Source organism: Anopheles ziemanni, chromosome 2 (genome assembly GCF_943734765.1).
Source record: "Anopheles ziemanni chromosome 2, idAnoZiCoDA_A2_x.2, whole genome shotgun sequence".
In the NCBI taxonomy this organism is placed as follows: domain Eukaryota; kingdom Metazoa; phylum Arthropoda; class Insecta; order Diptera; family Culicidae; genus Anopheles; species Anopheles ziemanni.
This window is the reverse complement of record NC_080705.1, coordinates 7,248,769-7,392,947: the sequence shown is the minus strand read 5'-3', so window position 1 is coordinate 7,392,947 and position 144,179 is coordinate 7,248,769. Positions and strand designations below refer to the sequence as shown.

Sequence of the window (144,179 nt, the reverse complement as noted above, 5' to 3'; positions counted from 1 at the left end):
CCAAAGTCTCACCACAGTCGGGCGAAGATATATTTCTGTGACGCAAACGGTGGCCATATAGGACAGGGGAGCGGCGTGTGTATGAGGAAGAATTCATGTGTGAATTGATCCCTTGCAGGGCCTTTTGTGTAAGCGGGCTGCACGCTCGCTCGTGTTCCCAAATAACCTCGGAAAATGTTTATGAAAAACCTTCATATCCGCAAGGGAGGGGGTACTGCAGAAAAAAGGGGAACCCTACTTTGGATGCTCGTAAAACGCATCTTTACGTCGGGTGGTGATCGTAAAAATATGAAATAAAGGTAAATAAACGATGATATAAAGGCAGCTAACAAATTGGTACCGCAGTATTCGGGTATTTTCGCGTTTGCAGCGCTTTGATGTGGATTTCCCGCGTGAAGCATTATTATGAATAAAGGTTCTATCCAACGAGCTTTCCTGGAACCAGTCTCCGGTTCGGTCCTTCGAAGATTTCGGTTTGATTTTACTTCCATGTGCCTTGATACACCGTTTGAGAGTAACACCGTTCAAAGGAAATTGTAAACACGGTTCATTGGGTCAATTTATTAGAATGACTTTCCACATTGGTTTGTTTCGGCAAGGTTCATTTGGCGCTACAAACGGTAGAAACAGTTTCATTTTCGGCTCAATTGATCCCATTTCGTACGTAGAAATTGTTTCAAAAGGGACACAATGTAGCAAGAAAGCCATCCAAACACGTCAATCACCAGGCGCCTCCATCGAACAAAAATAGTTTGCCTGGTCGCCTCCAGCCTCCGTGTCCGTACCTCCACGAACCGGTTTGGCCAACAACCTGTACCATCAAAACAAAGCAACACCAATGATCTGGACCGGCACGTTGGAAAAACAAATACTCCACTCTTTCGTCGGAAACCGAAGTTTCACCGAAACGTTTCCGCAAGCTGTTGGACCATTGCTCATTAAGCGCCGCCTGAATGAACTGAGCTGGAATGCTGCTTCCCATCGCTTTCCACTGCCTTTTCGGTGCCTACGTCACCCCTCCCCATGGTTCATAAGGTGGGCCGAAAATCGAAACGTAATTAACTGCCATTTCGGGAGAGAAAATTCAATTTGCTTCGAAAATAAACAGTTAACCACGGATTCACGCGCTTCGGTCCCGTGCCGGGTTGAGCATACGCCTCATTGGGTACGAGTCAAGTGGGCACGTTGGCAGTAGCCATTTGCAGCCACCATCAGCCACAGTTGTTACCGATGGTGGTGAAGACGGAGACGAGGAAAAACCTGGGACATCGTTTGAGATGGGTCGCCACTTTCGATGCGCTTGAACAACAGGGCCGTTGAAGGCTGTTAAAATTAATGCCAATTAATAGCTGCGCTAAGTCGGTTTTGATTGCATTTGAAACAAGTGAAGTGGTGTGTTTTATATCTGTGCGATGGCTTAAAATTCAATTAAGCATTTGCATGGCACGGTTTTATCGTCTTGTTTCAAACAGACATTGAAAAAGGAATATAGGATTGAGGTTGATGGTATCGCTTTGAGAATTTTTTAAAAAAGAAGTGATAAACCTGCGATGATATAAAATTTGAAAACTCCATTAAACTTCTTTAAATATAACTAATTTCCTTCATTGTGTAATATAAATGTAATAGAACCTAAGAAAGTTGAATCATATGCTATCTCCCAAAGCAGTAATCATAGGATATTTTCCATTCGCAATTCGTAAGCAACCAGTGCTCAATTATTTGCTGTTGTTTCCTGCTTTCTTTACAACATCACCTTGATCTAACCGATTATGACGCAGCGAATTTATAGTGGATTAGGGGTGAAAAAATAAGTAAGATATCACAACGAAATTTCGAACGATAACACCAAAAAATCTCGACCGGAATCTCGCACCATAGTGCGCACCGATTGACGCATGAGATCGAACATACCACCCCAGTCAACTCACTCCCATTTGGCGCAAAGGTGTTCCATCTGCCCATTTTTTTTCCACCGAAGCGTCAGGGTCGTAGCTCGTTTGTTTTTCCAAACCAAATCGATCACGGCAAAAGTCGTTACCATTACGCGCGAGAAGCCCGAGCGGTCGATCGATTTCGCTCGCATCGAATCGATTTTCACTTTGATTAACATCTCAGCATGTGATTTCCGCTCCGTGATAGTCTGCCCGGTCGAGTTCCGCACCAGTCATCATCGTCCGAACCGTTCCGTCTTTCCCGCCTGGCAGACGATCGATCTTTGGCCGAGCCAGCTTCTCCCGGTGCCGGAGCAAATATAAATCGATCGAGCAGTAAACAAAACAACCGCGCACAAACACACGTAATAAAAAAGAAGCACCATAACGAGAGAGAAGAATGGAAATAATTTGGGCACAAAAATAAGATATCAAAAAAAAAAAGGAAAAGAAACACAAAAAGCTTCACCAATCTGGTTTCCAATGCTCGTCTCGGCACAGAGCGCGTTCTGACAGCATCTTCTTTTTGAGGCGTCATTGAGCGGTATTTGTAAACAAACGCGTCGCTTGCAAAGAATGGTTTTCGGACGGATGAAGTGATTCGAGGGCAAAGTCTTCATTTTCCACGCGGTTTTGGCCCCGGCGAAAGGTGCGTGCAAATGATGGTTGATTATGCCCCGGGGGTGGGCAAAAACACACGCTCTTAGGTTGCGTTCACAGTTCATTCAAAGCCGACCTCAATTTTGGGCGGGAGGGAGGAAGAATGAAGAAAATCGTTCGCACCAAGGACCATCGGTCGGGCCTGTTCATTAATTTCTTTTCAATCCCACTTTCCCCTGTAGCCCTCCGCTTTTTTCATTCAACACGAGTTTTCTTTTAAGAAAATAATCAAAACTCACCCACCAGAAAGTCAGTTCGGGGTTGGCTTTTCCACAAACATAATCAGCCATTTTTTTTCCTCTCTCTGAGACGCGTAAACTGGCGTATGGAAAAACATGCCGTAGCATAATCCTTGAAAATGCCACTGCCATTCTTTTATTTTCCATCAAGCAATGTGCTCACTTTTCCGTGTACCGCCAACACCAACCATGCCGGTCGATGGTTTTGTTTTGTTTGGAAAACCGTGGCGCTAAGAAAGATGTAAACGGCCACAAAACCATTCCACGAGCGGCCCTTCGACGCCAAGCCGGAAAACGCGTAGGGCGAAGCAGGAAACACCACCTCCGAATAGTGCCGCACCCACCTTGGCAAACCCCAACCCCACGCACACACACACACACAAACACAACAACAACAGCAAGTAGACGGATTTCCAATTTATTACAATTAGCTAAGCCGTTTGGCGTTAGGCGAGAGGTGTTTGTTTGCCCACGAAAACACGATGAGCCAAACACGAATGAGCGCAAACGGGGAGCGGGCGTACCGGAAAACCTTCCCCGGCAAACCGAGTCCGAGGCGCGCCACCCGCCGGGTTGGAGGATTTTTGACAATTAGGGTAAGCCCCAACGAATGGCGAGCTGCCCTTCGGCCTGGTTGCTTTCTTTTACGATAATTTCCTTCGGCGCGTACGGCGTTGGGCCGCGTTTAATTAGCAGCATGGTTTATGCGCACGGTACAACCACGCGCGTCCAAACGTCGACCACCGGACACATGCAACGGAATCATTTCGACTGGTTTATGTTTCCGAAAGGTCGATTACTTTCGATCCCTTCCAGGGCACGCGGGACTTAGCGGCGAGTGGTTTGGCGAAGCAATGGAAAACAATCAATCAATACTTCTCATTAACTGTGCTTTAATTGCAAATGGTTGCGTTCCCACCAGACGTCATTAAAATCGGCTGCTGGCCAGCGACGGAGCGGACAGTTTCGATGGCGATTATCCTCCGTTGTTAATTGGCGGGGAGGGAGGTTCGGGCGAATAGTTGGCTTCGGGATGAAGCCATGGGAACATAAATATGTGGAAAAGCGCAAATCATTAAAAAGTCGTTAATATTTGATGAGTTGAGATCAAATGATGCGATGCATAATAAAGTCGGAATCGTTTTTGAATATGTGTTGAAATAATTATCGAATATAAAGATTAAATCTGAACATCATGACGCATGATGAAGCGATAGAGTCGTTTTTATGTTGAAGCACTATGTACCAAAGTATCAAATTATTTGAATTATGTTACTTGCGTGTTTTTAAGCTGAAACCAACCACCTGAACATGACATGCGTACGATTTTTACCGCATGAATTTGTTTTGTTCTGTGAAACAAAATCATGGAAGGATCGAAAGTGGCTCCATGGAGTGCCACAAGTACTACCGAAGGTGAAAATTGAGCCGTTCATCATAAATTATGATGAAGAATGTGGACGAAAAAAGTCATTATAACGAAAAAGGACCACCAGAAAAGAATCAAGACCTCCTGAAACCCGGCCATCCACCGAGCGAAAGAAACTAAATAAATAATTCCAACGTCTGTTGTGCTTCGAAATATTTGGTGACCTTTTGCCGATGCACGGTGAGTGAAAATTGTGAGGAGAAACGACGAAACAAAAAAACGGAAACCAGAGTTATTTTCGGGCAACTTCCACTCGCACCACCCGTTTGCGTGACATTTGTTCGAAGCAAAAAGCACACGGAAACATGATAAACGATAACGAAAAAGTTTGAACCACGGCCAGCGCCATTAGTCGGGCGTGTAGTTTGCCGCTCCATCACTACCGACTGACAGGTTGTCCGGAAAGTGAGCCGGAAAAGGTAACCGACACCGGAGAAGGGTCTCGATTTGACTAAAGAAACGGACGACAGCGAGTTTAATGTTGCGCCCGTGGTATCAGTCACTCTTTTTCACAGGAGGTTTTTTTGAACTATTTTTGGGAAATAAAGGATTGGAGGGTGGATTTATGGGTGGGGGGTGTTCGATGTTGGATTATGATTTATTCACACGAATTCCATTACGAACCCAAAAGGGAACGAGACAATCGGTCTCCGGAGGTGGCTTTCAGGAGGTATGAAAGTCAACCAAATGTATGTGTTTTGTGTGTGCGTGTCGTGTGGAGGTTGGGATTGACTTTGGTCGTAAAATTTTTATAACCAATCATTACATCCCTCCAGGCCGGCGTGCGTTGCTTCATTCGTAACCGTCAATTAGTGGAATAATAAAAAAAGGACCCGCCTCGGTGTTGCCAGACCGTACGAAAGGTGGCAATTTACACACATTTTGTTCCCCCATATTTGGGTAATTTGGCTTTCCACTGAAGAGCCTCACCCTTAACAGAGTTATTTCCTTTCGTAGCATATCGAGTGTAACATGAAATTTATGCTGAAATCATTTAAAATTGAAGCAACGGATGTAAGTTTATTTTGTAGCAACAATTTTATGGAATGATTTATTTACTCAATCTTTTTGTTACTTAGGTTACTTTGAAGTTTTTTCTGAATGCCTGAATCTTTATGGCCAATAGATAATATGGAGTAATTGTTAAACCTTAAGCATGATTTCAAATATTTATTCGCTATACAATTTAACCTTCAATTATACTTTTCATTGCACTCAGCAGAAAATGCAAATTGCTTTGCCCAAACTAGACAAAGGCATTCCTATAAAGCACTCAATTAGCATTCCGTCTATTCTTGTCAAATATTTTATTTTAACACTCAGAAGTTCAAAATTTTACTCCCCGCATTCCTTCAGCATTCCTAAAGTATATACTCTTGCTTCTTGATCTAATTTTTGACCCACAAAACAGACATGAAAAATGTAGCGAGTGATCAGTTTTTCACTAAATATACCAAGGAAATAGTCTGCCCATGCTTCGCCGAGTGGGGGCGACGTTCAGGTTAATTGAATCTGACGGCAAAATTAAACGGAATATAACTCAAAGCCGCAAACCGCCTCCACAACGTGCGCCACGCGTTTAGTGTTTTTGCGTGTGAATTCTTCACGGTTCATAATTTATAGCCAACGCTCGCACAATCGCGGTTTTTTCCCCTCCCATTAAAGCGAACTGGAAAGCGGTCAAGAAGCATACGGTTGAGAAATGGAAGCAAAAAAGCATCGGTGGGGAGAATGTTAAATGCATTATGGTAGCAGATCGGTGGGGATAAATATTTATTCAACCGATTTGTTGCATCCGTTTGTTGGAAGAACAGAATTGACTAATGGTCGAGGGTTTTCCATGGTGGGGAGTTTTATTGTTGCACTTTCCTGGTTTATGGCTACGCTTTGGAGTGCATTTCAAATGTAAATGAAAAGTTAAAAAGAGAATCAATCAAATTAAAACAATCTGATATTCTCCAAACGTCTCGTTTTAAACATAGGAGAATAGGAAATGTTCTCCAACCTTTCACTGTACTTTTTTCTCATATTGTTATCATGTTGGACAACAAATGTCCTCACGTGTTGTCAGATTAAATTTTCCTCATCACCCTCGTTCCGGTGAAACACTCTACGCGATTGTTCTGTTCGTTTTCTTCAGCCAATAAAAGTGCAACAGGTTAAACACATAGCACCAAAGCTAGGAAAGCAATTCCAGCAGGAATGAGTGAAAGGGGGATAGAAAGAAAACTGCTTTCATTTTCGAAAGGAAAGCAGCACTACGGTCAACCCCGTGGGCCGTTAAAAGATAGAAAAGAAAGGCAGGAGAGCGAAAACTTCACACAACAAGGCAGCTACAAAAACGAGTCACTTTCAAAAGGAAAGTGCTCAAACCCCTAGAAGGGCCGTTTCCGCGTTTCAGTTGCAAGAATGAACGAAAAAGAGGCTAAACAAAAAGAAAGGAAACGCTACCGAGCCTCGTGTTTTCCGGCCGACCCGCCCGGCTCGCGGCCGATAAAGTTTCGCCTTGTTGAACATTCGATGTCGACAAGTGAGGCGGACAAGTGTTCAATGAATTTCTTCCGGCCGAAACATCGTCGACCATGGGGCGCCCGCTTCGCTCCTTCCGCCGGCGGAATTTCTTCGACTCACGATGGGCGAAGGGGAAAGGAAAATCGTCGAAAACGTGCGTCCTGGTGCGTAACTGTAGCCCACGGCAAACGCGCGTGCCTTCGAGCCAGTGCCATCCATCCAACACACTACTGCGGGCCACAGCCCAATCACTCACTCACCAAGTCGTCGTCGTCTCTGCCGGGAAACCGGGACGGGCGAGCGAGGTTCGGCTCGGAAGCAGAAGCAAGAAAGAAATGACATCCAATATGTTATGTAACATGGCTGCGTTCACTTTCATGGTTCGTTGGCGAAGAAATAAATTGGAAGTGGAAATGAGAACCACAAGCGGGTGTCAAAATGGCCCACGAAGGAGGCGAAAAATTGTCAAAGAAAAACCCTCCAAGGGGTGGCCCTTTTCTTCGGCGATAAGGAAAAAAAAAGTATGTGAAAGAGGAAAACAAACTTCAACGGCGAGACATTTGTACATTATTTGACAATGTACCGAAAAGACCGAAAGTCGATAAACGGAAAAGGAAAAAAAAAAAACACGGGGAAATCGAAAGGAAAAGAAACTGTCGCCATTGTCAAGGTTCTTTCCGTTCAAGGTTCGATAGGAAAAGGGGGTCATAAAAAGGCGTCGAGTGGGGAACGACAGCATGTTCTCCCCGGGGAGGGCGGGTGAAGATGAAATCTGCAGCGGTGGATCAATTTGCAGAACTTTTCCTTCGCTAATCATCGACTGAAGATTTTCTCACGGTCGCTTTGCGTTCGTCTTTTCTCCTTTGGGACAGGAACGCAAACATGTCCCATGAAATGAGTTCCTGCTGGAAGTATTCATTGACAAAGTTTTCCCCCTTTTCAGATTTCTCTTCCTCATAGCTGCGTTACGGTTGAAGGAAAACTCATCCACCTCAAGATGGATTTGTCACGTTAAAGGAAGTAGTTTTCACGCATCGTGTCCCTTCCGTGATGAAGAAATCTTATCTCCTTTTCGATTGAGCCAAGAACAACACCCGCAAGTGTCGTGTTCAGTGAATGATGAATCAAGTTCCCAGACGAATTAACAACGCTTCAGTGTTGGGGGGGGTTTCAAGGAATGATTGAGATGACGAATAGAAATTCATCATTCTACGATTTCGTCTTAAGTTGAAGCGTTTCCAGGAATAGCAAAGGTTTGAAAGTGATACATATTCGTGTAATCATTGTTTACTCTCCTACGGAGCGGGGCGGGCACGTCTCATTACCTGGTGCTTAAGATGGATGAAGTTTCAATCCCAACTGACAATTTAATCATTCAACTCGAACGAACTCTGTTCCTCACATTTAACCAACACTATTTGATGAATTATTCCGCTCGACTGATGGTGTTGATGATTGTCTATTCCGTTGAGAAAGCGGTGGTTGTTTGAAATTTGAGCAAGGTCTTCGACTAACCTGAGCACGGAAACAGGAATTAGTTATGGTAGAGGAACCTTCAAAATTCGGTGGTGTTGTTCAAGTTAACCAAATGTAAAAATGATTTGTAAAACACATAAAATAAAATAAACAGAACGAATAGATTTACAGTACGGCACAAAACTAAAGTACTTTCAAGTACAACAAAGCGATTCCGACATGTACATAAAACAACAATACACTTTGCTCGGTGTGTAAACAAATGCTTTGAACCAATTCATTACCGTTCGCAGCAAGGCGGTTTTATTTCTATTTGCTCAATTCGGTTTCATTCGGTTCGATCGATTCGCCATTCATTCAGCGCCAGACATCCACTCCGACCTCACCGTTGAGCGTGAAAATGTGCACCGGTCGGACAAAAGCACGCCGGGATAATCGTTTTTCCAGACTCGCTTTCAAAACCATTCGACCCATTTCATTTGCGGGTCGGATCGAGCAATTCCTACTCCAAGCCATGTCCAGCCGGTTCTCGGCTCGGCTCGAACTGTGCCTTGATTGGTTTCTTTAGAAACAATCAACCGACCGGAGCGTACGATTTGCATACTGGATGTATGGGTGTGGGGAATGTAATGGGACACAAATGGTGCACTATTTTCTCCTCCCCCCTTTCTTCGTGCACCGTGGGTCTTTGGCCAACGGAAAACAATAGAGATACGGTGCTGTCGTTCTGTACACTGTCCTAGTTATTGTTGTTTGAGTTCGAGAAGTCAAAAAAAAAACCCTTTCTCACACAACTGAATCTCCAGGGGGTTTGTAGTTGACAAGAACGATGGCGAGGCCCCCTTTCGAGTCAACATTAGAATCGTGTCCTCCACATTTGTGTCCCACTGGGAGCCCCGTTTTACATCGCGTTCCGGCCTTCCGAGTGGCCAATTTATGAACAAGTATAAGCCACATCCCAACAACGTCCCAACGCGTCCGGCGTGAATTGTGGTACAACGCGTGTTGGCTGCAAGTGCACCGGGTTCCCGTCACAAGGGACATCGCGTTCTGCGACACACTGCGAAATGCACTGCACCTTTTCCCATCGACGATGAACGTGCTGAATAATCGATAAATGTTCTGCCCGCTACCGTAGCTGGTGGATTGTTCCCGTCCCGTCATCGGTCGATCGAAACTAGATCCCAGAATGGAGGCAACGGCATACAGAAAGAATAGACATCCGTGCCCCACCTTCGGCAGGGAATTGCACGAATTTTGCAGTGCACAAATGTCACGGAACATTCACGGATTCGCTTTCGAAACAAGGACGTGCCTGGGTAATGTTAGCTCTTGTGTCGTGTACTGCATACCGACCTGACTGTCTGACTTGGCTTGATTTGATTACGCGAGAGTCTGTATTGCACGTGGGTTAATTTTAGTGTGTGTATGTGTTTGGGAATCGGTTCATTGATTTGATTTGCTACAAAATAACGAACTGTGACGTGCATGTACACAATTTTGACAATGTGCAAATTACTAATTATCTCATCGGAAAACTCCGTCCCGATCTCTTCGGGAAGATTTGTTGCACTTCCAAGATCCTCCACTTCCGGCAGCTCATCAGTCAAAACAGATTAGCGTCAAACTTTTCCCTCCACCGAGCGTGTTTTCTTTGGCCGTACCACGCGTTTGCAAGTAATCCGACACAAAGTAGCACTGCAAGCACGAAACTATCGGTCCACTATTCCATTTCCACAACGGAACACAGGCAGAGGGGTTCTGGTGAACCTCGGGACGGGTACCAGGGTCGTAAATCAAACGTGCTACGATGCATCTCATTTCGCTCGACCAGATTGAATGCTTTGCCGAACCGCACCCGTGTCGGATTCGGTTTGCACCCAACCCGTGGCGAGAGGAAAAACCCCCCCGCCGCTGGAAAGCGCGAACAACGAGGCGGGAAGGCAAAGCAATAAAAATCTCTCCGTCATAAAACTGCCAGCGTAGCACTAAATCAAGCGTAATGAAATCTCAACTATTTGAGTATCTATAGTAGTTTTCGTATTTTTGTTTGTGGTTCGCCGTAACACGCCTTTGGAACGGTTTCTCATTAGGCACTCGGGCAGCGTCGGTGGAGCTGACGAGATGAGCTGAAGCGTAAAAATAGTAATCCCGAGCTAAACAACGTGATGGCACGAGAGTTTTCGAGTAACGTGTCGAAGTGTCGAATTGTGACATCCGAATGGATATTGTTGTAGTTAAGTTTATCGAATTTCCCTTCCATCCCCGTTGGTGGTGATGGAAAAGTGTCGCACGAATCACGTATCGATCGAGTTCGTCGTAAGCAATTTTGTAGTCAAATGAAAAGAAGTAATCTATGTGAGAGGATCCACCCGTAAGAGAAAGGTTTTATGCAAGCTAGGACAACTCTATCAACTCGAACTAGTGATTATTTTGATGACTTCTATTGTTACTTGATTTTTTTTCAATGTTTGGGTTATGTAGAACATTAAGTGAGAATTTTTTAAGTTTTTCAACAAAAAAGTAAAAGGTTAGACTTGCTTCAAAATCGTTTAATATCAAACATATCTCAACCAGTAAATATGCTTGTGCACACAACATGTTCATCATTTATCATCTCAAAACGAGAACAACATAGAGAAGCTCGTAACCGATGCCATCACCATCATGGGGGGATCATTTGTTTGACCAAAAATTGAGCGACTATTATGTCGCGATGTATCGCGCCACATTGCTCTTTTGCTTTTCGATCAGCGGAAACGCATTTTCCAGTATTTCCAGCGTGACATAAGAAGAAGATGTTTAAAATGAAGCGCAGATAAAAAGCTTTTCCACAAACAACCCTTTCTAAAGTGCGATCTTTCCCAAAGCGGGGCCGATGCTGAAGGATTGGACCGAGACAACCCCTTCCCTTCTTCCCCACTACACCTCTCCCTTTCCCTTGTAACCCGAGTGCAGTGCGAAAGATAGTCCACCAGCAATTTGTCATAATTATGTGACACGAAACGATCCAAACGGACGCAAAAAGGGGGGATAAAAACAAACAAGAAACCCGTCCCGAAACAACCCGGACGGATTCTGCAGCGTTTCTGCGGTAGGGTTGTGGTCAAGACAAAGGCATGGGGGGGGGGGGGGGGGGGGGGGTTTGGCGTGCGGCACCAGGCGACTCCATCCGAAGTGCACTGCGCTTGACAATGAGCCCTGCGGTGACTGACGATGGTCGACGGCCGGCGGACGGGGTGATGATTTATGGATGGAAATATACCATTACAATGCCACTCTCGAAGGACGTGAATAGGACACAGAACCCCTCACTCGAAGGGGGAGATTTGTGTGAAAGGAGAGGGAAAAAAAGGATTCAAAACAAATGGTTTCAGCGGGCTGCTGTTTGGGCATTTATGAGCAATAAAAACAGCTGCCATTACTGAGTGGAGGTATAGTGAGGGGGTGGCTGGGGGTTGGGGGTTTTGGGGGGCGATCATCGAGGTAGAACGGAAGCCAAGTGCAATCGATGTAATTTTATTCGCTCCAGTCGAAGGACGAGCTGCTCACGGAATCCATCTAAAACTAACGAAGATGATAAACAGAACCGTCTTCCTTAAACGCAACCTCACTAAACTGACAGCGGCTGAAGTGAGGCTAAAGTAAGCTAAAGTGTAATTTTATTGTCACTCAATTCGTTTCTTTCCTTCACCAATCGAGGGAGGGGGGGTGGGGGGGGGTCATTTTCCATTCCACCCAACAACGGGCAACATCTGCGAATGGTCTAATGGAGGCGGCTGTCGTAAATATTGGTTTACGGTGTTACACTAGCAACCTCTCCTCGGTTGTCTGTCCGATGTGTATTGAAGCATCTGTTTGCCATGGGGCCACGTGGTGTGTGTGTGTGTATTTGTTTCGATCGACTCGTGCCGTAATTATCGTCAAGTTTAACACCGATGGAAATAATTTATGCACTCCCGCCCCGAACGCTTCAATCGAACGCTGAGGGTCAAGCGACGTAAAATAAAGAGTATTGCAGTTAAATATTCAACAACCCGAGCCATTTGTTCGTACGACTTGACCGGAATGGCGTTAGTACGTTCTTCGACGTATTTTATTTAAACATTAAATTGCTTCTCTTCTAAGAAGCTTCGATGTGTACGACCACGTGTTTCTAGAATTTGTTGTGTTAATTAGATTCACTTAACTGTGCCGTATGTTTGACTTTGTTGTGCTCTACGATGTCTAAGGTCAACGCGTGCCTTCGATTGCCCTTCTCGAGTTGGGAGTTGAAACGATTTCAAAAGTCAACCACTTTGATGTTTACTCCTGGATGTGAAACTGGTGCGATACGCTTCGGTTGAGTTCGAATGTGCCCAACTGTGTGTTGCATTTGTGTGTGTGAGCATATCGCTCCAAGGTGGTTAAGCCTAGTTAACTTTAGAGTTGCCTCTTCTTCTCCCTCTGCAGCACCAACACTTTTCATCCTTCTTCCTCCAAGCAACTTTGTAGTGAAAGTTTTAATTAAAGAAGTATACCTTTCTTCCGCTTCTTGTACACGGGGAGCCGCCCACAGGAAAAGACACGCCAGGGAAGGCGTTTCCAGCAGGATGGTGTAGTGTTGCATCGGTTTCTAGTCTCGTATCTGGAGGCTGGAATACGGTTTGTTAAAGAATATTGTACAACCGCAAAACTCTCGCCCATCCTTCCAGGACGATACGCTTCGACGGCAGGCGAAGTCGTCATCGGTTCCAGCAACCTCTGCATGGGACAACGGGCTGAAATGGGATCACCCATGTTGTAAAAGCATGTAGGGCACAGGGCACATAAAACAGAGAAGTAAATTTGTTTGAAAAATAAAAGGATAGAAGGGAAGAGCTCCGGCCGCCCCGCATCTTCGGGGAAAGCCAAGACCGGGCAAAATATACTTTCAAATTCGCTCGTTACGGCCTGCCAAAGCAAACATGCCACGGGGCTAATGGGGACTAACTTCTCGGCAACGAACTTTGAGTCGGTTGAGCAACAAGTTGGATGGGGAAATGGGGAAAGGGTGCGAGGGCCAGTTACCAGGATCGGATTGGGTTTATCTAGTACTGAAACGCGAGTTCGGGATGTATAAAGTCGAGCAAAAAGCCGGGGCATTTAGATGGAATTAAAGAGGAGCGTATTTTCCTTTTCCTAAAGCAACCTTTAAATACAACAAATGGGCCTCAAAATCAAACTTTTAACATTTCCCAATCCATCTGCGAAGGAAACTTGTTGCATGTGAATGGTATACAGTCACAAAAAGTAGTATCAAACAGTGAAACAATACTAAAAACCACGGCCGGGATTGATAACCATAATCATAATTCATTCAATTACGCTCGCGTTATGCTTTTTGCCACAGAACATGCTTAAGTTCTAAAATGTGGCAAATAAAAACGCACAAAAATGGACTCCGAGAGTGCGAACTCAAATGGCATAAAACAGAACAAAATGGATAGGGCAAAAAACAAATGCCAGCAACAAAAGTCCTTTCGAAAGCAGCCCCCGACGTTTGGTCCGCGAGCGGTGTAGATTATCCGAAACGGCACACGACATACATTATTCATCACTGTTTCGCCATCGCCTACAGACTATCGTATTTTCAACCGCATCAGAACGAAACCAAAATAGGAAGGGGCAAAAAAAAGAAGAAACAAAAAGCTCCCCTTTTGGCTTTCACGGTTAGCGAATGGGGATGATGTAAGTGATGAGAATAATGATTCAGTGAGTGAGTCAATTCAGAGTGAGTGAGTTGGAATGGAGGGTAAATTTTTTAATACATTCAGAACGATTTGGCTCACTCGCGATGATTCTTGCTTGCGTTGAAGGAATCAACACGATTACTTCTAGTGGGTAGATCATGCGATCAAAAAGAGGGTCCTTCTCAATCTTCGAGGGTCTTTGGGCTTCACTGGGCCAGAATGATTCTTTGTAAGCCAAACCATTGTGTGAGCGCCAAATATATGTGAATCTGTTTGCTCACAAATGAGTGAAAATAAATGATTCTGATGAATGGAATCAATCTCAAACTCTGACTCAGTTTGCACATCACTAGAGAGGAAATAGTTGTTTCCCCTAGCGTCAACAAGATGGCGCAGTCGTACATTGAGGACGCAAGGAATTGAACGATTTGAAAATTCATTTTGATGATAAGTGTAAACATTTCATATTAGTTCTTATTTTTTTCGTAAAGTTTGTAGAGTGTACTATCTCTACAAAATCGTAGTTTTTATAATTTGATGAACAATATTGGGCAAATAATGTTCCTAATAAGAGCAATGGTTTGACCTTCCAAATATATTCACAGTTATCTTTGCAATGATTTATGTTGGTGTTCACCTCTTCCAGGGTACGAAGTTTATCTTTTTTGACGATTAATTTGAGATAAGCCCATAAAAAAGTCGCAAGATGGTGGAGAAGGATCTAGTGTAAATGTAAACTTGACGGCAAACGTCCGCTACACTAAGCGACATGTGGTTTGTGTGATACAAACAATAATCATGGGTGTATTCGAACGTCTAAACTACAACCAGTTCTGTGAAGCATGCTTTGAGGCCTTTTTGAATATAAATGGATTGAATTTAATAAATTTTTGAAAGTTAAACAGAAGTCCATTCAGAGCTACAATCGTACTTTTTTACGTGTTTCAGCTGCCAGAAGATAAAATGTTAACACGCAACGGCGTTTCAATCGATCGCTTCCTATCAGCATCATCAACATCATTCCGAGGATTAACGAACTGTGCAATACCGGGAAAGAAAAAAACTTGCCCAGCGTTTTTATTCTTCGTTTCACATCTAAAGTAACTCCACCTTCCGTCATGTCTACCACGAATTTCACATGTGTTATGCTCACTGCACGATCTGACTCTCACACACGGTAAATAAGTCGGCTAAAAATATCGAAGCACCTAAAAGCTCGTTACAATCTTTGGGCTTGAAAGGAGACGCTCGTTAGACGATTTTCTTTGCGTCTTTTTTTTTCGTTCCAAGGTGAATAACTTACATGCAGAAAAATAAGGATGTATGAAGTATAAACACTTTCCAAGAACATTTGCTTTGAAGATAAATTAGGTATATCATATGGAGTAACAAACATGTCTTTCTTGAATTGAAATACAACATCTTCTCGCAACATATGGAAACAGATAATCCGCCACAGTAAGTTGATTCAAAGAAGTATATAAATTTCGTCAGAAGAATCGCCAACGGCGCTTGAATTAAAAGGCAGTCATTCGAAATTGCTTCAAAGCGACGGTTGTTCGCCGAATCGGAACTCTTTTTAGTTAATTGATTTGCTATGGGAGACAACGTCACAATATTATTTCTAAATCTATTGTAACCCTTAGCAAACTGGCTGGTCTTCTTCGAACTTCGAACGAGAGGAAACAATCTAATCCTAGTCAGTAGCTCAGCGATGGGCGAAACTCTCTACTTGGATTCTGGAATATTCATGAAATACTTTTAAAAATTGTTTTAAGAGCAGTGAAGTTTGGAATGGATTCCCATCCATTTTGTAATCAATATTAAACCAAAAGTCAATTTAATGATAGCTAAATGGGTAAAGCTGTGAAGGTACTTTCATAATAAATCGTTTAATAGAAGTTGACCAAAATAGTTAATGCAGTGTCATAGTTCGCCCAGGGCAGTGCAGAGACTCATTAGGTCATAATATCATCATTGCAGCTAACTAACCACGACGTTTTATGGGACGTTGGTCAACCGCAACGATCCAACCGAAAAACCGAGCTCATTTGTTAATATGATAATGACGTACCCTCCGGCGCTCCGAACCTTCCATCCGCAGTAAAAATAGACAATCTCAGTGTATGGACCGTGCTCCCCCTCGGGGGTTTTGATGGAACCTTTCACAGTTGTTGAAGATGGAAGGATACGTGTTTGTTCATTACCATAATTGTGCTGCATATTGCACCATCGGGAATGTCTTCCAGTGATGAGAGTTTGACCTTAAAAGTGACAGTCTAAAAAGGACCTTAAATATAAGTAAAATTTAAAATTTCTGTTACCCTCAGTTTAGAATTTTATCAAATGATTGCAAAAATAAAAAGCTAACCGAGCAGTTTCCTGGGCAGAATAAATATGACTTGCCCGTTTTGTTTAACCCCAAGTCCCAACGGTGAAAGGTGTCAAGGCACATCTGTTCGTGCGGAACATGCAAAGAAAGGGACCGAAATTCAATCAACATGATGAAAACTAGTCGAACGGAAAAAGGGAGATTTTTCTTGGCATGCTGCCCACTGCCAGCGATCCGATGGGATCCGATTTTCCTCCGAGAAGGGTCAGTTTCGTTTGTGATTTCAATTAACTGGGTTTGGCTAACGGTTTTTTTTGGTGAGAGAAGAAAAAAATCCCTTAAGTGTTACCGACCTTAGATCCGATATAGACATTTATAAGTGTGTCTCTTCGGTTAGTTCACTTCTTGGAGAAATTTTAAACTCAGCAAAATTTAATTTAATATATATGCATGATGTCGGAATTGTTCACTTTAGATAATAAAAACTTACCCCTTCTTTTCTTTGTTCTTCTTTCAGGTGAGTCCATCCATCTCGTAACCAATTCCACCAGAAAAGTGATAGTTTCACCGTAAGTAAACCGCAAACTATACGGCTTTAACAGAAGCAAGTCTTCACTTTTTCCCTCGAACTCAACGTCTCAAAGCGAAATAACGAATGGGACCCATCGAGACGAGCATATTTCATCCCTCACGCAGCCCTACACGGTGGTTTTTCCTTTTCCAGCCACCGTAGTCGACGTCCAAGTAGGCTTCTTCGGTGGAAAAAGCGCCTCTTCGGCTCGTTCGCCCTTGGGATGTCGTCTGATGAATTTCCATTAGCGCTTCAATTACATCAACCGTCCCGTGGTTCGTGCGTCTCGTTAGCGTTGCGCAACAGTCGACGCGCTTTCCACCGGCGGCACGTACTTCCACCGTTGCGGGAGGCTGGCAAGCTTTTGGTTCGTTGTTTTTCCCGTTGCTTCTCTTTCGCCTCTTCGTTGGTTTATTTGCTCGTTTAACTGCACGCAAACTACTATCTGAGTGGAGCGGAAGAAATAAAGTTGATGGAATGCGATCAGCGGCTCATCTGTTCTCATTTGCTTGAATTTAAGGTGGGGGTTTTCTGCTTCACTGATTCGTCCTGGAAAAGTTTTCGTTTAACTTCGACCAAAAATAAGCATATTGTAATTTTAACAAATCGCTCCTTTGTTTCCGAATCTAGTGACCAAGGCAAAGTGAAATGACGTTTGGTTTGACATATTATAAGCTGTCAATTACTTGTCTAGCACATTTTTCCCTCTGAAGGTAAACTAGGCGACCCCTGAAGAGATCAAATTCATCCGCAGATAGTCCTCTTTGGGGGGATGGATATTTTTGTACACTTTTTCAACTTTTCGCTACCTTGCCTCTTAGACAGCACATTTATTTTACGGCCGTTGACCTTCCCCATGGTGTTGCTACCGCACGCACGTGTATTCGTGAGTTTGTGTGTGTGTAAAGTTTTACGAAGGAGGCACTAAAAATAGCACCAAGCGCGCGCTGGAGGAACCAGCAAATGGATCCTCCCGGCAAGCACCTTGATGCAATCATCGTCAAGGCAACGCGTCCTTGTCGAGCTTCTTTCGTGGGATCGTTACGATGAGCTGGGGACTGGAACTGCCCTTTGCGAGCCATTTTAAACACATGGGTACAATAAGGAAAAGGCCTTAGATGGTGGAAAAGTTTCTCGCACCAGCATAATCAGTGCCATACGTTCGAGGTGCGTTAGGTCTTGTAAGATAGAAAAGGAACATAAATGGGCTGAAATCCATGCAAGGTGTGTTTCGTTTTTTGACAACTATTTTGCGTTTAATCTTCACTTTTATAGAATTGATTGAGGAGATGAGATATGAACGTGTTGGGTCTGTTTAAAAGTTGCTTTATATTTTTTTCGAATAATTGTTGCTGGTTAAAAATAGACGAATCAAATCATTCCTAGTGGAGGAGGGAAATTTAACACCCTCGCATCACGATAAGCTTTGTGGGTGTCCAAAATAAATCATATCGCACACATGTATCCATAATGATAATGATTAGTATGCTATTATCATTCCAACGTCATCATCCCCTTTTCCCACCCCTCCTGAGTACGCTCTTTTGGTAAATAATTCGGAAGCTTTTCCACCGTTTTCCGGCATGTCTACCCTTCGCAGCTGACAGCTACCCTAAGAGGTACTCTCGAGTGTACGGATTGCCTTCGGGTTTTACTCGGTCTTTTTTCTTCCACTTTCTCTCTCTCTCTCTCTCTTTCACTCTCGTCATATGATCGGATTCGTTACTGCCACCGGAAGGAAGCCCAACACAAACACCATGGCACTGGCACAAACACTATGCCAACACCGCTTGTTTTCGGTGCGTGCCACACAATTACAATGGAAGCTTTTTTGGGCCCTTCCAGCGTAATGTAACACCTCGGTTCGGCGACAGCTGGACTGGAAAATACTGTTTGCGACAATGTTTGTGAGATATTGTTCCCGAGCAACAAGAGTGGCCGGAAAAATGCCGGATCACGTTGGTGTTCGTCTTTCACCGTGCCGTCGCGCCGTGGCTGTGTTGGTGAAACGGTGCGAGCCCGATTGCGCGGCATTGTTTTGGTTGCCACAGTAGCGTCGGAAGCGGGGCGCCGATTTGCGCCCACACGGCTTTGATTTACGGTTCTGCAAGCGATAGCTGCTGCGAACCTCGTGCACGGATTTTCCGCGTGTCGGTATCGGTGAGTGTGACGCTCGGCCAGATGGAAATCGCAGCTAACAGTCGCAGTCCCGATCGGGAAAACACTCGCAACGGACCGGATTCGTTGCTGGCGGCACAAACCGGCCAGCTGTGTCGTGATTCCGGGCTCACAGCTTTCGATGGATCTGTAATGATAGTGGCAGTTTTGGTCAAACCGTGGCACGGTGTAAGTGAGTTTGTGTGTCGTGTGCGAACGCAGAAGTTTTTGGTGGAAAATATTTCTCTAGTAAACCAACCGACGGCATTGTGGAATTAATGGGCTTTTCATTCGGTGCCAGTGTCAAGTGTTTATAATTTATTGGCCTACTCCAAAGGAAATAGGTTGATGTACAACCGAAAATGTTTATATAAACCAACCAATTTGCCTACCGAATCTTTTTTCATCAACTTCACTCAGTTTCAATTTCTATCCACGTTGCATGTTCCCATATTAAGCGGAATAATGACTGATCTGTAAACAATTAAATGATTGATTTGCGAAAATTGCATGTCAAAAACACCTAATCATTCTCGGCTAACGCTTTTTCCTGTTCCCGTTGCATGCACCATGATGGAACGACGGTGGTGAAAGATGCTGCCTTGCATCAAGTAAATTAGTATCGCCGGAAAATGTGGCACAAAAAGAAGAGAAAAAACCGATTACATGAAGCTCTTCGTGCTAGCACTAGATTGAAGTGAACATGTAAGAAATTTCCACAACGAAGCAAAAAAACAAAATGCCACAAGTTCCTCCTCAGAGTGGGGAGAAAACTAAAACAGTTTCTCGTTGGTTTCTGCGGTTCTGACAGAAAAAACAAACCAAGCAGAGTAGTTTTTCCTCGGTCTTGTAAGCCTGACAAGACCTGGATTGATTGATTAAACTACAAACTAGGTCAACCGATGGCCATTCATTATCAATTAGCACATAATGGACTTTTTCTGTAGTATATTTTCGATGCAGAAAAAGTTTATTTGAACATTTGATGATTTATTTCTTCTTCAAAGTTTTTCTAAAAAATGGTAAACTATCATTCAACTTGGTCTCGTTAATAGATAATGCGATGCCTTCAGTGCATGTGTCAGGGAATCGAATCCCCATCGGTACGATGATTGTGGTTTTGCTCAAAATTTGCAATTCTATGCCCACGGAACGAATCGCGTCACTCACCGCAGCAAATCGTTCGACTTGCTCATGCACAACTGCATCGGTAGCGAAATCGAATTACCGTTGTCGGTGTTGAGGTTGACGCTTGCATTTTCGGACACTGGTCACCCGGCGTTGGTCCAATGGGATTATGATGGTGTAGTTAATTTTAACGACACACATCATCGTGTGGTTACCCCCAAAATGCATCGCTGATGAAGGTTTGATAACTATCCTGCACACTTGCTGTAGTTCATAATCACCAGTGTGAACTGGTGGTCGTATTGTTTATTAGCTTTATTTAATCGTTTGATTTCAAATTTTGATTAAATTGGAAAAATTTTGATTTAATTTTCCAAATCAATTCAAGTGAATCAGTTTTGACTTATCATTGTCACTGAAATATTTTTACAACGTTGTCAATTTATTTCCCATCCATTGCAACCCGTCAGTCTCACTCACAGCACTCGCCCGAAGCGGAGTGACCGACAAGATGGAAAGTAAAATTGGACGGCAATCGTCGGATGATAAAAAGAGAAAAAAAGGTTCAACCGAAAGAAACAGACGAGGGGAGGAAAAAAACGGCGTTTCAGATCCATCGAACAGGGGGTTTGGGGAAATCAATCTCCATGGCAAAATGCTAGGAAGTGTATTTATAAAGATTCAATTTCACAGATTATTGCCCGCCAGCGTCGCAATGTGAATCGATGGGTATTGGTATTTTATTTCCCATTTTCCGTGCCGTCTGTGGACGCTTCCATTACATCAGCGTGGCACGTCTTGCCGGAGGCGAAAGCCTACCCGATCCCCCCCCCCCCCGCCGGGGGGTTTTGCCTCTCGGGTCAAATTTGGTGGCCGTTCGTTTCTATTTCTCCGCGTGGCGCTCCGCACTTCTTAGCGTAACTAGGATGAATGGCACTTTTCAATCAAATAAAATATTACGTCACTTACCGGGGCACGGGCGCACACACCGTTCATCGTTCCGCACCGGGAGAAAGCCATGAATACCTTCCAAATGGAGGCGCCCGGTGGCTGACGATGCAACTTTACAAGAAGATTGGAATTCCTCATGCCATTGGGCGCAAGATGGGTGCGGGTAAAGACAATATTTCTTGTGCTTCATCATCGCCGCCGACGGAGGTGACGCGATCGTGAGCGTGACATGACAGCAAAAGTGAAATCCGGCCGATGGGCTTCGCGGCGGATCGGATCGTCTCGGAAAATCTCACGTTCCGGGGCATTAATTTGACCGACGGCTAAAACTCATCGCAAGGATGCATGTCACCAGCACTCATGTATTCAACATGCGTGTTGGGGTGGTCTGCCAGGACGCTCTAAAGGACGATAACTTCACGCCTGCAAGCACTGATTTCCAGCTGGAACATGGTGATCGCTTTATCTTTTTTGAACTAAGGATAGACAGCTTCTCGAAAGTGTCAACGTTGTAGACACTTTATTTTACCAAGCGGAGAGTCTACTGGATTATGCTCTGTGCGAAAAGAGAAATATATTTACGTACAACACGATCGATAAAAGCCAAAAGAGGCTAAGTAAGAGATGTGTTTTCCATAAACAAACTCCAAACCATATCAAGGGTGTCTACAAATGGCACTCGCCGTCCACACACGACAGCTTCACCAGGCGAAGACAATGCTTCTTTTCATCCCGATAAAACCCAAAGCTTCGCCTGCGACTCTTTATCCCTTCCAGTTGCCCCTTTGGCGTCGGTTCGAAGGCCAACATGTTTATCCTAATGAAAAAATAAGAAATAAGCGGCGTAAAACAGGGGAACATAATTCAACTGGCTCTCGTTCGGTCCGATAAGGACACCGGCCCCAACCAGACCGTGAGGAGAAGGCCAAAATGGGTTTTGGGGGAGGGGGAGGTTTGGTGTCCATTCTGTTATCGTGTGCGCCGTCGTGCTTAAGTGACAGTGATCACTCGAAAATGGCAAACATTATCTCGTCTCTGGCCCGGATTGCAACCAATGGAGGGAGTTTTAAATGTGCCATCCTTGTGTGTATGTGTGTGTGTATTTGCGGAGGAAAACCAACCTCGTTCAAGTTCAGACGTGGTACACAATATTTCACACACTCCGGACTTTTATGAGCTTGATGTGTGATAAAATAAAACAGAAATTTATGTTTTAAGTTAACGCAGAGCCGTTTGCTTCGAGGTGTTCGTGTCTCACTTGAGAGCCGCCCGAAAGAGGAAACCTTCGACGAAAAATGACTTTTAAGAAGACCGTTCCGAAGGATGTGTAGACCATCTGTAGAATGTATGCCAGCTTTAACGTACAAATGCGCACACGTGTGTGATTATAAATGGGGTCGTTAAAAATGTGTTGAATTATTTTGCCTGAAATTGGTCTATAAAGCATAAAAGATGAGCAGATTCGATATGCAATCCAATAAAATGGACATAAATCACAATAATAATTCACGTTTTTACTGTTTTATTTTAATCTCCTTTTGAAAACATATAAACAAGTTTATTAGTACTACTAAGTAACACAAACGTTCAAGGCACAAACGATGCGATATGGTCACACCTTTACAACATGCATGGAAGACAATAAAATCTAATGATTCAAGGAATGCCATAGGTTGCAGTAATAGTTAATACATTTGTCTGGAAATCATGGACATGTCCTATTAACTCCTGCTCTCCATTACCTTTCTCAACATTTCCAAGAATGTACTCCAACTCTTTGACAGGCCAGCCAAAGTTTTCCGAAGGCGATTTTTAAATACTTTTGCGTCGTGAGAATTTCCTCTAGACTTTGGAGGGGAGCGAATGACGCGGCACCGGAAAGTTGCCGAAGTCAATTAAGTTCACCACCGGAACTTCTCTACAGCCTTTTCACTCTGTTTGCTGCTGGTTTCGATATTGGCAGAGGGATATTGAAATACCGAAACTTTACCACTTACTAATTCCCGTTTCGCTGTCGGCGTGGAGGAAAGTTTTCAGTTGACGCTTTAATTCCAGCGCATCTTCATTAGCCGCGGGCATTGATGGGCGCAAAAAGCCGGTGCAAAACACCCGACACATTAAACCACCGGTTCTCGGAAAACGGGAAAGTTGGACCGATGAAGGCATTAGGAATCAAAAGAAATCAGCCACGCTAAAAGTAAACGTTGAAAGGTTTTCCCTTTAGATAGCATTCGAATCTCGGTTCGCTTGCCGGATTTCAAGGGCTGCTGCTCTTTCGACCGAAACATCGAAGCCGTGCCTTCGTTAGATCGGGATGCTTTGATCAAATTGATTACGGACTGCGGAGTCCAAGGGGTTTCCCACTCCAGCCTGGAGCGACGGGCTGGAGTGAAAGTTTTCCCTCGCCTCGCCTTCCGAGCTTTGGCTCCATTGACTTGGAAGCCATTTCGATAAGCGCAAAATAATTGCCATCGATTATTTAGCGATTTCGTTTCCATTTCTTTTGATTTCACTCATCGGTGCCAACACCGGTGAAATGGAAAGTAAAAAGCAGAACGCGATCATTACGGACGAATTGAATTGATCATTGATTGCGAAATGCTAGACTACCGTTGGCTTGCACGTGCCAGTAGAAAGGAACCTCGAACGGAGATCGAATTGAAAAATGACTTTATAAAATTTTGACGATGTTTTAAAGCCAAAGAAAGAAGCCAAGAAAATGCTTTTTTTATCAAATAAAATATCTTCTTGGTGTGTCTTATTCCGACAAGCAAAACAATTCCACTTATAATAAAATGCGTCTCATATCGAGAAACCTTTTCCCGGCTGTTTATCAAATCCCGGATTCTCTTGTGCCATTAATATTTTGCAACATCTTAAAAGCTAAGTGTTAAATGTAACCTTCGCCAAAAAAAACGTCGACCATTGAGGTAGCATTTTTAAGACCCCCAGGTGGGTTACAATGAGGTGTTAAGATGTCTCCTTCGTTTCGACGGTCACCGACGTCGCGGAAAAGAACCTTTTATTGCTCATTCACGAACCCGACAGAACGGACCGTGCGAAAAACAAAAACTGTAAGTGTATTGTTGCCGACATCAACAGGGCCGGCCATTTTTAAGAAAACGTTTCCCTCCCTTAATGACGTGATTTATTTCGATCGTTAGCGATAAGTGACACGGTGTCGCAAAAACACCGCACGCCTTACAAGCAACATGGGCGGGTTTTAAGCAGAGGCTGTCGGAAAAACAATTCTCATGGACGGTGATACATATTTTCCTCGCACAGCAGGACCTTGACAGAGAAAACGGATCTTGTGAAGCGAGGTGACACCGTGTCGTTTCTTTTTTATTTATGTCTGCCTATTTTTACTCAATGTGAGATAAGACCAGGGATGATTTGCACCTGATTTTGTTGCCCTGAATCGTAGCCAAATTCGGGAAGCGATAAAATCGTACTCGCCACAGATAACGGATTTATCCAAAAGTTGTTTTATTGTGTGTTTGTGTAAGCCCGACACTATGAACTCCACCCAAACCATGCGGAAACGTGGCATTTATTTTTCTCCTAATCGATTCAATTAAGGTCAACCCAAACCTATGATCGAGGTGAGGTCAACTTTATCGATTCAATGGTCGATGCAAATTATGTTAATCAACCATGTTCAAATTATGCTTCAGTTTTTTACTATTCTCTCCCTCTAATTGAGTAATATTTCCACCATTTAGAAAAATGTCGGACACAAAAACCATGTGGTGTACAACGCACAACAAACTAAACGGAAAACCTGTTGAGCAAGCATTAAAAATTAAATTCCATCAAACGGAATCAGAAACCGTTCCATAATTCCGCTTTTCCGTGTAATTTGTTTAACGTCAATGCGCAAACATAATTCAGTTAAGTAATCACAAGCGTAAGTAAAAGTTACACAAAGCGTGCAACACTGAATGGCCACCGGTAGTGATTTAATATTTATGAAAAAGTTAGTACTTACAGACTACACTTTTCTGCAGCAAAACAGATTCCAATGGTTCTGGCAGGACACACACACACACACAAACACATTGTTCCCGTTTTCTCGTCCCGCGCCTCGGAGACGCCATCATAATTTTGAACATCAAATTTCATCAAACAAAAGGCGGCCAACAATTTGCCGTTGTGAAATGTTTCCCGTGGCTTTTAACGTTCTTACTTTCTTTTCCCTTCGTCGACGGGTTGGAGAGGAGGGTTGGTGGAGAGAAGAAAAAGCACATGGGACCCCGGGAAAGATGGGTGGATTCTTTTGTTTTTCGCTTTTGCGTGCCGTCCCCAGCGGAGCGATTCCAACTTCTTCTTTGCGGCCAAGTATGCACTTGTGGATTTTCGCGTACGAAGCTTTTCTCGGTTGGCCCCATCAACCTTAACAACCGGTCGCTTCGGTTTTGACCACCAAGAAAAGCTGCCCGTCTTCGGGCGAGGGCACTTTTCCGCGTGCTTCCCGGGGTTCCCGTTGCGTAAAGGGCGGGCAGAACAAAAGGGCCCTCGAAAACTTTGGCACGAAAGTACATGATTACGTGATAAAATATTCACGCACTGACTGCCAGACTGCCATCGTCTTTGGTGGCATTTCGTTCCGAACTCGGCCCGCGGTTACATTTGCCCTATCTTTCGCCAGCCGGAAAGCGAAAAGTTCGAAAAACTCAATTTTTGGCAACATTTTATATAAATAGTGAATTCATCGGTCTCACAAATCCATCGCAGCGAAACTTCCTAGCGAGACGTTTGGGTATTCGTGTTGAAAATAAGGCGTATCCATTTAGACAAGCTTCGCTTTATTAAGCGTCTTTGCATATCTAATGTGATGAGATCAATGGTCTCTTAATTCTAATAACGCCCCCAATTAAAGCCGAGCATCCTCGCAGGCTCACTTTCGAACCTGCATAATTAGACCTGCCTTGGCGTTTTAAGAAACAATTTGCATACTACAAAATATCATCAAACACCATAAAAGAGAGCTTTTCAATTTAGAGGACTAGGTTTGGTAAATATTTTAACATATTATTGACAACCATAAGTTTGGATGAGGTAAACTAATTCTTTACTTACTTTATTCATTTCACTTTGCTAACTAAAAACTTTTACGTTTTTGGATTGCCCAAAATATTTTAACAAACCTATTTCCGTTGCGCTAACGAGCTGAGCGGAAATGAACGAAAAAATTCACAACTGAAATGTAAAACGCAAACAGAGTAATTGCTCCATTTCTCCATTGTACCGACAATGCGCTGCATCAAATGTTGGCAAAGCGTTGGTTTTTCTTTCTCTCATTCAACAACGAGCATCAAAAACAAACCAGCACAATTCGACGCAGTCGGTTACAGGAAATTATAATGGGAGGAAAAAACTTGCCTCAAACAAGCATTCATATTTTCAGCGTGAGTGAAAAAATGTTTCACCGTGATTAAAAGGAAAAGCTAATGGATAACCGTAACTGGTTGTGAGTGGTTCAGAATTGCAATGTGCAATGATGGTTCCGAAGAAATGGCTGCTTTAAGCGGAAAATGTAAAACGTGTATGAAAAGGCCAACGCCATTAGGGATGATAAACACTATTGCTTCAGGAATAATAAGGAAAAATTATTAATAATGTTTTCAACCTAAGTAACACCATCAAATTTCAATACTTTTTCCCAAGCCACATTGAATAAACGACTAGAGCCACCGGAACTGCAGAACAATTGAAACATAATTCCTCTCTACATTCGGGGAGTTCGTGCTCAATGGCCGTTGCTTCAGCATTCGCCGAAATCCGGAGGGCCGTCGAAAATTCCCTTGTGTTTCTCAAGTGCTCATCGTCTAGGATCCTTTCCTCTCGGAGGAAAGCCCCATTTAGGGGAAGCTTTGTTATCCATGCCATCAAAAATAAACCGCAAGACGAACCGAAGGTTTTAATAGTTTTTCCCGACTGCTGCCAGTGGGACGTTTAAAGAACTTTCTCCTCCCGGGAGGAGAATGGTCCTACCGAATGGTAGGAAGATAAAGTAAACCGCTGGCCCAACTTCCCCCTTTTTGCGTTGGAGATCCATTCACCACCAATTCGATCAATAGCAAACGGATGCTATTTGGCAATCGAGGTCCATCCGACGAGGGCGTAATATAATCGCTTTATTTGAACGTCGAATTGATCCCCATCGGAGAGGGTACATTCGCTCGGGTAGGCGAATAGTTGAGGAACCTTGAATTGTCTGAAGACGATGTCGATGGAGTATATGTCTTCCGAATTAAGAAAATAGCCAGCTAATGGTATTCGAGCTGATGATGACGTGAATGTTTGTAGTTGCGGTAAGAGCGATAACTGTTCTCGAATTCGGAAGAACCTACAGAATTGTTGAGGAAAGTGTGGACTATTTTTAGGGACGAATTAATTTAAGTGCACCTCCACTAGGTTAGTCTTACTGTTTACTTATTTTTCAACTGAATTTATTTTAAAACAAATGTAACTATCTTCATAATCTTGATGATATGTTCCGTGCATTTCCCAGGGAAGGGATTAAAAAGTGTTAACAACGAAAATTGTATCCTTTGTGCATCAAATCCGTAGGAAAGTCAGTGACAATAAGTCAATATGACCGACGTAGTGTTTTTTAAAGCAACCCACGCAAGAAATCCAAGCTTTAAACAAACCCGCTCCATCGCATTCGCATTTACATCCGTAAAACTGCAGGATTGGGCGAGATTTACATCCAAGTAACCCTCGATGGAGCCGCCTGGTGCTTGGTAGGAAAAAAACGAGTGCACATCGGCAGCTGTAAATATTGACTTCGGCTCGAAACCGGCTCCCGGAGTGGAGCGCATCACGACTCAGTGAGTGAACGCAGTGAAGTGCGCGGAGGCCGTGTGGGAGGAGGTGGGTGGAAAAAGTTTGCCCAACGGTACGGCGGCGGGAAGGCGGAAGCCGGAAAACGCGCGATGGCAAACCAAGCCAATCAATCATTGAAAAGTAATAATCCTTCGTCAGTGCCACCACCGTCGGCTCCATCCGCGTTGCTGCGCGGTGATGGTGTGCGTGCTGCCATCGCCGTATCGCCGGCCAGCACCATTCGGACGTCACTGATCGACCGCCCGGTTGCGCCGTCGCGCCCCATTTCCCTCCCGATGCCCACCGTCGCCCCGCATTCGCCGGCCGTCGCGATGCCTTCGCGAACTTCTCGCAGCGCCACGCGGTCGAGCGTGGCGTCGAACCCGTTCGTGTCGCAGTCCGCCGGCATGCGGGTGTTCAAGAAGTGCAAAAGTGCCACCTTCCAGATCGATGGACACACCTACACCATAGGTAAGGCCGCAAGGGATGTTTCAGGTCGCTGGGATTTTGGGAGATGACGCCTTCCTCCCGGGAGGGGACCCGTATCAGGCGAAGGGTGGAGGATGGATGTGGGCTTTTCCGTTTCGTGAAACGCACAAGGTCGACCCGCTTACGTCCAGCTTCCAGCCGCGTTTGAGAAGGGTTTGGATAACCTACCCGGGGCGTCATTAATCTTGCGGTGAAACAAATAGCTGTCACACGGCGTGATATGATAACGAACAGATTTGGGATCAACTTCCTCACGCCCGGGAAACTTTCCCCCGTTAACCGACCACTTTCGTCGTGACTCCAGTTTCTGCGGGAGGTACGGAACGGGGAAAAAGAAAACAAACAAGCGAAAGAGTTCGGTGAAACTTTTCCCTCCCAAGACGCACCGCGCGGTAAAAGACTTTCGCCCGAAGATGGACTAAGTTTCATCGCCTCGATGGAAATGTTAAGTAGGAGGAGGACCTTTGATGAGGTACTTCTCGGACGCGTCCAAAACGCGTGGTGGGACATTTGCCGGTTTCGGTGTCCGATAATGATCACCCCAGGGGAGTTTGGATTGGATTGATACAATCAAGAAGTTTGTGCCTCGTTGGAAGGAAAGAGGAGGACGATGGACACGCCAACATCGACATGGGACATAAAAGACCATAGTCAAAGGACAGAAATGGGCATTCTTTTACTTTATTATCGGCAATATTCATGTTAACACGCCATGGTAGTCGGAAAACTTTACACGGGGATTGGTACTTCTGCCACATCAAAGCTATAACTCCGTAATTGCATTGCTTTAGGAGAGGAACCATGTTGGAAACCTTTTCTTACATTATATCAGACACTTTGAAGTATTTAAAGTTTGAATTAAAATTTGAACACTCATTAATGGCCGACTCTTCTCAACATTGATAAACTTTTGTGAAGGAAAATAAACCTGCTCGTGAGTAGTGCTGTGCTTAATGAATCTTTTGGCTAGATTCATTCATATGAATTTTTCACCTAAGATTCATTCAGTTGGATTCATGAATCTTTGTGGATTCGAATCTTCAAAGCTTAATGAATCTTTTGAAACCATAATGAATCTTCATGAATCTTTCATGGATCTGTCACGAATCTCCCCGATTCTTTCATAGGCGTCCCTCGACCCATTTTTGGCTGATGACTTTTCATTAGTTGGTATGTCTTTGAGATTCATAAATCTCTCGACGAAAGATTCATGAATCCCTTAAAAGGTAGAGATTCATTCAGCATCATGAATCTGAATCAAATTTACACAACTCTACTCGTGAATAAAAATTTAGGAAATAAGTCGTCAAAAAACTCTTAAAAAATTGTTTCCACAACGGATTCCATAGTCAAACAATACACATTAAAGATGATTGAACCGGATATAAAACTAGACAGGGTGTTCAGAACAATCATCGCTTGTAAATGGCTCGGCATCCTTCACTCGCTGCGGCATCCGTAGTGTTTCGCTTCGTGCACAGCTGGACACCGTGCCAGCATACATCCATCACGTCGTTATCCGATTGTTATCACCTCCTGCCATCCGTTCTTCCTGCTAACCGACTCCCTGCCCATCCCCGCGCCAGGCGGGCTCAATTTTCAAAAAGGGAACGCTTTTTTTCCGCGCCGTTCCATGACTTCCCATGCGTGAAACACACACACACCGTACTCGGATGGATGGATGGATGGTTGAATGGTTCTTTTCCGTGAGACAAACGACCGGAAAGCAAACTCAAGTGCGCCTTCAACTCGCTCGGTTGTTCGCTCGCGTCATCCACATTTTACGGCGCTTTCCAACCGGCGTTGTGTGAAAAGTGTGAAAAGAAAACAATACACTTACGGTGCCTGCCGTCTCATTTGGCTGGTCATGTTATTTTTTTCTCACTTTGGCTATCTTTTTCCAACCCAGCTTGTATCTATCTACTTCTTTTTTTCCACTCTTCCACCAAAGTTTATCGAACGTTGGCCACGCGCTTCGCTGGCGGGAGATAATTTGCTCAATCACCGTCGGTTAAATTTGTTTGCCAGTTGTTTGTTTGTTTGTCTCCTCGGGTTCGCTTTACCCGATGACAGCATATAGAAACAGGAAGCATGTATGGTTGATGTCCTATTTTTTGTCATAAGTATCTTTTATGCCCTCAGAATAGCGCACTTCACTGAAAATCGTCAGTTATCTTCCCGTGAGTAAAATGTTGCACCATTGATTATTGTTTGCTATTTTGCTATGACGATAAATACAAGATCGATCAAATTAAGGATAACATAATTACACCTGATTAAAGAATAAACAATAAGCATAGAATAAAATCGTTTCTTCGCATGGTGTTGGAGATAAACACAGTTTCCTTCTCATTCAAGGGAGGATAATTTTTTTCTGATTCAGTCGGCATTCAAAACCGGCCCTTTTTTCCTACTTGCTCACCTTAGGATTGATGAAAAATTGATAATCTATTGATTTTCCTAACAAAACGTACATCAACCGAAACGTTTATATGTCAGATTGGGGCAACAAAATTTAAGCTACCAGTTTATCATTCAGGAAGGTCAGACGTTCACTTGAAGCTCATCCGATAAGCATCCCAGACGACGGCATGATTGAATGCATTTGATGTTTAAAAAAACCCTGGGATCCTTATATCCACTGCCAAGATGCTTAATTCGTGCCGAACCTACCGTATCACGCCGAAAAATAGGAAAAACTCTCATAAAAAACATCCCAGACTGATCAAATAAATTGAAGAGAATGATAACGAAAAAATCAATTTCTCATTTTTAAGACAAGGATACCCAAGGGCGGTCAATAAAAAAGAGGATAAAAAAGATACGGCAAGGATACCTTTTGTCCAGCAGCCCTCACCACCGCTCCGTGGTTGCCAGCGTGACGAAGAATTCAATGACGGAATCAATTTTCCCAAAATGTCGAGTCTTCCGTTCTCTTCCACGAATTCATCCCGGAACCGAAACCGAAAAGGGAATTGATATCGAAAGAAACGGCCAGCCCTGAATATTTCGTACAAATCTGTGTGCGGTTCCCCGGGAGCTGTTAGCAACGTGACATCCGGCCACCCTTATTACCACCGGCACTCTCTTACCCCAACCATCGTAGGGTAGAAGCGGCACAGTCTAATCAGATATCGATATCGGAAAATAGAATGAAATCAAGCGACACGTACACTCGCCCTTCCTGTGTTCACATACACACACGTATATATAATCACAGAAAGAAAGCACAAGTAAGGCGATCCGTCGTGGCAAGTGGATTACATCGCTTATCAGTGTGATTTTCCTTATCCGTTTATTACAAAAATGAGAAAACGTTGGTGGACGAGATGTTTTTTCAATTCTCTATTTGAAATGTTAACATGAGAAATATTCTGGTTCGTAGACAAACCACTGACCAACACCCTTGAAATCGGTTCCTTTAAAGGTGTGAATAAACTGACGTAGAAAGCTTTTCTTTAACAATCCAATCCACTGGCCATGCGCTCAAGTACCGAAAACAATTTTCTTCCCGCCAAAATTATGTCAAAATCATGCAAAATGTTATCAAAACCCATTCGGGTCGTGACTTTTTCACCGTTCTGGTTTACACGCTCCCCAAAATGTCAGCATATTTTGAAGGGGAGGCGCACGAACCACAAACTGGATGCCAGATAGCGACGTTCCCCGTACCTTCATCAGTCGCCCCCGCCCCCTCTTTCGCAAGGGTTCTGGCGGAAGAGAAAAAGCCGTCCAACCGTTACGGTTGATGGTAAGTTTGCCCAAACAGACCCCGGCTGGCTTCCGAACGACCGAAGACACTTCTGGAAAAGCAAAACCTTGCCCGGAAAGTGGCTCCTACTGTGTTCCATACATGGGTGTGTGTTTGTGGGTTGTTTACCGGTCGTTTTAGGGTTCGCTAGCGACCCGAGCTGTTCCGCCAGCGGGTCGGGCTCTGTTTTAGCGCGAGCGGAGAAAATCTAATTTCGACTTGCATGTTATTCAATTTCGCAGTGATTCTAATGAATGAAATTATAGATTACACGTACAGTTTGGCAGCGATTCTCGGGGGCGGAAATAACTCACCGGGGCGTGGAAAGAACGAACAACATGCCCGACCGGGGTAAAAGCAACACCAGTTCGGAACACCGTCCTGTCCCGTGTGGAGTGATGTCGAGCTTAGCGGTATGCCGCACGTGCATAAGCTCCATGAACGAACCGACAATAAAGAGGCATTAATTTATTGAAGGAATTAAACTGCAAGGTATTGCGCATATTGAGTGAAAAATGTTGCTCGGGATTAAGTGGAAAATTCTTGGGCCCCTCCCCTAACGGCGTGAAAATAGCAAACGGAAGGTATACCGACAAGAAAATCCTCGTAGAAACATCCCAGCGCTTTAGTTTTTGGGGTACCGTTAGGAAGCAAAGCAACAACCTAACTCATCTGAACGCAATCTTTAAGCCAGGGTAAATCCCTAACGCTTTCTACATTGGATGTGTACCAAGAGCTAAGAGATTGTTTAAGATTGTTTGAGATTGTTTTAGTTATTTTCCACTCGAATGAAATAAGTTTTCAAGTCGATGGTGTGAATAAATATAGCTAAAATATTCTTATTTAAAAACCAACGGTGAAAGGTAAAAAAGCGCCCTCTTTTAATAACCTAAATATATTTAATTCTTATCACTCTAAACAATAAAGCAAAAAAGAGTGTAAAAACTAGTTTGGTTCTTAAAAAGCGCGCGTGGAATTAATAGAACACTCCATATTGATTCGGTTGCATTTTTATTCCCCTTTCCACCTGGGAAACATTCTTGTACGCCAACGATGAGTTGCCAGCTTTAGCTTTAGCCCTTCCCCGAAGGGATCAAAACGAGAGTGTTCCCAAGGCAGTCCCTCGGCAAAAGAATTGAGAAAAACCCTCGCGAAGGACTGCGTGAAAGCGATCGATCCACACCGGAGTGCCGGAGACTTATCGCTCATCATTTTTCCAAACGGCTCGCCACTTCCATTCGCCAGCATCGACCTCGCTTTATCCTTTAAAAAAAAACCGCTTCTGTTTTTTCTATCCATCCAATCCCCATTTCCCAAAGTCACCCTTCTGCGTAGAGGAATGTGCAGCTAAAATGGGGGAGACAAAAGAATGGTTTTGTTTTATTTACAGCTTTGCTCTATATTAAACATTCCATAGTTTGCAATTTAGATGACACTGCTGACGAGGGGAAGGGGGAATGGGAGAGACTGTCGGTTCGGATGGGTCGGGTTGGCATCAAATTGTGATGATGAAGTCAGAGCTGCGCAATGCAGAAAGGACGACGGTATGGAATGGAATGTTATAGACCAAACCGTGTTCCCAGCGTCAAGTGATCTCCAGTGTACTACTTTCAAGGTTGGAGAGTTTTCTGTACGGGAAGCTCGGGTGAAAGTGGAGTCGTTGCGTGCCGTAGAACCACGAACGAGTTGGCAAGCTTGCTTGAATCTCATTACGGACCTAGCAGTTGCCTAACGAAGAAGTATTTTAAAGAGTCCGCCGGGAGGAGCATCAAGTGTTGAGTAGCATTGCGCTTCGTTACTTTGAGTTTCCCGACGCATAATTTAATATTCATTGCATCACTGAGAGCGAGCAGGAGAGAAAGAGAGCTAAAGAGAGATGTAATATTTTTAACCAATCTTTCGCGTTCTTCAAAATTAAATATTTCAGAAACCACACAATGAAATTAAAAACACGTTTTCTTTTATTTTCAGGTAAGCAACAGTAGCTCCGCGGTACATGGTAAATATGCAATGTATTCTACAGCATATGTATCTAGAGATTATATTTAATTCAACAATTTTAACCACCTCATAACACGAAAAACAAACTAAAAATCTTAAAAACGTGTGTTCCACAGCAAAGGCGTTACAAATCTGTGAATTGAGCGTTCTACTTTAAATCGAGGCGTGTCGAGGTGTGACTAAAGCCCAAACCTATGATATCTTTAGCTTCACACGAGTTACCAAATGCTTTGGCTGGTAAACACTTGGAGATGATCCTTTTCAACGTAAAGGAAGCTGCTCGTGGCTATAAATGAGGTACACTTCCAGCAGGTTTTATTATCGTATGTGCTTCTGAACCGGAAGCTTAGTCGAATGGAACATGTCGGTGCTCGTTCTATACGTGACCCGTATACCAGCATGCTTTCCAGTAGTTTGATCTAGTTTTTATCTTTATTTTTAAACGGCAAACCATCTGGGTAGTTTCGATAATTATTTCGAAAATTCATAAGAAGTCTTTATATTAAAAAATCGATTTATTCAGCAAGCATAAGTTTCAGTTTGAAAAACAGCTCTGAAAATAACAAGAGCAGCCTTTAAAATGCAATTAAGCCGTGTGTGAATACATTGTTCGCTTCAAGGTTTCCCCTGGTTCACACCCGCAAGACCCTCAACAGTCGCCGTTCGACAGCCGGAAAGACAAAGTTTTCCGCTCACTATCGAAAATTTGTCATCAAAAAAGGGATGAAAAGAGTGATATAATGCCCGTGCAAAGTTTGGCACTGGCCTCGGGCGGAAACCACTCCGTCCACCGATGCGCCACCCATTCAGGGGGCCGAAAATTTATTTCTTTAATAAAACCGTGTTCGAACACGCTGGCGCAAATGTCACACGAGGGTCAAACGGGGTGGGATTTAACGAACGACAAAGCTTCCCACCGCACACCTCTCGAGATTTATTTCACAGCTTTGTTCGTGATTTTCCGACAAGTATGTGACAGTTTAGTTTATCGTGTTGCCAGGAGGGTTTGCCATTGAAAGGGGAGAATTTTACCTTTAATGAATGAGTTTAAATTGTCATCATATATTTTTTCTTGATTGGTCAAAAAGCTTGTTCTAAAAATCGTAGTACATGAGACCTCTACCAGTTATGCAAATAATTCATGCTTTACATTTTTAATCACCCAAGACTCATACCTTCAAACACTGAATGGACTGCTCAAAGTGATTTAATAATCGGTCGCTACCCTACCATCAATTACGGTGCCTGGCAATCCATCAAGTACCGGTCCAGCTTCCCAGCAGTTGATCCACAATTAAACTCCATTGCCGTAGCGATTCTGACAAATTGTAATTGCTAGGATAAAGGTGTGCTTGAGAAACGGTGCGGCTAAATCCCGGCTCTTCATCCCCGGCTGGTTTCCAGGGTCCATTTTCGCTCCGCCTCATGTGACACTGTGCTTCGTGCGATACAAGCTTTCATCGCATCCATCGTAAATCCTCGCTAGACTGTTTTTCAGTTCGACCTAGGACAAAACGCGGGATGCAGGGATGGTAATGGAGCGAGGGATACGGTTAGCTTCCGTCAGTCGGTGCAGCTCCGGAATGGACACTTAATCCGTAAGTGAAACATTTAATCCGTATTACATTTACCCAGCATCACTGGGTTGCCGCTAGGAAAGTGTCCTCTTTCTGTCATGTGAAATAGAAAAACCCAACGGCATGCCAGGCGATGCTTACAAAGCAGAGGTGCGGAATTTGCTCCACAAGGTTGTGCAATTTCCTCTTTTATTTTCTACATCCTCACTACGTTTTGTTTGAGACACAGTCAAAAGATTAAGGCAAATTACCGAGATGTACAAATAAGTCACAAATGTGTAGAAAAACGAATCGTGTTGAGTGTATTTTTCCACTTTGAACTAATGAAAAAGAGCCCAAAACATATGTTTCTTTCACTTCATTTCATTTCCACGTTAAAAAGCTTTCAAACTGAGAGCTGCCTTAAATCTAATTCATTCTGTTTTTCATTCGTTTTTTCAACGTCAGATTGAGAAATCGTAGACAAATATCATAAAACAATCGTGTAATTGAAAACAATAAACAAAAGAACTCAATAAAAATAAAACCATGAATGCTTACACATTTGGCAATATATTATTGTATCCATTCAATCAGAATATGCATTAATGATTCATGCTCAATCAAACCATTAAACGCTTATAAACAAGCTTTCGAGTGCGATGGATTTTTAATGCATTCCACAAAAAGAAAGCGTGTTGGCGGGAAAGGAAAACTCTTCATTCCACGAACGGCGGTGCTCGAGATTTTTTTTCTAGCAAAAGTTCAAAATCTCAAGAAGGGTTCGCAGCAAATGGTGAGCAAAAAATAAATCATCATGTAAATCACGTTCCTACCCGGGGCGCAACCTGTTGAAAATGCTTATGAGTGCTTTCGCAAACGCAAACGACTCGCTCGCTGGGTGGGGTGTAACAGAAAAAAAAAGAAAAAACGACCAACAAAAGCATAAGGCGCCACGTGCCTGAACCCGTAGACAAATTTCCCTTTCAACCCCATTTTAAACATGCTTTTTGTCCTTCCGTTTTTTGTATGTACCGAAACATAAATCTGCTCCAAAACACATTCCAGGACCTCCGTTGTTGCGGTTCACCAAATCAGATCGATTGATTTGAGAGCACTTAGAAAAACTCATTTGAAATAAAACCAATAGAACCCACACGCAAAAGTGCTTTAGACTTCCGAAATCGTCTGTGATGGGGCACACGGATGTGAGTTGATACACAAGAGGTCGATATATATAGCTTTCAAGAAAACATTTGGCCTGAGGGAAGGATATTAAAGTAAACTATTTCCTTTTAACTACTTTGCTAGAGAAATATGAATCTACCGATATTTTATTATCTCATTTCAACAAACCACATGATATCAATTCCCTTGTTTGCAAATAGTCAGTTTAACGCCGTTCTACTTGAATCGTTCTTCAACAGCTCTCTTTATCTAGTTTGTGAGGAAACTCGTTTTTAATGAAACCAAATGAAGAACAATCAGGAACATCAGTCTAGGGGAAAACTTTTCTGACTCGTTGTCGTAAGAAAATTAACAATCCTTTTTTTAAATTATCCTTAAACAACCAGAAATCTATTACGGATATTTATCAAATACGGTCGTTGTAGCGAAGAAACTCAAAATCGAAAAGCTAGACCTTTACCTTATCCAGGGCAACAGTTGGACGTCATTAACAAAACTAGTTGATTACTCAATTCGCAAGAGTAATCTAACTGATGGAATTAATTAAAATTCTCGAAACTTTTCTTTCGTTATTTATTCAAAAGCTTTGTATAGGATTGGCTGTTGGCTTTGGTTCCTTTTTTTTACTGAACTAAAACTTGCTAGTTCTTCACGTCCACGGCACGTGGCACGGTCCACGGTCGATGGTTCCTGTTTCCGACCCACGCCAACTCCAACAACTGCTACCAGCAGCTTTACGCCGGCCAAACCCACACAAAGCGAGATGCAATTCAGAATGCAGTTAATTGTCTGTCAAAAGCCTTTCCAGCGTCAGCGGCGGTTTTAATTGAAACGGGCAGCAGAGCATCTCCCCGGAAACGTCAGACCGTCGGCTTGAATAGAATACTATACAGTGTATATTCCGGGACGAGTCTTTGAGCTTCGTAGCTTCGTACGGAGTTGGTTTCATTCATTCCGTCCGCTGGACGTGGATGGTCAATTATTCAATGAATTGCGCATGAAGGAATAAATTATTTGGCAAAAGAAAAACGATGCAATCGAAAGCGAAGCAAAACAAAAATCTGCACCAAATGAATTAAAGTGTCGAGCGTTTTTGTTTACTTTTAATTCCCGGTTGGTCAATGCGGAAGAGTTTCAATATTTCACCACCAGTAAAACTGACTGTGGTTATACAATTTCACCATCAAATTTACAACCAACATTTAAGTGCCTACTGATGTTGTTTAATTTCCACTGGATAACATATGTTCGAGGTACGAAGCGTTGAATCGAATTGATTAGATCAATAACTTTCTCGGACCCGGGACTGTTAACTGTTTCACTCCCAGCAGCGCCACTAAAAATACACTCCAGCACACTTTCCCGTGCAGCGTCGCGGAAAAATCATTATGCACCATTTGCGGAAAACTAATTAGCCCATCTGTCACGTGGTCTGCCAGGCGGGGATAGGTCAGGCGCGTAGGTCAAACTGCCAGCGGCACTCATGAGAGCAAGAGATTTTTCGCTGAGATTTTTCCGCCATTCATTCGGCCGCTTTTGCTGCTGGCGACCACCCGGTGGAAAAGCGTTAGCAACCTGTTGCTCGCCAAAGTTTAGTGAGATTTCCACCGGAGTCGAACGCGTGAGAGAAACGAGAGAGTTTTTCCACGTGAAGAAAACGAAGGAAGGGAGCGTTGGAGCAGCTTTTCCAATGCTCCATTGGAAAGCTTTATGGTGACAGGACATGAAACATGTTGTGAGCTTTTATAGCAACATTAACATGAAAGCTTAAAGTTTAGCTTTGTCAAGGGGAAGTTCAAAAAGCTCCAGCGAAAAGGCCTTTTTTGAAAAACTAACGACCACACAGTTTACAGGCGGTTATATTTACATAAAAATAATTTATTATCATAAAACTATTAACTACATTTTTATACTATGATAAGATAAATGCATTGCACAACAAACTGTTTAGCAAACTTCGTACTTTGTTGTTCGATTTAGCTTTGTTTAATGATGGATAACCTGTGTCCGTGTCCTTTTATGACCGAAAACATAAACAACAACACATGTCAGTATCGATATAATCAATCAAGTAAACACCACCAATTACGACGTACCTTCCATTGTATGGCGACAAGTGGTGTCGGTCAGAGAATGATGCTGTCAGGACTTGTTTCACAACGATTTTGATTGGCCTTAAGTGCATGTGAATCGACTGCATGATGCTTCTCTTCGCCATTGTTATTTCGGCTCCATTTCGATTCGCTTCAATCGAGTTGCTACTTCATCGAAACCAAACGACAGATCGTTCAATAAGAAAGAGATAAAAAGCTCCAACAAAATCGCCGGTTGTGGTCGAACAACACTTTTGGTAGTGTTCCAACCGTGAACGCAATGTTGCGCTTTGCAGCGCGGTTGGACACCAGAAACAAAACAACGTAAAAAAAACCCTCAAAAGTCAAACTGCAACCGGCAAAAACGAAAAACCGGTTCCAGCAACCGAACCGCAAGACGGCACATATTTCATCAATATTTATTTTCTCACTCTCCTCGATGTGTGCGCGCGGTGTGCGAAGGATAATTATGTCGGTGGACAAACCCGGCGTCCGGGGTGAGTGTTGGAGCCGGGAGGCATGGAAGGACTCGTGCCGTACGTTGCGTGCTGTTGTGCAGCAGTCTCCCAGCCCCCGCGTGATTGCCCCAATGGTAGGAGATCAGCAGCATTATGCAGAAGAGTGAGGAAAATAAGAATAACAAAATGCAACTTGCCACACCACACTCGAGACCGCTCCGAGGGCCAACCGGGGGAAGCGTGCAGAGTTGGCAATGTTTTGCGTATCGCCGGACACTAATTGGCTTAATACCAGTCACTTTGGACTGATTACCAACGAACATGTGTAAGAAACTTACCGGGGGGAGATGTTTCAAGCAGATTATTTGAAAAGATAATCGCCTTTGCGGAAGGTTCAAACGTAAACCGTGAATGCAAAAAAGTGCGACGATCTGATGAGCTTTTGATTTTCAACACCGATTAAAATGATGAGCAATTAGTGTGCGATTAAGTGGGTTGTTAAATTTTTAGTTGCTAAAAAAGTGTTTGACACTAAAACATGTTTTATTCCATGACTCTCTTCATGAAATGTGTGTCAAGAGACACTAGTAAAGGCAAACAATTGTAAAACCCCCACGTTAATCTGTTAATCCACTTCTACTCTCAATGTCACCGGTCCAAACGAAAACAATGCTGCCCTTTTCGAAGGGTTTGCCTTGTGTTGAAAACTAAACTATTAAACGTCGAGCTGCACACTTCAACAAACACCGAAAAACAGGTCCTCACTGTGTAATTCAGAGCTTTTCACGGCATCGAAACAGAAACCTCCTCCTGGCACGTGGTGAAGGGCCGCCAACGGCGACATAAAAACGAAAACAAAACAACATGGTAGCCGTTTTTGAGTGTCTCCCGCCTGTTGGGCAGCACCTGACCACTATCGGTGTCAATCTATCTCGTGTCAAAACGCGTCCAAACCAGACGAATGAAAAAAAAAACGGAGGTGGTTGTTAACACGTGGAAAAAATGCGTACTGATTTGATCGGGAGACCCCAAACGACAGTTGCTTTTCAGCGCGACCGGCCCGCAAAAGGGCACGGATAGAAAGGGAATTCAATGGCGCCGATCGCCATGGTGATGAAGTGGAGCTATTTTTATATCCCTTAAGCATAAGAAAAAATGCTGGAAACCTAACCCTTGCACCGGTGGAAGGTATGGGGCAGCTTCTGAAGTGTGTCGTTCAGCTGGTGGTAGATTATCTTAGGCTCGAAGGTTGTTTGGCTCAGTGAAATTACCTTAACAACTGGCTTCAAAAGAGATTGTAAAAATATTTGTTCACCAGACAATTGGCAGATGAAAATAAATATTATTTCATATTTTAAAGCTTTCCAACGGCTTATGATACTAACATGGTTAGATATTAAAATATTGAATTTTTAAACATGAACCAGCTAACGGTGATTAAAGGTCAGCCATGGACCAACAGCTCTCCCAGGGCGTAGAACTATCTCGGCTGAAAAGAGCATCTAAAACCAACTCCGACAAGTCACGGGGCAAGCCTCGAAGCCTCGGCAGTATCGCAACAATATGCCAGCGTTAATTAATATGTGCTAATCCAGCACCCAATCCGCCGCAAGGTGTTGGAGCAGAAGGAGAGCCGTATTTGTAGACCTAACCCGCCACACGCCAGAGACCCCTCCCCCCGTTTTTTGAATCCCAACCCCCCCAACGGACGAAAGGATCGGAATGAAAAATTGATTCATTACCCGCCACGAGCGCCACGCAAAATGGTTCGAACGATCCCTCTTGCCGCCACCTGCCTCAAACCTTCTCACGACGCTTCCTCCCGAGGCCACGATCACGCGTCCTTCCTTCGCGGCCTTTCCCATTCGCCAATCTAACGCCACGGGGCCTCCCCACACACGAGCCCGGGGTGGCTTTTCGCGTGCAACATTAATGTGCGTGTCATGAGCGACAAAAGAAGCAAAAGATACGGAGCTTGAGTTAAAAGCACTCCCATGTGCTTCGCCATCGGGGTGAAGATCGGGCACAGCACGGTTGCGTGTGTCACCAGTAATGATCGCGAAGATATGTGCTTTGTTTTTTTTTCCTGTTGCCTATTTTGCCTCGACTCGATGCAGTTCTTTTTCACATCCGAAAACGACCGTCCACCAACGAACATATCATTTCTTGCATCTCAATCTAGGTAATGAGCGACGTACACGTTAAGTTAAGTTTGTCCCTTAAGAGAATAACAATTTAATCACCCGACGAAGTTTTATGATTTTTCATTTTATAGGCGATAACTTGTTTAGTCTTTGGGCCAACATACTTGGCGACTAAAACACCATTAAACCGAAGGTGTATTTGTTTTGAACATTAAAAGTCCAAACTGTGCGAGATTTATCTCTAAATTCCTCTTGGTTTATGACGTAAAAATATATTTTAATGAATCTCTGCATCCAACGGATCCCCCCATGAGATAATGTTTACGATTCTTTTAAATCGTGTTATCATCACTAAAGAAAAATATGGATTTTACCCACATTAAATCCCTCTTCATTTTTCCCATTTCCAGTCACGTTTCGGTTAAATCTCACAACACGACAGGCGACGGAGCTAAGCTCCGTTTTGTATCTAATCGCTTCGCTGAGATAATCAATTATCAGTATTTTGCCATTCAAACATCCCACCTGTCAGCATCATGCTCACACGTTTCGAGCGTAAAAGTTCACATGAAGAATAATAAAAACACAAAAAAAAACTGGCAAAACAGGGGCCCTCTCCACCCGGTCTCCATTTAATAACGTTAAATATGACAAAGCTACAAATCAAAATAAGTGAACGTGAGAGGGATAAGCAGAACAAACAACGCTACGAACAAAAAAGAAAAGAGGGAAAAATAACATACTGCCAGGCGCGGGGTACACAAATGCCCACCCCAAATGCATAAACAGCATGCACCCCACGTGTGCCGAACGAGAAAAAGAAGGTCTAAAGGTTCGCGTGCCCCCCCTCAAGCCGGTGTGTGTGTGTGTGTGTGTGTTTGGGTGCTTGAAACCTTTTTTCGCTACCTTTTTCTCGCCCGGTTCAACTCGGTTATCTCAGTGGGTTGTGAGGGGGCGGGAACGGGAGGTGGGCAAAGTAGGTGAGAAGTGGTCATGCGCACGCGTACGGCACGACGTCACTTGCGCAGACGCCAAATCACGGTTCGAACGAACCGCCACCGGTTGCCGGTACTTAATCTTACCAACTCCACCGACACACACACACACACACACCCTCCGTCGCCGAGGGTGGCTTGCAACGCGGGCGACAAAACCCGCCGAAGCTTGCAGCATCCGACGGTCAACCCTTCGGTGGCCAACGCTCTCGAGTGGAGATCGATTTTAAAAATTGAAAGAGGGGTTTTACAACTAGTTCGATTAGACATTAACGTTATGAACGATTTTTGTCTTCATTAAAATGTAGACTAGTATTAATATTAGAAATATTTAGGCAACACATAGTTGATCCCTTTTGAAAAAAATCGGGCTTTTACTTTAAGCTCCAGTCAACAAAGTGAAGGTTCCTTTAGGAATTAAATTCGCAAACATGTTCTATCAGAAATATGTTCTTAACACTTTTTAAAAATATTAAAACAAACGTTAGTGAATCTTCAAGTTCCAGCCAACAACATAATCGGTCTCTTAAGAGTTACCATGGAAGATGATGAATTGATGGAGTAACCAGTCTCCAGGGGAGCGCTACCTTCGCCCTCACACACCCTCCCCGCCACACAAACCACAACAATACCAACATCATCAGCAGCAGCAACGCCACCGGGTTGGCCACAAAACATCATTAAACTGCAATGCTTACGCCACGACCAGGCGAATAAAATTGTTTCGATTCGATCAGAAACCCCGCAAGGGTGTTCGGTTCACTGCAGGCTGCGCAGCGATCGTTCACTCGGCCACGGTTCACGCGGTTCACTTGATCGTGGCCGTCCGGCGCAACAGGGATTCGAGATTCCGCCCCGTTTGGGGACAAGAAGTTCAGTTTAAGTTTTTACTGCAACTCGAGCGCACACCTCGAGCCGTTTCGCGTTGGTGTCGTTGGCGAACGCAACCGTCGTTAAGGCTTCCGACCGTCCTTTTGTTGTCGTTAAAAGAGGTCAATCTTGTGGTTAAAACAATCAAAACAAAAATCCCCCACCGTGTGTGTGCTCTAAACATGTGCGTGCACTATTAAACCCGCCCGTTTCGTTCGCGTGTTGATTAGTTTTCGCTCGGGTTCGCAGAAATATTTCCCAAATTCCCACCCCGTGCAAAGGCAAAGGTTTGCGGTGCGAAAAGGGCAGAGTGCCGTTGGGACAGCCTTACCCAGATCAGGTTCTCCCACGTTCCGGCGTAAGGGCGCTTCACGGTGATCACGTGCAGCGCTGTATGGCGCAAAACCGCGGCGAAAAGGAAAAAAAAGAGCAAACAACGATCCGAGACGTTTAATAATTGTGCCATCAACATTGTTGCCACAACCGCAAACCGTCCGGCCAACCCCCCTCGTGTGCGTAAATCACAAGCATCGAGAAGTGATTTTCAATCTCCAAGCGAGTGGGCAACACCTTTTCCCCGCCCTCGATGGCGTGTTGATCGATCGAGATTGATTAGTGGATTATGATTATGGTGGTTTCTTTTTTCTAATTCTTAACATTTAGTGCGACATTTTCGACGTAAAGCTGTTTTAATAGGTCTTACACTTTCCTGCAAGTAACAATTATTCGTATCTCTGAACGTGGTGTGGCCTTAGTGTTGTACCATGTGCACTGCATATTTTGTTATGTTTTGTTTAGTTAACGTTGAGTGTGTGTTTTAGGCACCTCTTGTTCTCCACCATCAAACACGATGCTCGAACGCCTAGGTCTAGGTGATCTACCTGCGGCCAGTGTTGTTAGGAAACTCAAACCTTGAGGCGCAAACTCTGTCTACTAAACCTTGAAATCAAATTGCTTTTACCCTCGAGCGATGAATAAAGTACTTGAACGTAGCTAGAGCCATTATTTTGAACGTCAAACGAACCGTTGGGTTTTGAGTTCGCAATACAGTCTTGAGAAGAACTTTAAAGTGTAAAACGAAGAACAGAGGAATCTTTTAAAAAAATGATGAAAAGATGATGAGTTGGTGAAAATAAAAATTCATTTGAAAATACAACTATCCAATCAGTGGTAAATAATAGGATGTTGCAATAATAATTGTGATTTTCCTAATTAACCCACTTTTGTAGAATTATTCTTCCCTGTGAGAAGCAAAATAATTTAAGGACGTGAAAGTGACGGCGACCTTAAGCCATTCGCAAAAGTTTATCAAAATTGAATCCCCCTACCGTTCTCTCCTTGGATCACCCTGGTTTGAATGTATTCCTTCGGCATGCTGTACTGCTGGCATTGCTGACAGAACCAACAAACACGCGCCAGGAAGGGACGCCCCGAAGGCATTTTAACGATGTGCTATGTGCGCACCAAAACCGGCCCTTGCCGCAAACGGCGACTTCTTAATTATTTATTTCAACAACCAGACCGGACCGGCCGAGCGTCGTGCCAGTGCACTTGCACTCCGGTCTGGTCGGATAATTCACTGTAAAATAGTTTCCCGCGACAGTCTGCCCGGACTCGGACGGTTCAACGTGCCGAAAGAGGCTGGGCCAATATTGATCACCTCACGCCACCGGCGCTCGCGAAACAACAACAAGATAAGCAAAAAAAAATCTCACAGAAAAGCATTCAAGTCAAATAATTAGTTTCAGACCGTTCCATGCATGCCGTGGCCGCGAGCGAAACCTCTTGTACGACGACGCGTACCGAAAACTATCTCAAGGCGCGACCGTTCGATATTAGGGTTGCCCGGCGGGTTTTCGCGAAACGCAGCCAGTTAAGCAGCGGTTCTGGTTTCTCGCCGTTGACGATGCGATCTTGAAAGATTGGGTGAGGACGTGGCCACGCAGCCACGTGTGCACCCTTCGGCTGTAATAAACTTGTTAAAAATTTCACCACAAACTCGATTACTTCTCGCGACTAATTGATTCCCCGGAGAGCGCCGTTCGCCTTCGGATGGAACGTGTTTCACGAAAACAAGAAAACAAAAACGACAAGAACTACCGTCGCTTGATGAAACACGGTTGATATACTTCTCAGTTTCCTGCGTCAACTTCGGTCCTTAAACTGGGATAGGCGGAGAGGAAGCCTGCAGGGTTAAAAAGTAAAAATATATGCCAGCAAGCGGAAAAGTTTACAACACCAACTATAAAACAACAACCGGGGGCAATATTTTCCGAATGGTGCAACGAACGATGGGTGAACCATAAAAACAAACCTTTCGGTGCACCGAAGACCAGAACACAACTGCAGAAAAACTTCAAACTAGCTGTACGAGGATGCAAGGAAGCCCTTATTTAAATAAGTTTTTTCCACTTTGAGATCTGGTTTTACTTTTTGCATAAAATTGTTCTTGCCAAGAATCCTTTTATGAAAATTTTAAACTTGGAGGAAGAGGTTTTGTTCTTCTTTAGATAAATATTGTTTTCTTGATTTGTTTCTCTCTATTTTTTTATAACAAGAGATTATCCTGTCTCGATAATAAATGCATAAAATTATTATAAGGAAAAGATGCGTTCTTCAGAATATTCAGGATCACAAAGACTTCATTATGAAAACCACCACCAGGGTTTTACACCAGGCAATTAAAGTTAAGCGTGAAATGTTCAAATGATTTCTCACAAAACAAACCGTTTGATGCGGCTGGAGAAGGACGATAAACTACAGCCTAAGTGCATCAACATTTGCATAACGTTCGCCTATAAAACAGCTCCTCCTTCGTTCTGGAAAAATGACGCCACCCAATCTCGCATGCGAATTTTCATGCTTTTATTCCACCGACGAGCTCCATTCGGGCGGGAATGCAATTCTTGGAAATATTAGTAATCAACATCGGTGTGCAGCTTCTTGATATGATATCGAACTAAATGAAAAATGAAAACAACGGCGGTTGTAAAACGAGCACGAGCGTTATGAAACCCGTTTACGATTACGACACGCTGGAACAATAAACCGTGACTGATGGTTCTATTATTTCCGATGCCGCGGCGACACAGCGTTAGCAGCGGTTTTCCACCGCGTTTGAATTTAAACCGGAATGAACAATAAATGTTGTGGATAGTTGCGAGAAAAGAGTGAAAAAACGAGTGCCTTCAAGTGCGGACTAAAGCAAAGCTAACACCTCCGAACTCCCTCCGAATTTCTCCCTATTCGCCGGGCGAAAATGCATAAACGAGTAAAACAGTCCCCGGACGGCGAGGACGGCGTAATTGCCGCCGACAAACGAAACGAAGCCAACGTCACCGCCAGCACGGATGACAGCAGCGGTTGCATGAGCGCTGTCAGTGGCAGCCGGCTTCCGGCGCACAATCCCGCAACCCTCGGTGCCAGTGTTGCCAGCTGCTGCGATGCACCCCTATGCAACAACACCCGGAAGTGCATGGTGCGTCAGAAGTCGCAAAAAATCGTCCTCGCACCGTCGAGCGGAGAGGATCACGTCTATCACATTTACGGTGAGTTTGGGGTTGGAAGCGGTGGATGCTGGAACTGGCTTCTAAAAATCCTGCGATTGTTCTCGGGATCATAAAATTCATTTATAACCATGTGCACCGTGCTTCGCTGCATGCAGAACAACGGTTTTAATTCGTTTGGACCGTAAAATTCAAAGCTCCAACCTGATGTACCCTTTTCGGAGATGATAAAAATATGATTTCATTCTGGATCCGGTAAAAGAACTTCATCATTCACGTCACATCACATTGTTACCGATGTGACCTACATCCCAAAGGCAAACAAAGGCCGAAAATATGATCGATTTTATGTCACAATTTATATTTTCTAGATAAAAATTCCCACCAAAAATTTACTTTTATATCTCCGTCAAAACTAATCCGATCGTACGGCGGGCCATTGCACACGCTTCCGTTCGGCTTGTTCATATATTTGGAACCCCTTTTAAATTCCCCATCTCCAAGACCGCGTGGTGAGGGTGGAAAATTGAATAATTGCACCCGCCGTGGGGCATTATGTCATCAATAAAGTAATATTCAACATCCCGCTACCAAAATGGATGGTAAAAAAAAGTGATTTACAGGAGTGCAAAACAAAGGCAATGGACAACGTATTTTTTAACATGTTCGCTTATGTACACTTTGGGTGTTCTGTTTCGCGTTATTCCATTTTACAAAACAAATTAAATTGAGAAACGGTTTTTTCTTCTTTGCATTGTACCATTTGTACCTTTACCCTATGAAACATTATTTTTCCATTGGATGAATTTATTTTCCTCTGTTCTTGTAACGCATGCCAAATTGAATTCGCCGAGATTGAAATCAGCAACAGAACGAATACATTTCGGAATTTTTTGTTTGGTTTCGTTTTTAGTGTTGTGATGTGAACAATATTGGAAACAAGAGCAAAAAGAAAAGAAAAAATATCACCAACATAAATCAGAGTTCAAATGTACAGGTGTACAAAGCAAAGGACGTTGTGCGTTGAAATGATTTTATTTTATTAATTTTTCTTCTTTCTTCTTTCTCGTTCCAGGTAAGCCAAATCAACTAATCAGAAACATGTTTGTAGAGAGTAGTAAGTATATGGTAGATCGATAACTAGCAACTAGCTATTAATATTTCATCGGTTAACCAAGCGTTGTAGCGTGGCCATTTGAATATTGATTATTACAAAGACCAGCTATTTTTAAACCTTCGTTAAACCTTTGCTTCATATCTCCCTCTCTCTTCCTACCTTTCGCTTACTTTGGTCCTTACACCATCGAATCCCTCAACCCTTAGCATTCCGCTGTTTAAAGTATTCCTAAAAGGGCCTCAGGCCTACAACAACAACCCCGAACGAAAGCTGACATCCCTTTAATAGTTGACAAGCGACCCTTGGACGAACCTGGACAAGTCCTGGATTTGTTAAGTGAAGGGAAAAACTATTCTTACCTTCTCTGGTGGAGGGTTGAAAAGGGGATTTTTTCCAGAGGCTCTTCCCGTGGCTTTCATTTTTCCAAAACCCCAGCAAGGGTAAACTATCAAAGGGCGCATGGCGGAAAAAGAACAAACATATTAACCATCAAAGTCGGCTCGAGCTGGCGTGCGGACAGGACGGTAATATGCGGATATGGATGCTGGAACAGGATAGATATATGCATCGGAAGCATATGATTTACCGAAACGAAAAGGCACCAGAAAAGGCGCTATCAGCAGCAGCTTTGCAAGTTTTGCGCCAGAACCGGAAACAACAACCTGCTGCATTTGCTCGGTAAACCCGAACCGGATGAACCTGCCGGCATGAACTCCGGCCCGATGGGTTCCGAGCCTTCCAATGAGAGACGTTTTTTCAGTTCAGTTCATTCTGGTTTAGAGAAGATCCTTAAACGAAAGGATGTTTATAAAACGCTATGTAGGAGATATTGATTATATTGTAATCTTCTGATAAGATTGATACATTTCAGACTACTCAAGTTGATCCTATATAGAAGCATACAGCATCCGACGTCGGTCATGAACCTTTTTGCTAGTCTTTCTACATCTTCTCGGCTAAATCATTCATCTCGGGGTTCATTTGCTATGCATGAGCACCCTTCGAGCGATACGATTCTCGAGAAACGCCATGGCCTGCCACAACTCATAGCCGCGGCTTCAGGCGGATACCATGTTGCGAGGGGAATGTGGGACTCCCCGTCGACCTTGTTGTAGAGCTCGCGTATGTTTCTTCTTCGCCTCCCTCCCCCCCTCACCCCCTCGTCACCTGCGGCGATGTTGAGACGCGTCCGCCGTAACTCAAGCGCATGTTACAGTTATGTCATGTCGACGAGAGCGTTCCCCGTTTTGGGATCAACAATGCTAACAGCACCGACAGAGACATGCAAACGCGGCTACGTTGATGGGAGGGGGGCTTTCGAGGCATAAGAAAACGAAGAACCGAAACGGTGACTGGTTCGAGAGATGAAAGTAACGAGATGGGAAAAAGGAAAAGCGACAGCTTTTCAGCGTGAACGCATGCTGGGCTTAAGGGCACCTTGCGCGGTCCGAGCCCCCGGACAGGTTGCATGCCGAATCCACCCAGGAGGAGGGCAAAGTGACGTGTGAACTGTCGGGCACAGTAACTGTACGTTCACAAGTCAATTGATTAATCAAATGTATTTCCCCTTTTGGGCGACAGCCGCTTCTTGTCGAAAGCAAATAAAAGTCCGTAAACGTGCTGCTGGCTCGCCGATCCAGAAAACCCATTGCCATTGATATCGATATGCAAATAAATACACGACACAACCGCTCCAAACGGTGAAGGGGCCAATAACCGGGATATGATTTGACCGAAACTGGTTATTTCCGGCCCCAATTTCCGGGCCCTCTCCCCTCTGACGTCAACGTCGGCTCCGAAACCTTCGCGAGGCGCCTTCGAATGGTCGCTAAATTCGCCACATTTTTATTACTTTTCACAGTTCCTATGCATCGGTGTAAATTAACTCATGCCCCGAGGTGCGAGACAGATCAATTGTGTTATTTATGGACTATTTATTAGTCGTGTTCACGAATTTACTACGTCATTCATGGCACGAAAGGTTTGACGCCTCGGAAACATCTGTTTTATAGTAAACAGACAACTCTGACGGTGTCTCCTAAATCTAGTTATTGAAGCTTACTAACTTCTAATAAATAGGTTAAAATATATGACTGAGGGTTGACGAAAGATATAACAAACCTTTCTCCAACTTCAATCAAGAGTATCTTCGCCTGTTAACAACCTGTTGATTAACCGCGCGTATCCAGTTTCTATGGAAGCAGTTGTTGTGCTCCATATTCTGCTCCCATTTGGTCTTCGATGGTGTTTAAACTAGTTCCATCTCTGACTTGGTTGACACAACACCAAACTGACAGCATTCGCCCGGAACTTACAGCATCCACGGGAAGGATAAGCAAACGGGGAATGCGATAACCTTTGGGAAAGCTCCACACTGGAAGCTGACCGGTCCCAACTACCCATTTGAATGCTATAAACTCGAGTTGAGCGGGTTATAGCCGGCTATCTGCAAATAATAGCCGACAGCGACAACTCCCCGCGATAGCAGCGTCTTCGCGGGCTATTTCAGTGGTGAGCGCGCGAGCACCCCAGGGCCTTGAGTTACTTTTCCCCGCGGTGTATTTGTTTCTTTCACTCCGACGCTTGGCTGTGACGTCACAGCCCGTGCGCCGAATAAATACGTTGAACGAAAATAATTTCAGTTTATTTTTCTTTTTATTTACCATTTTCTTCGCTGGTAGTTCTCAATGTTTACAACGTGGGATGAAATAATAAATCTGAAATGAAATATAAGAAAAAAAACATAAATAAATAACTATTCCCGTGAAAAGCATTAACGAGTTAATATTTTTGGTTGATGATATCAACATAGCAGATTTGATACTAAATGTTTGGGATATTAACTAAACACGGTTATTAAATTACATTTTTTTAGCAACATACATTGTTATTCATACCCAAATTTAATGTAATGATGTAAATCTTTTGATTCTAAATGTTTACGATATCAACTAAAGACGATTGATTCTAATTAATTATGATATTAACTAAACACGGTTATTAAATTACATATTGCTTAGCAATATACATTGTAAATGATATCAATTTTTTACAAAATGATAATAAATCTTTGAGATATGATAGGTATGCATTAAACAATATGCAGATTACAACAAATGAATGAATACCAATAGCAAATGTTTGGCCACGAAACTAAAGAAGACTGTTCTTTTTAATGGTATGCTATGGAATACCATATCTCGCCAAATATTCCGTTCCGTGTTATCAAGATTGTAAGTCCTAACATAATAAAATATGAGCTTACTAATTTATTGCTTGTCGTACCTTCTATGATGATGATCCGTATCACTAGAAATTTAGTTGAGGAAGCTAAGATCTTCTTCTTCCTTGTCGAAACACGCATCTAAGGGGTGCTGGTCTTATGTACGGCAAATGATCTACAACGTATCAAAAATATTATTAATTACAACCCAAAAAATGCTATGAACTACTTCACTACATGTGTGTAGCTGCTGTTTAATTTATCTTTAAATAGATAGCTTACCTGTATAGTTTGCAACGGTAATACGTTGCTTGTAATTTCTTCTAATTATCTCGAATACAAAAAAGCACTTGCTGCTGAAAGAGAAGAAAAAATATAATATCTATAAATATATGTTCATTACCAATTATTTTCATCCGATATTCACCTTCATCAACACAGAAGCATATTCTTTTCACATTAGCGCAATATCCGATACCTAGATGCAAATAATCGTGGATGCTACCCTGGTGGCTTTTTCCGTGATGTGCTTGACGTGCGTGTATTGCTCAAAATCGTGCTACGGAGAATCTGGAGGAACGGGCGGATTTACTTCTACCTAAAGCAGGTATCTACAGGCCACGGATTCTTCCGCGGATATCTCTCTGCAATTGCCGAAGTTTCGATGAGGTACACAGCCGATTGCTGTTCGGGCACATGCTGATTTTCGCCTAGGTGAATACTGCGGAAATGCACATGCTCCATAGCAGCGACTTTTTGAATCTATGACCTATAGATAATTCGACACGTCGCTCGGCTCTGATCCCCTGATTGCACGCGTCGGCGCCTACTGCAAGGACAGCCTGAAACCGAACCTATCCAAACACACTTGTTTGTACCTTTTCTAAAGGATTTCGACTGTCTTCTATGTCATTCGCCTTTGATTTTGGGGCTCTGAACACGCAACGCCTGATTTTTAGCACATTCTGAAACTGAAGTGTGATCGGAAAGCACCACTGAAAGAAGCAAGTGTAGCTGAAAGAACAGAAAACATTGAATTAGTCACACGGTGTCAACTGACTATTTCGAGACAATCATTTTTCCTGCAAATCTCAGCTGATTGCACAGCAAATCCTACCGCGCAAGCAAAACATTCACGCTTTATCTGTATTGTGAAGTTGAAGCCGCTGGTATCAATTTGTGCACGAAACTATACTATCCGCTACCCGTGCTGCTGAAATGACGTAATTCAGTTATGTAAACACATTGGGAACTATTTCATGACAAACACTTCATACTTTACCTGATATGAACTGATGATTCCATAAATAGTTTCGAAAACGTGTAGAACTATCTGGACGAATCAATTGTTTACGCCCTTGATGTCGTTAATATTCTGTCAAGAAACAGGGCACTGCTTTTGGTGCTGTAAAAACAGAACATTGATTAAACGTTAATTAACATTCTGGAAAACAACACACTTGCATGATCGGTTTGATTGCTTCGGCATTACTTCACCTTATTTTCAATGCCGGTCCTACAGCAATGCATTCGATAATCGAAAAATACAAGCCCTTTCTCTTTTCAACCAGTTTAATCCTGAAGTATATCCGTGAACACTTGATGTAACCACCAATTCGACAAAAGTTTGCTCTGATGATGGTGAATAGTAATGTTAGAAATGTTATGATTATAAACTATTTCTAATGCCGAAACACTTTCACTTCACTGCTTACCTGATTGTTTACGTTTTCACTGTACAGGATCCATCGCCCTCCGGTGGTTAAAATACGACGCGAACTGGTCAGAATCGTATGTTAAATGGTTGAATGTTGATTGATGCAGCGAAATATTAACCTATAACAGCTGAAATGTAGAAATAAAATGTAATTATCAGCGAAAAACTTTAGCGAACTTACCGTGCTGCTTTGTTTACTTCGATGTGTCAAAATAACTCTGCGTGTGAGATGCGCCGTACGAACGGGAAAAAACATCCACACGCACATCGTCGCGCTCATTCGATCGCACAAAAAGGACGCTCCTTTGCTATCGCGGCATCTGCGGCGGGCTATGTTCGAGAGCGGGATCGAAAAATTTGGCTAAGTCCGCGAGCGACGGGTCTCCGCCACTATCGCGGCATCTGCGGACGGCAATCATCGAGTGTGGCATCGTAAAAATCGGCTAAGTCCGAGAGAGCTGGTTTTTTTTGTATGGAGTTTTCTCCGGCCTGCTCAATTTTCAAATGGAACTCAATTCCGGGCTGGTTGGGGTGTATCAAAACATTCCAGCCAGCGTTTAGAATGAATCCGGGAGCAGCTGCCGGCGCATTCGCAAACGAAGTGCCGAGTCCGTCGTGTTCATTTCACGGTTGGCTCCAAGCTTGCGATTCCTTTCGGGGAAAAGAGATGTCGAATGGTGGAGCAAGCGCCACATGGTGGGCGAGCGCACGAATTCACCCTTCACGCCGTTCATCAGCTGGATGCGTGAGCTCCCCCTCAGTGAACCGAGAGCGTGGTTTTGGGGGCCGGCCCGTGACCAACACCCAAAGGCGAATGAACGGCCGTAGCGCCGCGTGTCGAGCGACGGGATCCCCGACGCTGGCATCGACTGGCGTCCGATAATGCTGCGAAACAGTTCGCTCCAAGAGGGCATCGAGTTCGCGTGCGGCAAGCATAATCGGTACCGATTTTTTTTTCTCGGGCGCTTTTTCGGTCCGGGTGCGGGCTTTTCGGGCGAAAATAAAAACGTCTCGTTCGGTGCATACACGTGTTCCATATGCGTGAGTACGGTTTTATTCTTGGCGGAAAGAAGCTATATGCCCTGTAATAAAGTGATAAACACCTTCACAACCCGTGTGAAGTGTGCCGTCTTATCACTGAACTTTGGCAAGGAAACAAGAGCATGCTTTTGGTGCCTAGAAAAGACCAACTGAAAAACAAACAGTTACCGCTCGTCTGTATCCATTAAGGAGGACATTGATTTTCGCGCGCGCGTTCCACTCGTCGAACCGGGTTTTCGTGATTTCGCGGTGCTTTAATCGATCGATTACAAGCTGAAGAAATAAAAAAAAATACAATCTCCAAAGAGACCCACAAAAAAGCTCGATAAAAAATTTCCTGTGCGATCGCATTAATCAGGATGCAAAGCTGCAAAACAAAAGCAAAACACGAACTAAGTTGAAAACAATTTGGCCACATCGAAGCCCCAAAAACGAAGGGCCGGAAACATAAATTCGAGCAAGCGGGCAACGAATCATCCATTTTCGGTCGACCGGTTTGATGGAGATAAAAATTTGCCATCATTTTCACTTTTCCAATCCCTCCGGTTTCGTCCGGGCACCGTTGGCGCGCGACGCAGCGAGTGAGTGAAACGGGCCAGAATCGCGTTCCCTACAATTTCGGTTCGCAAATATCAATGCTACAGCCAGTTGTTGTGAATTGTGGTGTGGTTCAGAAATTAAAAGCATCCCGATCGTGCATCGATTGAGCCATTGGCCAGCCAAGTGCCTGGAAGTGCGCGCAGTGAAAGCGATCCCGTGTGTTTCGTGCGTCAGTAAAAGTATATCGGGGCTTGAAAAAATAAATAGCCATTTTCGTGCAATGTAATCCATATGGTTACGCGAGGCGTGAAGGTGTGTTTCCGAAGCGGGTTGAGAAGGAAAGCAAAAGAATCTTTGCTTGCGTCCTGTGGCTCCCGGGTTGCAAAAGAAAACCCTCCCCACCCTACTTTTTCCAGCCGATCGCTAAACAACACGAGATCAGTGGATATGGCATGAGAAACGGTTTGTTTAATTAGGTACGAATTGCAGCGAGTCCAAACATTTCAGCGTTGCTTCGAAGGTGAAGGCGTAAAAAATATTATCACAGAATTTTCGGGACCGCTGCAGCTTGTATTCCATCCAAACAAATAGTCCATTTCCTGCGATATAATCCAACTGCCTTTTTACTTTAACGCCGTCATCCAGCAATTCCTTGTATCTAGAAAGGCAAGGCTGCGTGTATTTCCGAATTTTCCCCCAACCTGCCTTCATATCTTTGATTTGCATGCGAAAATAATCAAAACATCTCCAAAATCCACCTGCATGGATTTTGCTATGCTGGCAGAAGGAAACGCGGGAGGGAACACTTATGAAATAAACAAATTGGTAAACAAATTAGTGGCAGTAAGGCGTCCGCCAATAAATAAACCAATCGCATCCGGTCCAAATTTCTGGAGAAGGGACTTTTTGCAAAAATGTGTGCTCCTTCCTTGTTGCATTGGAAAGGAAAAGAAAAATCTTCCCTAGTACAAACATGTTTCACTCACGTTGAAAATTGAAAGAATAAAGTTTCAAACGTATTTTTATTCTCATATGATTCGTGGAACCCTATTCTTGTAACAAACGCTGGGAAAACATATCATAAACTTCACATCACTGACTCAAAAACAAACCAAGAAAAGTGAATAAACCCACCAGATTAGCTTGTCTCCGTTCTTCATCTTCCGTGACATGATGAAAGCCGAAACAGAAGCGAACACACTCAATCAAACTAAAACTCACCTCCGGAACCAAACCGCGGTGTCGATGAGCGAAGCAAATGGGCAGCATTAAATCATAATTTTACCGTACCGACAGCATGGCGAACGAAAACAGACACACGGTGCCTCGGAGGGGGGCCTCGAACGTTGGCTTTCGGGGCTGTCAAAAACCGACTGACAAGTTATTGCTGGGAGTCAAACCGACAGCCATTGTTTTGCTGTTTTGCGGCCCATTCGCACCCGACTCGGTAAAGGAAAGGATTTTTCCTCTTTTTTGGCTGCCTCGCTCACGTAAGTGGCTAATCGGCTCAGAGGTGGAGCCCATGGCAAGATAAATCGCCCTTTCGACACTCGATATTGATGGGGAAAAAAGGCGTGAGGTGTGTTGGGATAACCGTGTGGCGAGCTGTCCGTTGCAGATCAATCCGGTTAGCGAAGCTTCCCGGGATTGTCAATCCATTCGTTATGCCGACTCGGGTCGATTGTTGAATCCATCTGTTGCGACCCTATTAGAGAGACGACTTCAAATAAGGAGACATCCAAATTGAGTTTCCTTAACCGATTTTCAAAGCTCATCAACTTAGATTAGTCAGTGTCTGAGTCAATGTTGGTCTTTCGATTACAAAACTTAAAGGCATTTACTCAGTCGTCTATCCAAATCACTTAATTATAATTTGCTACACCAAGCTATTATCTTCCGATTTCACCTCTGGGCAATCCTATCGAACTGCTCATCGAATTTCAAGTAACCGGGAAACTTGGATAAATATCCCGAAGCTATTAACTTCCCTATCAGTAACAGCAAACTTAATCAATTCCGAGCCTGACATAATTATGATTGGAAGTGCTAGTCAAATCCTGGGAAAACATTTACATTAATTTGTAATCCATCTCCGGGATTTCGGAGAAGGTTTAATGGATCGGAAAGTGTGCACCAGCGGAGAACATAAGTTCGTGCTAATTCGCTTGACGCATAAATTATCTTCAACTCTACCTGCCTTCCCGGGGTGGTAGATTCGCATACAGGTTGGTGCCAGCTGCCATCGCTTCCCACAGGGGTAAGGATTTTCACGTAGGATTGAGGGCAACCGATCTCCACAGGATCGACCCATCTCGAAGAAGAAAGAAAAGAAATAGTTTTCCTTAAATCATGCTCCTGGCCCGATGGCCACAAGGGTTGCAGGAGGATGCGGGAGCCGACCGAAAGTCTACCACCGGCATTCGGAAAAGCTTGCTGGACTTCGGAAAAGCTTGCGAGTAGGAAAAACAGGAAGGATAACAACCACAGAAACGCATTAAATCGTTTGCGGTTTGCTTCCTTATTTTCAATTTCAATTTCCCAGACTCTGACATTGGAAAGCCGCTCGAAGATGGTGAAATGATTTTCCTATTGGAATGAAACGGTTAAGGAAAGGATATCCTGAATGCATGCAAGCATCCCATGTCGGTAAAAATATATTCAAAAGTGATCAAAATTGAGCTTTAGACCATACCATTATCAAGTTACATTTAATTGGTTTTATTTGTTTGCTAAGTTGAAAGTTTCTTTTTGAAACAGTTTTTTTTCACAACCATGTCAGGATGGAAAATGAAACTCTGCCCTTTTTCGGGAAACTGACCCGATTTACTGCCCCATTTTTTCCCCCCGTGTGCTGTTCGTTAATTAATGAGCCGAAAAATTCTTTGCCTCCCAATTTTCGCAATCAATATCACTCAAAACGCTCGTGAACACGCGAAGAATGCAACGGGTCCGCGCGCACAATCGCATCTCGATAATAATTCCTTCAAGGTCCCTCGCTAATGAGCACTGACCAACGTCACCGAAAAGAAGCGAACACAAAAACGGGGATGACGGGGTGAGAGCGAAGTAGCGAGTTGATAATTGGATAGAGCGAAACAGATGCTGGTTGAATCATTCATTCGCCGGCCGTAGATTGTTTTTATTCACGATCAAGTTCACATCACATGGTTCGCCAATTAAATTACGGCGAGAAGCATCATCTCGAGCGGGCCGATTTCGACGGTAGCTCCTTCGGATATCACGCGACATCGCGGCATCGTGACGAGCGAGAATCGTGCTCTCGAGCCGGCCCTTCGCCAGCCAAAAGCCGACCGGGCAGAAGATAGTGACAGGAGCCCATTAATCAAGCCGCCTCCTTTGGCCCGCCTCGAAAGGGTGGTGGCCGAAGAAAATGGTGACCTCGCCGAGGGGAATGCTTTGTCACGGCCCTTTCGGACGGAGGTGGGTGCTGGGGTTTACCTAATTATGATTTCGATATCGTCTTCAGCGGTCAAACGATAGACAAAGAATCACGGGCAGGGAATCAAAAATAGTCTTGCCCGTTGCCCCGAAATGGGTAACGTTGTCCGACCAACGGGTTTTGCTACAAACTATCCGGCAAAGAGGTAAGCTGTAAAAGAAAACAGAAAATGTAAATCACCACAGTGTAACACCTCGCACAAAAACGTTTCCCCCTCAATGGTCATCGGATGGCGCACAAGAAAGAGAGATAAAAAAACCCCCCAGCGTCGGACCAAAGATGCCGGGGGGAGAAAGGGAAGGGGCAAGGACCGCAGGGGTATGTAAACAAGTCGTAAAATTAGACTACACAAACCGAACGCCCAGGAAGGAACCCCATGCCACCGATGACCGTGAATGAGGTCGCGCGGTTCGGTGTTGGTGGTGGTGGTTTGGTGCTTCGGTGGACCAGTCTTTGCTTCATTTTTCGTTTTCAATCTCTCGGTCAAAAATTCTAATGGTTCGAAAATTAACAACTCTGTATGGATTAAATATATTCTTAACACATTAGTTCTTTAACCTTAATTGCACTCAAGGATTTCGTCTCGAAAACCCGCAAAGAAAATATATATACACACAACTATTAGAACCAACTTGAGCATGCTAATTGGGAGATTCTAGTTTTTTCCACATTCTTTCCCGCAACGCAACTAAGTAATTTCTCAAATGTGTTTCAAGGTGAAAAGTGAAAATCTAAACCAATGACCTCGTAATGGCACTCCTTTCGCGGAAGCTAAAATTAGCGGTCGCTTATATTTCTATTATTTTTTCTCAACCACACTAAACTGACTAACAGCAAACACTTCAACCACCTCGACAACTCCATGTCGTTAGCGTCTTTCCCGTTGATCGCGTTCCCTCGCCGGCCACGCGTAAGATAAGCGTCCACCAAACATCTTCCGACTTCCGATAGAGTGGCTCGGGCAGGTGAGGGCCAGAACCCACAAACACAATTTACCACTTCCACCGGCCGAAAATAATCTAACTTCCCGCCCCGAAAGGTCACGCACTGTGGCGCTTCGGACGGTTTCCTGTATGTTTGCAAACACGACTGAGCGAGTGGAAAGGAATGGGTGCTTTAAAAGTCTTCTATCTTTTTCTCCCTGATTAATGTTTTTAAGAAGTTTTGTCCACCAAACTTCTACCAAATAAGTCGTTAACATTTTATATCGCATTTTTGTGACGTTGGGTTTTCTTATTCATTGTTTTAGATCAAGCTTGCCATGGAATTCAGGAAAACATCAATAAGAAATATTATTGATGTTTATAGTACAGTTGGAAGCTTTTCTATTATTTTCTTTAATGATGAACTATTTGTTAAGCCGTTTTTATAATCGAGAACCGTACGAGTTCTGATATTTTTCCGTGAAAAAAGATTCACGTATTTTGTATTTTTGTGGCGTTGAGGTTTCTTACTCATTTTTTTTAGATTAAGCTTGCCATGAAATTCAGGAAAGCATCAATAAGAAATATTATTGATGTTTATAGTACAGTTGGAAGCTTTTTTATTATTTTCTTTGTCATTTATTGAGCCGTTTCTATAATCGAGAACCATACGAGTGAAAAAAGATTTACGTACGATAATCTTTTCGTACAACCTTATTATCCGATTTCCAAAAAAACCAACAAACTTTGAAACTTTTCATCGCCACACACGGAGAAGGGTTGTGTTACCCATCAAAGTAATTGACACAATTATCCCCGGCACATATACACAAAAGAAAAGCGTACATTGAAAGGATTTAACTGATGACAGTATCGATACCGGTTACACACGAAACCCCATCAGCCCGTGATGGAGACGGTTCGGAAAATGGGAAAGCGGTAAAAAATATACTCACATCGAAACCCTTGCAAGCAAACGACAAAAAGCGGGCCACCAAACCAAAGGGGAGTTCCATTTCGTATCCTTCATCCGCCCGATGCTCCCAGCGCTCCCAAAAGGATCAATCAAATCAATTTTAATCGTGTGTCCCATCGGTCGATTCTATTTGATATCCGGTGCGTTTTTTTTCTCTCTTCACCGGTGGCACCGTTTTCCTCTTCTTCGATCAACTTGGCGGCCATGTGTGCGTGACGGCTTACTCCGTTCCGGTTGATCCCGCCGCCGTAAACGAGAATCCTTTTCACACCATCGGTTTGAAACATTTCGCCAACTTTACCGCTGGATACTTTTCGCAAGATTTAATATTCGATAGTGGGAAGCTCTCTGGATTGGGCGGAAAATTATTGATATTCAGCAATCCCAAACCGATCGTGAAAGTGTCAAAAGATCATCACACACTACCGCCGACGGGGAAGGAACCCCTAACGAGGCCTCAAGTCCCCAAACCGAGAAGGATGTTGAAGAAATTTAAATTTTATCATCACGCACCACTTCCGGCGTGTCGCACGTGCGTTCGTCCAAAAGAGACACTTTTTCTATTTATTTATTCCTTCTATTTTATTCACTCTAACCTGACTCTGCAATGCGTCGAGCTTGGCTCAACAATGTGTGAACAAGTGGCGACACACAGTGTGGCGTTCACTGGAGCGCTGTGTCGTATTCCGGTGTCGCACCCACACTGAACCCCATCCATCATCGATGTCCTTGAAACTGAGCCTTCTTCCAGCCAAGTTGGCCGCAAGGAATGCAAAACCGGAGAGCGAGGTGAATCTGATGAAGCTGTCGCGCAGATGTCCTTCAAAAGTTGGAATAGCAAATCTCAAGATGCTCCTTCCGCTTCGGAGTTCTCGCCCCCCACACGCTCCGCTCCAGATGTCGTCCACGATAAAGGGGGAGGTTTTTCCTTTTTTTATGTACGTTAAGGGTGACATTTCGCATGACATATCTTTTTCTACGCTCGAGGGTTCCCGTGTCCGTTACTGTGGCGATTGGCAGGAGCACAAAGCAGGGCGGTCTTGTTGGGGGAAACAGTGGAGGGGAAGATCGTGAGGTCGGTTTCAAATCAGCAGAGCAAAGAAAGCGAGCCATGTTGAAGAAGATGGACTGCTGGATGTGCTGGAAGTTCATTTTTCCACCCACCCAGCAGTCAACTCAACACACTCTTTCGAGGACAGTCGTCCTTTCCGCATGTGGAACAGAGTTATGCGATTGGAAAAAAGGGAAGAAAAACATAAAATCAAGTACCACGTTCACAAAAGGATGGAAAAATCAACTTTCAAACCGTCGTCGGGCGATATGAAGCTTGCGATATGTGTTTCCATGAATTTATTCGCCTCCTAAACATAACCGAAGCGTTGACGCATGCAGCAAAATGTTGCGGTAGATAAATTCTCCATTTCCGGGGGTTAATAAAAGCTGTCAACTTCAAGCTAGAAAAAGGAACTTTACTGAAAAAAAATGCCAATTTACTAAACCTGTCATAAAAATACATGACCAAAATATGTTGCAGTTCTACTGAATTGCTAAAAAGTTGATTCTCAACTGGTTTGAAATCACTCTAAAAGATTGGTTAAATAAACACTTGAAGGATTTTTTTGGGAAAACAAAAACCTTTGGGTTCAAAATATTTAAATATGGCTATTAAAATGATAAAATTATGGGAAGCTATGAAGAGAACCATATCTCTTCGGTGGTACATTCGGAAGCTCCTTGAGGCCTTGAATAGAGCACAAAATCTTCCTTCCCAACCGGCATCACATCACAATTAAGCTGTAAATGTAATACCTTCTATTAAAAACACCATTTTCCCGACACCAGGCATGATTAGGGAAACGCAGTTGAAAACGTAAATGGATGTCTCGTGGAGCTCGCTTTCTAAGTCTTTTGATCAAACACTCCATTGGAGTGAGGACTCGCGCCACATGTGTGCCGGCAAACATGATCGGCTCTGCAAGTAAGTCTCTCGTTACAACGATGTAATCCTCCTCCATGCTCTAGAGCCCTTTGGTATGCTTTCTCTCACACTTCCTTTTTCCACACACACTTTTTGCTGGAGGGCTTTTGAAATGACAAACTTGGTGACAAATTCTATTCACATCATTCTTTTTTTTTTTGCGTTGAGACAACCTTTGTAGAAGGTGTTGGTTGTGTTCGCTCGTTCGAAGGATGATGTAAGCTCCCACAAAATAATCCACCATATGCGTACATTTTAAATCGAGTCCCTTTATGATGGTACCGATTTGGAAATTAAATAAAAATATTTCCAACCCAATGTATGTATGTATGAACAAAGGGAAGGGCTGTAGCACATTCGATTCGGTGTGATTGATGCATAATAGATTGCATTGAGGGATTGAATATGACTTCACACGGATTCAATTCGACAAACAAACCGACTTTGAACGCCGTTCGCCGTAAAGCTGGGATTAAATCTGTGCTATCATCAGCCGCCGAACAAACAAATACTAAAATCGATGGCTTGCGACGAACCTGACGCAAACGTTATCAGCGTTCCGAATGGGATGTCCATAAAGATAAGTTTTCAATTACAAACCGTGGGCTACAAACCGTAGTTTGGGCCAAACACGGTGAGAAAACTTTACGAGCAACATAAACCGCCCATACTTCCTTCCGAAAGAAGGTGAAGGAAAAATTCATTCCCACTTTGTCAGTTTCCTCCCGTGTCGGACGAACGCGAAGGGTAGTGATCTCTGGGCCCAAAATTCGCTACCCTGTTTTATCGATTTTTCATGACATTGAACGCGCGCTTTTTATCGCGCACACGGTGTACGGTTTTCCGTCGAACATTGTTCTGCGTGCCAAAACGGCTGGCGAATTATGCAAAGAGGCGAACGGGGCCAGACATAAACTCAATATCTTCAAATCCTATCGTGCCCTTCGGCCCGCGTGCCAACCTTCAGCGAAGATGCTGCTGCTGTGTGAATAAATGTCTCGCAGGGAAGGGAAACAAACAATCAATGCGCGGTAATGGACATGAAAATTGGTGCCCAAACCCACACCACGTTGGCTCGGCGGCAATGTTGCTGCTTTACGATGAACAATTCTGTTCCGAGAAGCCCCCCGGGAAGCTTCGCACGGCATTAAAATTCGACCAGTTCGAAGCCTCCGGTTGCATGAAAGATTAATGGCAACGCCAACAGCGAGCGGAGTCTTCCATTTTCCGGCTGATTTGAATATGAAAAGCACCATCAAAAGTTAAGCCATATTTACATCCCGCTTCCCGCTTCCGGCAGTTCTAATTGGGAGCCAATGGTGAAGTGACAAACTAAGCGTAGACAAATCCCGTGCCAGAAAGCTTAGTGGAACAGTCCTTAGGACAAGTTTCCATCCACCTCCTCCTCCTCCTCCCTAGAAACAATCAATGTTTTCGAAGCACTTTGTTTGATTGAATCCTGGCTAGCAAACATTAATCCCGGCTTGTTCGAACGATTCGTGCCCTGCCAGCTTGAACTTTCCAAGCCAGACGGTTCCGAACCCATCCTGCCTCAACTATTTTCCATATTCTAAAGTGGGTGAAATCAAAGGAAAATGCTAAACTGGGAAACCAGGGTTGTCACCGTCCCCACGCAGGGGGGTGAGTTTTGGAAAATGAAAAATTACGCTCTGTTGCGCTTGACAGGAACAAAGTCCTTCGGTAAGCTCTTCGAGCCTGTGGCGCAAAGGGCTCGTTATTACAATTTCGATAAAACTAAACTTTATCATCTGTGGAGTCCCTCCGTCCCCGATCCCCAAAGTGGGGAAATTTCGAGCAAAGCGGCCCATTTTTCCGACCGCACTATCTTCTGGAAAAGGTCACACATACCCGCACGAATGGTTTGCGTCAGAAACACTCCGCTGCGGGTTGGGAAAACTTATCAACGAGCATGCGACTTGATGCGGGTTTTTCATTAAAAATCATAGCTGTATCAATGTGTGTTCAGTTTACAGGCCCGTGCAAGGGTTTTCATATGCTTTAAATTGTTTGAGATATCATTTTCGGATTGGATTTCCCTATCATTGTTAACAAAGAAAATATAATCGGAAACTAAAGAATAGCTATCGCTTTATCTGGGTTAGTTTTTCCATCTTATCGCAAAAACAACATGTTTCCAACAGCTTTACATCCACTTTACATTCGTCAACACACACGAATCGAAGGCATGAATGGAGGAAAATTAAATTCACTTTACGCTCGCCGTCCAGAAGCGGCGAATCAAAGACTCCACCAAAGGAGAGATGTCATGAAAATTATCATACTTCTTTCTGCCCGCCTAGTTCCGCCGTCAACCAACAAGCACGTCATTCATACAGCGCCATCGCGACTGTGTTGAGTTTTCCGAGCGCGTAAGGGAAAAGTAGCGAACGATGAACGACGATGGTGGATGAATTAAATATTGCAGTTTCCTGGATACCATCGCTTGGGGTCGAAAATGGGGGGGGAGGGAGGGAGGTTGGAAAAATGGGGAAAGTTTTTCCAATCGATATGCAACGAATGCACCAACACCAACATCAAAGAGCAGGGGGGTGGGGGAGTAGACGTGATATGCCCCTCGGGAAAGCGTGGCCGTTTGACACAACTACGGATGGAAAGTCGGGTCGGGCGGATGGTGGTGTGCGTGAAAGGACCGCGTTTTCCCTTCTCGGGTTCGTAAACCCCTTCTATCAGTATGCACCGGTATGATTTTCTCGACGGTATCGCTATCGTTTCGCGGCCATTTTCCACCCATTTTCCTTCCTCCCTTTTCCCCTTTTTCGCGACACACGGGAAACACGTGTTTCTACAGCCTGTCAGTCAGCCGCGTCGATGAGTTATGCTGGCGGTTTGATAAATGGCTGACCCGATTACAGCTGTTTTCGTTCCATCCAGTCCGGGAGGGTTCCGTATCCAAGCACACACACACAGACACACGCGCGCGCGCTTATACCTCACAAATCGTGCCCACTTTTGCAAGCCAACTTGCAGCATTGCCCTGTTTCCATCGTTCACTTTTGATCACCGCGGGGAAGCGTCCGTCCAACTGGGGCAACCGGAAGTGGCCAGGAGAAGTGATCAGTCCATCACCCCGAGCCGGGTTTGAAAACCGAAACTTGGCCCGCACGTACTTTCAAACGATGGCAAACGATATCGAAACTCAGCAGGCCGCCAGCAGAGGCAAGCAAGAAACATTCATCCTTTCCGCTTCCGGTTCCGCTTCGAGTCGGAAACGGTTCCTCCACCGGTCGGTGAAGTGTAAACGATTGTTTTCCACACCGGAGTGCTCCCGGCACAAAGAAAAACGACCAAATAAACAAAATCAAACCCGGCCCAAACCATGTCCTGGCCGGAAGTGTCTGTCGGAAGTGGCAGCAGTAGCACGCCCTGGAGTGGTCAGCCGACGTTCAAACAGAATGGTTTGTACGTTGAATGCGATTTTTCGACGTTTCCGACGCTGCCAAACAAAACAATTGATCCGTGGTGCCTCCATTTTATTTGCCACCTTTTTATCGGGCTTATTTGGACAAAAAATACACCACACACACCAACACCCTCAAGCTGTAAGCCAGGCAAACGATTATGTTCCTACTTTGCTCCATATTTGCTGCTTTAGCCATTCTCTCCGGTACTGAAATCTTACGACGCAGGACTCACGATCGTGGAGTGTTCCTTTCCGCTTTCGAAAAGCATTTTCCGTGTCATTTATGCTTCGGTTTCGGACTCGGTGAACCCAAAATGTCCTAAGTTGCCGCAATCTTTGCGTTGCCGGTTGGCTTGTTCTCCTGCGAGTCGATAAACGATTGTTAAACGTCCCCGCCGAGGATGGCTTGTTCATTTGCGGCGATAAGTGTCCGTTCGTCCCTTGTGTTGTTTACTCTGGTAAACATTTGAGCCAGTAAATATTTGTCGAAATCACTTTCATTGAATTGTTTTTTAAATGACTTACTAAAGAATGCTTCTTCTTTACATTTATGTTTCAATTTGAAGGCGTTATAGAAAAGCAACATCTATTTAAATATGTTTTATGTTTAGTTAAGTTTTATGGTCAATAATTATAACATTATTGTACGACAAGAAAAGTTCTGATTTGTCGAGCTATTTATATCGTTCTTATATGGTTCAGAGGTAAAATTTATTGCCCCTCGGTTATTGATCCATATTTATGACTGAGCGCTTTCTAGTGCAGAGGAAAATCTACTTAATGCTTTCAACTAACGAGCCGCAAAATTCCTAAAATCCGTGTACATGAGCAGAGAGTGTTTTCTCGTGGTCGGCAACAATCTTCTTCTGTGCCCCGACTATTTTGAACCTTCCACCAGAAGCAAACTCTCGGCTTGAAGCAATGATTTACCATCATCCGAGATTCGTTTCGCTGAGGAACGACCTGGCAACACAAGACTGGTCGTGTCCAGTTGCGCGGTGGCAACCAACAGTATGACAGAGGGCGGTGAGAAGTGGAAGGCTCCCCGCAGTGGAGATGGATTTTTAGACAACCTGTTCTCGCATGCATGCTTCCCCGGGACACCCGGTGGCCCAGTTGGACGTCGGTGTAATTACTCTCGTAACACCGTTGCTGCTTCGGGTTCAGCTGACGAGGCACACCGCACCACACTCTCCGATGTTCTCGGTCTTCGATCTTGTTCTTCCATCGACACCGATCCGCAGAGCTCCCCAGACACGCCCCAGACTCGCGACCAAGACCAGTTTATCCGACGTCCGCCGTGCGTCCGTTTCATTTAGATTCGCTTCCTTTCTCTTCAGAGCTCGGGCCTTCTCATTCCTTCGCACTGCATCAAAGTGTGCCCTGTCACCGGGCCTGCTTGGACCGACACCGGAAACGATTAATTACGCGCGACAACACGCGAATTTTCTTCGCGATTGAAACGTTTCGCCAAACGGCGCCACACTTGACGGGAAGTTCTGCCGAGACCGTACCGAACTTCTGAAGAGGTGGCGGGACCACGCGAGTTTGTTCGCGTGCGGCTAACGTCACGTTGCGCGTTGTTCAACATATGGCAGGTTATTGCATCGTGTCACCGTACCATTTGCAATTGCGTGCTGCACGAAGATGGCCTTTGCATGAAGGAGATGTTTATTCTGACGGTCTTTCCAATTGAATTACGTCGTGTGAACTTGCTGGCAATTAGAGAAATGTTATGTTGTCGTAGGGAAGTGGCCCGAAGCAACACAGTCCGGAAGTAGGTCGTACGGTGACAAGATTTATTCGTAACAATAACATTCCGCTCTGTTCAGAATAACAACAAACATATTTTGGAATTTGATTCACTAAAAGAATAAGGTCTTGAGGACTGTCAACAGGGCGATACCGATGGATAGCGTCACGGTCGATGCACCAGAACCTACAACACCTCGTAGGATGATCGAATCGTGCGCCATAAGAGTAACGGCAGCGATGTCCACTTCATCCCTACAAAGAACAGTATCAGATAAGAATGAAGGAAATGGAGAACTCCCTGTGTACCAAGCGTAAGCCTTACCCTGCCTTGTAGTTTGACCTTGGTTGGGCTACTTCCACCGTCAGCCGACTGGGAAGGTTCACAAAGTCTCCCAAATCGACCGTACGGTTCTCGCCGGCCATGTTCAGAACGGTAACGAGCGAGTCCTCACCGTGCAGCTCCCGGCTGAACGCATACACGTCCCTTCCGACCGTGCGATGGGTGAACTCACCGTGCACCAGGGTCGGATGCCGACGCAGTGCCGTCAGTGTGCGGAAGTGCTTCAGAGTGCTTCGCTCGGCCGCCTCCTGTATGGCGACGTTTCGGGTCGGGTAGTCTGGATGCATCAGGAGCCAGGTGGTCCGGTTGGTACTGAATCCGGCCGAGATACTATTGTCCCACTGCATCGGCGTACGGTTCGGGTCTCGGTTGTCGTACGTCTCGGCTTCCTTGTAGTCCAGCATACCGATCTCCTCACCCTGCGAGCGACAAAGATAAGAGTATAAGGTCTGCTGATTTCATGACTAACGCCTCTGTTTACTTACGTAGTACGTTATGCTCGTGCCGGGTAGTGTGTGGACCAGCGTCAACACCTGGTCGACAAACTCAAGCCCAACGCGACTAGCAACGCGCGAGTGATCGTGTGATCCAGCCACCCAACTCGCTGTATGACGTGCGGGCATATGATTCAACCACCAATCGATCGATTCCTTCAAACCGATCGCATTCTGATTCGCCTGAAAGTCGTAGATTATCTGGAAGTTGAACGGCATATGGGCACCCTGACGCCGGCCGGTCGCATCCTCGTAGTACAGCATCGTGTTCTCGATCGACGCGTACGCTTCCGTCATCAAGATGACCGTTTTGTCGTAGCGACGTCCAAAGTCATCACACAGTTCCCGCCACGCGTACACCACACCGTACGTATCCGGGTTGTCCTTGGTGTAGATGTGGTCCAGCTCATCGTACGACCCCGGTGGACCCCAACCCGGTGGTTCGTCGCGCATCTGCTCATCCTCGAACATGTGGTTGATCGCATCCAGACGGAATCCGTCTACACCCAGCTCTAGCCAGAACGTTAGCATGCGCGTCATCTCGTCCACCACCGGCCTGTGGCGATAGTTCAGGTCGGCCTGCTTCTTCGTGAACTGATGCAGGTAGAACTCACCGCGTCGTTCGTCGTACGTCCACGCTGGTCCCCCAAACACCGAGATCCAGTTGTTCGGCGGTTCCAACTCACCAGTGACCGCATTCCGCTTCCCCGGACGCCACACGTAGAAGTCCCTGTACGCCGGGGTTCCCTTCGCTGACTCCACGAACCATTCGTGCTCGTCACTGGTGTGGTTCGGGATGAAGTCCAGCATCAGCTTGATCCCGTGCTTGTGTGCCTCCTCGATCAGCGCTTTCATGTCCTCGATCGTCCCGTACTCCGGCTGGATGTTGTAGAAGTCCGCAACGTCATAGCCAAAATCCGCAAGCGGTGAAACGAACGGAGGACTCAGCCACGTGGCGTCGATACCGAGCCCCGCAATATATTCCATCCGAGAGGTGATACCCTTCAGATCACCTATCCCGTCGCCATTGCTATCCTGAAAGGATCGGGGGTATATCTGGTAGAACGTCGCATGCTGGTACCAATCCTTCGTATCCGGCTCTCGAGTGGCCGCTCTTAAACCACCAACTAACACCACCACCACCAACAATGTAACGGTAGTCACCGGGGACGTGCCGTAAATTCTCATTTTTGTTCCGATCCACTCGGTTGCCGCACTAATACTGGCCTTTCCGTGAGGAAGAGGGCACCTATTGTGCGATTACACCGATAGTACCACACAATGCACCCCTATTTCTCCCCGGTGAAGCTCCTCCTCCACCCCGTCGATGTTTACGGGGATAAAGATAACAACATTATTAAACTTTTGTTATATTCGCATCGATGCCCCACCGATCCTGGAGAACGCGGGAGAGGGGTATTGGCTGATTATGGCGCAGGGTTTCGAGATAAGATGGAGATAAGAATGGCAAACGGGGATGATGATTCCAGTTTTTTATTGCACCTGTTAATAATATTGCTTTGGAATCTAAATCGACCTGCTTGTGGTCGTAAAGAAAACGCTTCTAAATATGAGAAATGCGAAGAATTGTGAGAAACCAAGCCGAACTTACACGGGAAACTCATATAAACATCTCAAAAACACTACACATTATTAATTCATCGACCATAGGCATGGGTATACTATTTTACGACCCTTCCGAAGAAAACTTTTCTCCGCAAAACAAATGGCGAAATTATTATGAACTTCCCATAATCAAAACTTTTTGAAATAGTCGAACGACCAGAAACCAGCTCATAAAACCATCATCAGCCGCCGTCGATGTTCAAGGCGTCGTAACTTCCGACGGCAACATCTGGCAAGGTGTTTTTGACTTTGTGTCAAGAGTGTGACCATACTGTTCCGATCGTTATGTCTCGTTTCATAAGCGCACAGGCAGCAAGTTATTTACGCCTCTTTGTGAACAATCGATTTTCTTTGGCCGTTTGGCGGGCGAAACGCAAACACCTCTACTCCCATCGTCGGACTCTCCGTAGGGGCGGCTGATGGTGATGATAATGGCGGCATGATTTGGTTGTGTTTTTACTAGCAAAAAGCAAACAGACGAGAGCGTGAAAGGCTAAGAAAACTGATAACAAGCAAAACCGATGCACGAAATAATCAAGATCTATGAAAGAGGCAGGTTGAAAACGGAGTGAATGGCGCGAAGAATAGATTGGGTAATTGATGTAGGAGATATGCCATATCTTCCTACGCCATTTAGTTCATATACATCACCGAATGGGCCTCAATCGTTGCCTCCCGTGGGAATTGCTCATTGATAAAGACGTACTCTAGGTCTTCAGAGTGAAGAATAGATAGGTTTTCCTTTGCCTTATGGTTTCCCAAAAATCCAACAACACCATCGTGTCGTTAGAGATCCCCAGGGATTCCCATCACGCCTAACCAAAACCGGCGTCTCTACACACGAGATCCGTGCGCGATCGTAATCAATTAATTAATTACTCGATTAACCTAGAAATCGAATTGTCCATCGAGCAGCGCACATCGCACATTTATGAGTTTTGACACACGGTGCCACACACAACGAACGCGACAACAAGCGTCTTCAGAGGCCTTTTCCAGCACGATGCGAAGCGTTCACGAGCGTTGCACCCGTTCAGCTCGATGCGATGCAGTTGCCCATGTTGCTGCAGAAGACCCGCCGGTTAAAGATGAATTATTGATGATCCACGCCGCGTCGCTCGCACAAGCGAAACCCATTGCTTTTGCTGCACAATTACAAACCAATTACGCGTGTCTCCTAGCAGCTCCCACTGGTGCGATTGGTGGTGGTGCTACAAGTTTGAAGGCACCCGAGTTCCGAAGGCAAAAGCCGGTCACATTCTTCACAACTGGAACTCCGGCTAGAGCAAGCTTCGGCTCCAGGGAGAAGACACGCCGGGGGAGTGGGAAAATTATTTCCAGAGTGGAAAAGACGTACTTTTCACCTGATGATTAATGCATGACCACCGGTCGCGGGCCCGAACGGTACTTTGGGGCATCATAAAACGGTCTATTCTTTGCCGTTCGACCGAAGCCGTCACCGCTGGTCACATCAATCTAGTTCAAGGGGTGGATTGAAACTCTATTCGAAGTCGAGAGCGTGGTAGTTGTCGAAGGGAAAATATTCATTAGTCGGGAACATTGTTCATGGACGGACCGAAGCGTGATATTTTGTGTAGGAACATCACCATGAAAGCTATGATTTTCAATAGACATTCCGTTTGAAAAAAGGTTTTCGCGAAACACTTTTAGAGAGAACTTATCATAAGCTGATTTCAAACTAAATCTAAGGAAGCTAAGCAAAAGAATTCGGAGCAAAAGATCTGGTAAAATTGTTCTCTCAAATCAAGCATTATTTATAATAGTCAATTGAACTTGTCAAAAAAGGGTTCAAGACAAAGTTCTAAAATCTTCAAATATTAAACTAAACCCCTACTACTGATAGAGATTAAAAGGGGAAGAACCCGCTACATATGTTGAAAACGACGGGTCTGCTGATTAAACCTGTTAAATTAAAGTGCTTTCAAGGCATGCTTCGTTTGGTCTAAGAGATCAAAGGTTTAGAACACCGTTGTAGAAAATGTACTAAACAAATTAAACTTTGCTTGAGTAGCCAGAGTACTTCTTAGTCGAAGCAGATTGAGTAATTTCAAAATGTATAGAACAAACATTTCTGTCATTGGGTATCTCTTGAAAAGACTTTCACATCAAGAGTGTGATAGAAGAGATAGCAAAACCCATCCTTGCCAAAATTTTCTTCAAGCTCTCTAGTCTTTAATCCATCGAATCTCCGAATTTCCCAACTCCCACTGCTAAGCACTGTCGATGTGATTACATCTCCGGCAAGGGATACGGAATACGAAATGCGGTATCGCTTTAAGGGCCAACAATTTCAGGAGAGCACACACACACACAGCTAACAGCGAACGCATCGTCGGACCATCGGTGGTTATTTGTAGCGCTCCCGAAAAAAAATGTGTATGGAACGGAAAAACCACTCCGATTCACAATTGGCGAACGTTTCCGCTTGGGAAACAAAGCACACGCCACGCCATTCGGAGACGGCGTGTCCTTTGTACTTATGTGATTCCCATTTTCCCGAAGCACCGCCCTTGTAGTAGAACCGTTTTGGGGCATTTGCTTCCACTCCTGTGCTCCTTACCCGGCTCACCCTCACCTGATGGCCTTTTGCGCTTAAAGTTATGTTGCACCATTTCGCTTTTTATTCTGTCGTGTAGTTTCTTGCCCATTTCCCCTAACGGAGACGGTCCGGAAATGTCCTCGTCGTCGTCGTCGTACCGTCTGCCGAAACGGAACGGAGCGGTCCATGACATATTTATGACCAGTGGGTAAAAAGGACCCGCAATACTTCACGGTGGGATAACAACCCTCACCCGAAAACCGATTCCACGCGCCTGACCTAGCAAAAGGTTCTCGCGATGTGTCTTGGCGAAAATGGGTTCCGAAAAGAAATCTTACCGAACACGGCCGAACGTGTAGCCCGCCACATTCGCCCCATTCACCACCCACAAACCGTGGATGGGTGAGCTTTTGTGCGCGTGAGAATACGGGCTCTTGCTAAGATTCCCCTTTAGTGAGGAGGAGAGGAGTTGGTGAACGAATTTGTTTATTTTATCGTCACCACTTGCCACCAGTAAGCGTTACAACAATCGTTTCGCTCGGTGACGGAGTGACAATCGGCGTGGAGTGGGAGTGGGGGAGGGGGAAAAGCGCGAACACACAGAAGAAAAACAACCAATAGAAATGATTGCCATAAGTACCGGTGACGGAGTGACATGGTAAGTGGTCCGTTTGACGATCGCATTTATGTTGGCGCCTCACGAACATGACGTTTCCGGTGAGGTGATGAGAATATTCTTCCACTTACAACCATTACAATCTGCTATCAGCGTTGATTTGCCCAATTTGTTTGGCTTATTGGACAACACGAAAGGTAGTTTGGCTTTCATGTATAAGAATTCTGCTGCATATATTCGCAGTGATTTGGATCTTACTTTCTAATTAAATTTCAACAACTTCAACTTTTTCCCTATCAAGCGGAAAAAGTTTTTATGCAAAATGTATGCCACATTCCCCCCGCCACCCTCTAAGGAAAGCTATGTGGCAACCACATCCCATCAAGTTTGACGGACTGTGACAGTGAAAGTACTGTGAACTAATTACGATGCAGCACTTTTGCCTGCCTTCCCGGCGAAAGTTGGTCAAACCCCCCCCACGTTTTCCCACCTCTCTTTAATGATCGATATAATATGCTAGTTTCCATCGACCGCTGGGGGGATGTGGTAAATGGAGCACCAAAGTTGAACTTCTAATGGGTCGTTTAGCAAAGTTGCCCGTCGAACTTGCACGATGCTCGATGTAGCAGAACAAGCCAACCGAACCGGTGGTGAGAGTTAACGCTTTGGCAGATTTTGCAATTTTGTTGGTCGTGGTTTTTTGGAACGGAATGGCCGGTTGACGAATTTGATGTTTATAGAAGTGCATTAACTTTTTGCAACAAAAATTCACAAAAACCCAATTTTCTTGAGAAATGATCACTCAAACCCTTTTACCCATCACCGAGGGCAAATAGATTTTCTAAACCAATGGCATAGAGAAAAGTTTTGTTTTTCTGTTGCTGAAAGCAAGTCGTTACATCTCCCACATCAACCACTTCTTGATGTACCGTAATCCCACGCTGCAATTCATTTTTTCGAAAAAAAACTCCCTTTTTACCTCCCAGATATGCAAAGCAAACCGACCGAAAATCAGCTCCATCATCGGAAGCACCATTAAAAGGCACCGGAATCGGGACAAAATCGTCGAAAAATCAACGCAATGACATCATCGAACCGGTCACGCGGAATGTAGGAAGTGAGCTGTCCTCCTCCGGGCAGCTTTTGGCAACAAAATTGCCATCAGTTTGTCAATAATTTCGTTCCCGTTCTGCGAAAAGAAATTCGCAGCATGAAAAATATGTTTTTCCATCCACCAACCATTGTTTCCAGGCGAGAGAAGGCGTACAAAGGAGATCGAAACAACATGAAATTGATTATTCCGTCTCCAAGGTTGAGGTTTTTCTTGGTTTGTCCGCTCGTTCGTTCGTTCGACAACATCATAACGACCTTATCCGTATTGTTCGCTTGTTAATGTAAGAAAAACTGGAAAACCATTACTTAAAGAGCCTTGTTTACCATGGGCCAGAGAAATATGACGTCAAAGTGGAGTTTTTCGGGGCCGCAGAACACAGTTACACTCACGCAAATCCTTTTCCCCCTTTTTTCCGTGTGGCTTTTTTACATCACATTCCGATGATCCTTTTACCAGAAAACCATCCAAAAGCCACCGATCTGCTTTTTGGTGAATATTTAAACACAAAGGAGCTGGCACTTGTGGGCGTGATGAGGGCGTTTGGTTGTTTTGTGTTTCCATTTTTCTATTGTGTGTTCTTCTGTTTTGTTTCGGTTTTGGAGCGGGTTCAAATCTCTAAGTGAATGTTACTTATTCCGAATTTTCTTTACAAAATGTTTTCGTTTTTTGCTAAAACAAGTCCTCATAACAGCTTCTTTGTTTTATTTCTGACATCCCCATTTGAGTCGTAAAAATTTACATTCACCGGGCATCGTACTTGATTCATACCATTTTTCAAATGTTACGAACTACTTCTTGCAGATACTATTTTTTTGTTGCTGACCCCCGATAGTCTTATGAGTTTCTGGCCCCAGCATGACCTCCAATGGCCGATTATCGAAGCGTTTATTTTATTCCGTACGATTGGGTTAAGTTTATTCGCTGTTCGTGCCTCTGCATATCGGATTACTCTGGGGTTCGGGAAGGCGCAAGCTCTCTTGCACGGACGTTCGATTCACCGAAAAACGGACACGAAGCTTCTCTTTGGTTGGATGTTTTCGCACTGGAGCTAGTTTTTCCCACGCCTCCACGCAAACGCCCACGCCTTGAACCGTTGTTGGAAGGTCCTCCTTAGAATTCCTTGTTTCGTCGAGGTACAAATGTTCCATGTCCATTCCCGACAAAAGTGCTTAGGAATCGTAAAGGATCTTTCCGATTTTCCCTCCTCCTCCTCCTCTGGTACTTAATGCCCCCAGCATTCATTGTGAGCATTTTGACTTCTTCATTTTCTTTTCGGTTTCGTTGGGTTTTCGTCCCATTTGAACCGTACGCCGATTCGAGCGAGTTCCTTTCACCCATCGAACGACAATCCTTTTCCGTTCCGTTCAACTTTCTTTGTTCGAGCGTATGGAGCACTCCAGTAAGTAGCACGGGGCAAATAAGGAGAAAAAGCACACAATCTTTACGAAAAAAATAAGTCGGCATCGCCAAAAGCCAAAAAGGCACTCCCGCTCGTCGACATGATTATGCAAATTATTTATGCTACTACGAACGACCGTCGAAAGGAGCTTACTTTCAACGCGCAAAAAGGGGGTCGCAATAGTCAGCATTATTTTGCGGTCGTCAAAAGCTGCGCTGAAGCTCGGTATGAAGAGTAAGAAGCTGAAACAAATTGTTCAATGATGAAGCAACTCCTTTGAATTCATTCGAACTGCCTTTGTTCAAACCACTGAACTTTCAGTATTGCTTCCATGGGTTGAAAGTAATTTCGATTTCTAATGAACGAATAGTAAGGGTTATCGTTTTGACAAATATGTTATGTGCCAACATCGCACCGCCTGATAGCAGAAGAACAAGAGCTTCCGCTTGAGTGACAATAATCATGAAACACTTTCGCTGATATTTCTACTTAAGAAATGTTTAAAATGCAAAAGACAATGAAGAAAATTATTAAATGGCAAACGCAAGCGAGCAGAATCTGATTACCGGCGCACGGTGCCGTTCGCGCTGATGAACTTCGCCAAATCATCGCCTCACCGAGGCGACATCCAGGCCTCCGCTAACGAGTTCCGCGAACGTGCTTCGGGCAATCATCGGTAGATAAACGGCACCAAGATAGCGCCAACATGAAAGCACACCGACTCCTCGAGCAGCAGCTCCTCTCAAGCAGTTGAGCAGGCTCATTTCAATTTCGCTTCCTTTTGAAGCCGGCAGCCTCGGTGCTGCCTTCAAGCGAAAACCCGTGGCAACGCGGAATTCGCCCGGCCGGCATGTTTGTGCCACCGACGGAATGGAAAGTGTCGCAATGGCACGCAAAAATGGAGCTCCCCCCATTTCGAAGGGAGTTTCAGACCATTTTCTGGCCAATCGTTTGCCCAGCGGTTTCGGAAGGGAGTCGTGCGGGGCAGAGATGCTCGAACTCGCGTTAATAAATTATACGACGAAACGTTCCCGATAACGGGCGAACAACCTTTGCCCAAAAAAAAACCAGCGCGTCCCATCCCCGGCTGGCGGAGGAATCTTCCCCAATCACAAAATCTAATGCCCTTAGCTGACGCTTTCGTTATGGAAGTCAAAGGTTCAAACGATTTTTCCCGGTGCTGGTACGGAAAACCAGCGTTACAGAAGGACGACCGAAAGGCCACCCATTTCCATTTACATCGCATTCGTTTCCAATTGTCTTTACGGCATCGTCTCGGAGGACGCAGGAGCAATTTTCAACGATGTTTCCTTTTAAGCACAAAGAAGGGACACATTTTGCGCGCATCACGTTCCATTTAATTGGTTCAAGTTGAAATTTTTTTATTGAGCTTCTTAGCGTGGGAAGGAAAAATAAAATCAATTGAATACCATTTTTCCCCGGGAAGGCATCATTAGGTTCAATTAAAGCTAAGCAGATTTGGAGAAAGTCAACAGTAAAGTATTTATGTTCGATTTTTCTCGGGATGATGGAATGAAAACAGAATCAAATAACTGATTTTGTTCTTAAATTAGAATCGTTGGAGCAATGGATTGTTTCAAAGATTATTTTGAAAAGAAAAAGGAAAGGTCCAGCTTTTTCCCGTTTAAATGGACATTGCATTCCGATACTCGGTATGCCTTCTCAGGAACGTTTTAAGCTAAGCTCCTCATTTTATCACATTTGCATCCCACGTTCTATAAGCTGCTTTACGAATTGTTTCCCATTTCCCGGAGCTATTTTTCCTTAACCTTGGTAAGCTCATCAGCACGTAGCGTGAAGCTCCATCAACCGAACTAACATTTGGGAGAGGCGCACACACGAACACGACTTCCCGCATCCTATCCCGGAGGCGTTGGAAAAGTGGATTTTCCGAAAGTTTCTCGGGATGCTTTGGGCATGGAGGAGTTTTTCCTTTTCGGGATGATGCGAGCAAAAAAAAACCAACCAAAAGTTGACTTCTAGGCGTGAAAAATTACTTAACATGAGAATCCTTTTCAGGGTTATTTCCATCATCCGAGAGCCGAGAAGCATTTCGGAAAATCTCGCTCTGATCTCCGGGTTGCGACCCGGTCGCGAAAAGCTTCTGCTTGAAATTGGATTCAAGTAGGATTCCAATGTCGAGTGCGATCCCGCAAACGTGCTTCGTTTCGCCCACACACGTGATCTTTTTGCCTTTTGGGGAGGGGGAAAAAAACACCCCCCGGGGGAGAAGTCAAGCGAACCGAAACTTTGTACCGAAGCGGCTTTGTAATACTTTCATTTTCAGTCTAATCAAATTTTCCCCGCACGCAAGCCAAACGGAGGGAAAAGTATCTGCCATTAAGCGTTTATGTCTCAATTTTCACCAGCATGCGCTCGCGCGCCACATGAGCGAGTATGTGTGTGTGTGGTGAGTTTTCTCTTTCATGTTTGTGTGGCCACCCAACCTCAGCCTCGGCTAAAGTAACCCACGCTTGTGCCCTGAGGGTTGGTTGGAAACTCTGGTATCAAAGCGTGTGTGTGTGTGCGGGATGTGAACGTGCATGGCGCGCTTTGGAAGAATAATGTTACACCGTGGGGACAACAAACGACCGAACCGAGGGGGAAGGAAGCCAACAGCGAGGCTGAGGAGAAAAATGGGCTACACTTATGTCGGTACACGGATGATGATTTTCCTCTCGCACGGGGCTGCGGGCGCCGAGACAAATTGGAGGCAACGGAAGGCAACCCCACCCGTCTCCGGGGACAAATTTACCGTTTTACCGCAAAACCTCGTTGAAGAAGCAATAATTTACTTGTCACCCGCGCGACCGTACCCGAAGTTTCCACCGGCATCTCCGGCAGTGTGTCGTCGTCTGACGAAGGCGCTTCATTCGAAGGAGGAAAATTTTGCCATCGGTAAACTTCTCGACGCGGAACAAACGATGGACCGTGATTTCATGTGCTCCTTGCCTTGGAAAAAGGAAAGTATCCTCCATCATGTGTGTATGTGAGGGGAAGCGCAATTTCATTAATGTTCCTTTTGTGATCACTCTTGTTTATTTGCATAAATGTACTGTATGGAAAATCATGACAGTACCTTTTATGGGGGTATATTTGAAGCTCTTTAAAATCGAATAACTCAAAGTTGTTTTCTCTGCGAAAAACCTCCACTCATCTCCCTCTCTGTTTGAGGATCGTCTGGAAAACTAGTTCAAATAAATTATTGGATAAAAATATCCTTTGCTTACCATCTCTTGCGTCCGCGAATAAGTTGTCTAGTGTTGTGAAATAGTGCACGGTACGGTAGTGTGCTCGTGTTCCAGCATCATCACCACCAGCCATCGTATCGACAGTCGGCACAACGTGGGAAAACTCAGCAGCACATCGAGGGAAATCCCAGCCATCGGTCCAGCCTCATCCCCATCGGAATCATTCGGTTATCGTTCGTTCGTTAAAATCGGTGCATGCGTCTGCAGAGAAACACTTTGCCCTCAAGACACTTGAACACAATTTAATATCAAACTCCCAATCCTTAAAAGATCATCCAATGATCAAGAGAAAAACAACTCTTATGAGTGAGTTCTAAACTCCTCCGATTTAGAATCAACGGAAGTCCAGAGCTTTTGGAAAGCAGCGTTCCGCAAAAAGTTAGATAGAATCATATTAAAAACGTGAATTGAGCCACGCTAAAAGTCACCGCTTGTTGAAGAATTGGTTGTTTGGTTTATGGAGAGAGAGTTTATCGTCTGCTGTGAAAGATCCGTCCGCGGTTTAAGACAGGAACTGTGATTGGTGTTGGAAGAGGTACTAGTTGTGGTGCTAAGAATGTGATTCGAATCAGCTAGAGAAAGTCGGTTGATTACTTGCAAATGGAATATGTGATGTGTATGAAGGTAGTGAACCAGTCCAGCGAAAGTTTGAGCAAAAGGTCATAATACAATAGGAAAGGTATAATCGTCCCTCGTTTGGTTTACCTGTCAAAGAAATTATTAATCGGAAGAATCCAAGCAAGCCTCGATAGAAAACATTGAATGTGAAGTGGCTGCTTCTCCGGTGCAAAAAGTGTAAAGTCCCAAGTCCGTCAAACCAAGAACAGAAACCCTCCAACCTCCCAGCCATGGCGGGTGATTCGAACTCCAGCGACGAGGAACTGCAGCAGCTGGCGCAAGCGCTCGAACGCGGTCCGGCCAAATGTCACGAGTGCTACGGCGACTGTGTGGACTGCGTGCCGGACTGCTGCAAGGACACGACGGTGCACAAGTGCCATCTGGAGGGTAGTGTGGCGCGGTTTCAGACCGGCAAGAATCTGCTCACGCGCGCCCTGCGCTATCCACCCGGCACCGCCACCAGAAAGTGCGTCCTGACGCTCGACGGCTACTCGTACGTCATCGGTAAGTGTTTCATTTTCCATGAGCTGTGTCGCTGTCGTTGAGCTTGTGCCGTTGATTGATTGCCCGTGGGTCCCGCGACTGGCGGCATCGTTATCAGCGGAGAGTGATATTTTAACGACAGCCTATTAATTTATGGATACAGATTACGTTGCCTCTAAACTCTACCCTTTTTGAAGGGCGCTTGAATACTGATTTTGAAGCTCAAAGAACGGATTGATCAGTTGAAAATGCAACTTTAGTTTACTAAATTGTTTTATAACTCCACCTCTTCTCTAGAAGATCATTTATCTAAAACATATCCTACATTTGTATGCCTTTTTATTATTACAATCGATAAGGTTGTAGAACCGTAACAACATCCCAAAAGAAAAAGCTGGTATCTAATATCCAAATCCTAACCAAACCATCATAGTGGTCCGCAGATTAGGATTCCATTTGAGATTGGTACGAAACCGACCACACATACAGTATACGGGCACCTTTTTGGCGAAGAGTAATCAGATTAATTTCTGTGATAAGGTTCGGAAAGAAGATAATATTACGCGCCCAGTCTGACAAGCGAGGAGGAAAAGCGTATAAAACCAAAACAACGGACCGACGGCTTCGGAAAGGCAACGGAAGGTAAAAGACCCTCTCAATCGGACAGGCGGGACATAATGCTACTCAACGTCGGGCGAACCAATTCCGCGAATAATCGGCGTTCTTTCACGCGTCCTTATTTTTCCTTTCTCCCAAAGAGAGACAGAGAGATAGAGAGGGTGGGTCTGCTAGGGACAGCTACAAGATCCGCCGTACGGTCCGGTGTCAACTTGAAATGGCGAACGCGTGGCGAAGGATTGCTCGAAGGACGGCAACGTTGTTGTGGCCTACTGCAGCTCGGAACAGCGTGTGGTGGTGTGAAGAGAAAAATCATCCGTATCGATTTTCCATCCCCACGGGTCTGCGTCCTTCTCGTAAAGCGTACATGGTGTGTGTGTGTGTGTTTGTCCACCTAGCGTTCCGGGCTTCAGGACGAAAGCTCTTCGAAAGGCACCCCCACTGCGTGTGTGACAATAAATCAACTTCAAGTTAAATTTAGCTCCCATCATCGTCGTCCGGTTTCCGCAGGCGAAACACTGCCAGGCGTCCTTGCCACGTGCGAGCAAACTTACACCGGTCCCGGGCGCGAATATTTACAAATAATTCAACCTCCATCAATTTGTACGCTCGAGGACGGCGCGATGATGAAGGTTCTCCGCAGTCTTCAATCGCCGTGCTGACGACGATGACGCCGCAGCAATCAGGGAACGACGAGAAACCCGTCACTCCGGACGGGAACAAAAAACAAGGCCCGTGTTATGGCCATCATCGTCGTCATCAGTCGGTCCCGTCATGGTATGTGGGCATTTATTACACGTTAAGGACACACTCTTCCCGCGGCGTGAATCGATTCAACACACGCTCGATACGCTTGTAGGGCTTTATTAAAATTAATGACCATGATTAGACGCGTCTAGAAGAGGAACTTAAACACAACCACTAGCAGCAGCGAGCCGAAGGAAAGCGCCATCCTTGTTGCGGATGAAATCGGACCGAGCACGATCGAGTCCCAGGGACCGAGATGGACCTGCTTGGCATCGAGCCGATGGCCAACCTTGTGTCGTGAGTCCGTCCCCACGAGGTACACCTCCGTCAGGTTGCGGATCTCGTACAGATCGTTCACGTCGATCGTTGCGCGTTCGCCGGAAAAGTTGATCAACACCACCCGGTACGGATCGTCCAGCCGATCGTCTTCCTCACGCAAGTATCTCGCGAAGGCAAACACCCAATCGCCGAAGGCACGCGATTTGAACTCGCCGTGCGTAAACACACGGTGCTTGCGGACCGCCACCGCGTCCCGGTAGAACTTGTAGTGGCTGTAGTCGGCTTCCTGCTGCTTCAGCAGGTTCGTCTGGCGGTAGTACGGATGCATCGGCAGCCAGGTGCGTGGCGCTTGGGAGAATCCCGCGTTGTACGTATCGTCCCACTGGAACGGAACGCGCTGAGGATCGCGAGAGGCCCACTTGTAATTGTCCGGACCAACATTGCAGCCCTGCGGATCGAGCGTATCCTCGTACGAAATGTCCCGATGGTCGATCATTCCCAGCTCGTCGCCATTGTACGTGACGGCCACACCGGGCAGCGTCAGCACCATCAACTGCATGCCATCTACCCGCTCCACACCGTACCGACTGGCCACACGCGGCTTGTCATGGTTACCCAGCACCCAGTTGGTGGTCTTACCCCGCGGCAGATTCCCCAACCACCGGTCGATAACGCGCTTGAAGTCGTGAGCATTCGAGCCCTCACCCAACTCCTCGATCATGACAAAGTTGAACGGGAAGTGGGCCCGCTGCTGGTTGCCGTCGTCCGATTCGTAGTAGCGCAGTGTCATCGAGAGGTTGGCATACGCTTCCGTCATCATGATGCTACACCGAGATCAAATTGTAAGAAGAAACCATATCTTTAACCGAGCTCTTGATGATCATTTAACCACGATGTCTTCACCCAGTATACTCACACAGTATCCTCACCCGTCGACCGTACGAAGTCGTCCAACACCGTGCGCCAGTGTGCAATCACATCGTACGTTTCCAGCAAATCCTTCGTGTAGATATGGTGCGTGTAGCCGTAGCTGTTCGGGTCCTCCGGATTGTTGATCGGTTCGTCAATAAAGTCCTCGTGCTCAAACATATGATTGATGGCATCGACACGGAACCCGGCCGCACCACGTTCCATCCAGTACCGCAGGATACCGTCGAACTCGGTAATGACGGCCGGATTGCGGAAGTTCAGATCCGGTTGCCCCTTGGCGAACTGGTGAAGGTAGTACATACCGCGCTGCTCGCTCCACTCCCAGGCGGATCCGTAGAAGACCGATTGCTGAGAAGGGATAAACATCAACGTAAATTTTATAGCGGGGTCACGAACACATCCCTATCCCTGGTATCTGCCTTACCCAATTGTTTGGTGGTTGGCGCACACCGTTCACCATCTTGCCCGGATGCCAGACGTAGTAGTCCCGGTACGGTGCGATGCCTCTCTCCGAGTCCACAAACCACTGATGCCGGTTGCTCGTATGGTTGGGCACAAAGTCGAGCACGATCTTGATGCCGAGCTTCTTCGCTTCGGCAAACAACTGCTCCAAGTCGGCGTTGGTACCGAACAGGGGATCCACCTGCTTGAAGTCGGACACATCGTACCCGAAGTCCTCCTGCGGTGAGCTGAAGATCGGACTCAGCCAGGTCGCATCGATGCCCGTGTCCTTCAAGTACTGCAACTTCGCCGTCACACCACGGACGTCTCCAACGCCATCGTTGTTGGTGTCGTAGAACGAGCGGGGATAGATCTGATAGAACACAGCCGTTTGCCACCAGTCCTTGTCGCTGGACGGCGTTTCTTCTTGCCCGAGGACTACATTATCGGTGGTCAGTACCGCCACCGCTAGCAAATAAAACACGAACCGCTCCATTGCACCCATCGCTGTCCACAGTCACGCGCGCACTGATCGGTCATCCCCAGTGGAAATCAATTGAACCATATTTACGACCCTGATGTCCATATTGTACGGGAACCCTATCGCACGATAATTGACATTATTGGCACCGTAAATCGTCGCCTGATGGTGCATCAAGTCGAACGGAAACGAGACGCCACTCCTTTCTAGTTCTTCTCCATTATTTGCAGCGTCTACGATAAGCGGAATCCCGCATCGATCACATGATGATGATCCATCCCGTGGGGGGGGTGCACCACTGTTTCCATTACAACATCGCGCCGAGCTTCAGTTCTGATGTCCGAAAGTTAAGGCCCCCTCGAAAGGCTCTATCACTAGCGATAGGTATACACTGGCGGGGGACTTATGTGGTCCGTTTGATAAGAAGAGAGCGATCATAATAGGTCTATGATGACCGGAGTAGATACAAGCGAAAGACTAGGTGAACTGTTTATGGTACACATTGTTATGTCCAATCAAGGCTTCAGCATCGCCCCGAAGACGTCGATAAGAAAAACTGGAATGCGGTTACCTTGGAAGGTGAAACTACGGCGCACTGACCAGGGGAACCTCCGGTAGTTGCTTTCAGTGGTTGATTTGAAAATATTTCTTGATTTCTCAGTCACTCCTCGTCTTTTTCCGTATAATCATCTCCGAAAATAATTATCAAACGAATGTTCCCATCATGAAATTAAATTTAATATTTTATCTATCTCTTTATCGTTACAGGTAAGCCCGAAAAAGAGACTCCCATAAACTAGACCATAGATCTGTCTATCAAAAAGCTGTCTGTAAGTACGTGGCAATGCACTTTCTTACTCCGTCAAAATCTTTCAATCCTTCGAGAAGGAAAAACACAATGACACTCAACGGAAAAATCCCCGCGAATTGTGATAGGAACAAACCGGCAAAATTGTCCGCAATCAATATGTATCGAGTGGGAACCACCGCACCCTAAAAAAAGGCAAACCGCACCCATCGAAACCGGCGTTATTATGTTGTCTCACGGTTATTTTCTATTCGTACACTATCGCCGGGAAAAAAAAATGGCCACCATAAAAATGCCCACCACCGGGTAGTATCGATTTTGGCCGACATTAATCTTATCTGGCGTTCAATCCGGAATATCAATCCATCGATCCGTTGGTTGGTTGTCAAGCTATCCAATAACCGGCTCGCTGTTAAGAGAGACCTATAACAAAAGATGAATATTTCTCAGCACTGCAAATCGCTGCGATCGTTATTCTGGTTCTTTTGATACATGAGTCCTAAATCAACGAGGTGTCGTATAACGACAGCCGGGAAGCTCTGCTTTAAATTAAATTAATGACCATCAGCTTACTTTCCTTCGGATATGAATCGTTAGCTAGTTAGCTCCAAGCGATGTTACACTGGATGTTTTTATTTATTAGGAAATAAATTATTACGCTACAACACGGGATTTTGGTTTTCGGGATTTAGAAAATTGAGCGAAGGATCGAAGCGATCAACATGAGCAGCAACGAACCACCGAGTGCGCTGGCGGAGGATGAAATTTCAAACACAACCGCATCGTAATGGCCGAGCACGACGTGGAACACCTCGGTCACCTCGTCGCCCTCCTTCATCTTGGCGTCGAGCGACGTCATCACCACCTTGGCCGACTCGATGTCCTCGTGCAGCTCCTTCAGGTTCACGTTGACATCGTTGTCGTTCAGGTTGACGACCACCGCGAACGACTGATGATCGTCGAGGGTGCGCGTGTAACCGAACACGTTGTTCAGCAGCACCTTGGAGTCGTAGTGGCCGTGCGAGAACGCGTGGTCCTTACGCAGCTTAATCAGCCTCTGGTACAGCTTGAACATGCTCTCCGGTGCGGTCTTCTGCGCGGCCAGATTCACCTCGCGGTAGTTGCTGTGTATCGGCAGCCAGGTTTTGGTCGTGCTGGCGGCCGTGAATCCAGCGTACGCCGAGTTGTCCCACTGGAAGGGCGTCCGGACGGGATCGCGGGTGAACTCCTGGTACACGTCCGGGTTCGTGTTGGCCGCCTGAGGGTCCTGCGTGTCCTCGAACGAGATTTCCCGGTTGTCCTCCATACCGATCTCCTCACCGTAGTACACCACGGCGATTCCGGGCAGCGTCATCTCGAGCACCGCAAGGCTGGAGGCTAGCTTGCGTCCGTACCGGGAAGCGACACGGGGACGGTCGTGGTTGCCAAGCACCCAGTTGGCCTGGGCACCGTTCGGCATAGCGTTAAGCCACTCATCGATCACTCGCTTGAAATCGTTGGCACGCGAATCCTTCGACAACTGATTGATCATGGCGAAGTTGAACGGTATATGAGAACCGGCACGGTTACCATTACCGTACCATTTCATGGTGTTCTCCAGCGACGTGTATGCCTCCGTCATCATCAGGCGAGTGTGGTTGTCACGCGCCTTGTACTGATCGAACACGGCACGCCAGTCGTACACCAGGTCGTAACACTCCGGCAAATCCTTCGTGTACTTATGGTCCATATTTTCCCACATCAGCTCACCCTTCGGATCAATCAATTCCTCGTCGCGGAACTCCGGATCTTCATAGGCGTGATTGATCGCATCGATGCGGAATCCGTCCACTCCCTTGTCCAACCAGAAGCGCACCATGGACTCCATTTCCTGCCTCACCCGCGGATTACGGAAGTTCAGATCCGGCTGCTTCTTGTCGAACTGATGCAAGTAGTACTGCGTTTGACCTTCGGGGCGCGTCCAAGCGGGTGTATGGAATACCGATTGCTAAACACGTCGTAACACGTTAAAATCAAAACCACACTCACACTAGGCGGGAATGTCATGGAACTTACCCAGTTGTTCGGCTCCCGACCGTTAGCGGCCGCATTACGCCACACGTAAAAGTCACGGTAGTCCGCCTCGTTACGCAGCGACCTCACGAACCAATCGTGCTCGTCACTGGTGTGGTTTGGCACAAAGTCCAGCAGCACCTTGATGCCGAGCTCTTTCGCTTTCGCGATCATCCGGTCCAGGTCCGCCATTGTGCCGAAGATCGGATCGACGTCCCGGAAGTCGGCAATGTCGTAGCCAAAGTCAGCCATCGGCGACTTGAACACCGGACTCAGCCACACACCGTCCACGCCGAGGTCGGCCAGATGGTCCAGCTTCTCGGTGATACCGGCCAGATCGCCCACGCCGTCGTTGTTGCTGTCCTTGAACGAGCGCGGGTAGATCTGATAAAATACTCCGGCCTCCCACCAGTCCAGCGCGTCCATCTCATGATCGTGGTCACTCTGCTTGCCCGTCTTCGTGGCCGTTTTGCCACTGACCGTCAGCAGCAGGCCGACGGCCGAAACTAGCACCAAACTCACTGCGAACCGCATCGTCGTTGCACTCTCGCGTTATTACCGATACTCAACCGATCCGTTTGCGAGGGCCTGCTTTTATAGGTTCATCAGGTTGGCCCCAACCAGCCAAATCGAGAAAACGCTTCGCTATCTGCACCCTCCCCAGATGCGCCTCCAGATAACAAATACAACACCGCGCCGGAAAGGGTTCCATCCATGATACGACAACGAATACAATAGCAATTTTTCGGGATCGCCTTATGCAACCGTATGGCACTTTCCCAAATAGGAAACAGCACCCATTACCACCTCCACCACCGTTGCCACATCATTTGAACGCCCAGCACACTTGACAGATTTATCAGACCAGAGCTTCTGCGGTCACGCGACTCCCCGTGCAACATCGGTGGCCTATCGGGCTCCCGCGAATGTGAGATATTTGGAACCTTTATCGGCTATGGCCAGTGAAGACGGGAACAGAAACCGGGTTATACAATGAACGCCATCACTATCAACGAAATGAGTGATTTCGGAAATGGCCAATAAATAAATGTTATCGAAATCCGGACGCAGCAGTATGTTATACCGAGGTGGATGAGTAAGTCGGTAGTGAGTCAAACCGATATTTATAGTAGCACCCTTCAGCGACTCAAAGGGAACGAGATCAGGAAGCGGTCCTGAGTTAAGGAATTGAGCCAATAAGGGAACGGATTTACATACCGAACCGATAGTAGAACGGTGATTTTATTAAGTAGATAGAATCAAAGACTTTTCATCCTACACGAACATCGCGCCACTCAAATAGTTGTAAGCTCTCTCCATCCCGAAAACGGCCGCAATCATAACGTTTACTACCCTCAACCCTCTGGTGATCGCACCAGATTTCAGCTCGAAGATTATCGACTCGTACCGTGCCAGCGTAACGCTACTGACATCCTTGATAATCTGACCCGCTTCGTGATCCGCCTCGGGCGAGGTGAGAACCACGGAAGCCACCGTCACCTCACCGTGCAGCCGCTGCAAATCGACCGTCACGGCGTTCGGATTAACGTTCAGCACCGTAGCGTACGCCTTATCGCCGGCCAGGGAGCGTAGCACCGCAAACACGTTGTTCGGCAGCACGAACGATTGATAATTGCCACGGCGCAGGGTGTCAGATTGTTGGTGCAGCCGAATCAGCTCCCGGTGCAGGTGGAACAGCGAGCGATTGGAGGATCGCTCGAGGGCTAGGTTGCACGCGGGATAGTTCGGGTGCACCGGTAGCCATGGTTGCTTGTTCGGGGTCTGGGTGGGTGCGAAGCCAGCCCACTCGTTGCTCGAATCCCACTGGTACGGCGTTCGGGATGGGTCGCGGGAGTAGTGGAGAAACGTCGTTTCGTTTGTATTGCATCCGAGCGGGTCAACCGATTGCCTCCATGTGATGCCGTCGTGGTCTTCCATGCCGATTTCATCCCCCTAAAACATAAAGCACACCCGAGGGTGCATGAAATCTTCCGGAACGTTTCCTCCAAAGCGCACGTACGACTTACATAGTAAACAAAAACCGTCCCAGGAAGGGTGAAGGCAAGCATCGCCATGCCAGCGGCACGCTCTCGACCAAAGCGGGACACCAACCGACGGTGGTCATGGTTCCCCAGCATCCAATTCGCCCCGCTGGCCATCGGCATCGAGCTTAACCAATCCCCGATGACCTGCTGGAAGTCTTCGGCCTGGGACTCATTCGAGAGCCGCTCGAGAAGGCCAAAGTTCTGGGCAATGTGAGCCCCATTTCGGCTAGCAATACCGAACCAGTTCATGGTGCTCTCGAGGTCGTCGGTGTAGGCGGAGGTGATCATTAGCTTCCTTCCCGTTCCGGCCATGTTGTACTCGTCAAACACTTCACGCCAATCGAAAGCAATGGCGTAGTTTTCGAACTAAAAAAGAAATGGAAGAAGGATGAAAAGACACGCCACATCGTACTGTTTCTCGTTACTCACCAAGTCACGCGTGTGAATATGGTTGAGATTATCATATCGCAGAGGGACCGCCGGGTCCAGCAGGGGTTCATTGCGGAACTGTGTATCCTCGAGCAAATGGTTGACTCGTTCGAAGCGTATCCCGTCGACTCCTAAATCCAACCAGTACCGAATGATGTCCTCCATCTCCTGTTTCACCTTGGAGTTGCGATAGTTTAGATCAGGTTCCGTTGATCCGAACTGATGCAGGTAGTATTCCGCAGTGGTACGGCTGTTTTTCGTCCACGCCGACATGTGATACTGTGAAAGCTGTCAAACCGGTTTTTAGTACGCACGTGTCCCGTTTTTCCTGCACAGTAAAGTTACCCAATTATTTGGAGGTCGACTTTCGTCACCTTCCTCTACGGAAGCTGCCTCCCCTCGGAGGACGTAGTAGTCCCGGTAAGCGGCCTCCTTCCGCAGACTCTTCTGGAACCACTCGTGCTGTTCGCTCGTGTGGTTCGGTACCAGATCGAGCACCACCCGCAGTCCGGCCTCCTTCGCACGACGTAGCAACTCCTGGAACTGCTCCATCGTACCGTACATCGGATCGATTTCGCGAAAGTTCGACACATCATAACCACTGTCTCGCTTGGGTGAGCGGAACACCGGCCCCAGGCAGATGCCCGTTACGCCAAGCTCGAGCAGATGATCGAACCGCTCCAGCACCCCCGCCAGGTCTCCGTCGCCGTCACCGTCGCTGTCCCGGAAGGAGCGCGGTATAAGCTGGTAAAACACGGCCGACTCCCACCACTCGCCGCCGCCGTCTTCTTCGGTAGTTTGATCCTGACGGCTGCACAGACCGTTCTCTTCAGCCCGACAGGGTAACTGAAGCGCAATCCCCAGGAGGACAACTGTCGCCAAAAGTTCCATCGCCAACGACGCGGAGGACAAGCGGTACCCGTATCTCGGATGACACTAATCGTCACGCTATTTATACCGGATATATCCATGGATTGGTTCGTACATCTTGCCATCGCAGGCGCTTATCGGGGCATCGGATTCAATTATCCGACAGCCCGTGACAGGTACATGTCCAATAATACTATGTTTTTGCCGTTTGTTTCCGACAGTTGTCTAATGTGTCGTTCGAATGGTTCAATGCGAGATATCAAGATTTTCAATGTATGCTTTAGTGTTGGATATCTAAGGGTTTAATTTAATGTCGGCACGAAGAAGGAAAACAGTCCGATTAATCATCTTCCTTAATTAGAGGGCTTTCATTAATGACCTGCTTATCAGTAAGACTTTAAAAAAATGGCTAATAAAACCACGCCAGATAACGAACGCTACTAATTTCCCGTTGAAACCCCCTTCGGCGAAATCTCAACTGAGCGATACAGCGAAACAATTAAACCATAACGATCGCTAATAGGCCGAGCGAATTCGTGAATTAATGGCACATCGTTTGAAGTAACAAAACAAACAATACGACCAAAGTCACACGCCGCTAAGCCACCAATCAATCAGTCGACACTTCGTCTCAGCGACCACCAGATCCCGAAGGCGCTTATCTTTTCCCGATAGCGTTGAAAGATTTCACAATGTCTTATAACCGCATGTGCGCGTGCTTTCTCGAGTTTTCCGTTACCCGGCCGGTGGTTTGTGTTTTTAACGGTGCCGTTTTTGCCAATCCTGTGCGTGATATGGGGTCTTATCGTCCACCGGGAACGACGGTTATCTGGCGGTGGTGTGGGACTTATGAATACAAGCGATAAATGAGCAGTTGCAATTAACAATCTAGAATTGAGCGCGAATGTAGGGCGTTTTTGAAGATGTATTTTTAACAGTATTCACTATTCGATTCGTGAACTACAAAATGAAGCCTTTATTTTGCGAAGAAATCTCTATTACTATCACTAACATTTTTCGTTTCGTCCTTCTTTGGCGCTCGTGGGAAAATGAACTCAGTGACTCACGAAATAGGAAACAAAAACCGGGGGAGAAAAAATGAATAGGACAGTGATGATAATTTCCCTAACCGGACTCACGACTCCGCACAGGCAGCACACTCCTTGCCTCTTCCCATTTGAATGCAAATCGTTCTTCCGCCAGTTGTTTCTTTTTCTCCCGGAAGTGGCTGTCATTATTTTTTAAATCCTCCCGACCACTTGGCTCCACCCAGGGCGCGCGCACGGTACTGAAAGTGGTAGAGCCCGGTGCCGAGTGCAATTACGATGGACGCAATTACGGCAGCATCCTTGGCCGCCGCCCCGAGGAATGCCGGGAGGGAGAATTTGTTTTTCCTGCGAGAAAAGGAGTGGAGAAAAAGGGAAGACAAAAACATTAACCCACGGAAAGAGGCGAAATACGAGAGGAAATAATTATGAAAAGAAATGTAGACCGAAGTCACGCGAGTGTCACATCATGGCGGAGGGATATACACCGACCGACCTCTCCCCGAGGGCAACGAGTGTAACCTTCTTCTTGTACTTGATTATGAGCAACAACGGAACTTCCGCCCGGAGAAAATGAAAGGCAGTCAAAAGAGGATCAGCCAGCGCAAATGATGGGTGGTGGTGAGGTCGGGGGGCTTTCGGGTCCCGCATTCTGCACGATAAATCCTGTCTTTTTGCATTACATCGTCTTGTTCATTGTCAGCTGAAGCTTTGTACCACGCTGTTCTCCATTCTGTTTAATTAAAGTACACTTACCACGTATCGGGGTAGTGAAAGCTCGAATTAAAGAGGCGACTTGGTTCAGGTGGCTGACCCACGAGGGTATCTGCTTTCGTGCGCACTCTACGGTAGGCAAATTGAAAACTCTCCACCACACAACCTCCATTCTTCTACTTTTCACCTTTCACGGACCAGTTCCAGGGTAAAAATGGAAAGATTTTTCTTTCCCAGGGCAAAAAAAGGACAACTGAAGATCGCTTATCTGCGAAGCGACAACTTGAGAAATTAATGAAAATGTCAAGTTTGATGTTTTTTTTTCCTTTTGCATTTTCCATACTGCTCTGTCTTGTTCTATCGTATGCCATTCGTGCAAAATAGGGAAAATGTTTCTAATTTCTTTCAAACCATCGCGGAGCCAGCGAAAGAACGGTCGCATTAATTTCTCCATTAAATTGCTTACTTTAGATTAATGAAGCGGAATATGCAAAGAGAAGAATGTTCGCAATGAAGATCTTTGTTGTGTACGTGATTTGAAATCATTCATGGGCGCTTAAAGATTTACATAGGGTTATTTTCTAAAAACCACTTCAAGCACTTTTAGAAAATACGTTCCAATTTTAATCTACTTTACGAACAAGACAAAGGATCCCCTTACTAACATGACACGCTCAAGCGCAGCACTACATCGGGTTTCTTCGAAAAGCATACAAACTCTGCAGCATGTAAGGATCAACTTTCCTCCGGTTCATGATTGTACGCTGTACATATTACAATGCAGGAAACTTTTTTAATTTCATAACGTTGTTACGGTCTGCTTTTTAAATATCATCATGCACGTGTACGAAGATGTGGTGCCTCAGAGTGCAAGGCCAAGATTTCAACAACGTAATCTCATCGTGCAGAGAGCCTGAAACGTAATTAGAGGTTTTACATTCCTCCGCTGGGTGGATTGGATTTCGAACTAACTTGAGGAACAAGCAAAACATGGGCACGAGTGATTCGATCGTATTTAAATGGAAATTACATTAAAGTTTACAAAACGGACAAGTTTTCTGCTGGAAACTTTACGCTCTCGTCATTACCTCGAAGCCAGCGGGATGCTGCGCAAAACTAAACCATCGTATCCATCCACGGCTAGCCGGTCCGACTGCACGATGGCTCTGGGGACGGGGGGGGGGGCGAGAAACGGGATGAAAATTATACATGCAGCGAGTGTTAAAATATTTAAATCACTTTTCTCTTTCGTTCAGTTTAGCTTACCCCGTTGGGTGGCTCGAGTTGAAGCCGCTCGAGGCAACGTGCAGTTCGGGAGCGAGTCGTGGAAACACCGATAGCAGGTCAACGGTACGGGCCGTTGGGGCCAAGCTGATCACGACCACAAACGTGTCGCTATCGGCGAGCTCGCGTACGTACGCGATAATGTCGTTCGAGTAGGGCACGAGCTGGATGGCACCGTGGCGGAAGGTTTCGTGGCCACGCAGTCGGACCAGTCGCTGGTAGGTTTTGTAGTGGCTCCGTTCGGCTTGGCGCTGGGCCGCTAGGTTGAGCTGACGGTAGTTGGGATGTACCGGAAGCCATGGTTGCACCTGACCGCTGCAGAACCCCCCATTGGCCGTATCGTCCCACTGGAAGGGCGTCCTTTCGGGATCACGCGAGAACGCTATGAAAGCTTTCCCCGCTTCGGCCTCCGGCTCGCCTTTTCTGGCGTCCGGATTGTCAACCATACCGATCTCTTCGCCGTAGTACGTGACAGCGATGCCGGGTAGCGTCATCAGCAGCGTGTTCATGGCGTCGATCCGTTCCGCACCGTAGCGTGTACCGACGCGGGGTTGATCGTGATTACCCAGCACCCAGTTGGCCGTTGCCCCCGTTCGTGGCATGTACGTGAGCCATTTGTTGATCGTGTGCACAAAATCGGGAGCCGTTGAGGTCTGGCTTAGGTCGGTTATGAGCAGGAAGTTGAAGGGCATATGCGATCCCGGACGAGGGGGATCCTGCTCCGAATGGTAGTACTTCATCGTGAACGTTATGTTGGCGTATGCCTCAGTCATGATGATTCTAGTATCTCCTCCATACTCGCGTGTCCATTCGTCCAGAAGATCCCTCCACTGGTACACCATATCGTAGCACTCAAGCTAAAATCAAAAGAAGAAGAAAGTCATTTAATGCGCCACATTCAAGGAGTACCGGTGTCCTACCAAATCTTTCGTGTAGATATGGTTCGTAAAGCCGTACGACAGTGGATCGGTGTCGGTTCCCGATTCCGGCTCGTCCGGAAAGCCTTCCGCCTCGAACAGATGATTTACGGCGTCGATGCGAAACCCGGCCACACCCTTCCGCAGCCAGAAACGCAACACCTCCCGAAGCTCCTCCACGACGGCTGGGTTGCGAAAGTTCAAATCCGGTTGCTGGGCGGTAAACTGGTGCAGGTAGTACTGGCCCCGCTCGGGATGGAACGTCCAGGCGGATCCATAAAATACCGATGGCTGTGAAGGAGAGAAGAAAACACATTGAAAAGTCCTCGAAGGAGACATTGGGTTTCGGAGAACTGTACCTACCCAATTGTTCGGTGGCAAACGACGCTGCGGTCCATTGGTATTTTCGGCTGTCGGATCCTCGCGCCCATCGTGCCACACGTAGTAGTCGGTGTACGGGCCTTCACGGGCCACCGAGCGCCGGAACCAATCGCTCTGGTCGCTCGTATGGTTCGGTACAAAGTCGAGGACGATTTTTATATCGAGTCGCTTCGCTTCCGCCACCAGCGCCTCGAAGTCCTCCATCGTGCCGTACTCCGGCTGGATGACGGTATAGTCGGTGATGTCATACCCGAAGTCGACCATCGGTGACAGGAAGATAGGTGACAGCCAGGTCGCTCCGATTCCAGCATCTTTCAGATGCTCCAAACGGGCCGTGATGCCACGCAGGTCACCAACACCATCGTTGTTCGAGTCCATGAAGGAGCGAGGGTAGATTTGATAGAACACGGTCCGCTGCCACCAGTCGCCTTGGTCGCTGGCAGCCAAAACGCCAACCACCAGACCGAGCCAAACCAAGAATTGCCAACACAAACTCGCACGCCGATGAGTCGCCATCGTGAAGAAACGTTCCGCACCGTGGAACCGTCACGTATCTTACGGTGATTTAAATTTATGCAAATCGAATATCAACTATCGACCAGATAAACTCTTACCGTCTGAAAGGCCCTTCCTTGCACCACCTGCTCCCTTTGTGTCCTCCGTGCGAGATGAAAATCTATACAACAAAAACTTCCTCTCCGAGATGTAGCTACCGCTCGAGTGACTCGCTTTGAATAAATTTAATCACACATCCGACGACTGTCCCAGCTGCTCGACGATGCACCGGCACCTGATGCACTTGACTTGGGATGCACTCGAGCACCTAGAGGGAACAAAGAAACAGAAGGAAAGGGAACGAGATAATTCAAAAATGACATATTGGTGTGATTGTGTGATGTTGAGCTTGTAGTTGGTTCAGTCGATCTTCGATCATCGATGATTTAATCAACAAACAGAATGGTTCAATTTCTCGTCGTGAGCGTTCAAGAGTGACTAAAGCATACATTCAGGCGCTTTTCAAATTCCGTGGAGAAATTCGTACAGCGAATAATTCTAGTTTAATTTAAACTGAATAATGCATCAATTTAATCATAAAAGCATGTGAACTTATGCAAAATTCCTCTGACAGCTCATTCTAGCACTTAGTTTATGGTATCTAAAATCCCATATGGCTGCGAGAACATATAAACTCCGTGAACTTACCGAATCGACACGGTCTATCGTAAAATTCCTTCCCAGGAGTCAAGAGAACACTTTTCTCGCGTGCTTGCCAAATTCCCTCGCAATTGTTGAAAACGATTCTAACACAATTTTACTCCATGCATGTTGCCATCCCACGGGAAAATGCGCCACACGAAATGCGTCAAGTTCACTTTCCGGACCTAGACTACGGGCTCGCCGTTGGACTAGGCTCCGGTTGTGCCACAAAGCCACACATTCAAAATGGACGACCACCGGAGAATGGGGTTTTAGGGAAAACTGGCCCGATCGCAATGTCAAACCGGGGAGACCACAAACTACCCTTACACGGTTCCGTGCTGGATTGGTTCGCATGGGGGTTTTCGCTTCATTTTTATGTTTTTCGCTTTCGGTCTGGATGCGGTTTTGGCATCCGGAACTCCCCAACTCCCACCCAAAGCTTAGTGGGAAGGGGGTGCTTTCACATACGGTGATTTATGGGGCGACGTACAGCACGGTTCAACATACGTCGAGCTGGTACGTGTTCTACATCGAGTGTTCGCTAAACGCAAAAGGAACCCCGGCGGATCCGGCTGATATTTTCCCGGGAACACCGAGTGAAAATAAACGAACGAAAAACAACCAAACCGAACCGATCCATTTTCGTCATCCCCGGGCTCTCTTCCGTCACGCTTGAGTCGTATCGGTTCGTTTTTTTTTCCAAAACGAATTGATCGGACGTCTGGGAGGAATCCATCCATAACACGGTTCCCATCCGGTGTGGGCGAATACTTCACATTCTTGCCCAATCCGGACCTAAATTGAGTTGAGTTGTGCACCGGCGAAGTAGAACGACCCCGGATGGTTTTCCCCTCAAATTATTATCTAGTTCAAAGGAATGTTTTCTTCTCTTAACCTTCGTTACGAAAACTTGTCCACTCGTGGCCATAACAACCTTTGGGAAGGAATGGCAGGATGAAATGAATTGAAGCAACGGAGGAAACAAAATATGTCATTGGAAATGGTGAATTTCCACGCGATCGTATTTCTTTTACATCAACTCGAACAAATAATGCAATGTCTGCTTCCTGGAGGGGAATCTAAAATGGTAAACTCTTAAACCAAACGCCGCTAGCTGCTGACCAAACCACAGCTGCTCTTAAATTCATCAATCTAAAACCAGCGTCCGGGAGCTCTCCACAGCCGGGACGAAGAGCACTACAGTCCGTTTTGCACTTCTGAGGATTTTTGAAGGAGGGACTCCTCACGTCCTCTTCTGGACGCACTGGTGCCCATAATCAAAAACATAGGAATTTCCACACCCTCCAAAACATTCGGTAGCTTGCGTTAGCAAAGTTTTTCTTTTATGCTTAGCTAAGAAGTCAACGTTTCACCTGCGGCGTAATGTATACCGCTGTTTTTTTTTTTTTTATTTTTATTCTTTCCTTTTCACCTCCGTTCAGCCGGAATGTAATGCAAATTTATGGAATATTTTATTGAACGAATGATTGCCTCGTTGGAGGGAAAAAGCTACCAGGTCAGGGAGAAAAAAAGTTGGACCGAGAAGCGGCTGGTGGTTGGTGTTGTGTCACATGCACGAAAATTAGAAAAATAGTAAACCAAACAAGTATAAAAACCACCCCAAGGTTACAAGTTCAAAGCGACTTAACGATGGGTGTAATTGAAGTTTGATTCTTCGACCGCCCGTTCCGACCGTTAAAACGTCTTAATTCGGCACCATTTTTTGTATATACACTTTACCCAGGGACCGTCTTGATGGAAACACATTATACACTAGGAACATTATGGGAAAAACCAGAGTAAAGAAGGACACACCGAAGCGAAAAAGAAACCCCGACAACCGACTTAAGCTTTCAGTGTTACTTTCAGTGCGTGGCGTTGGTTTTAATGGTGGAAGGACTTTATGCGGACGTTTTAGTTTAACTTCGGGATTTTCCTGGGAGGAATTAAAAAACTTTCAGCGCGGTACCGTCCGGGGTGCTTCTTTTTCTGTCGTTTTCCATCGCAGCGCCAACAGCGACTTCGCATTAAGTCGTGATTTTATTTTTTTTCTTCCCCCTCTAGCCGAGAGGGAGTGTCCTAAAGTAAGTCATAAAATCTTGACTGACTAAATTGACGCTGCTGTGGGGGAAGAACACAGATTATTACTTTTTCGTCTCCGTCAACGCAAGCAGCGCTTGGAGATGGACTTGGTCAGCTCCGAGGCACAAGCAAAGTAAGGTATTTTTAAAAAGAATCGGCATTTAGTTGCTCCCTTGGGAGAATATGGTTTGATAGTTGTTTCGCTTCAATTTATTAAAGTCGTCACTTAGTTCTATTTGGAGAGAAGCACGCTGTGACAACCGTCGTTTATTACCTTCCGTTCGTTTCACTTCCCACGATAAGAATGGATACTTTACGATCGATGAAATATGTTACCTCAAACAAAGCTCTCTAAAGTTTTCCAAGTTGAACGGTAACAACGATTGCTTGGGGTTTTTTAGTAACATGTAGCACGTGTACAATATCGTACAAAACTTTCATCAGGTTCACAACCAACACAACCAACACAACCGATCTAAACACACTCGAAAGAACTCTTCAGGGAACTAAACTGCCTTCCTCGCGTGCACGAGCTTTCCTTCGCGACCACCGATCGAAGAGAAGAAAATCGACTGATTCGAAACCATCGCCGGCAGAGAACGTTCGTTATTAGTCTCATATCGTAAACGAATTTATTATTACATTTTACGACCAGGGCAGGACCTGGAGGCGAGCGCTCTCGGGTAGGACGAACTTTTCGCTAACGGTATCACCCTCCACGGAACGGTTCGTGCGTGACGATCCGTGTCCACCAGGCTCCGGTATGATATCATCCCACCCGCTGCCAATGTTTGCCATTATCATCCGGAATCTTACTCCGTCATCGTGATATCGTTACCCGTACCGCTAAAAACAGATGGGAATTGTCTTGCGAAGTGTTTCGCTATTTGGCTACTCTTACCCAAATGGACGCAATAATGAAGCAAACCAGGGGAAAGGAACATCCACCACGTTGCCGTAACTCACGGACGGTTTGGGTGGAGGCGAGAAAAAAATACGACCCGCCAAACGGAAAACGGTTATCCGTCACGATCGCCGATCATTTATCTGTCTGGAGCACTTCACCGGGGGGGAAAGGATGGACGTCGTCGTCGTGGTGGGAAAATGCTGCGTCGAGCCAAACCGTGCACCTCCCAGAATGTGGACCAGATTTACTACCCAGCACGGAAAGCGGAAAAGAAAAAGATTCCTCGAGACGCATCCCGCGACGACACGATGATATGTCAACAAATCCGCGATTCGAGTGGAGACTGCGGCACGATTCGGTGTCTGGTGCTTTCGGGGCTCGAAATGATCCATTTAGGTTGAGGGAAAAATCCCTCCCGACGAGAAACAACCCACCGGTCCGGCTACGATTACGTGACGTGGATTTTATCACGTCCTTAGATTGGAGAAGCGAAAACGTTTGGTGAAGATTTGTTTTTCTTTGGAGGCTTATAAGGGCAGACAAATGTTTCATAACAATTGGACTACATTTGTCAATTGGATTTAAAACAACACAAAAATCAAAACAAATCGTTGATTTTATCACGATCCACGGAGAAGTTTTTCCAGACAAGAATATTTTTAAAGGCTTCAAAAAACAAGAGTGTTTTGTTGTTAAGCAGGGCACATTTCTTAGCATGAGGTTTGAAGCAGTACGATCTAATTGATCTAATTGCAAGGAAAATGAAGCTGCAGAAATAGCAAGAGTTCTAGAAACGCCTGCATTCAAAGCTTTTTATCGGTGCTTTAAATTAAAATCCTTCTTTTCTTCTGCTCTAGATGGAGTTTCCCTCCACTTGGCTGCCGGTACTTTTCCCCACCCATACACCGAACTAAGCAGGGAAGCCGATTGGCTGCATGTGCACGGTTTTTGCAATCTGCAACCACTTGAACGTGCTTATAACGCATTTTCTTTCTCGGTCGCTCGGTGCTTGGCACGGAAAGTGGCTTTCGTACGGTTGCTCGCCTCTAGATGAGAGCGTTCTAGTGCGTCTTCCCGGAGGCTGCAGTGAAAATGCTTCACCAGCCCTCGTACTGTACTGGTTCAACCATCTTCCGAGGGGCGACGAGCAGACTTAAAAGTCTCCGAAAGGAACATCGCTTCCGAAAACGTCATCTAAGATGGTGGAACGAAAATGGTAGGTCTGAGACTGAGTAGCAGGAAAATGGGTTTCCCTTGGTGCGGGATTTGCATTTGCTACCTTCACTTAATGGAATTACTTCTCCTTGACGTTGGGTTTCGCCGTTACTTTTACGCTAGTAGTAGGAAACAATGTTTATAAAGACTATTTTTAAACCCTACTCAATGAACTCTATTTACGAGCGATATAAGTGGGAGAAGTTTCTTAATTGAATGTACTTGAATCAATTTTAATTGTATTGTATGTAAGGTGAGCTGAATTGTAAGAAGTTGTATGAAATAATGAGGAAAACGAAAATCAACAACTCAAAGAGCGTACCCTTCAGTCAACTTTAAAGGTCCAAAGAAAGCAACATCCCATCCACATTCGAGGAATTAAACTTTTGCAGATCTCAATCCGTAATGGTTTGGTCGTACGAACTTCGACAGATACGACGTAACTTACGATGGTTCAATGCTTTTCATCCCATCCCGGCTTGAGATTGAAGGTGGAAAACTTTTGCCCAAGTATTTTCACCTTGGATGTAGGTGGACTAACCTTGGCCATGCAACCACGCTCTTCAGGTTATATTGAGGATACTTAGCCTTTGCGAAGGATCCACCACAATCGAGCTGCTGGCGGCTGTTCAAGTGAAACTTTAGAAAGCCCTTGTATCCGGTCATGCGGAAAAACAGTAAACTCTCTCTCTTCCCTTTCGTGTTTGACCCTTTGACTCTTTGACAACCGCACATACGCAATAGCTAACGCAGGTTCATCCTTCGGTGGTATGAAATATTCGCGAGCAGCTTCCACCCAACCACGACACCGAGGAAGCCTTGAAATCCGAATGCAAACAACCATAACTTCCCTTTAATGGCTTTGCGCGCCACTTTACGCCACTCGCATCCGCGGGCCCCTGAATCGCTCAAGAGTTGAGCCATCAAATATTAACGGTCGCTGTAATAACTTTTCCACACTCCAATCCATCACGTGCACGAGAGCACCGTGGGGTCGGTCGGATGTCTGCGAACGGCTTTTTCCAGTTTGAGAAGGGATTTTAAAACATTTCTTTTTACCTTCTACTCCGGGCTCTGTCATGCTTGCGCCGGGTTCGCCCTGCTACATCTTGGCGATAAGCTAGGCTCATCCCTTCGGTGAGAAGTACGGGAAACATATCAATCTGGTTCGCTCGCTTTTTGCTGCCCGGCACCGAAAGTGGCTGGCAGGTGCAAGTGGAACGGATTAGCACCTTCCCATCAGCAGCGGGAGAAAATCCTTTCGGGATGAAATTAGACGTTTGGTTCAATTAAGTTTATTACCAATGAGAGCACTGGTTCCCATTAGAGACAATTTGCTTTGCATATTTTATCCTCAACCTTCCCACTTGAAAGTAATTGCGTTGATGTGGAGCTATATTTCTTTACGGGTTCATAAATATAATTCTGTCACATTTCTAACATTACCTAAAACGGCACTAGAGTAATTTTGAAAATTGATTATGTTCACATACAGTGAATCTTTGACGTAGAAAAGTCTCGAACTCCAATCAATTAAAAGTCATCAAAGTGTCCGAAAGTATGAAATCAAAGAGAAGTGTGTACCTTTCAAATAAATTCCCTATCGTTTGACTTACAAAGATACTCACTCCATATAAAGTAAGTCTTTAGGTAAATGAAAAAAAGAGTCACTTTATCATGGCTGCAAGAAAATAAGCGTGTTGGTCTATATAATGAATACCAACCAACCAACGTTGTTTCTTCCCAGTCCCAGACCATTCCCATCGATCCATCCGTAGGAAAGAAAGCTCACCAAAGGAAACTTTACCCCACACTGAGGCCACCGACTGCGCTTCACTTTAATCAACCTACTTCAAAGGACGTAAAAGCAAAATGCAGAAAAGACAAACATTTCACCTCCGATTGCAATCGACAGTCCAGTGGAGCTTCCTTGGAGGTGGAAAAGATAAATGGACGTCTCTATCCACTCCATTCGAGCGCAAGGAAGGTCGAGATTGTCTTCCACAAGCCCAACATGGTGTCCTGTGTTTGTCCCGTGCCGTCTTATGGTTCAAAAGTGTGACTCTCTTCTTGTGAACTGAACTGAGAAGCCACCGTCAATAAAGGAAGCTTTCAACTGCGTCAATAATAGTACGGTATACGGGTCACCATATATGGAGGTGGCTGCCAACGAGGTGCATGATTTATGAGGATGTGCTTCCCTGATAGTTATCCCATTTTCTCGACCACCGACTCTCGATGGTGCGCGCGAATGAGCTCATAAATGTTTATGAGCTACTGTCTCCGGTTCCATTACGACTGATAAGCATCGTAGAGGAAGAAGTTTCATTAATTGAATTTCTTGAACCCATGCTGACCTAGGACGAACTAGCGAAGGCTCTCGGTTGTTGGTGATAAAATATTTACAACTTGCTTTTCAATTTCGACAAACTCTGATATTTCCAATGATTGACCTAAACAAGACAGTCGTTGCTATTTTCAACTAAATAACTTCCACTCCGAAGAAAACTGCAAGGGACTTAATTAAGTTTTTAAATCAACAGATAAATGTCAGTCACTAAAAGAGATAATTCCCTTATGTAACAACATGGTTGGAGTGTTGGAAAAAAAATTACCACCCAGCATGAGTTAATTTCCAACGCTGTCATAAGCAAATTGTGTAACACTTTCACACTTGTCGGCCACCATGTTCCGGGCCAGTCGTCACGGAAAAGCCGCACATAATTCTGCGAAATTATATTATGTGAGCATCGAATAATTAGACTCGTGCCGCAACAGCCCCGATGGACTCCACAGCCAGGGAGATTAAATGAAGCGATCACATCAACCGCAACCTGTCAGCCTAGCAGCGTTGTCGTCGTTAATTAAAATGAAATCTCACCGCACTGTTGTGACATTCCGTTTGGTGAACCCCGAGTCCGGCTTCCGTGGACAGGGAAACGATTTCATGTTCCATCATGATAGACTCCCACCATTGCTAACATGCCAATGAAGCGCCAAATAACTGTGCGGAGTATAGCAACAACAAAAAACTGGGTGATGTTTTCAAAATCAAATTTATATAGCGCCAGTGATCTACAAATCATAATTGCATCATTAACAAAACATTGCCATCGAAATAGCCAATGTATTCCATGATAAATCGCATCAATCACAAAGCGACGGAGTGATTGTCAATGATAAGAAAGTAATTAACGGACGCAATGGAGGCGCCTGGTGTTTTACGATACATGCTTACCGCTGTAGTACACATGTTTGAATGAATGAAGTAAACTCGAACGCAAATCAATACAATAACCTTTAATATGCTTAATATGTTGAATAAGTTGTTTTGTTAAACTAGTCTTATTACTGCTATATTGCTTGAAATAGAATTACAATGTGCAAAACCGGTGCAATAGATAATTGCTTCCATTAGGAACGTTGAATTTCTGCTAGATTGTAGATAGAAAAATGCTTTTAGAAAAGTCCTTGGTGACAGCTGCTTCAAGTAATTTAAAGTTGATTCATACAATTGTAGCAATTTTTTAAAATATTTTAAACAAAATCAACTACAAATAATATTATTTTAGCAAGTTTGCGATAACGCTGATTATGTCGCTTGAAGGTAAAGTATTCCGTTTTTCCATTCCAAAATAAAGAGGCTGTACATAATGACGGAGTGTTCGTCAAAGTCAATAAACTTCGATTTAAGGTTGAATAAATTTTAAAATTCTTTTTTCTATTGGATTACCCACAAATTTTACTAAGTATTATCTGCTCGTTTCCCGTGTTAAACTCTGAGCCTGAGTCTAAGCACTACAATTTTTAAAATATATTTTCAATAACAAACCGTAAAAAGATGTCTTTCGTTTTTCTTCGTTACCAACTACCTTGTTCAATGTGGCCTAATTTAAAAAAACTACATCCCACGTTAAACTCTTTCTACGTACTAATGTAGCGCCTGCCAGTTGTTACTTATCTTATCATATGTTTCTTCCTTTTTTTCTCTTATCTTCTCTTCTCTACTTGCCGTTTTCGCTCAAATCATCCACGCCCACACATCCTTCTCCCTCCGCAACGCTTTCGTTGCACCACCGAACAGTTGCGAGCTCGCCAGAGAATAAATTTACCAAAGATGATATAACCCTTGCCGGAGCTGGTCCAGGGCGCGAACCGTTGCCCTGCTGCGATCCGGCCACGTGCCCCGGTCCAACCACCAGCTACGGATCCTGCGGGCCAGCAGCAACCACGCAGGTTCCACCGGCCTCGGCCGTGCCCACAGTCAACCCGGCCACGGGCTCGCAGCAGCAGCAGCACCACCACCAACAGCAACAGCAACCACAGTCCGCTGGCAGCAGCAGTTGCCATCCGTATCATCAACACTTTCATCATCACCATCACCATCACCATTGCCATCAGCCGGTGCGGGCGGATTGTCTCTCCCGGAACGGCCACATAGCAAGTAAGTAGCAAAGCCCCGGTTGTTTCTTTTCCGGTTCGTAAAATGTTTGCTAAGTGTTTGTTTGAGTGTTTTCTTTGTTGTATGCTACCCTTTTTTGATCGCTCTTAGAAATGATTACAAGCAGTAGATGTAAGACTACCAAATATTTAACCCATTTTAATGTAGTTTGAAATACTCTTATATCACTTCTGGAAAAATGCAACTAAAATGCAGATAAACATGGAGCAATATACAATGCAGCAAGTGCTCATTCATGTGGTGATTGTAGAAATATAAAACATACATTCTAAAAGCAATAAGCAAAAAAAAGCCGAATGCACAACTAATGCTCATCGGCATGAGCTTTTTAGAGAGCATAAAATAGAACCATGTCTGCTGTCGAACGGTTGACCTGAACATCACAGCAAACAACACAACTGTTTCAAATCAGCACCACTCAATTAAACCCATTTGCTTTCGTCCTACCCCGTTCCCTTATCGCAGTCAAAGCCTTACCTTATGATGCTTATGACCACGAGTGCGGAAGTACCTTCTCGTTTGCAAAACGTACCTTCGTTGCATAAGAAACGTCTCTGCAAAGTGATATTCATTTCAATTAAATCCACCAGCTCCCCCACTTTTACCATCCGTTTCCGCTTTCGCCAAACGGAAGCTAGTCCACTGATCACCTTTGTTTGCCACCGCAAAAGAACTGAACAACCGTAACAGCCTCCGCAATGTTATTGCAGGCGATGGCTAATCGAGCGGTCGTATCGAAATCGTACCCGGTTGTCCTACGCACTCGTCGTACCCGAGAGCCGGTGCATACCGGACAATCGACCGCAACAACCAACGGTCATATAAGCAAGATGTTGATGTAAGCCATCCGGCGGGGGAGGGGGTGAACGAGCACGCAAAAGGGTGGTACGCTTCAGGCAAAAGTCAAACCCAGACAAACCGGTACAATTGTAATCTCGGGATACGGTTTCTTCGCATGCAGCTTCGCAGCGCAACCGGAAAGGGAACCGCGGACTAATGAAAGTGCCAGTAATCAAGACCGAGGACGGAGAAATTTTCCCCCGGGGGGGTGTTGGGGAAGTTGTGAAACCGATCCACTCCATCCCACCCGGTCTGTGAGCTATTTCTCATTAAGTTGGTCTAACGATCCCCGGGGCTGCGGTATGTCTCCGGTATAAAGCCGGAGCTAGAAACTAAATCCTACGTCACAAGTGCGTCTGCTCTGAAGAGTGAGGAAGAAAACTGGGAACTTCGGTAGGAGGTGGAAGCGCATATTTTGCCAGGAATCTAATTTATTAAATTTGTTGCAATAGCCACACTGGTAACTGTGGTTCTCTTGGCTCTGAGAGAGAGAGATATTTCCCTGGGAATTACTAATGAATCCCGACACGTCGCTCGTTAGGGTCCCTCCGCCGTCTCGAACGAAGGTCCGACCGGCAGACAAATTTCCCGGCAGCGTTCCGAACTGTCCCAGAAAATCCTTTCCACCCTCCGGTCGCATAATGTTGATTGAAACGTTGACCAGAGCTTGTAGTGGTGGTGGTGAAGGACGGGAAAAGGGCAACATTCACTTCGGAAGATGATGAAGAAATGACAAATTCCTGTCACATCCTGGACTCCCGGACTCAAACCGGTTGCGCTACCGGTTTGAAAGACGGCGAGGAAATTTCCATCAGACGAAAACCGAGCCCGCCTTAAAATTCAAACCGAAATCACGTCATAATGAATCTCGTTTGGGGGTCCACTTTTAGGTGGATTTGTGTCCAGTTGTAGTCCATCACTGGACCATGGACAAGCTCTCAAGTGAACGTATTTACTCCCATTTCTTCCCAACCGGGAGGGTAAAAACGAAACATAAATATTCAAAATAAATATTGCCATTTAAAGGTCGGACCCGCTCGGATGGAAAAAGGTTCAAAGCGTAAGGCCGGTTAAGATCTCCAGCGCAATGAAACTTGGGCTAGACAACAATGAAACGGTTGAGAGTATTTTATTTTCGTAATGCATATAAGTCAACAGAGAGCCGACCCTTGATGATTTTTTGTAGATAGAAATTTTGGTTTGGAGGTTGGTTGGAGTGTTTAATTTTAGGATTGCTAAATATTTCTCCTTTGCCGTATTGATAATTGATCTTAAAAGATTCTTTAACAGAACGAGTCATTTATTCCTTTGCTCATAAAATTCATAGAACGAAAATTCAACACAACACAACCATAACCCAAATTGGCGTAGTTGAAAGTTCGAAAAATTAAACCTCGGATCATTTATTTGCCCCCTCCTCAAGATCATGGGGGAACAAAAGTTCCCGTGTATGTTGTGATAGATCGGATTTGTTTCGAACTTGTAATGATGCTTGTTAACCTTCCATTCTCCAACAAACCTTTTGCTCCCTCCCCCCTTTGGCCGAAGCCAATATCGACATTAAGCTGACAAACCAGAACAAGCGAGGGGGTAAAGTTTATCCGTGGTACGTCTAGCGTGGGACTTAAATAGCTTTCCATACACCGATGGGACGGGGATGGATTCATGATCCTGGTGAGCACAAACTTCGCAGCAACTAGAAGCACTCGCCCCCGTGTTTTGGGGCGAAAACAACAACCAGCTGTTGGGGGAAGTGCATGGGTGAACTAACCGAAATTTAGCCTACCGTATGCAGAACCTCCCCAGGTGCTAACCACATTGCCAGCCGTGCGCTAACGAACCGTCAGCTAACTTCATTTACGGTGTTGTTGTGCCGCAACGCCCGCCGGTGAGCGGACGTGTGGCGTTGTGTGTGTTCCAACCAAGTTTAGGTTAGAAACGATCGACTTAGGTTGAATTTGCTAATGAAGCTATCCTAGCGCAAGATAAACTTGGACTAGCAGACAGCAAATATTAGCATTTCTTAAATATGCTATACAAACAGTATTAGCATGATTTTTTATCAAAACACACCATGAACTTATCGTTTCGTTGTAACAAGAAACAACATATCAATCCAGACGCATGGAAAATCAGGCTAACGAAACACCCGACGTTGATGTTGAATTTTGGAACAGCTTACACCGAAATCTGACATGCTCCGGCTTGGGCTTAGCTTTGTTCACATCCAACATGCGGCTTTTGGAGCCTCTAATCCCGACAAAACAGTCCCACGTTTCAACGGTTGGTGAGGGTTTGTAAATTGAAAACCGTGGTTAGCACCATTTCTACTTTACATTCATCGCGCCAACAACCCACATTGTTCAACTCGATGCAGTACGATGCAAATATCAAATAGCTGGCGGTTGCGGCCGGTCGGCAGTAATTTCCGTGTGCACTCCATTATGGGATCAAAATGCTAGCGCCCCCAACATTAAAGCCTCTTTCGACGCCCTCGTCAGGGCCGCCCTTTTTCACCCTAGACGTCCATTATGGTGGGTTACAGTCACAATGGCATTCGTTTCGATGGCAAACCACACGCAATAAACTATTTGTTGAATTAATCCCGTTTTTGCGTCGAAACGAATCGGCGGAAAGCGGAAAAAACGTAACCCGCACGTAGCATAATAAAGTATTTGGTAGCATCGTTCCGGGACTCGGGAAATCGATTACAATATTAATGCAACCAAACCACTCGGAGGAGGTGGGGTAACAAAAACAAAAAGGTGTTATGGTAGCATTAAGAGTGCGAGAAAAGTAAATCCGGACGAAATTAATTAAATGTCCACACTGGTTACTGGCAGTCGAAAAAGTGGATTTGTGGTTTTGTTTTCAGAATTCGGTTTTATCGATTTTCCTTTTTCAATTTCGACTAATTTAAATGGATTTTTTAGCCTCGAAAATGCAGTCGTTTGTTTCGAATATTAATTTATTTGCGAATATTAAAACTCAATTGAGTTTATAATATTTTTCATGGATTTTACTGAAACGTTTCCTTGTATATTGCGAGCATGAACATTCGACGAGAAAACTATCAAACAGATTCCCTGACATTCTCTCCAACTGAAGTATTCATAGAAACCCATAATTAAGCTTCCCACAAAAACCGGTTGACCCAATGGGTGGGCCAAAGCCTAATCAACAATTAATTAGTGCACATCGAGTAAATCCACCCACCCACCCAGTAAGGCCACTCCAAGCCACTGGAAGGCACCGGAAAAAGCGCCCTCCCGCCGTGAAGCTGCCACCGGCATTCATGCGGTGGAAAAATGGGTCCCCGCCTGCATTCCGAGTCACCCAATGGGGGAAGGGAAAGGGGGGTGGAGCCGGTTTCCATGAAGCGACAAAAGACGCAAGTTGACTTTGCGTAATTGATCGTTAACCTTCAACACCAGACCGAACTGACCGGCAGGCAAAACCGACCACCGGGCGCCTCCATCGGTGGGTGCTGATAATGAAGGCCATGTGACATTATAAAAGCGAGCGAACCCACGCCCAGCGCAGGGAGACTTCCGGGCCCGGACCAGTAATGGACAATCGCACCGTGTATAGGAGATGACGGTAGCCGATGCTGGCGCAATGCTTCCATTTGCCATTTTCTTTGTCCCGCCAGCTTCACGTTCCCGAAAACCGTGTGGAATAAAATCGTGGCCAACCATTCCCAACCCGGAAATGTTTGACAACATTGGGAAAGGTTTCGGGGCAGCTGGGCACCGGATCGGCATGCGGACTTTCGCCAGTCAAACATAACGCTGCTCGTTATGGCAACATTGTGGTGTTGTCTTTACCGACAGTCTCCCTTAATCAGTGGATTTCATATTCAACACGGAAAGCGTCCAATATGGTGCTCCGAACGTGATGCTTTCAAAAGCAAATGCTTTCCAACACAAATGGTGGTTGCATAAGAGATTCCGGATGGTTGAATTGGCTTTTGTTTTCTTCATGCTTCTTGATGCGAATAATAAAGGCACCGTACTGTTGCCAGATAACTGAAAAAAAGAGGACTCATTTCATAACAATTAGCACGGGAAAGATTAACACAACATTTTCCTTTCAAATTCTTCCACAATCTGCAAAAGCCGTAAGCTCCGTAAACAGAGGAGGAAAAAAATGGTTGATCCTGGACCGGAATCGACCGAATGCACCATTGCAACCATCAATCATCTGTGCATTCAACCAGCTCGTTTTCCAGCTTTTTCCCCAGCCTGATAAATGAGTCACCAGCGGGAAGAAATGGACTCCGGACTCGGTTTTCGATTCGCTCCAGCATCGATATCGTGTGCGGAAACTCCGTTTCCGTTTTTTCCCCGTTGAAGGGATGCACTTTCGCGTGGTTGAATGGAACGATGGGGTTGCTGTCCAGTTGGTAGACAATGTATTTCGTGGAAGCTTCGTTCGAACGTGGTGCACACAGATGCACCACCAATGTGGTTGCTGCAACTGAAGCAGTCATACCGTTGATGTGAGGCAAACATCAATCATTCAACTATGGGAGCTATTTGTTTCCTCCGGTGCCATCAGTGCATCTATACATGCCAGTATACCAGCTCGGTCGGATGAGGTGGCAGAAATGTTCTGTTTCGTTAAGATAATTGATTCCCAGAAGCACAAACCAAACCCAACTCAGTAGATTTTTTTTTTATTTTTAAAACACATAAAAAGCTTCTATGGAAGTAACAAAATTACTCAGAAACCATTTAAGCTTGAATGACTAATGATGCAAAATGGATTGAAAAAATTCTCATTAGCAACAGTTGAGTATTTACAATTTCATGCTTTTAACTGGTAATCAATTTCAATCCATATTTAATAACCCCCGGGAGGATTATCCAGTGAAAGTATAGTTGATTAAATTTCATGATTCGTAAACGATGTAATGAAGTTACCGATCGGTAGGTTTGTTCATGTCTGTTTTAAGTAAATTATGAAACCATTTAATTTGGCTCATCATTACAGTGGAATTCATAAAGCAATAAATTTGATTTAAATTTCGAGCCTAAGGGAAAGCCACTGTCTATTACAATAACCTTTGGTTGTGTATTTCCAAATGACGACCGACCTAACGATTATTTATCTATAACCTTTTCTCACTTCCTCCCTCTCTCACTCTCTCTCCCCCACAGAGCAAGGAAGTCTGACGATCGTGCGGCGAACGAATAGCCGGAAAAATACCAACATCCAGCAGCAGCTTCAGTACCAGGAAGCGCTGGACGAGTCCGACTACCAGCAGCCGGCATTCGGGAGCGACTCTGGTGCCGAAGGTAGCGCAGGGGGAGGGGCTGGCGGAGGCGGCGGCGGCTTCGGCGGGGCGGCAGGCGACAGTGGTGGTGGTGGGCCGGAGGGCGAGTTTGGTCAGCAGCATCCGCCACTGTCCGAGTCGGAGCTCGCCTTCGTCAACAGCCAGCTAAGCCGGGAGCTCGAGAGCATGCAACCGACGGCCGGGGCCGCGATCGTCGCCGCGAATCGCACCGACTCGACGACCGGGGATGAGCTGGACACCGTCGACCTAGCGACCGACAACTTGCCGGCTGTCGATACACCAGATGCATGTGATAAGGCCGCAGTCAGGTAAGAGATTTATATACACCACCCCACTACCTGGAATTCTAGGTTTGATGTCTCAAAAGAGTCACATTGACGATGCCTTCCGCCTCAATAAAAGCTGATGGGGTTGTTTTTTTGTTTTTTATTATAAAATAAGAGTTTTTTGCAATAAATGCGATAAGGATTGCCTTAAAGTTGGAAAAATGGTGCGGTAAAAAATTTTTGCAGTCGGGCATTTTAGAGAATACAGAAGAACTATTTCTCATACAATTCAAATAATAATTTTTACATTCCAAATAAAACACAAACCAAAATTTGTTAGTTAGTTGCATTAGAAAAGTCGAACTTGTACTTTTTAAATCACAGTCAAACTGCACATTAAATCAAAGCCCCAAAAAATACACAAATAATCCCATAAGAAACTTCATTTAGTTCATTCCATTCAAATAAACCCAGCTAACTACAAGAGACTATTCCTTTAACCCTTCCTAAATTAAGTAATTTAGGTTCAATACGTAATAACTCCTACCGTTTCCTCCACTTTCCAGACTACGATGTCTGCTGCGGCAGCTGCAGCGAGGCGAAATTTCCGCCGAGCTGCTGCAGAAAAACCTTCATTACGCCGCGCGCGTACTTGAAGCCGTTTTTATCGACGAGACAAAGTAAGTACGAGCCCACTAGCACCCTTCCCCCAACGTCGGTCTGTGAATGTGTGTACGGTTGGTGCCGCACACGAAGCCGAAATCATCTTTCTTAGATTTCCCTAGGGTAGTACTAACATAAACCATCGGAAGAAGGGATTAGAAAAGCTATACGATGGACTGAAGTAATTCGTAAAATTCTTACTATGTTTAACGTAAAACTTCCTCAAGTTAAATGAACAAAAGCAGCCAATTTAAAGTAAAACTAAATATTTTAAATATCAAAAAAGGAAAATGATTACCATCGTTTCAATATTGCAGCAAAAAAAAACTATCAATATAAGAAATATGAAATGTGATCACAGTTCAACACTTTCCACTCTTTGACACAGTTTGTCGATCCTTCTTCGGTTCGACCGTAAATCATGCGGCCATATTTCATCCCATCCAGCGAACTTCTAGACAAATAGGGCATATAATGGTGCTCGACATTTACGACACCACTGTTAACCGGAAAGCCAGACCCCTATATCACGACAAACAACCTTTTTTATTATCATAATTTCACATACAGCTTGATAGATGCGAGTGGCAAATGGTGGATTGTAAAATTTGTCGGTCCGAAATTGAATTTTCACGACCCATAAGGCACTCAGGCTCACGCTGATGCTGTTTCCTAAGCCCCCCGCCGTAAGGATGTACGGGCCAATTCAGCAGACAGCATCTGCAGTGTGTCTGCAGACATTAGCTAAAGCCATGCCACCGAAGAGAGAAACACCACGTCAGCGAAAGCTTTAGCAAAATTAATGATACAGCTCGACTAATTTCCTCACGAGCATCCAGAAATAGCAGACATTAGGATCGGTAAAATCCACTTCAATTTGATAAGTAAATATCACCATCAATCCCGCCAGGTTCGCCACCCGGGTGGACTGGAATGGAGATGACGCAGGGAAAAACAGAAAAGGAAACAGTAGCACACTCCCATACGAGGCAACGCAGAACCGGAAAGCAGGCAGGAAAATGCTCCATTTGCGTCGGTATTGGCGTTGTCGTTAAAGCACTCACTCAAATGGATAGCATCACGCGCTTCTGCGAATCCTACGGTTACGATCACGTCGATGGAACCGGAAGGGGTTGGGGTGGTTGTGGGGGGAGATAGAATAGAAGACAAAAAAATCCTGTGGTCCTTTTCAGTACACACACACAGTTCGCACAATGTACGTTGGACGACGACGACGGAGAGAACAATCCAATTCCGTTGAAATGATTTCAACATCATCCGACCATGTTTCCGATGCTCTCCGATGGATGTAATATTATTTTACCTAACTCTCCCGCAACCCCCCTATCCCCCAGCATCCATGCCCTGCATTTTGTTTTTTGCACGCAACCACGGGTCGGAAGGTCAGGTGCTAGAGCATCAGAGCAGGATGGCGAGTGCTTGCGAGAGATGAACATTTATTTTCATTTAAAAATCATTCCAAGTAACTGTTATTGTTTCATTCGCTTCCGCTGTTCTACTGTTGGGGTTGTGGCAGAAAGCTGTCCCACCGGGAGGACGGATGGGCGCTCACCACCGCCCCCTGCATCATGGTTGGAATTTATGTTGCTCCAGTTGACGGAGGTCGCTCACAATCTAACGCCTCCCAGCTGAGCTACCGTTTCGGGGTTTGATCCTCTGACATGTCCCTTTTTGTGTGAAACGAATGAGTGAAAATACTACCGATTTGAGTATCCTTTCTCGGGGAAACAAACACGTGGAATAGATTATGTTTTCCGCTAGAGATTAATAGGAATAAAACGAACGAGTAACAAAAGTCGAGAACAAACATCAGTTCTTTGGTTGACTGTAAAATTCACCGAATTTAAAGTTTTGAATTCAGTTCTATCACAGCCCATTTCTAAATTACGATAACATATTCCAACACGATAGGAAAAAGAAAATACAAAGTATAATTCAATAACTCTGCAATATCGAAACGACTGTATTCATTTTCATGTGAAAATATGCTGCAATTAGGGAACTTTATTTTAAAATTTCCTCCAAAATGATGATCATCGAATATTCACAAACAATCCCATTTACGTCGTGCTTTTCCGCTGAAATATCGTATCAAATATTCCATCCATACCATTTAAACCCAATCACAACGGTTTACACGTTGCTAATCGAAATTGAACTATTTTCTATCTTGTCAACGTTACAACTGATTTGCGACGAACTAAAAACACTCCTAATTCGATAAACTCGACGAACGAAACGAAAACACAAAAACCATGATCGAATCATTTGCCTAATGGAAAATGAAACAAAACTCACACCGATCACCGCCGCTCGGGTACACTTTTCTATCCCGACCGATCACCGATGAAAAACGCAAATTAAATTACACACAAATGGATGAAAATTGTACCCCGCCCCGCCCCCTTTCGTCGCCCCGTGGCTTCATATGACAGTCAAGACGGAGGCGCTGGAGGTGGAGGAGGCAACGCCGGTGGCGGAGGTCATAGAGCAAACGCTGGTAGTGGTAGTGACGGTGGTGGTGGAGGTGGTAGCGACGGCGGGGGCTCCAGCAGTACAGCAGCGCACGGAAGCAGCAATGCCGCCGGCAAGGAGACGCACCGGGGCGCAACGACGTCGGCGCCGCCGACGCACGGGGGGCCGACGGGGCCACCGGCCAGCAAGAGCGTCATACAGAGGCGACGCTTACGGGCTCCGGTTTGGGCTCGGTCCATGTACGAACGGCAATACCAAGCAAATGCTCATCTTCTAACCTTGTTTTTCTTTGGTTTTGTTTTTTGTAGCTAACTTACTTTGTCACTCACTTGTTTTGCTAATTTCTTATCTACCATTCACTTACTTCATCTTTTGTATGTGAGCAACATTTTCTGTTTCTTTATTGAGAGCCTTTATCAATGCTTCTTTTATAAAAAGCGTTCACTAAACCAACTTCTCATAGTTCTTTTTTGCACTTTTTACTTCTTGCGAGACAAAAGCACTTTCAAGAGCAGCTCTTCCCAACAGAAATAATCTTAAAACTTATATGTTTTCTCTGCCACGTCATTTTATCAAAGTTGGCGGTATAAATTTAAATTGTGTAGTAGGAAATAAATCACTTCTATTACACGCTCCCAAATTAATATGTTTCACGAGTAGCTCCACCCCGAACGACAACTCTGACAAATGCTTGTTAACTTTTAATTAATCTCCAACCATAATCTTTTTCCTTCGCTGGATGAGGGGGAGAATCGTGCCATCATTTTCTTCAGTATTTTCCTCTAACTTCGACTGTAAATGTTCACCTGTCTCTTCAGAAGATGAGAAGACGAACGAACGACTTCGCTACCCGAGGCACTTCCACCCGTCGGACAGACCTACATTAAACCAGACTGAACAAACTTCAGACTTCGTTTATTTCGTTGCTTTCCCATTGGGAGACAAATTTTTGCAACAAGAAAAGTTCAATGCACGACAACGGAAAAGAATAAAGTGTATTGCGTCTAAGTTTATGAGCCGATCCTCTTTACCTTAGATGATCCCCTTGGGTTTGCAAGGGAAAGCAATGACAAAAGCCAGCACGGATGAAGGTGAAAAGTTTTCTGTACATATATAAAGGCGTCCTGTTTTTTGGCCTCCCTGGTGATGCGTCTTCATTATGTTATTAATTTAAGTAGAAAATGAACGATCGACGACATTGAAACGCATTTATTTTCATTTGTTTCATTAATGAACCGCGTTGGGTCAATGATAAAATTGCCAAAAAAACAACTTACTTTTCATCCCATAAAATTATTCAAACCCCAAATTGTATCAGTGTAAATCACTTCCACGAAGGATAAATGTCTACTTTCCCTACCGGCACCGACCTGATATTATTATGAAACAACTCGGCAGGAAACATTCCCGGGAAATCAAATTTAGCAAGCATTGTTGTCGACGTGAAGCCTCATTCTATTTTCGGGCGAACACGGAACTTTATAATTGACTTTATCAAGCGCACGTTGAGCCTTCCAAATCCAAACACGTGCATCCTTCCGCTCGGCAACAGCTTCCAGCCAAAAGGCCACACACCAAACACAGGCCACACAAGGGCAGAGGGAGCCCTGTGTTTTGCCCCCGCAAGGAGTAGCATTAAATTATCGATTGGGTCGAGCCCGGGGAGCTCAAGCGGACAGATAAATCTTTATCGTTCTCGTGCGGCCGCCTTTCGGGTCGTATAATCAATTACACCAAAACCCAACCCCGACCGGGAGGATGATGAAGAATTCCAGGGCTTGAAAATACACAAACACCTACACGCACCTCGGAAAGGTTGGAAAAGGTCAAGAAATCTTCCCGTCCGGAGACACTTCAGCTTCCCGGAAGGAACGCTCCTGTGTCCGGAAGTCGACGTCGTTCAGCTCCTAATCGAAGACAAATAAAGTCATCCCTGGCTGGCGGGCAGGTTAAGAGAAGAGCTTTATAAACCTTCCTGGAGTGAGAATGAATTAAATTTAACTTCCTAATGAAGTGTGATTGGTGTTATTTCCTTCAGTTCTCGCAACAGCTCTCGCAACATTGTGGTCGAATCGCAATGTTGAGAGTGTTTCTTAAATAAGAAAAAAACATTCCAACAGTTCTTCCGATACAGTACAATTTCATGTTTTTCATTTTCTCTTTTAAACATTTTCGAACCCTTTTTTAGGCCCGTTCACCATCGAAAATATCATCCGATCGGGTATGCGCGCGGTCTGAGCGCTCCAAACGTCACGACGAAAGGCGTCGGCCAGCAACCAACGCTGGCAAGGTCTGTGGCGGGTCCATCGAACTGCTAGCGCCATTTTTCTAACTTTCTTTTACACAGCAATAAGTGTATCGTTTGTGAAAAATGTTTCTGCAAACTCATCTCTACTCGATGAAATGCATAAGCATATTGTTTGCAAAAGAAAACGCCCGCTGCAGACAAGGGTTTCCAAACTTGTTTACCCAAATGGATAGTGTGTTTTGATGGAAAAATCACATTCATATTTAATGGTTCAATGGTAGAAGCGTTTGCTAGACAAACAAGATACAAATAACCATTTAATTCAAATGGTTGTTTATTCACCACCTTTAGTTTTAAATTGTACCAAATGCACGGTGTCGTCCATTTCAAAAGTCAATTCCTATAAAATGTGACGTCCAGTATCTGACTCCCTTCGATATTCGTTTCAGAGGGCAATTTATTCGGTCGTTAATTGAAATGTTGTATATTGATCACCCAATTTTCGGGCTTGCGGCCACACCATCCTTTAATAGGAAGCCATTCGCCCCGTTCCGAAACCACGTAGAGCGTCAAATGGGCTCTCGAACCACCCACACACACACTCACACTCAATGTTTGATGTTCGTTTGCGGCACCAAAAACAACAGCACCAATGAATGCACAATCGTTCCGCCCCATTATGCACGATTCGCAATGGCACTGCATCAACGTGTGCACCCCGATGTTATGTTGACCCCACGCTTTTCCACGTTGGCACCGGGTGTGCTTGACGGGGTATGCACAGCAGGTTGGAAATGCAGACAAACACCCACCCAGAAGCGGATGGGCTTTTGGATAAATATTTGCACGTTGGTAGCCGCTTACGGTCACTCGTAATTTATGCCAAACCGTTTCGAATGGCTTCTCTGCTCTGCTGGGAATGTGAAATTCTAAGGAGGAACCGTTGTAACAACGGTAAGAGCCTGACTTCATATGCAATCAACATCGGATTGGTTGAACATCCTAAATGCTAGTGTTAATGGTTAATAAGAAAAATGGAAACACAATGTTTATGAAATTCTTTTACAATTTATAGATGTTAAAAATGTTTGGAATTGATGTTCAAAACAAATGGAAGATCATGCACGCCACTAACACAATATTGAAACGATGACACCGGCTCCCATAATACAATAAAATCAATATGACAACTCATGCACCGTGCATTGTCAACTGCTGTGCATTCTAATAAACCTTTATTAAATAGCTTTTCCCCCCTGGGATTCATATTTTCCCAACCAATGTGGGAAGTACCATTAAACTATATTTATGATTGTTATGTGGCTTTACGCACCACGCATAACAATTCATAACCATTTTCTTCCCAAGCTAGTAACGGGTCCTGTTCGTTTGCTGTTGTTTGTTGCCAAACGCCAAACACGCTCGCGGCAGTGATTCGAATAATTGAGAAAAACGGCACGCTCCGTGCAGCATTCGATGCGAACAATATTTAAAACGGAAACCATAATAATTGACCACAACAAAACGTTCGGGGAATGCACAACGAAAATCGTTTCCACTCGGTAGAGATGAAAAACGATAGCAACAGCGATGCGCTCCCGTGTAGAGCGTGTCCGGCATCACCATCATAAAACTAAATCGAGTAGCTAACGACGTTGTTTCTGTTTCATTAAATCAAAACGAATGCTCGAAGGGTAAGGTTTCGAACGGGGGCTATTTTGCCCCTGCGTTTACCAGTTCGTTCCGATTCCATGCGCCATGAATTACGTGCGTCATCGAGGAAAATTGTACTCACTTTTGCTGAAACCTCCTTCAACAACTGTCCAATTACCCGGCAGGAGCTGAATGTCCGAGTAGCTAACCTAAAAATAAACAAATCAAAGACGAATTTTAGAGAGGGATTCGAATGAATGGAGCCCTGCCTACAAAAAGCTGAGTTCAAAGAGGACAAATTCTTCTGCTATCTTCTCGAAAAGCAATTTCCAAGAAGCACTCTCCGGTTCTGCTGACCATTTTCCATTGCAATAATTAGGTAGCAACCAATCCAGGGGTTGCACCCATCGCAACGCGATCAAATTATCCTAATTGTAGGAATAAGAAAAAACATTTCTGCTAGCAACCGGAAATACGAAAAATAGGATCACAACCTTTTGGACAGCCTACTCTGAACGTTTCCAGGCAATTTTAGAAACAAGCAAATAGTTAGAGACTGTCCTTGCAAACAAAAAGTCCTCGCAAAATGTATACACCATAATGGATATGCTCATGGAAATTAGTTTTAGACGAGAATAGATAAATCTGAACATTATTTACTTTTCACTTTTCATGTCCTGGTGGCAAACAACAACTAAAAAAGAAATAACTGGCACCTTTCTTTTTTAAAAGTTTAATAAAATAGAAACAACACTCATTACTAACATGGCTAATGATAACATAAATTATGAATCAACATGAAGCAACCTCAGCTCGATTAATAAAACTCATAAAAGCAAAAAAAATTAAAAACCACCAGGTTTTTTTTGTAGAGAAAGCTTGCCTTGCTTTGGGTTGTTATCGTTAGTCCTATGGAAGTTTATTGATTTGAAAAGTGTTCCAAAAACAACCCTTTCCCCTGGCAACGTGATAAAGTTTTAATTGCTAACAACAGCGCAAAGCAAACCCAACGATCATCCCGTTTTTTTTTTTTCAATTATTTGTTTTATGTTTGTTGACTTTATGAAACTTCATCAATCGCACCGCGCAAATTACACCGGAAAGTCAAAACTAAACTCCAATCCCACGAAACAAAAATCTTGCTTGAAAAAGCTGTACCGTTGCTTATTTTATTTTCTTAAACCCCTCGAAATGAAATTAAAACTGTTACAAGATGCTCAAGAGGTAGCGAAAGCGGTACTAGATATGGCAATTTGTACCGACGTCAGCGGTAATCATTGGAGCTTTGCAATAATCCCTCGGTTAGGCCTCATCCAAAGTCGGAACAAGCACGAAATGGAAAATAAAATTACTGCCAACTTATCGCTGTACAATTGCTGATGATGTCTCAAAACGAACCTAATGGAAAGACCCAAAAACCAATGGAAGATGAATACAATCATGATGCAAAAACTGCAATGATCTGTAGCGACTACATGATAATCCTTCCATTTAAAAATCTCAAAAATAAAAAGCATCAACTTGTGATAGGAAAAGCTATACAACGCCTTCCCAAGAACGGATATCACGTAAATACTATTTCGATACAAAGGTAGCCAATCCGTCGACATCAGCAACTCATTGTTCGCCGGCGCTAGAGCATAAATTGGATATTGGATAGACGAGGGAAAAGTGAAACGCCCAAAACTGTGAACCACCAGGCGCCTCCATCGAGTGTATTTCAATGAAGGCAGAACCATTTGATTTGTTTGCTCAAAGTTTCGCCTCACTTCGCTCGGATTTGTCCTCCGGTGAAGCTTACGTGTTTCCGGTGGCACGAAGGATTTATCGGCGAACGGATTACTATTTCACCGGGCGGCAAACCCCCGAGCCGCATTTCCCTTCCGGCGACGGTAAATTCTTTCGCCCGTGTCGCTTCAAACGGAAAACTGAAACGACGTCCATGTCGAGTGCATCTGATGCACCACATGTATGTCACTCCTTCGCTTCGTTTTTACGGTATTTTCTTTCGATTCCACCTCTCATATTTTACTTTCCCGTCGTCGACGACGTCGTTGTACTGATTTCGTTTTCCGATTTCACCCGCTCGCCGTTTCCCCGACCCAAACCCACATGCATCCACGTCGCTTGTTAGTTGCCTTCGCTTCACTTCCGCTATTTCCGCATGAATTACTACACATTCCAAAGCCGGAACCGTGCACTCCTTACGTACACCGTTACGACGCCGTGCTGAGTCAAGAATTCTGTTTGACTTGTCACCACCAGCGAGAATGCAAGGCACGCTATAAAGGTGCGCCGGGAAATGGGGATTGGAAGATTCAACAAAAAAAAAAGCTAAACTACTGGAAAATAGCAATACGTTAGTTTGTTGCGATGCACCAAAAAGGGAGAAATAAAGGGACGATTTTGCCGCTTAAGAGGAAAAGAATAAAAAAACAGAACTGCATTCTTGCCCGGAAAGCAAAATAAATCCTAGCACTTACATAATTTTTCTGTCGTTCTCGGTCCGCATTTTTCATGTGCCCGAACTAGGTGGAAGTGGGTGGAAAAACTGGGGCAAAAAGAATACCGAAATGTCACGATGAAAAGATTGATTCGTACTGCTACAAGCACTGGGTTTTGAATTGCAAACGGAAGCGGTGTCAGTGGAAAGAATGGGATAAAACCTTAATGCATTTAAATTGGCAACTTGAGAGAAAAAATCCACCCAACAACTTTATTTAATTTCTGGGCAACAAAATTATCCACTTCAACCAAATAACAAAGACAAAACTTTTACCCTATTTATATCAAGAATTAATTATGATCTGTCCATACATCATTTATTCAACACAGACACATAACGACCTTCCAAATCGAACGAATTAGTTCCCTCGCGGGCGCAAGATCCATCACTAGGAATACTTTCTTAATTAAACAGACCGCCTCACAGAGCAACCTCGGGCCCAACCTCCCGTTGAACCCGTTGAAAGGACGCTTTCGTTTTTTATGGTACCGATCCGTTCCATCTCCATGGTGGATGCGTTTTTCCGATGAAAATAAAATCCGATAGCGATCGGAAACGAAACACCCGAGGAGCGAGCAAAAACAAATGTTAGTTTGTTGGCGTGTTTGGTTTGTTTGTTTGCCGACCTCTGAGGTGGCACGTTCCATCTAGTTTCGTGTCACGTTCGAAGCGAAGCAAAAGTGTCTCTAGCTTTGAAAGAAAAAACCAGCAAAAAAACAACCCACAACCCTTTAAACCTAATTGCACCCTGGAAAAGTGCGAGGGGAGGCAAAACATTGCGAACAAAATAAAACACATCGTCGCTGAAACGAGTTCCTCCGTTCGCCAGGGAGGGAAGTTTCTGGTCTCAGCTAGTAGATTAATTCCCAGATATCTGACACGTAGACGAGTGCTTGTTTGTTATTTTTTTTACTGCGCCCGGTTCTTTCCACCCTTCGGCTTTCCTTGCCCCGAGCGTGGAAGGTTTGCCAGGATGGATCGCTTCCGTTTCACCCTCGGCACGATGTAATTGTCTTTAATCGTCGGGCGTAGGTGGCGTCGGAAGTACGCGACCAACGCAAGTAACAACAAACGAAGGGAAGAAAAAAACGCACACACACACACACATACACCCAACCCCGGATGGAGTTCAGTTTAATTGAGAATCAATTAGACCACGACACGAAAACCCACCATTCGCTGTCGCTAGCGGTTTGCTACAGGTGTATCTTATTGCTTTGTCCCAGGATGTTGGTCAGTGTAAGCCCCAGTTTAGAGGAGTGTTCGAGACCTTTCGCCCCTCCATCCACTACCCTTTTCTCTGTCACAGTCAATGTCACTCCAATGGTGGTGGACCTAGTTCCGTCAACCTTTTTCCCCGTGGATTGCATCCCGCTCGCAAGGTACGGATCACTCGTTTTCCATTACAGAATCGATTTTCTGTTTGCATGCAACGGAACTACCACCACTAAAACCCACCTAGAATGGGATGTCCAGTGGACCGCCTTTAATTAGAGCCATTCGGGAGGGAAATAACTCGATACTGTGTGTCTATTCTCGGGGAAACTATCCTTGCCCCGCTTCCGGTCCGTGTCGGAAAAGCGTACCTTCGAGACGTTCGTCATAATTATAACTTCACTAACGACAAAATGGTACTGCGAGGGACGTATTTTTTTCCTACCGGCTTCAGTCCATCGTCAAACGTCCGATGTGTCACTACTGGTGGTAACTTCGCGCCGGGGGTTTTGCGTTCGTGAGATTCGATACATTCGATACATAATTTACGATAAAGTTTACGACACTTTTAACCTGCCACGGTCGGAAGGTTCAGTAGTGGTTCCGGTGGAGTGCGGGAAAAGTATCCGTTTTCCCAAAGCATCCTTCGATGTGGCAGCTTCGTTGTCGCACCTGAACGGACTACTGTTCGATGAATCTCAACTCGATGATGTTTCGACGGTGCGAACATACGATCCGCACCGTGGAGCGGTTGGAGAAAAGTTACTGCTCGTCCACTACCACAACGACCACGACAACCTCGACCATGAAGCGCCGCCGTCCGGAGATCATGTTCTGCCACGAGCACTGCCGCTCGGTCGCGATCGATCTGGTGAACTTTCTCATACGCTATCAGTACGAAAATAGGTAAGGGTGCGCCGAACTTTTCAGACCGGATCCTCCACACGTCGAACAACGGCTCGTCAAACGTTTCGCGAATCGATTCTGTAGCAGCCATTTCCGGGAGCCACAGTTTAATTTTCCATCCGCGGGGGAAAAGGGTTGTGTTCAAATGAAGGGCAAAAATCGAAACGAAACAACTCACCCGTATCCCGTCCAGTGCAATGGTTAATCACTCCGATTTGACCTGCCATATGCTGCTTGTCCTTCACATTCAGCACACGAGAGAAGGGTTTTCATCGGTTGAATGAAAATACCACGGTTACGGGGTTATGAAATCGAAATATTCATACAATGTTTCCATCCCTCCACAAGTGGGCACCATTCGAATTCGACGGTCAAATAGTTATGACGGTTCGTGACCCCTTCGCTTAAACACACACACTCCGGGTAGCCAAATGACAATTGAAACATTGTATTTTCCAACTTTGTGCCTATTTAATCGCTACCATGGAAACGCGTTGCTGCGGTCGAGCGTTGGTTTTCGTTATGAAATGCGTTTCGTTTACTCTGGTGGTGAGTAAAACAATGGTTTTGAGTTGAACAACTTGAGCATAGACGAATTTAGCTCTTCTTGAAATCGACTAAAAATTAGAACCAACTTGGCTTTTAGTTCATTTCCTGCGGAAAATGCAATCAAATATAATTTTAATAAAGGACTACACAATGAATCTTTTGGAATAACCTGTTCACCAAAAGAGAAACCAGCAGGTGCTCGAAGAAACTATGGTTATTGTCAGTTTTAATTAAAAATTATACTTGCATAAAATGGAAAAAAATGTTCGAAAACCGCAGAGCAGAGACGCAGTCCCTTGATTTAGAATAATCAGCGGTTAAATCTTCCATTGAAACGAAACGATTTTGTTTCCCTCCAAAAATAGCTCAAAGGATATCGCTCTAATTTAATTGGCCACGGCTTTCCAATCGCAGCGCCCGCCATAATGTTCGTAATAATGGATTCCTAATAGAGAGAAATGTCCCTCACACAATCTTCCCACCCCAGGAGGGTGGCAAGAGGTGTGAAACGTGCTCGAGCGCTAGGTGATAATCCCAATGTGGGCCCGAAAGTGTAATCTCACGAGGTACGCCGGGAGGGCCGGAGCAGCGACGACGGGAGGTGTTCGTGTAAATGTGATTAAAGCTTAACTCCAGGGTTACAAAAGCCGAGCCCTACGGCATTCGCCGAGAGACCCTGGCACAGAGTAGGGCCATGACCGCGCGGGCCTAATGGCTGGTTGGTGGTGCCGGTTCATTTCGTCGGCCGGGAAAAAGGTCCGCCGGGGGATCAGAGATCGTCGGAGTTGTCTAATTTAAGCTCCCGGCCAGCAAAACCGCATTTACACCAGGGGGGAGGCCGGAGGGAAATATCTTCCGAACCGGATCAGCCGGAAAAGGGTCGAGTTTTCACGGTCGAGCGGCGAATGGGACCTTATTAAATTTTCATCAGACGCCCACCATCGGGAACGGCTAATTTTCGGTATTAATCAGAGCGATTAGAGCGCACATAATCTCCAGTGCAATCTTACGACGAAGTAGGACGCTTGTTTTTATTTCTATTAAATCAACCTAATGGAGCCTTGTGGAAAAGGGGTGGAAATGGTGACGCCACAGTCATCGGTTTGTAGTCGATTACGCCTCGGTACATCCTGTTTACTTCCGGAAGGTATTAGCACACCGTTCTAACTCCATTACGAACGCCCGACTGTGTTCCCATGTTGTGTCCTTGCGTTTTCTTAATGTAGTTTATGCGGTACATCCTCATGTTTGGTGTTTCCACCGTAACGTTCTTCTTAATGCGCCCCTGGAAAATCTCTCCAATGCTCGTGTCGAAACACAATGATTTATGGGTTTATGCCAAAGACATCCGAACCCATCACTTCCGGGTCTTTTCATCCATTAGGACGAGTCCTTGGTGCCTTGGCATCTGAACAGGGGATTATTCAGCGCACACACACAAACGTACAAACACATGATCGAACCGTTTGAAAGCTCCCGGATATGGGCCAGAGTTTGCGCCGGGTCGAATGCAGCGCGACCTGCGACGGACGACGGAGTGAATCGATCTGTCATGCGGCCAATAACGGGACTCGTTTTCCGCCGACATCGACGTCGCACGATGGAGGCGCCCGGTGGTTTTCCCCGGTACGCGAGGCGCGCTAGGGGTCGTGATGACAGAGACAGAGTCTGATCGATACAATGAGGCACAGAAAACACACACACACAACATGTGCTCGAGGGTATGCACTAAACACAATAGCTGGGAGGGGGCTTATACTGCCGTGCTCGTCGTAAAGTAGTCAATGAGTTGGAAAGGCACGCATAAGAGGCACGCTCTGTTTGCTTGCAGCCAGGTCGATCCATCCCGGGACACCAGCTAGAACGATAGAACGGAGGCAATTGTCGCTTCCACACTGACCATGCATTTGACCGCTATTGTCGAAACAAAGTCCACCATCGGAAATGACCTCCCTCCACCCCCATAGAACAGGAGCTTATGAGCTTCGGCCGGAACAGACGGTGAATTTTATGCACAATTAAATCGCTTTATTCACGTGTGTGCACCGGAAGGAATTATGCGATGCAATAGCAGGCGCCTTAAGTCTTATTGATTTAATCATGCTTTCTATTGTCCAACCAATGTTTGCGTAAACTATTACCCTCTAAGGATCGCTGCCAGGGTTAGCAGAACAAGAGGAAACTATAAAGGCAATACCGAGTGAGTATTCACGCCATTTCTGCAAATGAACTAGGGACTCCTTAATTAGGTTGGAGATTTTTTATTAATTTATTTCTCTCCCTTGCCATCCTAACCAACCAACTCAGCTTTATCAAAGAAATCGTGAAGTAAGTAAAGTGTGTAAGAAATAATCAGAAAAAGCTCAACACAAACGAACTGTAATTGTGCCCTCGTAAAAAGCAATTCTTCTCCCCGCTTCGTAGCGGAAACAACGCTGATTAATGCTTCATTCAAAGCGTTCATTTCTATTCTGGCACTAATGAACATTGATTGTAGAGACAACTCTCACATTGCATTGGTTTATGCAGGAATGTACACTTAAAACAGTAAGCAGAAGTGAAACTTACAATGGCATCAAAACTACGCAATGTGTTTTCCAATGAGCATAGAGTAAAATGAGCTTTTCGCTGAACGAGAAAGGGCATCTAAAATCCTCCATGGTACAACTAACAACACAGCCTGTATCTGTATACAATACCATCATCGTTGGGTTGCACTTGCGCTTGAGTTTACGTGGAGTTTTCAATCAAACAGGATGCACATTTATGTTCTGGCTAATTTTTGTTTGAACGCAACGAAGCGCATTTCTCACAATGCCAAGCTTGCTGCAGTTGTGTTTACAAACACACACGCTATAGCACGGAAAAAACAGCGAAACTGGCACCATTCACCGACAGGAAGACAATGAATCTGTGCCAACAGTTGTTGAAACAACAGACACGAACAAAACACTTATTTTTTGTGCCAAGCACATGAGTAAAAAGTTGAACAAAAGCCAACGAGAAAGCTTCGTACAAATGTGTGAATGAATATATCATATTCGCCCTTACACTCTCACAAAAAAAAATTCAAAAACACTCAACCAAAATTTGCTACTGTTGCCAATAAATATTGCTTTCTGAAGGAAAATTTTCAACGGCACAGTCGGCAGTAGAGAAAAAAATAAAGCCCTTCCCGAGGGTAAAGTTTGCCCCATGGAAACAATCAGTGAAAACCATAAAACTTTCAAACAGAACGTCACCTCGCAATGAAAGGATATTGAGCACTTTTACTCCCAGTGTTCGAAAAACCAGTAAGCCACCAAAATTCGCACCCAACTTATACTTCTCGCATTTCCACCCCCCGCACCTTATCCTGAGTTCCCTGGTCCATTGGTACAATTACAGCACCAGTTCGGTTTGCAATCCTTTCCCATTGTGTGTGTCAAAAGTTGGCCCGTTGCTCTGATGCTCGCTAATGGAGTTTTCGAATAATTCGTAATGGTTCGAGCATTTCGGTGGCTTTGAAAACCACACCCTCCCAGCCTACTCCGAGCGAACCGCTTTATCGAATGAATAGTTTCCTGCTTTCAGTTGACAAAATATGCAAAATGATGAAGGGTAGTAACTTTCAATGCATTTGTTTTCCCCATTTCTGCCGTTCATTTTCAAAGTGATCATTTAATCAAGTGAGAGCATTTCTTTTTCATAACTGTGGCACAATATCCAACTTTCATTCGCATGAAATGCCAAACTCTAAAGAATAGTGAAACCCTACATTTACGGAAACACAATAAAAGCTTCAAGCCGAATGAATGGATAATTGTACATTGTGGCCCTTCAATTGGCTTTATTGCTGGCCAAAAATATAGCTCGTAAAGCTCCCCCAATATCCCAAGCCGGGTTTTGAACGCAAAAATAAGTGCGAAACACCTAACGCGACAAAGCTCTGCCCCATAATGGTACGTGAGAGCGGCAATAATAAGATGCTTCGTGCTTCGTAAACAGGCGCTAAGTTGCGCACGATAAGTCACGAAGGAAGCCTGCCACCTATCGCCACGGCAACATTTTAGCACCCACCAAGAGTCTCCATGGCAACAATAAATGCGGATGCCAAAATCGAGCCAAAGTGCGACAGGCTTTTCGGGCCGACAGCCGAGAGACTTTCGCAACGAAACGGTGATTTATACCGCTCCGCGTTGCGGCTCCGGTTTCTTAACAGCCATCCGCCATCCCGGGACGATCGTATTTTGCGCCCCATTTTGATTGCATTTCAGCAAGCAGGTGCAGCCGGGCACGGAACAGAGTTTCTGAAACTGAAAACAACCGACTGGAACGACGATGGAAAAGACAAAACGTTGTTGAAAGGGCAAGGAAACCAAGTTCAACCGACGCAGAAAAGCAAAGCAAAACTGAAAGCGGCCATTATCAGTTGGAACGGTTCCAAGCAGCTGTTTTCAGAGCAAACAGTTCCAGGCAACCGGAGATGCCAGCATCACCAGCGGTAGTGATCTAATAAATTATCTTGTTTCACTTTGGGTGGGTTTTTGTTTTTTCTTTTCGTACTTTCCACGCTTCAGACGAACCGTTTTACAGTTTACCCAACCTTGGCCCCACCGCGAGAGGACGACAGTTAAAACGGTGCAGCACTGTGGAAAACCATCCTCCACAAAAACCTCCCTCGGGGGAAGGGATGTCTTCTCTTTTGTTTGTGTCTCGTGTTCCTTCGAGAAGTTTGTTTTTCCATTTTTAATAGTGCAAGCTAGCTTTCTTACCGTGATTGTTAAAGGATATGGAGCGTTCTTCGTCCTACAACAACCCTTTTCGTTAGAGTCAAAGAGCTTCATCCGTACAGCATCTTCTATTCAAAACGATTCCGAGCTGATTAAAGGAGGACCCTTGGTCTCATAAATCAACGACACAAAATGTGACTTATCAAAAGGAACTATTATTAGCATAAAATATATTACACGCTTTTGACGATGGGGAGCATTTTATCCAGCTTTCTACGTAATAAATCTTTACAGGTAGCAAGATAAAATTAATTTCAAGTTGAACTGCAACTGACCCTGCATGGAATGAATTTCCTTTCTCCAATAAGGATTATATTTTAGAGTGCTAAAAGTATGGAAAGGGGTCTGAGAAAAGAAGAGGATTACTTGTTCGGCAAAAAGTATTGTATGGAAGAGAAAATCCGAAGAATATCATCCACATCACACCAACAGATTAAAGATTTCCTCTTCCAAAAAATCTTTCAATCGTCAGTCTTCCCTTCGAACGGAGAGTACAAATTTCTAGAGAACATGGAATCCGAACGATGATGTGCCCATGATGCTGCAAACCTTTGACTCGGGAAAGGTTAGGAATCAGAAATTGAAATTCCAGCCTTGTGCGTACACGTACTGAAACAGTCCATTCCCATTTCCAGAGAACATTGAACAATACATTGGATCGGCACTGGGCGGCACATGTTCTATATTAGAGTGGATTATACACAAGCAAGGCCAAATGGTGAAGGCTTGTGGAATTTTATGACGATTCCAAAGAAAATGCATTAGTGTGTTCGGCTTCAAAAGTCATCAATAAAAACGAAATGTTCAAAGAGAGATAATCTTCTCCGAGAAATAAGAGGGAAAACATCGAAAAGTCAGCAAATCGATAGACATTTTTCTGTGTAAATCAACCTGATCAAATATGTAAAGACATCGATGCGGAGTAAATTGACAAATCAAATAAATTGCGATCGCTTTCCATCATCAAACGAAGCGCATGTTAAATATAAAGTAAAGGCAAATAACATCCATATCAATCATTTACAAAACGTCCCGCTGATGGAAGCTCTCCAGAATCAAAACACCACATTAAATTGGGGAACATTTCTCGTCGGGTACGAAGCCTCGTAACCATCATTCTTCCTCGTGGGCTCCACGCATACCTTCACCTCCAGATACGGTGGTTGCGGAGGATTTCATTACGAAAGCATTCCATACTTTCGCATCGCACGATGGGTGCGCACTTACTTGCATACCGAAGGGTCCGTGTGTATACCGAATTTATGTGCGCAATAATCACTTAAGGATATGGAATTTTAATGGCGCATACTTGTGTGTATGCCACGCCACCGACACGACGAACGTACGACCACACGATTAAGATGTGTAGAAGATGGAGTGTACACGTTCGGAAAATGGTTCTCCACCTTGCATCCGTTCCCGGAGAGGGGTTGAAGTCCATGGACACGTTGTTCTTCTTCGGAGGCGACGACGACAACATCCCATGGATGAATATGTCCGTAGCTAATTGAACGAAACGTTTAAATGTAAACAGTCGCACCAACCCGGACAGGAACCGGTACACGGACACGAGGGTCGTCCGTTGTAAATTACATCCGGGAGGATGGACGACCGGAAGACCGTGTCGGGATCGTGTTGGTGCGCCAGAGCAAACGCAAAACATCACATCAACCTTTCCGTCCGAATGGGGGATATAGTCCGGTGTCTCACCGCTTTAAAACTCCCCCTCCAACGATGGACGGTGAACGGAGCTCTGTCTAACGTTGTTAAAGAGATACTTGCCATACATTCCTTGTCGAGAGGAACGAATGAAATTGCTTGTCAGTTTCGGACTCTTACACAAGATGAGCCAACCTCCCTAATCCGGCCCGAATGGAAGGACTATGCTTCTGTTGAGTATTCACGCTCAAGCCTAAAATACACCCGCATGTTTGCAAAACCCGCAACGACTAGCACGGTGTTCATGTCCCCCCAGGAGCTGCGGTATGCAAGCAATATGTCGACACCAGACGGTACGCAAACTCTCGACGTTCGTTAGTTACACCGTCTTCGGCTCATGAATAGGATGATTTAAAATTTATATCGAAATAAACAGGCCAACGGTGTGTGGCAAAGGGCGATGAAACTTGAAAATCCTCACACGACGTTAGTTACGAGCGATGCCGCCAGTAGCGGAAATAAAATGGAACAACATCCGCCCGCGAGGAGCAAGTAAATCTTTCTGGTGAAATCCACCACGATCCTCGAGCGATCCAGTGGTTTTCAGAACATCACGCTAACCGATGGTATACTTTGCACAGAGCGCATAAGCTCGTACGGTCTTAGTGCGGACGCTCTGGCAAGGATCACGACGCGCTGGGATTCACGTGTCCTATCGCAGAGCTTTGTTTTTCCTTCTGTCGCGGAATTTTTCACCACATCTTTCACGATTCCATTACTCGGCGGTGACAGTGTGAGATGAAAGACAAGTTGAAAGAGAGTGCACAAACTTTTCCACGAAAGAGCAGCTCAATAGCTGAGAAAATGAAACCATATTGCTAATTATGGAAAACTCCACCGCTTTTAATGAGGAAATTAAACTATATTAGTGGCACTGTTAAAGAACTTCTTAAGAATTCTTTTATACATACGAGCAAACTTCATCAAATATAAATAGAAGGTGAAACGAAGCGACAAAACCTGTCGACAACGTCACTTATACTTTCCATGAAGGAGAACAAGACGACTCATCAGAAGTGTACAGTTTTTTTATGTATTTAATTTTTCTCTCGAGAACCGTAACGTTGTCGTTGTCGTATTTCTTGTTCCTCTTTGATAGGATGATTTATTTATCACAAGTAAAATCGGTGCTAAATTATTTTTTAGTTCTATGCAACAACATTTCCACCCCGTTCTAATCTTTCGCTCCTACAGATAGATTGATTAATTAGCGTGAGCAAATATTTGAATTTTCATACCATTTTGGTGAAACATTGAACAGCCACAGGGGAAGGGATATCAAATAAAAATTGGCTCCATAAACAAAGCAAGGATAATTATTTACTGTATTGTTTCCATTATCGTTCAATTAATTGCTTCCTGCAGCGCTTAATGATTGGTTCGCTGAAGAGATTATTTTGCATAGTGATGAAAGCTTTTCATGGAAGCTTTTAATAGAATGGTCGTTTAAATTTACCTTTTAAACCGATTACTATCTATATAAATCAAAATGGGAGCATTTTTCATGCTTCGTATTGTGTTGTTTGTTGTTCTCTTCTCTTGTTTTGATGAAAACAATGTGTGTACGAAAGCAGCTTTTGCCTTACATGTAAGCATCGCATTGTTTACGAACTCCCATTGTGTCGAAACCATGTGGTAGTTCTAATAAAACCTCTCCTGTCTTGTTGCTCATCTTCCATCTTCCCGAAATTCTTTGTTCTTGCTTTGAAAGAGAACGATCTATTTCAGTACTCGGGTTTTTCATTCTAACACAGCTTAAACTAGCAAAGAGTCGGAAAATAAGATTTGAGAAACGTACCGCAGTTTAAAATCTTAAAAAGAGTTTACAATTTCGACAGCTTGTGCCAAAACAGCTTTCGCAGCTTCACTGTATTTCCCTGAATGTATTGAATAATAAAAGAAAAGCCAAAAATGCACTTTTAAAGTTTCAATCAAAAGTTTGTTTCCGAAGTGAAAACAAACAACAAATAATCAACGAAACGATCGCATCGTTGTAAAACTTTCCCATCTTGGGAGGGGAGGGGTAAACCATTGTCACTAACATGTCTACGGTACGTTTAACCTTCGCTAATGGGTAAAGTCAGTTTCGGTACGGTACGCTTCTCAAACATTACCACAAACAAACGAACACACACACCGTCAAACCTCTCCCATTTCACCGGAATTTTCCGACCCTCACCGGAAGCTAGCTTCTGGACTACGCCACAGGAAGCCGAATTTTAACCGTAAAATAAACTTTAAAACAACTTTTCCACCTTGAATGCATCGGATATCTTGCTTCCGTTTGAAAGGTGAAAAGAAAAGTTTTCTCTTACCCACGCCGGTAAAAAAATCCACCGTCAAAGTCTTGGTAAGACATCTGTGTGGCTCGCGGTTTGCGTTCGAGAAGCGACCGGTGTTCCATGGGGTTAGGGCATGGATTATGAGCGGTACACGTCTTTCAATCCCATGGCAGCGTAACCTTGCTCGGGCAAACCGACGGGTACAAAGTTGCCCAGTGAGACAAATATTTGAAGAACAAATTGTTCCGTTGCGAAGAGACGGGTGTAACACGACCGTCTGCCACTGGGAAGAACATTAATTAACTACTAACGTACGTTCCGTAAGATGGCACGCCGGAGTACCGCTCGGTGGAGTGTCTTACTTCCCGGTACAGGGACATCAAAAGAAGGAAGGATCAAATGGCCACTTCACTCGCACGTGGATGGTCCTATATTTATCGGGCGCTGTAATTATAGTTTCGTGCCACTTGATTGGCTCCGAATGCCTTCGTTAGATTTATCACGACGAGGAGCAGTTGAAAGGAAAAAGGCTTTTTTATTAAACGGAAGAGAAAGTTACGTCGTTTTAAACAGACAGCACAGAGCTCAATTTTAAAATAATAATGGATGCTGTTCATTAAAGGTAAACTCGCTTAAATAATTGAATTCAACGTAATTTGTTCTAACAACTAAACACAGGTAAAGGATGTAACCACCATAATTCGCAGAACAGGACAAAGGCGGACTCATTAATCAGAAACACAACAATTTCCGACCCTAATTGCGACAGGACGTTGCTTGTTCCGCACATTACCCGGAAAGCGCACTCAACGCGAAATGAAAAACTAAACACACCGTTTTTCCGCCCAAGCTCGTGTGCATTGTTGTCCCCCCAGGGATCGGGAAAACACTCCGGAGGTCTAGGACACGCTCATTATCAAACGATACCCTTTTCCACGGGCGCGCGCGCAAATCTTACCCTCGTCCCGGCCGTCCCCGAACGGCGTCGATTTCGTTTCGCCGGTCAAGCACCTTGCGCACGGTGCATGCAAATGGAGTTCCATTTTGCCACCCAACTAATGACCCATTAACGGAAGCCGGAAGTTGTCGTTAATTGCACACGGAGCCCGGGGTATTGTGCGCCAGCGGAAGTAATCGACTAACGCCGGGCCAGCAGGCAAACATTATGTGCTCGAGTGGAGTTCTTTCTCTTCCACTCACCCCCATTTTATTGTTTCGATTTTACATTTTTATTTTTGCCTCCCTTCCGGACGTTTTCCACCAGCCGGATGGCACTTTTCCCCGAAGGTTCGTTATAACCCGTCTCTAATGAACCTTTTTTGTGAAAAGCCGTTTACAAACCAGTGTGATTATAACATTTATTCCGTGGTGTGGAACAAAAAACTGCAAAACGCCTCCGTTTCGATGCAATTTACTAAACGATCGATACTACGCAGGTTCGTTAAGGGGTAAAATTCAATATTTCAAGAAAAATGACCCCACCGGTTACCGGTTGTGTAAAATTTGGCGCCCAATGAAACATAAAAACTGACTAATTTGTTCCCGCCGGCAGCCATTTTCGTCTCTTTATCAATTATTAATTATTCCATTAATACCCATTCGCCCATCGTGCGTGCAAAAATGCGAAACCGAGTGGAAAACAATCGACGACTGGGAGAATCAAAAATGGTTAATTATCCAATTGTAGCCAATCTTTTTCGTACCTGCGAAAGCTTTTCCAAGCTTCCCTTTGTTTGCCAATTGAAATCAAACAATATTTGTCCATTCATTCAACCACCGAACGCCAGCTGGAAATGATGCTTTTGTTTCCGGAAAAATTGGTTGATGGTTGATTGTGTTTTACCGGTAGGGCTTCAATCAAGTGAACTGATTCGACGCATTCCTTTTTCAAGCGAATTTTAACGAATACCTTCCACTTCGTACGATATGATTCCAATGCGAACGTTCGGCTATTTTCCCTTTATCCAATCCATAAAAAAATAATGGGAGAACAAAAACGGTTTACACTTTTTCTGTTGTTTCAACAATGTGAAAAAATAAGAAAAAAAGTTTCCTATTTAAAAAAAATGAAAGCAAATCAAACGCCGTAACAACGTGCCGGAAAATTGCAACCTGAAAGCTAGGCATCAATTTGAAACACTTGAACAGGTTCGCTTTCCATCCCCGTTAAAGGAAAGCGTTGATTGATAAACAATAAAATTATCACGCTCGTAACATGTTTCGCCAGCAGCCCGATTGGATTCCAGGATCAGCGAAAGTGATTGAAAGGACGGGAAGAGGGCGAGGGTTTGAATAAACACGTACACCCCTACACACACAGTCAGCACGAAAATGCCATAAAATCGAAGCACCACAATTTCGTTAACAATTCTATCTTGTACGCCATGCCGGTTCGGGAGCATTATTTTCAGTTCCCCAATCAACGCCTCAATCCATCAAACAATGGATAAAATTATCAGGGAAAACAAAAGCAACAAACAAAAACTCTCGCAGAATGAAATTACGTTTAAATTGAACATTAAATTACATTTGGGGTTTCAAATATTTACTTTCCTTCTCTTAGGTGGAGTGTATGTTGCATGTCCTCCTTTGATTTCTGCTAAGAGTATTGAATTGAATTAAACATTAAAACATCAGGTTTGGATGAAGCTTTCACGATATTATTTTGAAACTCACTCGTAGCCATTATGTGAATTATCTCCACACGGAACATGGACAAACTTTTCACTTTGTTTTACTTGCTCCTTTGTTGTCCTGCCCACTTTTCTCTTGCGCGAACACCAAATCGCTGGCCACACAAGTCCAATGAACTTTGGGAAATCAAATAAAAACACTTCAACCCCACCGGGGCGGGGCGGGGCGGAATTTCCTCGAGCAAAATCGCGCGCGCTCGTAAAGCTTTCGTAATCGAGTTGAACGCGAATAAAAGATATACACCCAAAGCCCCCCTCCCATCGTATCGGGTTGAACCTGGGGTCACTGGAACGGGGGGTGAACGTTTTGCTTCGTGTAGCACATTTTGGTTGAGCGGGTTTCAGACAGACAGAGTTTTCCTCCTGCGAACAAGGAAACCATACCAAACACACCACCACCTAAATGGACATCGCACGGAAAGAAAGGAAGGGTGAACAAATAGACACCACTGCGCCATAGACACCCTTCTAGTTTGAAGTCCTAACAAATGGCACTCGAGCACGCCATACTACCGACCATTCTGGATGGCGGTGCAGTTTAAATGCGGCGATCCACTGGAAAATGCTTCACACTTCCGCCCATGCCCATCCTTCTCTGAACTCCTTATTTTTATTGAAGCACCAATAAACCAATAACCGACTGCTTGTACGAGTTCATCCCTGTCTGGCAAGCCTGTCATCTTTTCGCTTCCCGTTCGGTCGATAGAAACTTTCTGCAGCCCTTCGCTTCCAGTGCAACTTCCTCCGCTTATCCTCCCCCGATGGGGAACAGATGACCTAGAAACGAATTTCAAAGAAAAACACTTTTATTCCCCGGAAATGCGACGAAGTAAAGCTGACCTACCTTTTCCCATAGGCACCCGGTTGTGAGTATTATCTTGACCAAAAACCTCTTCGTGCAGCTGCATTTTTTCCTTCCAACAACGCAAGAAGGAAAAAGGATAACAAAGGAACCCATGGAGTGAACCATCGAAGCAACCGTTTCCGTTCGGGGCTATTGTCACTTATTAAATTACATCACGCTTTTCCATGCAATCTAGATGCACTTTACGGGATCCGTGCGCGGGCTACTATGTTGGAAAAAATTGGAAAAACACGTGCAAAGAAAACAAATACTTATCGCACGTTCGCTTTCCTTCCCTATTGCTTTTTCGTCCTTTATAAAATTCTCGTGCATCTGCACCTTTTCTACGACCGTTCTCGAATAGATGCATCGATTAAATGCAAAACATTGTTTTTCGTTGAATTGTCTTGTGTTTTACAGCTCACTTCATTTTATCGTTTCTTATCGTTTTTGTCTTTCTGAATGCGTCAGTAAATCTTAATAAAATTAACGTGATTTTGTTCGGTATGAAAAGTGTAACAGATATTTTAATTTTATCTAATTCAACACAAGTTTGTCATAATATACACATGTGTTTTCATATTGGTTTGTTTGCGTTAAATTTCTACGCTTTTTTAACATTACAGTACATTTTTTAATCACGCTTGCTAGTCACTTAATATCGCTTTTTCAGTTTGATTTTTATTTTACCATCCTCCTATCTTGTAGAGTGTAGTTTCCGGTTCTTCCACTCCCAACGGAAGACGAGGGAAAAAGAATCCAATGGTGTTCCATTGAATGACCCAAACTAATTGAAATTTTTTTCACCTTTCTCCTTTTCCATGTCCAAAAACCCAAACTCACTGCGAATTGTGGAATTCGTAAAAAAAAAAAAAAACTATTGATAAAATCCCAACAACACAACTACAACGTGGACATCGCAGGCGCCTCGCGGACGAAGATGACGAGCTGTCCGAGGTACAACCGGATGCGGTTCCGCCCGAGGTCCGGGAGTGGCTGGCGTCCACCTTCACCCGCCAGCTGGCGACGACGCGGAAGAAATCGGACGAGAAGCCCAAGTTCCGCTCGGTGGCGCACGCCATCCGGGCCGGCATCTTCGTCGATCGGATCTACCGGCGCGTGTCCAGCACGGCCCTGATGCAGTTTCCACCCGAAGTCGTCCGTGTCCTTAAGGTGAGTGTAAACGGTTTCGCTACTCCTCACCGGGAAAAGACATCCTTACTCCTGCTCCTACAAGAAACAAACACTCGCTCCAGAATGTTACAAAACGTCCAAAGGTTACATTTTTTGGATCCCGGACAACAATCTAACATTGAACGACAAAGGAAGGAAGGCTAGAAAAGGAAAATCAATTACGATCCAATCGTAGTCCCGGCAGTTTCGGTTTACGCCGGACCGGCGCAAAGTAATGCATCTTTCCCAGACGAGGCACGGAACGCGCTTTCCATTGTTCGGAAAGTTCCCATTGTTGTAGTTTTGCTTTTCCAATCAAATAGTATCTTTTCTTCCCTGAAATGATAGTTCCCTATCAAAGCGAAACGAAGTTAACCATTGCAGTGGAGTAATGCACTTTCAGAAGGAATGTTTTATTATCGTTTGTTGCTGAAAAAAATGCAAAGTAAAAAAACTCTGCTTGAAATGGTGTTGGAAATGCTTAAAAGTGCATTTACATAGCACAGATATCGACGAGTATAATCATTTACACAATCTTGTTACAAGCGTTAACATAACATAAACTAAAAAAAAGAGAATTAAATCAATCAACAGGACGAAAACACAGAGCAAGTTAGATGTAGTTTTACTTTGTTAACATTATTTATTTACATTTTCCAACGTCCTCTTCCCATGGTTCACTTTTTCCCACCGTGCTGTGCGAATTTCGATATACCCGGACATACTTTCCATCCTTTATGATTGCTCTTTCGCTCGGAAGGAGCGAGTGATAAATGTAGTTTTAAGGTTTTTGATCGTACTTGCAAGAGTATCGTATGATTCTAAACGTTACACGAAAGTGATTTTACTCTATTAATTTTGCCTGAGTTTCCCCCAGTTTCTAAAAACATTTGCACACTTGCATAGCCCGCTCGAACGCGGGGTTATGCAGAACATTTAGTTTTGATTTGGTATAATTTTGAATTTCATTACATATTCCAAAATGATAGTTATTATGATGTTTCTTTCCTTATCACCCCGTGTACAATTTGGCGGTCTAGTTTAATTCACGCACGGGAAACCTTCCTCCCCAAAACAAAATCGAAAGCCTGTTCTTTTCGAATGCCTTTTTACACAGAATGAGTATTAAAAAGAAACCACTTCACTCCGATCAGCTGTAAAAATAAGCTTGGTACAACAGTTTATAATAACAGTTTCGCTGCCCGTTTCGTCTAATCCGTTTACGTTCGTGTTATCTTATCCACTTTCTCCCATTTCGCGCTCTCCATAAACAATACACACACATCCTGCATGTAACTGTATATATTATATTGGGTGATCAACGCTTTTTACAGTGGTTTATTATTTGCTTCCGACTGGTCCGTTCCGTGAAACAAGGTTAGGTTCGATAGGGGGGGAATTGAAAATGGCGTTTTATAAATTAATGTTTTCACTGTCTGTGATAAATAATATCGTTTGTTTGTTCTATCCTATCGTACACTTTACCTTCCAACGTTCCCTCTCTCATAAAACCCCCTGCTTTCTCCCTATGTTTCTCCTTCTCTGTTACCGTCTCAGATCCCAGGCCGTTAGAGATCAACCGTCCTTTTGCACGCTGTGCCAATAAGTGTTGATTTGTTTTGCCGATGAAATATTTTCACCTACCCGGAAAAATATACAGGACCGTTTATACCAAACACACACACACAAAAGGCGGGCAGAATTCCATCGTTAGGCTAGCAAAGGGATGCTTCCGGCGTATGTTTGCCTTTCCAATGGGAGTATGTGCTAATATGCTCGCTTATTTAAAATGTACGTGTACATTTGCATAGATTCCGCTTGTACCGCTATACAATACTTTCAGTTTTCAGTTCCCTGGGTTTACACTCCTTCCTTCTGATTTTTGTTTCTCCTATCTTACGACCTAACTTCGCTAACGGATAAGCCCCTATACACCAGCTATACCCACACTTCCCCGGCCCCGGTGAAAAATGTTTTTGTGCGATTGTGCTCCGATCTCATCCGATTGTGTGCTTACTCCCCCTGGCCTTACTGTTATTCTATCATTTAATTTCTCGACCGCAACGAAAAACATTATGTTGCCGCTCGGTGAGTGGGGTTTCTTTCAAATCTTGTGTCGGAATCTAGAGACCTTGTTGTTTGCTCCACGACATACGGTCCGATTTTCGCACCATCGGAAAGAATAACACATCGATGAATATATAAAAGCTACCGGCATACAAAGCTACCTGATTCAAATTGTTCGCACGTGTACGGTCCTGCCGGTGACATTGTTGTTCCTAGTAGCCTTGCCTCCCCCCATCCCCTGGGTTACTGTCACACGATAGAAAACAATCGAGTAAATGTTTCCTGTCGCTTCGGTTGCCATCCGGTTGGCTTTCCGGTTCTCCAGCTCGAGTGAATCCCACGTGGGAGCTATTTGGGAAGGTGGCTCTCTAATTCCCTCTCAATACGCTTCTCCTCCTTCTTCTCCCCCACAACGAGACCCGTTGACGAAAGGGTGACATTGAAATGGACGTCGCGGCACTCCGGTTTGCACTTCACTTGCGCTCCTTCAGCCGCAACTTCAAGCCCTTCCGCCGGATCACGAGTCACAGATTCGACGCGGCGCCCCTTTTCGACGAGGCCGTATTGTTGTTCTCTGTACGCCGGGAGAAAAGGGAATAAAACGAGAAAATAACCCCCGTGCCCCGTCGTGGAACCGAGCGTTAGTTTATGTGTGTGTGTGTCGTAGGGTACACAGCAACATCAACAACAACAAAAAACCAAAGCATAAGAAAAACCCACAACACAATAGAGCAAAGCAAATTCGTTCGGGTGGTGGGAATTTTGCGTCCGCTTCACCAACATACGGCCATATTATTTGTGTCTGTTTGTGCATGTCACTTGAAGTCGGTGAAAAATAAAACAACGGAAAACGGGGAAACAGCAAAGCATAAAATAAATGCCGCGGAAGCTCGTTGGCGCCTCAGAAAACGAACTCAATAAAGGCCACGCACACAGACTAACCTTTCGAGTCGAGCAGCCGTTGCCGTTTCGCTTCCGAGGCGCTACTGTACAGGCTGCTGAAGCCGGGTGACGAGCTGCGATCGCCGAACCCGGTACTGTTCTCCTGCTCCTCGAGAAACCGATCCATGTGGTCGGTCAGCCCCGGATGGAGGTTGTACTTTTTCTTCTCCAACCGTGCCTTGCTGGCAAACAGATCGTGCCGTTCGGTTTTCTTCCAGAGGTAGTAGAACTGCACCAGCTCACCGACCGATCGTGTGCGGACCTACAACGGAGAAGGGGCAATGGTATTGATCGTCTTTCGTCCTTTCTTTGTCGTGTGCTTCATCTTACCTTTGTCTGCTGGATCATGTGAAAGTCCTTCCCGTGCACCCGGAGACCGTTCTCAAAGTTTCGACACTCCTCCTCCGACCAGATGCTCATCTGCTGCTCCGGCACCGGTACGGCATTGTTGCTGATACGCCGCCGGCGTAACGCTTCATCGATATTGTGGCCACACTGCTGCAGTAGGTAAAGCGATTGCTCATCATCCCGAAGATGGTTCCCGAGTGGTATCGCGTAAACGCTATTGGTTTGCGGATCAGCTCCACCAGCTGGGCCGGTTGAGTTTTTCTGCTGCTGCTGCTGTTGCTGGCCAGTGCCAACAACACCACCACCTCCACCCCCTGTAGTGCCACCACCACCCGCAGCAGTAGCAGCACCACCACCCGTCGTCACTGTCGACCCCAGCGTGGGGCTCGTGATCTTCAGCAGATAGTCCACGATCTCCTGTTCGTTCAGGATCGTCGGGTTCCAGAGCAGTTTGTCTTCGTTTTCGTACGGCAGCGCATCGTCGTACCGGCAGAGACCCTCCGGTATGACCGCCTGAAAGTCACTTCCGACCATGATCGTCTTCTTTACCTCCTCGTCCGGGATGTAGTCACCGTCTTCCTCGTCCTCACTCAGCGCCTGTGAGTCATCTGAAGAAGAAGGGAGAACAAAGCGAAAGATAGTGATGGGCGCTCCGGAATTAGGAACTAGGTCCAAACCAATGGCTGCGGATCTGGCTCCGAACTAACGGTTCCAGAGCAAAGTTTCGAATCACAACAAGTGAAGCCGTCTACAACGGCATCATGGACGCTAGTTCCGGAACCAGCTCCGGAGTCGTTCGTTCGGAGCCAGCACCGGACCTAACTCTGAGAGCCATTGGTTCGAAACTGGTTCTGTGACAGTAAGTTCGGGGCCGTTAGTTCTGAACCAGCTCCAAATATGTATGGAACTGATCGGAGCCGACTCCGCTTTCGGAGTCGTCATACCCATCACTAGCGAGAGATACAAGAAGAGAGAGAGTGAAGCGAAACTCACTGATCGGTTCAAATAGCTGCCGCAACTCGGACCGTTCCTCCCCCTCGTCCTCCTCGTCCTCCTCGTCATCGTCGTAGTACTGGCCACCGGTGGGGGTTTGCGCTTGATCCTGCCGGTTGTGGTGCTGCGTGCCTCGTGAATCCACCCTCGGTTCCTCCTCATTGTTAAACTCATCTCTGCTTCTCCCTCGTTCTTCCCGTTCCTCATTATCACCGCCCTCGTCTTCCTCATCATCCTCCTCTTCATCCTCCTCGTCGACGGCTGAACCTCTTCCGGCCGTGGGTCCTTTCTGTTCGCTCGTACTACTGGGACCTTTCACTGGCGTCGCCGGAGGCTCTTTTGCCTCCGTCCCCACCGGAGCCTGTGGCATGGTGCTACTGCTCTGTGCTGATGTAAGGCTGTCATGGGTTTTCAGGGCATCTTCCGAGGCCATCTCCGTCACTTCATGCTCTACTTTTTCAACCTTGGGCGCTTTGGGACTCTTCACCGACTCGGTGCCCTCTTCTCGGTGGGTATTTTCGGGTACTCTTTGCTCCATCCCCTGCTCCTCGGTTCCCTTCGGCAGGGGAGCTGCTGTTGGATCGGACGGTGGCGTTGTTGCCGGCTGTTCTCCATCCGTCGCCACTGGCTGATGTAGCTGTTCGTCCTCGGCAGGCATGTTTACGATGATCCTTTTTGGTGGCATGAGAGAGGGGAACAAAGAGAAAATGTTCGTTGTATACACACATTGTTGGTTTATTCGACCATTTATTGATTTATTAAACCATAGAATGTTAATCCTAATTTAATGCATTTTGTTGTTTCCTAATTCAACAGACACTCGACGATTGGTCATTCGATGTGTTCGCCCTGGCCGAGGCGGGCAACTGCATGCCGGTGAAGTACCTCGGCTACGACCTGCTGAACCGGTACGGCATGATACACAAGTTCAAGGTACCGCCGGCCACGCTCGAGACGTTCCTGACGCGCATCGAGGAGGGCTACTGCCGGTTCCGCAACCCGTACCACAACAACCTGCACGCCGCGGACGTCGCACAAACCGTACACCACGTCCTCTGCCAGACAGGACTGATGCACTGGCTGACCGATCTGGAGATCTTCGCCACGCTGCTGGCCGCCCTGATCCACGACTACGAGCACACGGGGACGACCAACAACTTCCACGTGATGTCCGGCTCGGACACGGCGATGCTGTACAACGACCGGGCGGTGCTGGAGAACCACCACATCAGTGCGGCGTTCCGCGTGCTCAAGGAGGACGACTGCAACGTGCTGCAGAACCTGTCCCGGGACGAGTTCCGCGAGCTGCGCACGCTCATCATCGACATGGTGCTCGCGACCGACATGTCGTTCCACTTCCAGCAGCTGAAGAACATGCGCAACCTGCTGACGCTCGCCGAGCCGCAGGTGGACAAGTCGAAGGCGCTCTCGCTGGTGCTGCACTGTTGTGATATCTCGCACCCGGCCAAGCGCTGGGACATCCATCACAAGTGGACGATGCTGCTGCTGGAGGAGTTCTTCCGCCAGGGCGACCTGGAGCGCGAGCTCGGCCTGCCGTTCAGTCCGCTGTGCGATCGCAACAACACGCTCGTCGCCGAGTCGCAGATCGGCTTCATCGAGTTCATCGTCGAACCGAGCATGACCGTCTGCGCCGACATGCTCGAGATCGTGCTGGCCCCGATCGCTCCCATCGCTTGCAACGCGTCCAGTGGCGCGCCGGCCCCGACCAGCACCGCGCCCAACAATAACAGTAGTAGTAGTAATAGCAACAACAACAATAATAATAATAATAATAGTAACAATAATATTAACTGTAATACCAACGTCAACAATAATAGCAGTAGCATTAAAAGTACTACCAATAATACTCTTAGCGTACCGAGCAACAATACGAACAACAATGAAGCAATAAGTAGTGGCAGTGGGAGCGAGGAGAAGGGCGGCCCCGGGGATGGCCCCGAACCGGCGGCACCGGGTAGTGCGGGGTCGGCCAAGAACGGTGGCGATCCGAACGAGAAGCCGAACCGCTTTAAAATACGCAAACCCTGGATCACTTGTTTGGCGGAGAATAAGAAAATCTGGAAGGAACAAGCCGTACGAGGTAAGGGCGGGTGGAGAGGGTGGGAGGTAGTGGAACCAAAACTAACGTGCCTCTTATCATTTGGTTTTTGGTCCACAATAGATGCTGAAGCGAGGGCAGCAGCGGCAGCAGCAGAGGCAGAAGCAGCGGCGGCGGCGGCGGCAGCCCTGGAAGCAGCCGAATCTTCCGAAGGCCAGCCAGCAGCCGACGATGGGACCGACGAAGGGAAGGGCGAAGAGACGGAAACTAACTAAAACTGCAACTTAACTGAACGCACCCCGGCTGGCCGAACGGACGCAAGGAACTAGGAGCGCACTGGTGCGTTGTTCGTGTTTCTACGTTGCTGCGTGAGCTACGAAACTAGAGAGAGACAGAAGGAGGAGGCACACAAGAAATTAACCCAGCACCAAACACCACAAACAGTAAGGAAAAAAGAACGCGAGAAAGTGAATAGTAGAAAAGGCAACAAAAAAACAACAAAATGATAGTGAAATTGAATAAACTTTATTAACGGAGACAAAAGAAGAAAAAGAAACATTGGGAATTGAGAAGAGAGAGTAACTAATAAACATCCTACTGCTGATGACAAACGGAACGATAGTACATAGGAAAAGAAAAATTATTCAAAAACATTGGAAATATTTAACGGAAGCGGCAAAGCGACAAACAAAGCAGAAAATATAAAAATGTGAATGTTATTTAGCGAATCATCTTTAACGGAAGCAAAAACCAAACAAACAAAGACATTGAACCATTCATTGAACAAAGCAACACAAGCAGAAAACAGAAAGAAACGGCAATTCGGCGGAAAATCTGTAAAAGCTGACAACGGTTTGCGGGAGTAGAGGGAAGGCGCGTACGCGAGCAGAGAAATGAAAATATTTACAACAGATTGCTCTATTTCTACAACCGCGAGGTTCACGCAAAAGATGCTTAAAGATTGTTGAAACCAATTGAAGAAAATAACAAAACAAAACAACCGCACGCACTCTTATCGCACCCACGTAATCCCGGCGTATAGGAATAGAAGACAAATGGTAACAAAAGAAAACCACTCGAAAAATAATCCTCTTTCTAAAAAGTACTAGAACTAGTAGCGAGTGATAAAGCCGGGCGAGCGCCATTGTGCAATCGCGGTGAAAATACGATAGAATAGAGAAAGACTTACAATATACCAAGCCCTTGCAAATCACGTGTAGAAAAACAGAACTCAAAACAACAAACAAGGAATTAATGGATTTATTTAAGAAAATACCTGAACGTTCTTTACGTGCAAAATAAACCACTAATACACTACTCTGTTGCCTGCTTAACACACAGCCTAACTTCTCCGGTGATCTCTTTTTGATACACTTTGTTTTGATTAGCTGATTTAAAACAATAGCTTTCTGTTTTCGAATAGTCAAACATCATTCTTCCACTAATTATGGACAATCAAAACTAGCAAAACCGAACCAAACTCCAATGGTTTCCCACAGATGACTTTCGAAACTGTTTTACATCGTTCAGTTCTACTCGAATGCGGTTTTCAAACACTTCTAGTTGAGCTAAATTGAGTTTAAAGCTCTCAAAAGGTGCATGGCACACACTATTTACTGACCGTTGGGAAAATCCCCTTTTACCCCCTGGACATTATTCATCGCTTTACCAACGACTATCTCCGATTTCGGCCGCATCTATCGCACTTGAGGAAACCAAAGTACCTTCTTGTTATCCGCAAATCTCTTGCATTAAGCAAAGAATCTTCCCCACATTAAACTCGACAGCAAATCAACACTTAATTTGCGGAGAAAATAAGGTCATAAAAATGGGTTCCAATATCAGCGCTGTTTCCACCTTAGGATGGATATTTCATTCCCCCCATCCCGACATGGAGGCGCCAGGTAGTTGGTAGTTATTATTTATGACTATCTCATCCCTTATCGCCATTACAGCGCGAAGGGAGTGACCATAACAAGGAACCGCGGAAGGATAGAAAATAACCTCCACCCTAAGACATCACTAGAAAACATTACCGGAGCAAAATCGGTTTGGGGACA

At 45.1% G+C, this 144,179-nt stretch overlaps 4 protein-coding genes across 4 annotated transcripts; 1 reads left to right on the top strand and 3 right to left on the bottom strand.

Annotated features, from left to right (window-relative positions):
• Positions 1–28,043: 28,043 nt before the first annotated feature.
• Positions 28,044–142,577, top strand: LOC131293117 (dual specificity calcium/calmodulin-dependent 3',5'-cyclic nucleotide phosphodiesterase 1-like). The gene is made up of 8 exons (XM_058321198.1): positions 28,044–28,404; positions 103,209–103,568; positions 109,589–110,033; positions 110,558–110,671; positions 113,111–113,389; positions 135,461–135,710; positions 140,877–142,161; positions 142,243–142,577. The coding sequence occupies exons 1-8, from the start codon at positions 28,044–28,046 to the stop codon at positions 142,392–142,394; spliced, it is 3,246 nt and encodes a 1,081-aa protein (XP_058177181.1). The 3' UTR covers positions 142,395–142,577.
• LOC131293139 (maltase 2-like) lies at positions 81,192–83,198 on the bottom strand. Its single transcript, XM_058321220.1, has 3 exons — positions 82,677–83,198; positions 82,239–82,600; positions 81,192–82,146 (listed from the first exon to the last, which is right to left on the bottom strand). The coding sequence occupies exons 1-3, from the start codon at positions 83,196–83,198 to the stop codon at positions 81,192–81,194; spliced, it is 1,839 nt and encodes a 612-aa protein (XP_058177203.1).
• Positions 84,671–86,568, bottom strand: LOC131293128 (maltase 2-like). Its single transcript, XM_058321209.1, has 2 exons — positions 86,038–86,568; positions 84,671–85,969 (listed from the first exon to the last, which is right to left on the bottom strand). Exons 1-2 carry the CDS (start codon positions 86,566–86,568, stop codon positions 84,671–84,673), a joined length of 1,830 nt encoding a protein of 609 aa, XP_058177192.1.
• Positions 90,613–94,236, bottom strand: LOC131282793 (maltase 2-like). The gene is made up of 5 exons (XM_058312335.1): positions 93,703–94,236; positions 93,343–93,630; positions 92,405–93,279; positions 92,227–92,304; positions 90,613–90,772 (listed from the first exon to the last, which is right to left on the bottom strand). The coding sequence occupies exons 1-5, from the start codon at positions 94,234–94,236 to the stop codon at positions 90,613–90,615; spliced, it is 1,935 nt and encodes a 644-aa protein (XP_058168318.1).
• Positions 142,578–144,179: the final 1,602 nt, after the last annotated feature.

Excerpts from the sequence above, each read along its gene's own strand:
- LOC131293117 (XM_058321198.1), top strand. The coding sequence starts at position 28,044 with ATGGCAAACCAAGCCAATCAATCATTGAAAAGTAATAATCCTTCGTCA. Across the intron at positions 110,034-110,557 it reads TGTGATAAGGCCGCAGTCAG|ACTACGATGTCTGCTGCGGC; the intron begins GTAAGAGATTTA and ends TCCACTTTCCAG. Across the intron at positions 142,162-142,242 it reads GAAGGAACAAGCCGTACGAG|ATGCTGAAGCGAGGGCAGCA; the intron begins GTAAGGGCGGGT and ends GGTCCACAATAG.
- LOC131293139 (XM_058321220.1), bottom strand. The coding sequence starts at position 83,198 with ATGGGTGCAATGGAGCGGTTCGTGTTTTATTTGCTAGCGGTGGCGGTA. Across the intron at positions 82,601-82,676 it reads GCCAACCACCAAACAATTGG|CAATCGGTCTTCTACGGATC; the intron begins GTAAGGCAGATA and ends ATCCCTTCTCAG. Across the intron at positions 82,147-82,238 it reads TCGACGGGTGAGGATACTGT|CATCATGATGACGGAAGCGT; the intron begins GTGAGTATACTG and ends ATCTCGGTGTAG.
- LOC131293128 (XM_058321209.1), bottom strand. The coding sequence starts at position 86,568 with ATGCGGTTCGCAGTGAGTTTGGTGCTAGTTTCGGCCGTCGGCCTGCTG. Across the intron at positions 85,970-86,037 it reads GTCGGGAGCCGAACAACTGG|CAATCGGTATTCCATACACC; the intron begins GTAAGTTCCATG and ends CGACGTGTTTAG.
- LOC131282793 (XM_058312335.1), bottom strand. The coding sequence starts at position 94,236 with ATGGCGACTCATCGGCGTGCGAGTTTGTGTTGGCAATTCTTGGTTTGG. Across the intron at positions 92,305-92,404 it reads AACTCGAGCCACCCAACGGG|AGCCATCGTGCAGTCGGACC; the intron begins GTAAGCTAAACT and ends CCCCGTCCCCAG. Across the intron at positions 90,773-92,226 it reads AGCATCCCGCTGGCTTCGAG|GAAAAACAAATTCTCCCTCC; the intron begins GTAATGACGAGA and ends CTTTTCTCGCAG.